The sequence below is a fragment of the Rattus norvegicus genome, chromosome 9, assembly GCF_021556685.1.
Source record: "Rattus norvegicus strain SHRSP/BbbUtx chromosome 9, alternate assembly SHRSP_T2T, whole genome shotgun sequence".
In the NCBI taxonomy this organism is placed as follows: Eukaryota; Metazoa; Chordata; class Mammalia; order Rodentia; family Muridae; genus Rattus; species Rattus norvegicus.
In genome coordinates this window covers 19,900,776-20,033,429 of record NC_141542.1, presented here as the reverse complement: position 1 = coordinate 20,033,429, position 132,654 = coordinate 19,900,776, and the positions used below count along the sequence as shown (strand labels likewise).

Here is a 132,654-nt window from a genome sequence, read left to right as displayed (position 1 = left end):
ATGCTGAGCTTCTGGGATGCTGCATTTTCTCCAGCTCACGGACCCAGCCTTCCCCATGTATGTGTGTCCAATGTCATTCTTCATTTCCTCCTCACTCCTGGTCAGGCCCAAGTCCCTGGAGCCACGCAAAGGACTTGGCAATCTCAGTCTGCTCCACTTTGAAGGAAGTGCTTTCTACACTGAAATCTAAAGCACACAGTGGGTTTAGCTCCCTCTCAAGTGTCTTTGGTGAGGGTTGGGGTAGGTGTGAGACCAGTTGCATTATGACTATTGCAGAAGAGTAAAGGATTCACAGTTTGCTTTTGGTGAATTTGAGCTCCCCAAGAGGCTATCATTGCCAACATTTTCCCAAGTCACTTCTAGGAGGTCAACTGACTCCTAGGTGAGTCTTTGGTTACACTGCTTCAGTTTTCTGTGGCTACACTGTCCAAATGGCACCCACTGGTCACACATGGCTATTTGAGATGAACTAAACTTAGAACTAAAATCTGCCTCTTTAGTCACAGCAGGCAAACCAGGAGGCAAACAGCCAGCCAGAATCCATAGCCAGAAACACCGCAGATATAGAATATTTCTATCATCTAGAAATTTCTCCTGGACAGCAGTGGTCTAGGTTCTTGGTGTCTGGTTTTTCCTTCAGGGAGAATTACTTACCGTACTAATATCCAACGGTTTATTTTTAAAGCAACTTTACCACAATATGACTTACTCACCCCCAAATTAATCCAGTTTAAGTCTACAATGCAATGCTTCCCCATAAATCTACCTGAGTTCGTCTCTAGACCACGGAACAAAAGAACGAGAGTGTATGCAGTTATGTAAAATGGTATGCAACAGTATTGACCACTGCATAATTATACTGTAGTACTTTTGAATTCTTCAAAATTCAGGCTTTTTATTGAAAGTTGTACAAAAATAAATTATCCTAGAGTTGAGAAAATATTATACAGTATTTCATCTTGGCTTTATACTTCATTGAGACTTTAATATTTTTGCATCTTTTGCTAGTATCGTTAGATTCTTTATAAGAGTTTTATTTTGTGGAGTTGTTGGTTTTTTTTTTTTTTTGCCGATCTGGTCACTATTTGATGCCATTTCAATGTTCTCAGGATTTTGATGAAAATAATACCAAATGATAAAGTGATATTCATATTCTTGAGCCATTTACATATGTATAAACAAACATATGGGAAGTTATGTATACATATTTCTATGCTATACTGTGTAGAATACAATTCTATTATATGTCAACATATACAGTTTGCTCAATATGATTTCTGTGAATGTTATCAGTCATAGGGAAATATTAAGAGCCTGAAGAAACATGCACAATATTTGCAGAATGCACATAAAATTGAAGATGGTATATAAGCAAAAATGTGAATTACAGCACTTACAGCTTTCATATCGAATGCAATTTAAAATGTTTAATAGATTAAAAATATTTAAATCATCTTTACCCACGTTCTTGTCTTTTTTCAACATGTGTCTCCTGGATAATTTTAATTATATATGCTGCTCAAGATCCTTTTGAAAACAGTAACCTAATGCCTTAAAAGTGTTTCTGATATTTCTGTTCACTTGATCACTGTTCAATAATTGTACCAAGTTGATAGCTGTAATTTTTTCTCACTTTAAGAATGTAACTTTCATGTGTGAGTATACACTTTTGATCCTAACTCTTTGGAGGCATAGGCAGGTAGATCTCTTTTTTGAAGTCAACATAGGAAAACCCTATCTTAAAAATCAATCAATAAATAAGCAAATAAATAGAAAGAATTTTAAATATTTGAAATTAATATGAACACAACCACATCTTTAATAACAATTGATTTTTATTGCTGATAATTCATATAATCAATTTACAAAATGTTACATAGTGTCATATGGGAACTCAATTTCATCGTAAAATAAACCTGCTTTTCTCTTTTAATTGGTTGCTCTTAGTTAACATTTTCATACACATATATAATTTATTCTGATTATTCTCTCCCCCACATTGTCCCATTCCCTCCCCTATGACTTAAACATATACAGTCTTCTAAATTTAGGTTTCGATGTCTGATTTCTCTTTTATTTATTAAACATTCCTTTACTTTTCCATCTACAGTTTATGATATCTTAATAAGAAACCCATTCTGTCATTAGCATTATCTCAGTGCTTGGTAGGAGACATTGACATTCTTCAGTAGCTTGTCATCAGTGCAAGAAATGACATCGAGGTCTCTCTCTGTTTCTGTCTCTCTCTGTCTCTGTCTCTGTCTCCCTCTCGGTCTCTTCTGTCTCTCTGTCTCTCTGTCTCTCTCTGTCTCTCTGTCTCTCTGTCTCTCTCTCCATCTCCTCCCCAATTGTTTTGTTTTCTAGTATAAGGTCTCACACTTTAGTCTAGCCTTGAAGTCAAGGCAATCCACCTACCTCAGCCTTGTGAGTGTTGGGATTCCAGGCATACACCATGTTGCCCAGTGAATTTTGTGACTCTCGTACATCCCTTTACTATTTCTGAGTTATTTTTAATATTGCTGTGACCCTTTTCTAGCTTCTAGATGTAGATACATTAACTGTATAGAAGGTTTTATTTTTAAAGATTTATTTATTTATGTACATGAGCACTCTGTTTGCGAGTGTGCCTGCCATGTCAGAAGAGAGCTTCAGACAGAAGAGGGCATTGGATCCCACTACAGATAGTTGTCGGTCACAATGTGGTTGCTGGGAATTGAACTTGGGAGCACTGGAAAAGAAGCACTCTTAACCACCAAGCCATCTCTCCAGCTGATAAAAAAGATTTTAAATTTCATTCTTTTTGTGTTTGTTTGCAATCTTTCTTCTTGAGAACACTGTGAAGGAATGTCCAAATGGTAATTAGTGGCGGTTGGTAGAAGGAGCCATATGTGTGATGCTGCCACATGTGTGAGGGTCTAGCAACAAGGTGCAGACCCAAGACCCCGGCCCGGTGCCCTGAGGCTCGCCTGCTGGACATGTGCTCTGAAGCACCATCAGGATGCCTTCAGGTGAGGAAAGGTGGTGGTGGCTTGCGCCCTGCTGTGCCGGCCTAGGATAGTGGCAACCACAATGACAATGTCCAAGCTGCAAGCCTGGGGCAGCTCGAAGCTCCAGAGGTGATGGCCTTGGGTAAGTCACCTTATGCCTGGGGGCCCGCAGAAGCCTCCCTGGGCCTTCGCAGAGCCCTGAGGGAGGACTGATGGGCCTGGGCGAAGCCCGGAGCTCAGCACCTTGCAACTCCCTGTTTAGCCCTCCCCGTGTTGTATGCACCACGTAGTGGGCACACGTGTCCTTCCCACCCCGCCCTTCCACCGCGCCCGAGCTGGGCCTCAGGGCACGCAGAGCTCGTGGGTGAGCGCGGGGCCTGAGGGGACCGGGCGCGCGTTATATTTGGCGCCAGCAGCAGCGCGTGTGCCTGGGCGAGTTTTCCTTCCGCGGGTGCCGGCAGCCGGGGCGCCGCCGCCCAAGCTGACTCCTCTCTCTCCCTCTCCAACCCCGGCAGGGCCCAGAGGTGATTCTGCCTGCACGATGTCCTCCATGCTGGAGGCGAGCTCTTCGCAGGCGCCACATCGCGAACAAAAAGAGAAAGAAAAAAAGAAAAGAAAAAGCAGAATAAGCGGCCAGGGAAGGGGGCGGTAACGGCGTTGGGGGTCACCTCGGCCGCGGGAGGGCGCGCTATGACAGTGGCGGGGTTTCCAAGGGAGACTACAGCCTCGCAGTGTCCAGGAAAGAAGCCCAGGCCAGTCCTGCCAGGGTACATCCAGGCTTGGGGCTCGCGCGCACCTGGCCACCGGTCTGGTCCTCAGGGATAGCAAGCACCAAGCAGGGCGGGCTGCACCTTAAGAGCACAAAATAAAGAAAGAATATTAAAAGCAGTAAGGGAAAAAGGTCAAGTAACATATAAAGGCAGACCTATCAGAATCACACCAGACTTTTCGCCAGAAAATATGAAAGCCAGAAGATCTTGGACAGATGTCATACAGACACTAAGAGAACACAAATGCCAGCCCAGGTTACTGTATCCTGCAAAACTCTCAATTAACATAGATGGAGAAAACAAGATATTCCATGACAAAACCAAATTAAAACAATATCTTTCTACAAATCCAGCACTACAAAGGATAATAAATGGTAAAGCCCAACATAAGGAGGCAAGCTATACCCTAGAAGAAGCAAGAAAATAATCGTCTTGGCAACAAAACAAAGAGAAGAAAAGCACAAATACATAACCTCACATCCAAATATGAATATAACAGGAAGCAATAATCACTATTCCTTAATATCTCTCAACATCAATGGCCTGAACTCCCCAATAAAAAGACATAGATTAACAAAGTGGATACACAACAAGGACCCTACATTCTGCTGCCTACAGGAAACACACCTCAGAGACAAAGACAGACACTACGTCAGAGTGAAAGGCTGGAAAACAACTTTCCAAGCAAATAGTCAGAAGAAGCAAGCTGGAGTAGTCATTCTAATATCAAATAAAATTAATTTTCAACTAAAATTCATCAAAAAAGATAAGGAAGGACACTTCATATTCATCAAAGGAAAAATCCACCGAGATGAACTTTCAATCCTATGCCCCAAATACAAAGGCGCCTACATACGTAAAAGAAACCTTACTAAAGCTCAAAACACACATTGCACCTCACACAATAATATTAGGAGACTTCAACACCCCACTCTCATCAATGAACAGATCATGGAAACAGAAATTAAACAGAGACGTAGACAGACTAAGAGAAGTCATGAGCCAAATGGACTTAACAGATATTTATAGAACATTCTATCCTAAAGCAAAAGGATATACCTTCTTCTCAGCTCCTCATGGTACTTTCTCTAAAATTGACCATATAATTGGTCAAAAAACGGGCCTCAAAAGGTACAGAAAGATAGAAACAATCCCATGCGTGCTATCGGACCACCACGGCCTAAAACTGCTCTTCAATAACAATAAGGGAAGAATGCCCATATATAGGTGGAAATTGAACAATGCTCTACTCAATGATAACCTGGTCAAGGAAGAAATAAAGAAAGGAATTAAAGACTTTTTAGAATTTAATGAAAATGAAGGTACAACATACCCAAACTTATGGGACACAATGAAAGCTGTGCTAAGAGGAAAACTCATAGCGCTGAGTGCCTGCAGAAAGAAACAGGAAAGAGCATATGTCAGCAGCTTGACAGCACACCTAAAAGCTCTAGAACAAAAAGAAGCAAATACACTCGGAGGAGTAGAAGGCAGGAAATAATCAATCTCAGAGCTGAAATCAACCAAGTAGAAACAAAAAGGACCATAGAAAGAATCAATACAACCAAAAGTTGATTCTTTGAGAAAATCAACAAGATAGATAAACCCTTAGCCAGACTAACGAGAGGACACAGAGAGTATATCCAAATTAACAAAGTCAGAAATGAAAAGGGAGACATAACTACAGAATCAGAGGAAATACAAAAAATCATCAGATCTTACTATAAAAACCTATATTCAACAAAACTTGAAAATCTGCAGGAAATGGACAATTTCCTAGGTACTGAAGTACCAGGTACTGAAGTTAAATCAGGAACAGATAAACCAGTTAAACAACCCCATAACTCCAAAGGAAATAGAAGCAGCCATTAAAGGTCTCCCAACCAAAAAGAGCCCAGGTCCAGACGGGTTTAGTGTAGAATTCTATCAGACCTTCATAGAAGACCTCATACCAATATTATTCAAACTATTCCACAAAATTGAAACAGATGGATCACTACCGAATACCTTCTACGAAGCCACAATTACTCTTATACCTAAACCACACAAGACCCAACAAAGAAAGAGAACATCAGACCAATTTCCCTTATGAATATCGACGCAAAAATACTCAATAAAATTCTGGCAAACCGAATCCAAGAGCACATCAAAACTATCATCCACCATGATCAAGTAGGCTTCATCCCAGGCATGCAGGGATTGTTTAATATACGGAAAACCATCAACGTGATCCATTATATAAACAAACTAAAAGAACAAAACCACATGATCATTTCATTAGATGCTGAGAAAGCATTTGACAAAATTCAACACCCCTTCATGATAAAAGCCCTGGAAAGAATAGGAATTCAAGGCCCATACCTAAGCATAGTAAAAGCCATATACAGCAAACCAGTTGCTAACATTAAACTAAATGGAGAGAAACTTGAAGCAATCCTACTAAAATCAGGGACTAGACAAGGTTGCCCACTCTCTCCCTACTTATTCAATATAGTTCTTGAAGTCCTAGCCAGAGCAATCAGACAACAAAAGGAGGTCAAGGGGTACAAATCAGAAAAGAAGAAGTCAAAATATCACTATTTGCAGATGATATGGTAGTATATTTAAGTGATCCCAAAAGTTCCACCAGAGAACTACTAAAGCTGATAAACAACTTCAGCAAAGTGGCTGGGTATACAATTAACTCAAATAAATCAGTAGCCTTCCTCTACACAAAAGAGAAACAAGCCGAGAAAGAAATTAGGGAAACGACACCCTTCATAATAGACCCAAATAATATAAAGTACCTCGGTGTGACTTTAACCAAGCAAGTAAAAGATTTGTACAATAAGAACTTCAAGACTCTGAAGAAAGAAATAGAAGAAGACCTCAGAAGATGGAAATATCTCCCATGCTCATGGATTGGCAGGATTAATATAGTAAAAATGGCCATTTTACCAAAAGCGATCTACAGATTCAATGCAATCCCCATCAAAATACCAATCCAATTCTTCAAAGAGTTAGACAGAACAATTTGCAAATTCATCTGGAATAACAAAAAACCCAGGATAGCTAAAACTATCCTCAACAATAAAAGGACTTCAGGGGGAATCACTATCCCTGAACTCAAGCAGTATTACAGAGCAATAGTGATAAAAACTGCACGGTATTGGTACAGAGACAGACAGATAGACCAATGGAACAGAATTGAAGACCCAGAAATGAACCCACACACCTATGGGCACTTGATTTTTGACAAAGGAGCCAAAACCATCCAATGGAAAAAAGATAGCATTTTCAGCAAATGGTGCTGGTTCAACTGGAGGTCAACATGCAGAAGAATGCAGATCGATCCATGCATATCACCCTGTACAAAGCTTAAGTCCAAGTGGATCAAGGACCTCCACATCAAACCAGATACACTCAAAATAATAGAAGAAAACCTAGGGAAGCATCTGGAACACATGGGCACTGGAAAAAATTACCTGAACAAAACACCAATGGCTTATGCGCTAAGATCAAGAATCGACAAATGGGATCTCATAAAACTGCAAAGCTTCTGTAAGGCAAAGGACACTGTGGTTAGGACAAAACGGCAACCAACAGATTGGGAAAAGATCTTTACCAATCCTACAACAGATAGAGGCCTTATATCCAAAATATACAAAGAACTCAAGAAGTTAGACCGCAGGGAGACAAATAACCCTATTAAAAATGGGGTTCAGAGCTAAACAAAGAATTCACAGCTGAGGAATGCTGAATGGCTGAGAAACACCTAAAGAAATGTTCAACATTTTTAGTCATAAGAGAAATGCAAATCAAAACAACCTTGAGATTTCACCTCACACCAGTGATAATGGCTCAGATCAAAAACTCAGGTGACAGCAGATGCTGGCGAGGATGCGGAGAAAGAGGAACACTCCTCCATTGTTGGTGGGATTGCAGACTGGTACAACCATTCTGGAAATCAGTCTGGAGGTTTCTCAGAAAATTGGACATTGAACTGCCTGAGGATCCAACTACACCTCTCTTGGGCATATACCCAAAAGATGCCCCAACATATAAAAAAGACACGTGCTCCACTATGTTCATCGCAGCCTTATGTATAATAGCCAGAAGCTGGAAAGAACCCAGATGCCCTTCAACAGAGGAATGGATACAGAAAATGTGGTACATCTACACAATGGAATATTACTCAGCTATCAAAAACAATGACTTTATGAAATTCGTAGGCAAATGTTCGGAACTGGAAAATATCATCCTGAGTGAGGTAACCCACTCACAGAAAAACACACATGGTATGCACTCATTGATAAGTGGCTATTAGCCCAAACGCTTGAATTACCCTAGATGCCTAGACCAAATGAAACTCAAGACGGATGATCAAAATGTGCATGCTTCACTCCTTCTCTAAAAGGGGAACAAGAATACCCTTGGCAGGGAATAGAGAGGCAAAGATTAAAACAGACACAGAAGGAACAGCCATTCAGAGCCTGCCCCACATGTGGCCCATACATATACAGCCATCCAATTAGACAAGATGGATGAAGCAAAGAAGTGCAGGCCGACAGGAGCTGGATGTAGATCGCTCCTGAGAGACACAGCCAGTATACAGCAAACACAGAAGCGAATGCCAGCCGCAAACCACGGAACTGAGAATAGGACCCCCATTGAAGGAATCAGAGAAAGAACTGGAAGAGCTTGAAGGGGCTCGAGACCCCATATGTACAACAATGCCAAGCAACCAGAGCTTCCAGGGACTAAGCCAATACCGAAAGTCTATACATGGACTGACCCTGGACTCTGACCTCATAGGTACCAATGAATATCCTAGTAAGAGCACCTAGTGGAAGGGAAAGCCCTGGGTCCTGCTAAGACTGAACCCCCAGTGAACTAGATTGTTGGGGGGAGGGCGGCAATGGGGGGAGGATGGGGAGGGGAACACCCATGAAGAAGGGGAGGGGGGAGGGGGATGTTTCCCCGGAAACCAGGAAAGGGAACAACACTCGAAATGTATATAAGAAATACTCAAGTTAATAAAAAAAAAGGAATAGTGGTATTGCCTATATTGAATTCTGAGTTTAAAAATTATGGTTCATTTTTCTTTATTCCATAATGAAGCTTTTTATTAAGCTTTTGATTCACCATTACACACTTAGATGCACAGTACTAGGATCGTAGTAGGTGCTCAATAAATCTCTGACCATCGGGGAGGAGGAATGATAAGAAAGTATGTATTTTCTGTAAGTTCTGTCAGTTTTGGGAACAGGTGGTTTGAGGCTTACCAGTCATAGCTTGGTATCTTGTCCCACACAAGACAACTTGACAGAATCCCCTTTCTGGCCATTATGTTCAACTTATTTTTCTCTTAATCATTCTTGAAAATCATGGAAGTAATGTGGGAAATTGATAGTACCTGCAGTATAGCAAAAAAGGCCAGTCTAGATAGGTAAGCAGTTATGTTTCTCCATGAGCTGATGTCTTAAAACATCTAGATTTTAGGAATTTGGTGTTGTGTTTTCCAAAGATACATCTTACAACATACAGATAACATCGTAATAGAATAAAGGAATCTTTTGATTTAGCACCAAATTCCATAAAGCAATGACTACTGCACAGCTCTCTTGGCCATATGAATTACAGAAATTATATTTCACTTTTTTTAAAGAAATAACGAAAGTACTTAAGGTTGAAAAAAGCCCATTGTAAAAGGTCCCTGTGGTGTTTCTCTTTGGTTTCTTGTGCTCTTTCTAGAGGACAACTTTAAGAAGTCAGTGAAGCCAGGTTGTCATTGTGGCCAGGCAGTCATGAGCAGATGGTTAAGTGATGTGCTAGGGCCCCATAGGCCAGTGAGCCCAGCTGAAGAGGAGAGGCTAGACAGTGAGCCTGACTGAAGAGCACAGGCTAGCCAGTGAGCCTGACTGAAGAGCAGAGGCTAGTCAGTGAGCCTGACTGAAAAGCAGAGGCTAGCCAGTGAGCCCAGCTGAAGAGGAGAGGCTAGCCAGTGAGCCTGACTGAAGAGCACAGGCTAGCCAGTGAACCTGACTGTAGAGCAGAGGCTAGACAGTGAGCCTGACTGTAGAGCAGAGCCTAGCCAGTGAGCCTGACTGAAGAGCAGAGACCAGCCAGTGAGCCTGACTGAAGAGCAAAGGCTAGCCAGTGAGCCTGACTGAAGAGCAAAGGGTAGCCAGTGAGCCTGACTGAAGAGCAGAGGCTAGCCAGTGAACCTGACTGTAGAGCAGAGGCTAGACAGTGAGCCTGACTGTAGAGCAGAGCCTAGCCAGTGAGCCTGACTGAAGAGCAGAGACCAGCCAGTGAGCCTGACTGAAGAGCAAAGGCTAGCCAGTGAGCCTGACTGAAGAGCAAAGGGTAGCCAGTGAGCCTGACTGAAGAGCAGAGGCTAGCCAGTGAGCCTAACTGAAGAGCAGAGGCTACACAGTGAGCCTGACTGAAGAGCAGAGGCTAGACAGTGAGCCTGAGTAAAGAGAAGAGGCTAATCAGTGAGCCTGACTGAAGAGCAGAGGCTAGCCAGTGAGCCTGACTGAAGAGCAGAGGCTAGCCAGTGAGCCAAGCTGAAGGCTGAAGAGCACAAGCTAGCCAGTGAGCGAGGCTGAAGGCTGAAGAGCAGTGATTTTAACCTTTATTTCTAAGTTCTTCAGTTTTCCTAAAAGACAAAAGTTTGCCTCCATAAAGTTTGACTTAGAAGGTTCTCCTTGCTCCCTTCTTCTTATCTTCTTTCCTCTTGGTCTTATGACACAATAATTTCCTTACTCTTAATGCCTTACTCTCAACGCTATGCCTTTACTTCTATGTTCTTCTTGAGTTCTGTTCTCTTCAGTTCAGTTCTGTCTAAAAATCTTCTCTCTCTTTGTCATCAGCATTTGTATATCTTTCTGAACACAGCATCACATAGTGAAAAGTTCACCACAAGTTTGCACAGGAATTCAAATCATAAGTTGGATAATCAGTTTACGACAGAGAATGTTTACATGCATATACATGAAGAGTAATCATCAGGATAAACCATCATCATCTGTCACTAGCTCTGCACGTTCATGGAGAGTTAAAAACTGTAATTTTTATGAGAAAAGAATAAGTGAAATTACCTATAGGCAAATTCAGTCAATTATTTATGTTCAGTCCTTGCACCTATAGTAAATCATTAGTTCTCTTTATGAACCTTGGTTAATTGGTTTATACCCTCTTAGGATGGGCTCTAATATGTAGATGCCTCCTTGGTATTGCAGAAGCAATTCACTCATGACACTTTAAGAATGGCAGGGTTCTCAATGCAATTTTGATTACCAGAAAGAACATAATAGCAGTCCTATTATAAAAGCTTAAAGTTACTAATCTAATTTTAGGAATTCTTATCGAACCATCATTAGGAATTAAGAAATCATCTATTTGTCTATACATCATCACTCCAAGACAATACATCTTCGTTGCTCTGTGGTGATCTGCTCAAAAGAGTGGGGTAAAGAGCATGACAAACACAGGGCAGATGCTTGCAGCCAACCATTCAGCTGAGAGCAGGGTCCCCATTGGAGGAGTAAGAGAAAGGATTGAGGGAGCTGAAAGGGTTTACAGCCCCATAAGAACAACACTAAAAAACACCCAGAGCTCCCAGGGCCGAAACCACCATCGAAAGAGTACACATGGACAGACCTATGGCTACAGCTGCATATGTAGAAGAGGATGGCCTTCTTGGGCACAAATGGGAGGAGAAGCCCTTGCTCTTGTCAAGGCTTGATGCCACAGTATAGGATAAACCAGAACAGGGAGGCAAGGAGAGCTGGATATTTGGGTGGGTGTGGTAAGACCCTCATAGTAGAAGGGGGAGGCGTGCTATAAGGGGTTTTTTGGATGGGAAACCAGGAAAAGGGATAACATTGGAAATGTAACAAAAGCCCTCTCTGGATGGACAGAGGCTAAGGTGCTCTGAGTCCCTACTTCCCTGCTGCCTCCCTTTGATCGCAACTGTGGTGCATGGTGTCAGTCTGGGAGTCCCCATGGGCTGCTGCTGGCACTGGTCCTGGTGTTCAGGGCCAAGAGCATGATGAGCAAGGAGCACATGGTTTGTCTCGATTCAGAGCAGGGCGAGTGGCAACCAGAGGACAAGGACAGCTTCCTGTACAATCATGAGGTCTTCCTGGGCAAGGAGGACTCCAGGACCTTTGATCAGCTAAGCCTGGATGAGAGCAGGAGAGGCTGGGGAAAATTGTTGATCCAATTGACAATGATGGAGGTGGCCTTGTTACTACTGAAGACCTGAAAGTTTAGGTCAAACAGGTACAGAAAAGGTACATCAACCATAATGTGGCTAAACTCTGGAAGGATTATGATAGGGACATAGAGGAAAAGATCTCCTGGGAAGAATACAAGCAGGCCACCTATGGCTACTACCTGGGACACCTTGCTGAATTCCAAGATAGCTCTGATCATCACAACTTTAAAACGTTGCCTCCACGAGATGAGAGGAGGTTTAAGGCCTTGACGGTGACCTGACAGCTACTCAGATCGGGTTCATTGCTTTTCTACACTAAGAGGATTTAGAACATATGAGGAGATTGTAGTTCTGGAAACCCTGGAGGATATCAACAAGAACGGGATGGTTTTGTGGACAAGGATGAGTACATTGTGGACATCTTTTTCCCATGAGAACAACTGCCCTAAGACAGACTGGGTTTTGTCTGGGGAGCAGTTCAATGATTTCCCAGATCTGAACAAGGATGGGAAGCTGGACTAGGATGAGATTCACCACTGGATCCTCCCTCAGAACTATGAGCATGCACAGGCTGAGGCCCATCATCTGGTGTATGAGTCAGACGAAAACAAGCATGAGATGCTGTCCAAGGAGGAGATTCTAGACAACTGGACCATGTTTGAGGGAAGCCAAGCCACCAATTATGTGGAAGATCTTATCAAAAATCATGATGAATTTTGAAAGACACTCATCCTCATGTGGCCAACGGTCACAGCTTCCTGCGGATGTTCTGGGTTATTGCTATATTTGTCAAGTATATAGCAGTTGTGTCCCTAAACAATGAGAAACCTTTCTAAAGCTCGAAAAAATCATACATTGTACCAAACAATAATAGTAGGAGATTTAAACACCCCACTTTCATCAATGGACAGATCAGGGAAACAGAAATTAAACAGAGACATAGAAAGACTAACAGAAGTTATGAAACAAATGGATTTAACATATATTTATAGAAAATTACACCCTAAAACCAAAGGATATACCTTCTTCTCAGCATCTCATGGTACCTTCTACAAAATTGACCATATAATCGGTCACAAAACAGGCCTCAACAGATACAGGAAGATAGAAATAATCCCATGCATCCTATCAAAAAACATGGACTAAGGCTGCTGATCAATAACAACAAATAGGACAGAAAGCCCACATACACATGGAAGTTGAAGTCAATGACAACTTGGTCATTGGAGACATAAGAAAGAAATTAAAGACTTCTTAGAATTTAATGAAAATGAAGATACAACATACCCAAATTTATAGGACACAATAAAAGCAATGCTAAGAGGAAAACTCACAGCTCTGAGTGCCTGCAAAAAGAAACAGGAGAGAGCATATGTCAGCAGCTTGACAGCACACCAAAAACCTCTAGAAAAAAAATTGAGTAGAAGGCAGGATATAATCAAACTCAGGGCTGAAATGAAACAAGAAGAAACAAAACCGAGTATTAAAAGAATCAGGAAACCCAGGAGCTGGTTCTTTGAGAAAATCAACAAGATAAATAAACACTTAGCCATACTAACCAGAGGTCACAGAGAGTGTATCCAAATTAATAAAATCAGAAATAAAAGGGAGACATCAAAATCTGAAGAAATTAAAAGGATCATCAGTTTCTACTACAAAAACATATATTCAACAAAACTGTAAAATGTGGAGGAAATGGACAATTTTCTATACAGATACCAGGTACAACAGTTAAATCAGGAACAAATAAACCATCCAAACAACCCCATAACTCATAAAGACATAAAAACTGTTATTAAACATCTCCCATCCAAAAACAGCACAGGACCAGATGGATTTAGTGCAGAATTCTATCAGATCTTCATAGAAGACTTCATACCAATACTGTCCAAACTATTCCGCAAAATAGAAACAGACAGAGCACTACCAAATGCCTTCTATGAATCCACAATTACTCTTATACCTAAACCACACAAAGATACAACAAAGATAGAGAAATTCAGACCTATTTGATTTGTGAATATTAATGCAAAAATGCTCAATAAAATTCCTGCAAACTGAATCCAAGAACACATCCAAACAATCATCCATCATGATCAAGTAGGCCTCATGGCAAGGATGCAGGGATGGTTTAATATACGGAAGTCCATCAACGAAATTCATCATATAAACAAAGTCAAAACCACATGATCATTTCATTAGATGCTGAGAAATCATTTGACAAAATTCAATACCCTTTCATTAATAAAGTCCTGGAAAGATCAGGAATTCAAGGCCCATATCTAAATATAGGAAAAGGCACAATACAACCAACCAGTAGGTAATATCAAACTAAACTGAGAAAATTGAAGGAATCCCACTAAAACCAGGGACTAGACAAGGCTACCCACTCTTTCCCTACTTTTTCCATATGGTACTTAAGGTCCTAGCCATAGCAATCAAACAGTGAAAGTAGGTCAAAGGGATAAAAATTAGAAGGGATGAAGTCAAAACACTAATATTTGAAGATGATATGATAGTATACATAAGCAACACCAAAATCCTACCAGAGAACTACTTAACCTGATCAAAAACTTCAGCAAACTGTCCGAGTATAAAATTAACCCAAACAATTCAGTAGTCTTCCTCTACTCAAAGGGTAAACAGGCTGAGAAAGAAATTAAGGAAATGACACCCTTCAGAATAGTCCCAAATAATATAAAATAACTTGCTGTTACTTGAACCAAGCAAGTAAAAATATCTGTATGACAAGAACTTCAAATCTCTGAAGAAAGAAATTGAAGATCTCAGAAGATGGAAAGATCTCCCATGCTCATAGATTGGCAGGATGAATATGGTAAAAAATGGCCATTTTGCCAAAATGAATCTACAGATACAATGCCATCACCAACAATATTCCTACTCAATTCTTTATAAAGGTAGAAAGTGCAATTTGCCGTCATTTGGTATAACATAAAACCCAGGACAGCAAAACTCTACTCAACAATAAAAGACCTTCTGGGGGAATCACCATCTCTGACCTCAAGCAGTATTACAGAGCAATAGTATGTATGGTATTGGCATACAGACAGGCAGCTCAGGGGAACATAATTGAAGACACAGAAAAGAACCCACACACCTATGCTCATTTGATCTTTGACAAAGGAGGTAAAACATCCAATGGAAGAAAGATAGTATTTTCAACAAATGGTGCTGGTTCAACTGGAGGTCAACATGTAGAAGAATGCAAGTTGACCCATTCTTATTACCCTGTACAAAGCTTAAATCCAATTGGATCAAGGGCCTCCACATCAAACCAGATACACTAAAATTAATAGAAAAAAAGTAGGGAAGAGTCTCGAAAACATGAGCCCTAAGGAAAATTTCCTGAACAAATACCAATGGCTTATGCTTTAAGATCAAGAATCGACAAATGGGACCTCATAAAACTGAAAAGCTTCTGTAAGGCAAAGGACAGTGTCATTAGGACAAAAAGGCAACCAACAGATTGGGAAAAAATCTTTACCAATCCTGCTTCTGATGGAGGGTAATATCCAAAGTATACAGAAAACACAAGAAGTTAGAGTACAGAGAGCCAAACACCCCTGTTAATAAATGGGGTTCAGAGCTAAAGAAAACATTCTCAGCTGAGGAATATCGAATACCTGAAAAGCGCCTAAAGAAATGCTCAACATCCTTAGTCATCAGGGAAATGCAAATCAAAACAACCCTAAGAATCCACCTCACACCAGTCAGGATGGCTAAGATCAAAAACTCAGGTGACAACAGAGGCTGGGGAGGACGTGGAGAAAGAGAAACACTCGTCCATTTTTGCTGGGACTGCAAACTGGTACAAGCACTCTGGAAATCAGTCTGAAGGTTCCTCAGAAAATTGGACATTGCACTACCTGAGCACACAGCTATACCTGTCCTGGGCATATACCCAAATGATTCTCCAACATACAACAACACACATGCTGCACTAAGTTCATCGCAGCCTTATTCATAATAGCCAGAAGCTGGAATGAACCCAGATGCCCTTCAACAGAGGAATGGATTCGAAAAATGTGGTACATCTACACAATGGAGTACCACTCAGCTATCAAAAACAATGCTATGTTCAATTCATAGGCAAATGGAAAGAACTAGAAAATATCATCCACAGTGAGGTAATCCAATCACAGAAAAACACACTTGGTATGCTGTTGGGAGCGATGGCCTTGAATCCCTCCATTATTGATGTTATTATTATGGTGAGCATTAAGTATGACTGGGTTCATGGAAAATCCCCAGCCAGCTGCAGAAGACTAATACAAATGTGGTGGTCAAGATGAATAATCATATGATAACGTGTGACGTTAAGATACCCAATGTGATGACCTGTAACCTTTCTGAAAAACCAACATCCTGCTGACTAATAGATATGACAAACCTGTGACCTTTCTGACATCCTGTCAACATCAGCCGATTCCCTGACCACACGAATATTGTGTCCTTGGCGTGGGTAAATGTTTCTTACTTCTCTCTTCTCTCTGTTACCCATTTTATGGTACAAATTCAGCCTTGGGGAAAAATAAAATTGTCACCTTGATCAGACTCTTCTCTTGGCGTCCTTCTTCACGTCTCTTGTCCCTCATTCTCTTCCAGATTCTCAGCACCCCTCATTGACAGTATGCACTCATTGATAAGTGGATATTGACCAAAACCTCAAATTACCCAAGATGCAATCTACAGATCTCAGGAAACTCCAGAAGAAGGATGACCAAAGTGCAGATGCTCCCACTCCTTCTTAAAATGGGGAACAAAAATATACATAGGAGGGGATATGGAGGCCAAATCTAAAGCAGAGACCGAAGGAACAGCCATTCAGAGCCTGCCCCACATGTGGCCCATATATATACATCCAGCAAAACTAGGTAAGATTGATGAAGCTAAAAAGTGCTTACTGAAAGGGACCGGATATACATCTCCCCTGAGAGACACATCCAGAGCATGTCAAATAAAGAGGTCAGTGCTGGCAGTAAACTGCTGAACTGAGAACAGGACGCCCTTTATGGGAATTAGAGGAAGGATTCAAAGAGCTGAAGGGCTTGCAACCCCATAAGAACAGTCATGCCAACCAAATAAACCACTAGCAAAAGACTATATATGGACTGACCCAGGGGTCCAACTGCATATGTAGGAGAGAATAGCCTTGTTGGGGCACCTGTGGAAGGGGAAGCTCTTGTTCTTAACAAGGTTGGACACTCAGTGCAGGGGAATGTCCGGGAAGGGGTTTCTAAGTGGCGTGGATTGGGGGACCATACATATGGGAGAGGGCACGTGAGGGGGGCTTATGGACCAAAAGCTGGGAAAGGGAATAAGGTTTGAAATGTAAATAAAAAGTATATATCTATTAAAAAATAAAATTTAAAAATATGATAATAATACTAAGAAATAATCAAAAAAAGAAAATGTGAATAAGAAAGAAATTTTAGGATTTGGAAAAAGATGAATGCCAGGTATTTGAAAACTGTATGACCATGGTAAACACTTTAATAACTTGAGTAATTTTTTTACATGTTAATGAACTGCATCTTTTTTTTCAATAGTGAATGGAAATCCAGTCCCTTCCTGGCTGTGAGTCTAGGTATCCAGATGTAGTGGAATTCATTATTTGTTGAGTCCTGAACCTTTAAGTCTGCTTCTAACACAGCTTATGCCAAGGAAACTAGGCCAAGGTGATATCTAAGCCATTGACCAAACTATCTGGACTAACAATCACAGGTGAAATTCCACCTTGTAAATGGGAGGAGAGGAATAAAAGATATCTTTAAGGATTTAAAAAAAAATGAAATGTACCCAAAAAATCCAATAAAAAAGTTTAAAATAGGGGTTGGGGATTTAGCTCAGCGGTAGAGTGCTTGCATAGCGAGCACACGGCCCTGGGTTCGATCCCCAGCTCCGGGAAAAAAAGAAAAAAAAAAAAAACAAAGAAAAAAAAAGAAAAAGAAAAAAAAGTTTATAATAAAAATAACTTAGGAAATACAAAATACTGGGGTGCCATTCCACAATCATGATGTGTTTATTCTGTGATAGCTTACAGGTTAATTTACTTCTCTATGACTGTTTTCTTATTTCAAAGTAAGAAATGGCATCATCTGTGGAGTGGATGGTGAGAACAAAAGCTTTGGCTAACTTGAATAATCGATCCCTCCAGAGCATATGCTTAACATTCTAAGCACAGGTAAATTTCCTGAGGGGATTAAAAAACAAAATCCAAACATAAAACAGGAACAACAACGATTTAAAACATTCTGCACGCTGGGTATGAAGGCATGTTACAACTTTAATCAGCTTTGTAGGTATTTCTAATAAACACACAAAGAAACAAAAATCCCATCACAGTCCTAGCAGTTGCATCCAACAAAGAGAGAGCTGTGAGGTAGTGCCTGCTGCTTCTTTCCCCAGATACCCCTGGGCCTCAGGCCTGCATCCAGTGAGCTGGACCAAGAGCAGCCAGGTTGAAATTCCTGCTGCCATGGCAGGATTCTGCAGGAGCATTTCCCTTTCACAACAAGGAACCTGTGTGGAGGAGACCTCTTGGTGAGTCCTCAAGGACTCTAAGTATCTTATTCTACAGGGAGACCCTGCCAGGTCTTTGGCAAGGCCAGCCAGTTGTTTGGGGAATCTCTGGTCCTGTGGCAGAGGACAAGGAATGGCAGAAAGAATGGCAGCTCCACTGAGAGCAAAGGATAACCCTTCTAGGCCTATGACCTCCTAATTAATTTATCTTTTCACCTGATGCCTATTCACATTTTCTTACTATCATACAACTGTGATCTTGATGAGCAGCTGGTCTCTTCTTTTCTTAATCAGTTCTTTGTTGTCACAGACGTTTTTAACTTACTCCAGCCCCTGAGAGTTACTCATACCTTCTGTATGCAGTAGGACCCTTGGTGGGACTGTCATCTCAAAATTAGAAGGTTCGGTAATCCAAAAGATTGGACTCCAGTTTACATCAGGCCAGGAAAGAAGTCAGCCATCATTAGTAAAAGAGCAAGGGAAAAATTACATAGGAAAAACAAGTGGCTTAATCAGTAGAAAAGATCCTCAACTTCTAAGGCCCGCACATCTACACCCCTCTCTTCTGAGCTTTGTATAGTGATGTTGTATAACTCCAGATGGTAGTAAAAGGCAGAGTTCTTCCCAGAAAGGTCAGACATGATTTTCACTCTTACATCTCTGAGGTTGGGTGGCATTATAGCATTCAGGTGGAATTATAACACCTAGGATAAGAAGACAGAATCCACATATCACAATGCCAAATGGACTCCCTCCAGAACTTATCGACCCATTGACAAAACCACTGCCTCTTGTGTACCATCTGGATGAAGTACCAAGTTCACAGACAGTTCTTCACAAACTTCTCAAAGCCAGCAAACTGGAGCATGAAGAAAGCCAAGTCCAAGGCATTCAAAACCAGCATCCTCACGAATGCACCCAGGAAAGGCTTTGTTAAAAGAAGGGAGGTACTGAGACAGTTGGCCCTCATACACTCAGAGAAGACTGTGCCAGGAGAATTGGGGAAGGATTGTGGGAGAGTAATCAGGTATCAGTAGTCAAGAAAAAGAAAAAAAATATAAATAGAAATAAAAAAAGGTCTTTAACAAAATGGGACATAATGTATTGCTGAACTAACTCTACTCTGTTTACACTTGCACATGCTTTAACATCTACAGTCATTTACATATACTATGTATACAGCAAAGATTAATGTAGCAGAGAACAGGCAGATCAAAGATCCATTGTTCCCTCACATCTATGTGGCTCTGCTTCCCTTTATCAGGACTGTGGAGGCCTCTGCTCATCCAGGTCTCAGGGCTCAACCAAGATGCAGTCCCCTATGATCTCTGGCCAAGTGCTCTTCTGTTCCCAGTAGAACTCTGCCTCAGGCTGCAGAGGCACTGAAGGGTTCACCTTCAAGGTACAACCACTCTTTCAGTCTTTCCAGGCTCTCTGTTACTCAACTGGAGGCTTCAGCAGAGGCCTTTCATCTCAATAACAGAAGCTTACCTGATCCAAAACATTGGGAAGCCATCCTACACTCCTGATTGGCTGGTTACCTGAGACCAAACAACATAGCTCTCTTCTGTATGCCTGTTTTCCTGATTTGAAAGTAAATATTGTGTTCATCTGTGGTGTTATGGTAAGAAAAAATCCTTAACATGAATAACAGGACCATGCAGAGCATGGCTTTACATTCTATGTACAAATTGAATAGCTAGATGGAATTACCAAAGAAAACAATAAGAATCCTAACAACAATTACAGAAATAATGAAATGAAATAAAACAAAAACAAAAGCAAAAACAACAATACTTTGTGGGTGCTGGAATTTAAGGCACGTATTAATTTTGACCAGCTTTGTAGGTATTTCCAATAAAAAGCAAACAAACAAACAAACAGCCTTATTAAAAGTGCTGCAGGTGCAGGAGAGAAAGCTGGGAGATGTCCCGTGCTGCTGCCCCCATGCTGTGATTCTGCAGCAACAACTTCCTTGGGAATAGGAACCTGTATGCAGTGGGATCCCTTGCTGGGCCTGTCATCTCAAAAATAGGGGCTTCCCTAATCCCAAACCTTGGAATCCAGTTGACTTCAGGCCAGGAATGAAGTCAACCATCATTAGGGAAAGAGCAAGGGAAAAATTACATAGGAAAAAATATGTGCCTTAATCAGAAATGATCCTCAACTTCTAAGGCCTCCACAATCTCCACCCCTCTCTTCTGAGCTGTGCATAGTGATGTTGTATAGCTCCAGATGGTAGTAAAAGGCAGAGTTCTTCCCAGAAAAGTCATACATGATTTTCACCCTGACATCTGTGAGGTGAGGTGGCATCGTATCACAGAGTCAGCACACCCGGGATAAGGACACAGAAGGCACAGATGACAATGCCAAATGGACTCCCTCCTGAACTTATGGACCCATTAAAATTGAGGTTTAGCCTAACCTTAGGCCATTCCACTCCCTGCCCATCCACCTGATTTTTATGTTTGCTCTGAGTAAAATATCAGCATGTAGCCCCAAATATCCTCAGGATTGGACTTGGAAATTCAGGAAGAACGATATTGGAGAAGGGATGGCTATGTGGTTACAATGTCGTAACACAAGGTCCAGGTTGACGTTTGCTCGCTGATGTCCGATTTCACTGTCTTGTTATATTTGAGAAAGGGAGGATGTCCAACTTAATATATAAAAGGTACAGAAATTTATTATTTTATATATGCCCTGTAGTTGATCCCTATGTTTCAAGAAAAAAGGAGTTTTTATTCTAAAAAAATAAGATAATAGACCATTGATTTTGTGAAATACATGGATATGTAAATAAAAACAATGTCAACTGTCAAGACTGCACAGTAAGCAAATATTTCCAGGTTTTATACACTCAGAGGTCTAGAAGAAACATATTGGCCTCCATAAAAAGGAAAACCTTAGGAATCGAAATGTGTGTCACATGCATTGTCTCGAGTAGTAGATTTACTTTTAAGAAAAAACTCCCTCTTCCTTGGTCCCTAGAGATTTGGGTGCTAAGAAAAATCTGTTCTCTCATTCAGGTTGTAAGCAACCCTCCCCAGCAAAAGCACTGTTGAGTTCTAATGATGCACAGAGAAACATCTAGCTTAGCAATAGAGGTTGCCAAATGGTATTCCCAGTGATGTATGAGAGACTGGAGGAAAGGGTCCGCACAGAAATTGATCAATTTTTGGAGAGCTAGTTAGCAGGTAGGTCATAGAACTTCCCAGTGGCATCATCAGTAAGCCCTTCACTGGACAATCTATTGTATCTAAGAGATCCCTAGAATCTTCTGTGATGTCACCAGTGTTGTGGTGACACCAACTGCCTTTGGGATATTCCTTCAGTTCCCTTTGGGTTCACAAACAGGCATGTTTCGCCAGCCGCTCAGGCTATTTCAGAAGGAAAGTGTTGATCAAGGAGAGACCACACCAAGGCTGAAGGAAGATGACCTCCTCTCATCTTCCTTGGAAGGAAGGAAATCATTCTGGGGAAGGCTTGGTGAGTCCTGGGCAGAGTTGGGGAACATCCTCAAGGAGGTATGTTTGAGATGTGCCTTCTAAGATTAGGCCTTACAAGCAGGAGCCTTGGGATTTCTCAAAGGCAAACCAAGAGTCAGGAGTTCCTGATCTTTAATCTGAGAGAAAGCCAGAAAGTGGTAAGCCTTCAGTTTCTTTTCTGGAAGCGTTTTAATTGTGAGTGTCAATGCATGGCAGGAGGAGGCACAGTGAGATTAAAAATGTGACCATCCATGGTTGGGAGTTGAAGCATTTCTTCCTCTAGATTACTGTAGGTTACATAAGTCTCTGATGGTGAGAACAAGGAAGGATGCACCCTGAGAAATGAATTGAGTTCTCAGACACTTTGGGTGGAACACACATGATTAGAGCCTGATGGTGCTAAGCAGTATGAACTCCAGGATTAACTGAAACACATCTGATATGAGATAACAACGTCCCAGATGTTTATGTATCAGTCAGGTTATACTATTCAGGGTGAGGGGTCCTGTAATAGTGAATGTGGCACGTGTATGCCATTAGAGGTTGGGAAGAGGGACATAGCTTAAGAATCCACCTATAAGGGGGTTGGGGATTTAGGTCAGTGGTAGAGTGCTTGCCTAGGAAGCGCAAGGCCCTGGGTTCGGTCCCCAGCTCCGAAAAAAAAAAAAAAAAAGAATCCACCTTTAAGAAAGCTTTTCTGTTCTTTAAGGGATTCACCCAGTCTCTACCATTTCCCCTTCCTCACCTCCTTTTCGGATTCAGAATGATCTTTTCTGCCCATGGGCCACCAAATATGCAAATTCACTTGGGTTTATCTATTTACAGGTTTTGGTAGGAAGGCATCATCCCAAAATGTCATCAGTAAGCAAGAGGAGTGTTTAAAGGAACTGGAGGAACTCAAATTTGAAATCCAGAAGTGTCAATTCGAGAGGGATGAATTTTATCAAATCCTGGACCTTTATATCTATGATGATTGGGACCACAGGTAGTCATTATGGCCAGTAACCTGTTCACTGTCTTGTGCTTTCTCTCTGCTAACCCAAGATTTCCTCTTAGCACAAGAGAGGTTTACCTCTCATCCTGGATTTTAAGGAGATTTGGAAGGCATTTGCTTGTGAGACAAGCTAGGTCCTGTGTGTTTAGGGTCAACCTCTTTTGTACTTGACCCTGAGCTCCTTGGATTAGCATTGGTTCTGTCAACAGCTAGAAGGACCTAGTCACACTTGCTGCCTCTAAGTGAGGGGATGAAATGCCTGCACGTCATCCCTCTTTTCCTCTAATTTTTTTTCATTATACACTGATTCTATGGCACCTCCATGCATGTAGTTGGGATTCTGCTTGTGTTTGTATATTGATTGGTATGTAAGTATGTGAAAGTGTTTGTGGGTATTAAGCTCTCGGTCAGGGAGTCTGGGGAGTTTCATGGGATCTTAGGATATGTCTGATGGACAGTTTGCAGGTCATGATAGTGGGGATGCCCACATTGATCAACTGAGCACTTTGCATCTTCTGTTTACTTAGGTGGTAGATAGGACCCTCCTGAGGGAAGGAGGGGTTACAAATCCTCTACCCTGTCAAAGTAGTTATTCCCTCTGGGAATTCATGGAACAATAGGAAACAAGGTTTGAGAATCCCTGTTTTCAAAACAAAAGAAATATCATCACAACTGTCTGTTAGACCCAAGCCACTGCAGTACAGTTGGTCTTGGGGGAACCATATCTCCACAGTCTTAGAAAATGTCCATATTTCAAAATAACTCTTTGCTGATTTGCGTAGAAATATTTCCTTGAAAGAATTGTTGTTGGAGTCTCACTGTTGTGTTTTTGCTCTGGTCTTTGTGTTTGCCACATTCTTCCCTCCCCCCACATTTCTTAAATTTCAATTTTTTATTGGGTTTTTTTAATTTACAATTCACTTAATTCTGAAATCCTGAGTTCAGATGGTTAATTTTTCTTGGGCCATGCCCCACAACAGGCTGGATGTCGAATTGCCAATACTTCAATCCGAACATGAGATGAGAATGATGGCTATGCAAATGATGACCAGTTCAATAAGTGAGGCCATGGAGAGGTACAAGGAGCTCATACAAGTGAACAGTTCCTACCGGTGAGTCGCTGACAGAGATGAGAACCCAGCACTAGGCAGGGAATGCTCCTGTCCTGTATGACATTGAACCAAAGTCAGGGCACTGGTTCTGTAGTGTCTGACTTTTAACAAGAAGCCTGCCTCCTGGCAAGGGTCTTATGTTTGTAGCTCTTGGACTCAGTTGTCCTACATGTGAAGGGTATAGAAGACCCTCCAATTGTTATTTTCCCCATTAAGGATCCTCTAGATAGAAAGTTTTGTACCGTGATGGGAATATCAATCAACTCTGAATCTCTAGGACTCTGACAGAAGATTTAAAGATCTGTGATCCATGAGAAACACATGGAAAGATTGTATAGCTATTGGGACTTCAATTACCCCTCAGAGGGGATTTACCCACTACGTGAAGATGGTTTTAGCATATCATGGACATATAAGCACCCATATGGACCATTTCTTCTTCCTGGATTTATATAAACCGTCTTAGTGTCAGGATTATCAGAAGTACTTTGATTCATGTTGAATGTGGGTTCTGGATTTGACCTCCTCTAATTGGTGCTAACTTGTATAGTGTGGCTCTGTTCTGGGGATGTCTGGGGATGAGGACCCTTGAAGGGATGATTTGACTTGCAAGAGTGACAGGCAAATAGAAGCTGGCTGGGTTTACCATTTTTTGTTTGTGGTTCAGCATCAGGAACTCCCAGCTTCTGCGTGAGCAAACTCAATTGAAGAACAATATACAGATTTTGCTGAATGAGAAGAGAGAACTGCTGGTGGAGCAGACTGAACAGCCAGCATCCTCTGTGGAGGCAAAGAGGCTCTGTGAAGAGGCCGGAATGAACATCTGTGTCCCCAGTGCAAAGGAACAGCAGGTAGGATTAGGCCTCCAGGTCAGGTTGTCCTCAGGTCTTTCCATAAACATAGACAAACCAATGTAACTGTCTATTGACTGATCCATGTCCTGACCTAGGTCTCATCCAAGTGTTCATTCATGTGATGGTTTACAAGGCTTTCTGTGGAGATAGCCCCTCTTCAGGAAACTGCATGTTTGGATAGCAAATGCTCTTGCTCTTCGAGAATCTGCAGTTTATTAAGGGAGATGGGTTGATCACATATCACAGCACTACATGCCATGTGTGTGGAGGGTGCTATGTGGGAGCCCCTCTTTAGACTAGAACAGGGCTTTGAGGGATGAAGCAAAAGCCTGGAGCTCATTTTCGTTACAGGGATCTTGTGAGACTCAGGAAGTAAGTAGTTTTCAAGGAGGAGAGGCTGGTGGAAATGGCAAAGAACCAGTTCTCATTGTCATTTGTGGTGGCTTTTGTTCTTCCTCCCCTCTTCTCCCTGTATATGAAGATGGTGTCTTCATGCTTCATAGATCTTGGGTAACTACAGAGCCTGAGGAGCAGCATGTCAGTTCTGTCTTATTTGAGTGCTCCTGGAGAGTTCATATGTGGGCCTTACAATCTGAAGCTGGATAGAAGACCAAGGATGTGGAAAAGGTTTCTCAAAGGCTGAGGGTTGGCATGAGAGATTTGAGACTTCAAGAACAAAGTTACCCATATATACCCCCAATTCTCACCAAGAAAGGTGCATTGCTGTGCTGATCTGCATCTTAGGAAGCATGTGGGGAGGCCAGTTAATGACAAGCAATTTTGTCCAGTCATTATCCAACTTCGTCCTTTAAGCCTAGGTCTCTCAACAAACATGAAGCTTCCTTTTTTTGTGCTGTCCAGCAGTCTTTGCATCACCGGTCCAGTTCCAGGTGGAGCCCTGTCTCTTATTTGTCTCAACACATTCTTAAACCATTCAACTATTTTCAAAATAAGGATTAGATTTCTTCACTTTACCTGAACAGAGGTATCCCCCGGGAAGATTCTTGATTGTCTTATTGGCTTCACCATGATCTTGCATGGAATCCTAGAGTGCATCCCTCTGCTGACATTGCTTTGCTGACTATATCATGGGCATGGCATTCTTTAAGGATAGATTCCCTCTCAATACTGTACACAGTGCTGCATTTCAGAAAAGTCAGGGTATGTTATTTCTTTAGCCTCCTTCTGACTGACATTGAGGTTGTTTTAACATCACATGAACTCTAATGTGATGAAAAGTTCCTGGTAAATGACCATGAGTCCCTGTCTTCTCTGATGGTTCCAAGGTCTTCTATGAAGGAAACAGGGTAGTTTTAGTGAGGGGCCTATGATGAGTCAACATAGAGCTTGATGGAGTCTTTTCCTAGAATCTCTCTCTTGGGAATTTGATGTTGTATTGTTTAGGCTATCTGTGCAGAACATGTAACTTACTAGTAAAACCAACAAGTATCTGCATAGAAAGGTTTCCTGAAGTGGAAATGAGTACAGGCCAGGGCAGCACAGCCTGCTTGAGTCTAAGAGACTTGTACACAGCATAGCTCCCACTAATTCCTCACTCAACAGGAAATGTGCTGCACAAGATCAAAGTTTTCATTTGTGCGTGCAAGTGAGTATCTGTGTATTTCTGTGTGTTTGTGTGTGTTTGTGTTTGCAGTAGTGAATGTGTTTCCCTCTATTTCCAAGTTTCATGAGAAAAGTACTCTAAGAGTTCACTTTACATCCATGAAACATGAAATACAGCTGCCCAGTCATTTGGCATCTCCATCCAGCTCTGTACAGCAAAAGGACACTTAAGGTATTAATTTATTCTGTTTTCAAAAATACCGTAACAGAATTATCTCGTGAAGTCTGGGGGAGGAGTGGGAAATATGTTCAAGTGAGTCGTGTTTCACAGTGGTAACAAATGGTACAGGCCTGGAGCTTTCAGGTCCCTTTTAGTTATGGTGTAAAAGAAGGACAATAAAGTCCTGTAGAAATGCAACCCCCCAAAAAGAGGACACAAAAACACCTGTAAAGTTAGATTTTCAAGTGATTAGGGGTAAAACTACTGGTCTGCATTGAAATCCTTTGGAGCACATCAAAGGAAAGGAGTACAGGGAGGTAAGGGGGGCTTCTCTCTAAAATCCATGAGTTTATGTGGCTTCTCTGTTCTTTGTGAATGGTGAAAGCCCACTGGAAGGGTGTGTCACTCACTGTGTCTTCTCCAAGGTTGCTTTCCACATGGCCTGCTACCATTTCTCTCCAGCTACCTTGGCACACTACAGCTTCCGCTGGGAGTTTGGCTTGGATTTTATTCATTGAGAATTTGAGTTGCTTGGAGTTGTATTGTCATCCAGCAAAAGCCCCATAGCTATGCTGTGGTGCAAGAACAGGGCAGTGTCAGGAGCCCCTTTAGGTGCACAGATAATCTAAAGCGCTCCCCTATGTTATCTGTGTAGCATTCTGCAAGTGCTGTCAATCAACATCATTTTCTCTCCCTTAATTTCAGCCTCAATGGAGTTAGGAGAAATGATGAATTTCAGATGGGTCTGGGAGTGTAAGAACAGGTAGCCCTATGAGAAGCCATGTTCAGAAAGTGGAACAGAAGGTTTAGTTAACCCAGTGATTCCACAACAAGGAGTAGGTGTTGCCATTGCAACTAGGGAGCATCAGTGTTGTTGTGGTCCCAGAGTAACCTTGAAGGAGAATCTATCCAGACGTCCATCAGGCAAGGAGTAAAAGTGTACCATAGGGTGGAGCCCTTGCATAGATTCTGATTCAGTCTTAGAAAATCCATGCAAGCTTTTACGTACTTACTCAAAATATCTGTGGCACAATCACATTACGGGGAGAAAAATTGTTGATTTGGATCCTGGTTATGGAGATTTCCTATGATTCAAGCTTTGGGCATGAAGTCACTCAGGCTATGGTAAAGACAGCTCAGATTAGAAGAAGCTGCACACTTTGGGGAAAGTCTGAAACAGTGAACAAGAACAAGAGTCTAGTACACCACCAACATATGATCCTTTGCTGGGGAACAAGACTGCTCTACACAGCCCTGGGAACTTGCAAAGCAAGATTGTTAATAGGGAAAGAACCCTGAGTCTATGTTGGTTAATGAGAGGACAGCACATCACTGACTGAGCTGTCTATAGGCTCTATTCACTATGTACATATCCCACTCAACATTTGTTTTTATGCCTCCAGCGTATACTGGGGAGTCTTTACATTAAGCATTAATGTTCAGGTAGGAACACAGGCTGGAAGAAGCCATTTGAATATCCTTCCCTATATAAATACCCGTTTTGGGTGAATGACCACCTACATGGATTTCAGCCTCAGGCAGCTAAAGAGCTACTCAGAGTATAGTTCTGGTACAGTTCATGTGAATTTTGCCCATGAAACAATATATATGATCCTCTGGATTTCTTGCTATGTTCTACTCCTTTCTTCCTGTGATCTCTCTGGAAAAATTGAGGACATTTTCTCTTCTGTCCTCTCACAAATTGCCTTACACTAGCCATAGACTTACAGGGGTGCTGGTGTGTTTCTACATCACAATCACCTTTAATGTCCGTGTATACGCTGGGAAGATTTGCATGGAGCACATTCTCAGTGATTACAGGATCCATGCAATTCCCATGGATTTGATGTGAGATGGCTTCTCTGTGCATTTGCAGGTACAGTGCTTAAAATGGAACCTAGGCAGGTTCCTTCACTGCAAACATAATCAGAACTTTCACCTCAATTCTAGGCATCTTCTCCAGAAGGCATCCACATGGTATTCTAGGTTGCTCATCCCTCTCTTGAACTCAGATTCAGACATAGGTACAATGTTATTATTCAACATAATATATCTGGACCAGTGGAAAAATACGCTCATTTTTCTCTAAATTCCAATACAGTGTATAGTCCACAGTTCAAATTCTAGCAGTTTTAAAAGCTGAGATACAAATCCAAGAGCAGGTACTCTATGACACTTGGGGATGCAGGGACTGACCTCAGCTGACAGGTCATGCTGGATTGTCCAACTGAATAGAGCTGATGTAAGAGGGAGAGTTGAAAGACTGAACCCCCAGTGAACTAGACTGTGGGGGGGAGGGCAGCAATGGGGGGAGGGTTGGGAGGGGAACACCCATAAGGAATGGGATGGGGGAGGGGGATGTTTGCCCGGAAACCGGGAAAGGGAATAACACTCGAAATGTATATAAGAAATACTCAAGTTAATAAAAAAAAAAGAAAAAAGAGGGAGAGCTGAATTGAAAACCACTCACTAAACCTTTATTCCCTTGCTCTGCTAGGTCTGAAATTCTCCAGGAGAAACTCGAACAAGACACAAACCAGGGCAAGATCTCCCTTGGAGAGAAGTGCTACAGGAGGAGAACTAAGTGTGCACAGCAAATACACCACTATTGCATCTCATCTGTAATGTCCATAGCAATTGTGGACTGCATTTTCCTCCTTTAGTTTTATTTCTTTGGATTGAATAGGCCGTACTTTCACCTCCCCACCCTCCAGCAAGTGTAAACTTTTGGAGGGACTCAGAGAAGTGCTGATGCACATCAATCAAGAGGTGCTGGTCATCCAGAAAGACTGTGCACGTGTAAATGTGTATTTGTCCTGGTGGGTCATCCAGAAGAGTTTCATGGAGATCAGTTCACAACATTGGAAAGACTTTGAGATAAAGTCTGTAATATCATTTCTACTCAGTATTGGATGGCTTTGTCCTTAATACCCCCACTCCAACAAAACAGACCTACTTCCACTACTCTTGGAAAGATTATTACCACCAGTAACTGCTTGTCTACTGTGTCTCCAAGGAGAGACACAGGCTATAAATCTATTCTGCAGAAGGAGCAGCAAACAATGCTTAGCGCAGCTCCTCTATTTAAGTGTGGCTGAGTTTTGATTATTTTGGTTATTTGGTTTTCCTCCTATTCATTTGAAGTTTTGTTATTTATGTGTTGTTGTTTTGTTCATTTGGTTTTCTATTTTGATAAGGATATAGACTGTATATATTGACTACCTGCATCTGGTTACTATCATGTAAATTGGATGTATCCTGGTGAAAAAAAAGAGTAATCTCAAACTCTTCACTCTTAAGAACCTTCTTTATTGATCATTAGTGTCAACATCTGAAGTCCCACAGCTATCAGGGAAGGATGGATCTCTGCATTCTCATGGGGACTGGGCATCAAAATCACTTCCCAGTCAGACTGAGATTCAAAGGCAATTATACAGTCACTGTTCACTGTGTTCCAAACTCTGTGAATTTCAACTTCATATTGCATATATTACCCACTGTGTATGCTTACTGTCAAATATATAGTTACCTCTAAATTATACTCTGTGGATGAGAGTGTTGAACAAATTAATGGGATAAACATTAATTTCTCTGTAATATCTCCCAGGACATATAAACGTGGCATAAGGGAGTTTAAAGCAATCAGGAAGCCTGCACCCAAATCCCGTGGTGGAGAGTGCTGAACACCCAGGAATGCAGGTACTCCTGATGCCACAGGACAGAAAGCCATTTCTGCCCAACTTTGCCCACATCTCTTGCCCAATATTAATCTGCATGATGCCTCTGGAAACAGGAATATAGGAGCAGTCAGTGGCAGGAACCTGCTTGGTTCAGCCTGGGCCCAGAACCAACCCAGGCCCTGAGCATATTTGAAGAAAACCAGAGGCATACAATTCTGTTTCCTGATTGTGGCTTTTTTTTATTTGAAGTTCTAAACACCATTTTGTTGTTTTTGAATTTTAATTGGATATTTTTCATTATGAATTCAAATGTTATTCCTTCCTTGTTTTCCAGAAATAAGTCTGAATACCATCGCCCTCCCCCTCTTCTATAAAGGTGTTCTGTTCACCATCCATCCACTTTCCCAGCCTAGGCAGGACCAAGGGCTGCTCATTCCATTTGTGCCCAAGAGGACCATCCTCTGATACACATGCAGATGGAGCCATGGCACAGTCCCTGTATAGTGATTGGGTAGTGGTTTAGTCTCTGGGAACTCTGCTTGGCAGGCATGGTTGTTCTTATGGGGTTGTTAGTCCCTTCAGCTCTTCCAATTATTCTGTAATTCCTCCAACTGAGGTCCAGTTCTCAGTTCAATGGTTTGCTGCTAGCATTCTCCACTGTATTTGACATGCTCTGGCTGTGCCTCTCAGGAGACATCTGTATCCAGTTCCTGTCAGCCTGCACCTCTTAGCTTCATCCACCTTATCTAGTTTGAAGGCTGTATGTGTATAGGTCACTCGTGGGGTAGACTCTGAATGGCCATTCCTCCAGGCTCTGTTTTAAACTTTGTCTCCCTAACCCTTCAATAGGGATTCTTCTTCTCTTTTAAAGGAAGAAGTGAAGCATCAGTATTTTGGTCATCCTTCCTGAATTTGATTTGGTCTGTGAATCTTGGGGAATTCCAGCATTTGGGCTAATATCCACTTATCAATGAGTGCATACCATGTGTGTGTTTCTGTGATTGGGTTAACTCACTCAGGATGATATGTTTTAGTTCATTCTATTTGCCTATGAAATTCATGAAGTCATTGTTTTTGATATCGCTGTAGTACTCCATTGTGTAGATGTACCACACTTTCTGTTTCCATTCCTCTGTTGAAGGGCATCTGGGATCTTTTCATTTTCTGACTATTATAAATATGGCCGCTATGAACATAGTGGAGCATGTGCCCTCTTGTATGTTGGAGTATCTTGTGGGAATATGTGCAAGAGAGGTATAACTGGGTCGTCAGCTAGTGCAATGTCTAATTTTCTGAGGAACCTCCAGACTGATATCCAGAATGGTTGTACCAGTCTGCAATCTCACCAACAATGGAGGAGTGTTCCTCTTTCTCATATCCATGCAAGCATCTTCTGTTGCCTGAGTATTTGATCTTAGGCATTCAGACAGTTGTGAGGTGGAATCTCAGGGTTGTTTTGATTTGCATTTGCCTTATAACTAAAGATGTTGAACATTTCTTTTGGTGCATCTCAGCCACTCCATATTCCTCAGCTCTGAATTCTTTGTTTAGCTCTGAACTGCAATTTTTATTAGGGTTATTAGTCTCCCTACAGTCCAACTTCATGAGTTCTTTGTATATTTTGGATATTAGCCCTCTATCAGTTGTAGGATTAGTAAAGGTCTTTTCCCAATCTGTTTGTTGCTGTTTAGTCTTAACCACAGTGTCCTTTGCCTTACAGAAACTTTGTACCTTTATGAGGTCCCATTTGTCTACTCTTGATCTTAGAGCATAAGCCATTCATGTTTTGTTCAGGAAATTTTTTCCAGTATCCTTGTGTTCAAGATTCTTCTCCACTTTTGCTTCTCTTCGTTTGAGTGTATCTGGTTTGATGTAGAGGTCCTTGATCCACCTGGACTTAAGCTTTGTCCAGGGCAATTAGCAGGGGATGATTTGTACTCCTCCATATGCTGACCTCCAGTGGAACCAGCACCATTTGCTGAAAAAGCTATCTTTTTTCTACTGGATGGTTTTGTCTCCTTTGTCGAAAATCAAGTGCCCATAGCTGTGTGGGTTCATTTCTGGGTCTGCAATTCTATTCCACTGGTCTATCTTCCTGTCTCTGTACCAACACCATACAGTTTTTATCACTAATGCTCTGTAAACTGCTTGAGTTCAGGGATGGTGATTCCCAGGGAAGTCCTTTATTGTTGGGGATGGTTTTAGTGATCCTGTGTTCTTTTGTTATTCCAAGTGAATTTGTAAATTGTTCTGTCTAACCCTATGAAGAATTGGATTGGAATTTTGATGGGGATTGCATTGAATCTGTAGGTCACTTTGGGTAAAATGGCCATTTTTACTATCTTCATCCTGCCAACCCAGCATGGGTTGATCTTTCCATTTTCATCCTGCCAATCCAGCATGGGAGATCTTTCTATTTTCTGAGATCTTCTTCAATTTCTTTCTTCAGATCATGAAGTTCTTGTCACACAGATCTTTCACTTGTTTGATAAAAGTCACACTGTGGTATTTTTATATTATTTGGGACTGTTATGAAAAGTGTCATTTCCCTAATTTCTTTCTCAGCTTCTTTATCTTTTGTGTAGAGGAAGGCTACTGATTTGTTTGAGTTAATTTTATACCCAGGCACTTGCTGAAGTTGTTTATCAGGCTTAGGATTTCTCTGGTGTAACTTTTGGGGTGAATCAATTGTACTCTTCTGTCGTCCGCAATAGTGATATTTTGACATCTTCCTTTCCAATCTGTATCCCTTTGACCTCCTCTTGTTGTCTGATTGCTCTAGCTAATGCTGGGGACAACATACAATGACAGGGACTGCAGGCAGTAGGCCGGGATGGAGACATCTCAGAAGCCTGCAGCAGCTCCTTGTAAAGTAGGGTGGCTTCTGGAACCCTGAGAAGCAGGAGACACATCTCTCCATGAACCCACCATCTGAAATAAGAGGCTGCCTGCAGCAGTCCGGGATGGAGACATCTCAGTAGCCCGCAGTAGCTCTTTTTAAAAACTGGTTGTTTCCATTTCTCCAAACCTTATCCCTGGACAAGGGCTGTATAGATTTCATTTGTGTGTGACTGCCTATCAGGTGGCCTTGGTGTGCACAATTATTCTATTATGTCTGACTTTCCTACGTCTTTCTACTTCTGCTCTGGTGAATTCTGTGAAACTAGATGTTTCTTGAGGTTATGATTCTTAGACAATTGGAAATTGATGCATAGGGGCACAGCACAGCATATCCCTAGCGGCCCAGGTGCATATTGTGTATTCTCATCTTGGAAAATATGTAATAACTGCACAATTGAAGTTCCAGATTAAGGTTTGACTTGCAAAGACAGCTTGAAGGAAATAAGAGAAAATGAATTAGAGTCAACAATCAGGCGCTAGGAAAGGAAAAGGTTATTGAAGTTAGGAAATAAGTCGTATATAATATTACAGACTAGTTAAGGAAATATAGAATATATAAAATTATATACTAGTAAACTAAGTCAAACTACTGGAACTCTTATGAGAGTCATTGTGTGCAAGGAACAGAAAGCTAGTGGAATTACTGTGCTAAGGGTTACCTTGATTCTTTCTGGCCACTGCCTGGCAGTTTTGCCCATGTCATTTATCATTAGAGAGTCTCAGGAAAATGCAATTAGCTGACCTCGGAGCTTTGGACTCTGAATTATAAAAGTAAAGAATTAAAGTTTAAATAATGATAAGTTTACAATTATTATTATATTGGCCACAGGCCTGGGTATAGGGGAAGCCTGAAACTTTGGGGAACAGTTGCAATTCTTAGATCTAGGTGGGATGTAGTCATTCTTTGCATCTGATTTGGCAATGATTAAAAAATGTCATTTTTCTACCCGCTTTTGCATCATGAATAAAGGACTGGGGCAAGAGAAAGGCTACAGAACATGTGAAGAGTAAATGAGAGAGAGCATGCGGGAGTGAATGAGAGAGTAAATGACAGAGCAAATGTAAGAACAAATGTGAGAGCGAATGAGAGAGCATGAGAAGAGCATGTGAAGAGTGAGTGGAGTGAGAATGTGAAGAGTGAATGAGGGAGCTAATGAGGGAGCTAATGAGGGAGCAAGTCTGAGAACAAATGTGAGAGCCAGGGAGAGAGCATGAGGAGAGCATGTGAGAATGAGTGAGGAGAGAATGTGAGGTGTGTATGAAGATTGTGTGTGTGCGTGACAGGAGAGTGCATGTGGTGTGTGTGAGATATGTGTGAGGTGTGTATGAAGATTGTGTGTGTGCGTGACAGGAGAGTGCATGTGCTGTGTGTGAGATATGTATGAGGTGTGTATGAAGATTGTGTGTGTGCGTGACAGGAGAGTGCATGTGGTGTGTGTGAGATATGTGTGAGGTGTGTATGAAGACTGTGTATGTGCGTGACAGGAGAGTGCATGTGGTATGTGTGAGATATGTATGAGGTGTGTGTGAAGATTGTGTGTGTGCGTGACAGGAGAGTGCATGTGGTGTGTGTGAGATATGTGTGAGGTGTGTATGAAGACTGTGTATGTGCGTGACAGGAGAGTGCATGTGGTATGTGTGAGATATGTATGAGGTGTGTGTGAAGATTGTGTGTGTGCGTGACAGGAGAGTGCATGTGGTGTGTGTGAGATATGTATGAGGTGTGTATGAAGATTCTGTGTGTGCGTGACAGGAGAGTGCATGTGGTGTGTGTGAGATATGTATGAGGTGTGCATGAAGAGTGTTTGTGTAAGTGACAGGAGAGTGCATGTGGTGTGTGTGAGATATGTATGAGGTGTGTATGAAGATTGTGTGTGTGCGTGACAGGAGAGTGCATGTGGTGTGTGTGAGATATGTGTGAGGTGTGTATGAAGACTGTGTGTGTGCGTGACAGGAGAGTGCATGTGGTGTGTGTGAGATATGTATGAGGTGTGTATGAAGATTCTGTGTGTGCGTGACAGGAGAGTGCATGTGGTGTGTGTGAGATATGTATGAGGTGTGCATGAAGAGTGTTTGTGTAAGTGACAGGAGAGTGCATGTGGTGTGTGTGAGATATGTATGAGGTGTGTATGAAGATTGTGTGTGTGCGTGACAGGAGAGTGCATGTGGTGTGTGTGCGATATGTGTGAGGTGTGTATGAAGACTGTGTGTGTGCGTGACAGGAGAGTGCATGTGGTGTGTGTGAGATATGTATGAGGTGTGTATGAAGATTGTGTGTGTGCGTGACAGGAGAGTGCATGTGGTATGTGTGAGATATGTATGAGGTGTGTATGAAGAGTGTGTGTGAGAATGAAAGGGTAATGAACAGACGTGTGCATGATCGTGGGAGTATGAGAAAAGAAAATTGCAATTAAAAAGGCAGAGTGCACAAAAGAATGTTAAGTGTGTGCAGCCACAAAATGTGTGTGTGTGTGTGTGTGTGTGAGAGAGAGAGAGAGAGAGACAGAGAGAAAGACAGAGAGACAGAGAGAGAGACAGAAACAGAGAGAGAGAGAGAGAATGACTTTAAGCCTTGAAGTTGCCTGTCATTTTGTACCCAAAGAGGAGTCTGTGGATATGTATTATGTGCCTTCCAGATATTCCTGCTTCCAGGTGAGAACTCTGATCCTGTGAGAGGCCAGGAAGGGCTGAAAGAATGGCTGCAACCCTGAGGCCAGAGGATAAAACTTTTTGGCCTAGAACTCCTAATTTATCTTTTCATCTGAAGCCTTAATATTAAAATTTTCTTACTGGGAAAAGACTATGATCCTGGTGAGCGTCTTGTCTCTTGGATGCTCAAGCAGTTATTTGTTGTCACAGACTGTTTGAGCTTACTCCAGTCACTGGGACTTATTCACACCTTCAAATTTGGTGAACTTTTCAGATATCTAACATTTGTGGCAAACTGAGTGACAAATGCAATGAATGTTGAGCACTTCGCTGGGGTCCAGTGCATATGGAGCTATGGGTGTATGGATATAGTAAGTCCCTATGAGTTACTCTAAGAAAGTAGGACTGTGCTATTAGGACCTGTCCTGCGTGCGACTTTTCGCCAGCAAGGAGCACGCGGACATTTAGAAATCCTTACTGTGACCACTTTATTAATCTTAGAAGAGGAAAAACCATGCCGCGCCAACATGGCGCGCTTATAAAACCCTAGTGCGGCGCACCCACACCTGGTTGGTTGTTACCCATGATCTCATAAGGCACGCCCCGAGTGGGCAAAGACCTGGCACAAAGGCACTCTTGCACATGCGCACAGTTAACTTCCTGAAAGGGGGCCGGCTGGTGCGGCGAAGGCTGGCGCCATCTTGCAATGGCAGAGTCTATCCTAGCCTACCACGTGGGGCGCAGTGGAAGCCAGCGCCATCTAGTGCTGGCGAATGTTATTGCAGCCCTCTACATCTCACCCTTATAATTTATATAATTTATAGCAGTCATGATCACCCTATCGCGTGCAATGAGGAAACCTCAGCGATGTGCAAGGGCTGATCAAAGGAACACTGAGTCTCTCTCAATCCCAGTGCAATGGATCCACAGATCCATGGGGTGCAGGAGCAGAGAACTCAGATACAGTGAGAGTCCCTCTTCTCCCAGTGCAATGGACCCACAGATCCATGGGGTGCAGGAGCAGGGAACTCAGATACAGAGTAAATCCTGAACAAGATAACCAAATTCCAGGTGAGGCCCTTTGTACAATGGCCACAAGTGCTTGAGTGATAACGGCCTTGTCACGTTACTGTTGAGATCTGAGTTTGCAAACCAACCATGGTATGAATACTGATCCACAGCATAGGGCTGCATCAAACAGAGCCACTCCCGATAAGTAGTGGGCACCTCATATGGTCCTCCTCAGCTGTTACCAACAAGGACCGTAGTCAAGCCACTCCTATAAAATTTAGAACTCCCAATTGTTAGTAACTACTCCAGAAAGTTCACCCACTGTACTTGTCTAACAATAGATTGGGGGAGGATAACTCCAGACACTGCAGACACAATGTCTGCAGCAGTAAAGGCTGCTACAATAGCAGCGAAAGTGTCAAGGTCTTTTCCAGGACAGAGTTCTCCAGTCACTGTAGCTTTACACAGGTGGCTTTCTGTGAAGCTACAATCTGTAAAATGACAACACCAGTTACCAGTTAAGGCAGCAAGAGTCACCAGAGAAATGAAGGGACAGGGGTAACAGTTGGAGTCAGCAAGCAGCAGTGTACAGAGTCTGAGCGTAGGCCACAGTGGGACGGGAACACACGCAGCGGTAACACTGACTGCAGCAACGGCAAAATCTCTGTGATGACAAAGGATGAAGGGGAATCTTCTATCTTCCTCTCAGGGCAGAGGAATGACTCCAGGGACCCGAACCAGGAGACCTGAATAACCAGGATCAGCAAGTCTCAGCAACCACTCAGGCAGCTGGCACACTCTTGTAGCATCCTGTAGAAAAAACACAAACATTCCCTCTTCCCCATATAAAATATCTGGACAGGAACATGTCAATAAGTGGATCTCTCTATTTCACCTAGGCAGAAGTATGCCTAGTTGTAGGGTGCCATAAACTTTGGCATCCAAAATTTTAAAATTGAAATAAAAGGAGCATTATTTAGCATACAGGGATAACTCCTTCTTTTATTTATTAAGATATAGTAAAGATATTATTTATTAAGGTAAGTTCTCGAGGATTAAATTGAGGACACTGAGCACTTGTATTTATAAATTGACCTGTATACCAAATTATTGTCTCCAGCATAATTGTATTGGATATATAAAGAATGAGATTTTTTTACTAATTGTTCTTATGTAAGGACTATAATCTGTCTGGTATCTGTCCTCCCTTGCTAAAGAGCCCAGGCAATCCAGTTTGAGTTCTTAAATGTCCTATAAAGGAACAGTATTTAGTGCTCTTAACCACTAAGCCATTTCTCTAGCACCTCACAAACTTTATTTACCTAAACATAAGCATTAATTAGAAATGTCAAATCTTGTAAATATTGTCCAGATTCAGTCTTACTAGAAATCCCTGAGCTGGCAGGGTGAAGCTGGGAGTTGAAAGTAAGCAAATGTAGTCTTCCTCTTTTCGTGAGAGTGTGTTAGCAATTCTATTACCATTTTTAAAGTGCTGGGTCTATGGTTTTGTTTAGTTGTCTGAGCCAGAGCACTGAAGGGACAGTGAGTTGTCAGACATTTATACTGAAATCACTCACTGATTTCATGTAGAAAACTTGTCTCTAATAAAGCATTAAGTAATTGAAATCAATTGTAAACCACAAACCACACATTGGCTATCAGTATATGAATTGAAAGCTTGATTTTTTAACATTTTAAAAACAGCGGCTAAAGCATGTAATTTAATAATCTGTGCTGAAGCAGCAGAAACTCAAGAGAATAAACAAGTGATCTAATCATATATGTAGCCTTTTCATTAGATGAACCACCTATAAATGCACTAAGCGCATTTCCTATGGGTTGTACGCACAAATATGCAGGAAGTACAAAAGCATGTAAAGAGTAAAATTATCAATTTTGCCTGAAAAAGTTGTATATGTAATAGGCCAAATATCAGTATTTAGTAGTAACCAATTAACTGTTGTTTGGAATAAGATATGTTTTACCAGGTTTCCATTCAAAATACTTCCATGACTCTAGTCCACAACTCTGTACTAACACAGCTGAAGCTTTATCTCCAATGTGCATAACAAAGACCGAAGTCCTCTGGTAAGGTGAGGTACTTAGCCAATTAACATATCTTTAGAAGCTTAAAATTAGCTTCAAATATTCTTATCTGGAGTAGTGTGACAGCTACTCCCCAAATATTAAAGCTCATTTTAAGAGCAAAGGTTTGTAGTAAAAATTTCTATATACATTGAAAGATTTAAGTTCTAACTTCTTACACTGAAGAAGCAACAAAATTATCTAACATGAGGCTGTTAGCAATCCTCTAAATCTATCCTGAAATGGCAGTTGGAGTAAGTAAACTGGCTGTAATGCTCTCACAAGTTCCAAAACCTCATCAGTCCTTCGTAAATCTTGTAACAATCTCTACCTGTTTGATTTTTCCTTAATTAAAAATATGTTTGAGTTAGTCAATGTAACACTGGCAATCCTAAATCACAATCTTTAAGTTCTCTTTGTAACACCAGAACACAGCCACAAGGTCACCTGAGTTCTGAGTACGTGACTAGGCAGCTGTTCTCTTGGCAGTGGAAATTAGCATTAGAATACGGATAACTTCAGGGCAAGCCACAACTTTGGAAAGCAAAACTCAACCTCCAACAAACAATCTAGTCTCCAAGGCACCCCAGGTCTATCTATTATGTTACAAAGTTTGACTGTCAATTCTTACATTTGGACGCACGATGGTGTAGTCTCCAATACCTCAAGGGACAATGTCCTAAATTCTTTTAGAAGCCTGGTTTCTAGGATAAGAGTTCCATAAAAATATTACCTCAATTTAGACCTGTTTCCCTAGGTTGGCTCATGTCACATGTTATCTAGAATGACTCCATCCAGATTACCAGCTTTATGTCAACTTTCTGTTACCAATATTATACCTTTTTAACCATATCCAATAACTTGAAAGCCAATAGTCCATAACCAAGGCAAGTAGAGCATATTTACACATTTAAAACCAATGAGAAACAAAATTGAAGTGGCTACACCTATCTTTAATATTTAGACCAAACACCATTTTTACCCTTTTAGCTATGATTTTACGAGAAGCACCTTGTCACCTGTTGAGTCAAGTAATAAGTCAGGGATTTTTCTAAGAGAAACAGCTATCAACTCTTGTATGAAGAAGCTGTTGGCGTTTTTAAGATCAGCTCGTGTAGACGCTTAGCTTCTGGGCAGCTTCTCCAGCTGACCTATGTTCCTAGCTACAGGTGCAGGGCCCTAAAGGCCTGATTGAAACTGTTTTTTATTCATTTGTTCCTTTTTGAAACGAGTTAAAACCAAGTCAAGGTGTGCACGACCAGCAGGTAAAGTTTTTACCATTTTTTCTTTTGAACATGAAACATAAAACATTTAGACAACGAGGAACAAAAACCACAGACATACACTGACAGACATGGGGACATCCTGGTGCACCAGAGACAAACAATAGACAAAGAGGGGAAAAAGCCAGATGGTGTTCACAGTGACTATCCACTCGAGTGGAGTTGATATGGGCGATGGATTGTCTCAATTCCTGGACTAGTCCACCAACGTGTTGAAACCCAATTCCTGTAAGATACTGAGATATATTATCTGAGCGGCACAACGAACATTCGCCAATGGTATGGAAGTGAAACACAGCCCTGAGTATTTTTACTCACAACCCAATTATATTAACTCTATCAGGCTGTGCACGGGCACTGAAATGTCCTTTTGCTTGATTCTCCTGAATAAATTTTCAGGCGGTCTGCCTCTATCAAATCTGATCAGTATGACTCTGTAAAGCTGTCGAGTCAGCGCCCGGATGCCTCGGCGTCCCCAGAGCCAGCGCGGGAGCTTAATAACACCTTTTATAAGCACCAAGACAAAGTTTTTCTCCCAAAATACTGTGTTCCTTTTACCTCCTCCCTTCTCACCCGGGACGTTCTTTCCCCAATCTTTCACCTCTGGCGGTGGTAAGACCGCAGGGGGGCCTGGTCCTTGAGATCGATCAGGATCCTTTCTCGTTGCAACTTTTCACTACCCTCTGTTTCTGACCCTTTGTCGCTTCGCCCTTCCCCCAACACTCTCCGCTTTGCTGTTATAGCTGGGCAGTTCCCACGCGACCTCTGATGCCCTTTGGCGATAGCTAGAAACTCAAAGGTCAATAGAAACAACTCGAGGGTTGCCAGAGCAACCATAGCCGCACCTGCCGCATCTGGCAGGGGACTGAGCTGGAGCAGATCAAGGCTAAACATAGTCTCTCAGAGTTTTTTACCTGCATTCCACAGTTTCTGGATTTCTTCCGTGAAACGGAGGCTTCCTCTTGGCACCGGCGATGATGTAGCTTTCTGGGTCCCGGGTTCTCGGCACCAAATGTCCCGCGCACGACTTTTCGCCGGCAAGGAGCACGCGGACATTTAGAAATCCTTACTGTGACCACTTTATTAATCTTAGAAGAGGAAAAACCATGCCGCGCCAACATGGCGCGCTTATAAAACCCTAGTGCGGCGCACCCACACCTGATTGGTTGTTACCCATGATCTCATAAGGCACGCCCTGGAGTGGGCAAAGACCTGGCACAAAGGCACTCTTGCACATGCGCACAGTTAACTTCCTGAAAGGTGGCCGGCTGATGCGGCGAAGGCTGGCGCCATCTTGCAATGGCAGAGTCTATCCTAGCCTACCACGTGGGGCGCAGTGGAAGCCAGCGCCATCTAGTGGTGGCGAATGTTATTGCGGCCCTCTACAAGGACCCCTGCCTGACCTCACTTAAATTTGCCAGCTTTGTGGGCTTCTACAGTGCTGCTCTGAGAAGAACTGAAAACTAATGGAATAAATGTGTAGCCCCCCATTACCTTTGTCATTGTTAGGATATTAGTAGGAAAGGTTTGATTCAAATATACTCTCAAGAATATTAACAAAACCATTGCCTCTTGTGTACCATCTGGATAAAGTACCAAGTTCCTAGACAGTTCTTCACCAACTTCCAAAAGCCAGCAAACTGGAGCATGAAGAAAGCCAAGTCCAAGGCATTCAAAACCAGTATCCTCACCAATGCTACCAGGAAAGGCTTTGGTAAAAGGAGGGAGGTACTGAGACAGTTGGCCCTCACACACTCAGAGAAGACTGTGCCAGGAGAATTGGGGAAGGATTGTGGGAGAGTAATTAGGTATCAGTAGTCAAGAAAAAGAAAAAAATATATAAATAGAAATAAAATAAAGGTCTTTAACAAAATGGGACACAATGTTTTGCTGAACTAACTCTACTCTGTTTACACTTGCACATGCTTTAACATCTAGAGAGACTAGATGTGATAAAGTAGGATGCCCTTGTCATTTACATATACTATGTATACAGCAAAGATTATGGTAGCAGAGAACAGGCAGATCAAAGATCCATTGTTCCCTCACATCTATGTGGCTCTGCTTCCCTTTATCAGGACTATGGAGGCCTCTGCTCATTAAGGTCTCACGGTTCAACCAAAATGCAGTCCCCTATGATCTCTGGCCAAGTGCTCTTCTGTTCCCAGTAGAACTCTGCCTCAGGCTGCAGAGGCACTGAAGGGCCAGCCTTCACCTTCAAGGTACAACCACTCTTTCAGCCTTTTCAGGCTCTCTGTTACTCAACTGGAGGCTTCAGCAGAGGCCTTTCATCTCAATAACAGAAGCTTACCTGATCCAAAACATTGGGAAGCCATCCTACACTCCTCATTGTTTGGTTACCTGAGACCAAACAACACAGCTCTCTTCTTTCTGCCTGTTTTCCTGATTTGAAAGTAAATATTGTGCTCATCTGTGCTGTTGGTGGTAAGAATAAAATCCTTAACATGAATAAGAGGACCATGCAGAGCATGGCTTTACATTCTACTTGCAAATTGAATAGCTAGAGGGAATTACCAAAGAAAACAATAAGAATCCTAACAACAATTACAGCAATAATGAAATGAAATAAAACAAAAACAAAAGCAAAAACAATATTTTGTGGGTGCTGGAATTTAAGGCATGTATTAATTCTGACCAGCTTTGTAGGTATTTCCAATAAAAAGCAAGCAAACAAACAAACAGCCTTATTAAAAGTGCAGCAGGTGCAGGAGAGAAAGCTGGGAGACATCCTGTGCTGCTGCACCCATGCTGTGATTCTGCAGCAACAACTTCCTTGGGAATAGGATTCATTATGCAGTGGGATCCCTTGCTGGGCCTGTCATCTCAAAAATAGGGGCTTCCCTAATCCAAAACCTTGGAATCCAGTTTACTTCAGGCCAGGAATGAAGTCAGCCATCATTTGTGAAAGAGCAAGGGAAAAATTACATAGGAAAAAATATGGGCCTCAATCAGAAAAGATCCTCAAATTGTAAGGCCTCCACAATCTCCACCCCTCTCTTCTGAGCTGTGCATAATGATGTTGTATAACTCCAGATGGTAGTAAAAGGCAGAGTTCTTCCCAGAAAAGTCATACATGATTTTCACCCTTACATCTGTGAGGTGAGGTGGCATCGTTTCTCAGAGTCAGCATACCCGGGATAAGGACACAGAAGCCACAGATGACAATGCCAAATGGACTCCCTCCCGAAATTATGGACCCATTAAAATTGAGGTTTAGCCTAACCTTAGGCCATTCCACTCCCTGCCCATCTGCCTGATTTTTATGTTTGCTCTGAGTAAAGGATCAGAGTGGAGCCCCAAATATCCTCATGATTGGACTTGGAAATTCAGGAAGAATGATATTGGAGAAAGGATGGCTATGTGGTTACAATGTAGTAACTAGGTTCTGACCAGGAACCTCGTCCTTAGCCAATGGGGACTTTAAGGCCGGGCCTCCTGCTTGTTCCAGTGCAGGCTAAGACTTCAGGGTCAGGCCACCTCCTGAGCCCCACACAGGGCTGCCTGCATACTCTTGTGACTGCATTAGAGCCAGAGTGCTCTCCACCCTATCCTCTTCTCTCCTCTTTGTCAAAGCCATGGTCCCCAAGAGCACTTGTCAAACACCTTTATACATGTATCTCTATCTTAAGGTCAGGTTCCCAGAGAACCAATCCACATAACTGAGTATAAATGAGTATTCAATGTGTGTGTATATATAATGTTTTAGAACACAGAATGGGGATTCTTGGTGACAGCTTCGTGGACATGTGTCTTTGCTAGATGTCTTTGCACTGGGATCTTTCCAGATGACTTAGATATCCTTGCCATGAGTTCATTACCCGTCCCCTTTCCATTTCAGTTTCTTTTTTCTTGTGGATGCTAATGCTCTTTGACATAAGATCCAAGGATGAACTTCCATACTGGGCTATAGTTTCAGACTTGATTTACAGCTATGTGGCCCTCAGGTTGCTGCCTTTTGATCCTAGAGGTTGATTAATCTTTCCAGCAAGGCTTCCAGTACTTGATAGGATTGTGCTACATGCTATCAGAGCAGAGTTATACATAATTCATATGCTGGCCTTCCTCTGACAGTGCTTACCTTTGCCAAGTCCTCAAACAGGGCAGCACTTGGAAAAAACACTGCAGGGAAAGAAATCATATATGTGGGTCTACCCCTGACTCCTTGAGAAATGAAAGAGGAATATGGTCTTGACTTACTGGAAGTCTTATCTCAAGACTAGGGAAGGGGACTCCAGAGAGCACTAAGCCTTCTCCTCATCCATCATAGTCTGTATAGCCTGTGGCTTTCATTTGGTCGGTGTGGTGACCTTGAAATGTTCTAGGTATTTCTGCCATGTTCTGTCTCTATACCTAGACATGACCTCAGGTGTACAGTCACATTGGAAACATAAAAAGCCTTGCACCTGAATTGTGAGATTCAATGTGTGTTATATTTAAAATACCACAATAATTGAGTGGCCATTGCTACAGTAAATATTATTAGGGGTTTTCTCCCCCACCATAGATCATTTAGTTCCCAAATAAAAGACACAAAACTTTTAGATTTAGAATAAGCCTTAAAGTACTAGAGCTGGGCAGACATCAACCCTCTGTGCTATTTTTTCTGCTTCCCTGTCCATAACCCGGAGGTATTGCTTGCCATGCTCTGCCTGGGCCACTCCTGTTCTGACAGGCTGCCCCTCATGGTAATACACTCATGATCCACCTACCCTATGGGGTGCTGTCTCCTTCCTTCTCCTCCATGTCCTTTCCTTCTCCTCATGGACCCTGCCTGAGCCCCCAGGCCCAGGGAAACTTTGTTCTGTCCCCTCTCTTCTGCCCAGCACATGTTGTAGGGATTTTATTAACCAATCAGGGATAACTTAGGAGGCAAAAAAAAAAAATCTGATATACATGAGGATCTCCTTGTTTGGAGCAACCAGGTGTTAGGGTACAGAATTTAGCATTTGAATATACAGCAGCAGCAGACACATTATAGGCCAATCTACTTTGTAGTTGGACTCAAAGCTTGGCTCTCACACCCATTGGATGTTCAACCGTGGAGAAGTTATTTTACCTTGTGTGACTCAATTCCCTTTTCTGCACAGTGAGGATGATAACGAGTGTTTAATTCACAGAGTTGTCTTGGGGACTGACGAGTCAATATATCTAGTAGTTAAACATTAAACACCATGTACTTTGCATAACTAATAAAAGTCTGTGGAAAGAGCAAAGTCATAAAGACAGAAGAACATTTGATTTGGAAATGGGGCCATACAACTACTTCTAATAACAAACTGAGAATCACGGAATGGTGGAAGACTAAGGCCAGAGATTTGGGAAATCAAGGCCACCCTGGGCTGCATAATAAGATCCTATCTCAAAATAGCAATAAAAGTCAGGTTCATAGTAATAATAAATCAAGAAATAGCCATTGTAAAGAATTTACAAAAAGCAAAGCAGTGGAGCAGAGTGGACGCTGTGTGTCAAGTCCCTCTGCTGTCCATCTCTGGGACCAAGTATGCATCAGATCAGTGACAGGAATGGGGTGCTGAGAGCCCGGAGCAAAGTGATGCTGACTGCATGGCCACATTTGAACAGCACTAAAGCAGGACTAAATGCTAAGAAAAAAAGCCATATGCAAAACTTGTAAATTTTAATGTCCTCCAGAAAGGCAAAACCACAATAATTTTACTGTTTGTCAAGCTGCTTGTGTCACCAAACTTCTAATATTGGTAAGGATGTGAAAAACTCTTCTGATGCAAACCAGCTGCCAATAAGAAGAGCAACCACTGTCCTGACCAAGGTGACCTGGATGCTGTCAAATAGGCCGAGGCAGCCTGGACAGCCATCAGAGTATGTTTAACACACAGATATCTGTCATTTCAAAGGGGGGGGGGAAATGAAGCCACACTTTTCCCCCCACTTTATGCAAAACCAAGAATACTACAGCATTGAGGCTTACAAATAAAAATATGCCAAGAAACTTCATAGAATATACATTTCTCTTGTGTGTGCTACTGAGTGTGTGTGTGTTTGGTATGTGTTTTGTGTGTGTTTTGTGTGTGTGTATGTGTGAGTGTGTGTGTATGTGTGTGTGCTTCTGTGTATGAGTGTGTTTGAATATGTGTGTGTGTGTGAATATGTGTGTGAGTGTGTGTGTTTTGTGTGTGTGTAAGTGTGTGTTTTGTGTGTGTGTGAGTGTGCGTGTTTTGTGTGTGTGTGTGTGTGTGTGTGTTTTGTGTGTTTCTGTGTCTGTGTGCACTAATGCTTCAATTATCTGCTATGGTGAATACTGTCCCCAACTCAATCGAGAAGGTTAATATTAAACTGTGAGTAGTATGTGGAGAGTGGTCACAAAGAATAATTAGGAGTCCTCTTCTGTTAAGTTGTCTGAGACTTCCAAATGCTGCATGCTGTGAGTGGGTCTCACATCTCAGCACACTAACTCTATTAAGTACAATTACCGTGTGTTTTTCTGAAACAATTTTCTATGAAAACCTTTAATAGTTTTTTCTCCCTTTCATTTTTTTGGGGGGGTAAGGGTCTTTTTTTTTTTGCTTATTTTCGGTCAACAGGATTTTCTGTGGCTTTGGAGGAAGTCCTAGACTTAGGACACTGGATCTGTATACTTTAGGGAATTAACCAGTTCACTGAGCACATTCCTTCTTTGTTTGGTTTCTGTTTTTCTTGTGAGATCTCACTGTGGGAGCAGAGGAAGCCCTGAGGGAGTGCAGCCCTAAATAGATGTGTGCTTTAAACATGATATGACCATGCCATGGACCCAAAGCCATCTATCCACAGGGAAAAGGCAAAGGCCCCCATGCCCTTGAGGCTCAGAGACATGACAACGCCTTCTCAGGATGGCATTGATAATGTGTGCAGAAAAAGTCTACTCCACCTTTCTCTGTGGCCCCATCTGGATATTTACAGCCTGAAGACTGCTCCCTGCAGAGACTGCTCCTACTGAGATTAGCTAAATCTGCCCCTTGTCAGTTACATATGCATAGTCCTCCCCTCCTTGTTTATCTGCATGTAATGCCCACCTCCTTGCTTCCCTGTGCAACAGCCCTGCTTCCTGGCCAGCTCTATATAATAAACATGCTGAACTTCTGGGATGCTGCATTTTCTCCAGCCCACGGACCCAGCCTTCCCCATGTATGTTTGTCCAATGTCATTCTTCATTTCCTCCTCACCCCTGGTCAGGCCCAAGTCCCTGGAGCCACACAAAGGACTTGGCAATCTAAGTCTGCTCCACTTTGAAGGAAGTGCTTTCTAAACTGAAATCTAAAGCACACAGTGGGTTCAGCTCCCTCTCAAGTGTCTTTGGTGAGGGTTGGGGTGGGTGTGAGACCAGTTGCATTCTGACTACTGCAGAAGAGTAAAGGATTCACAGTTTCCTTTTGGTGAAGGTGAGCTCCCCAAGAGGCTATCATTGCCAAAGTTTTCCCAAGTCACCTTCTAGGAGGTCAACTGACTCCTAGGTGAGTCTTTGGTTACACTGCTTCAGTTTTCTGTGGCTACACTGTTCAAATGGCACCCACTGGTCACACAGGGCTATTTGAGATGAACTGAACTTAGAACTAAAATCTGCCTCTTAAGTCACAGCAGGCAAACCAGGAGGCAAACAGCCAGCCAGAATCCATAGCCAGAAACACAGCAGATATAGAATATTTCTATCATCTAGAAATTTCTCCTGGACAGCAGTGGTCTAGGTTCTTGGTGTCCGGTTTTTCCTTCAGGGAGAATTACTTGCCGTACTAATATCCAACGGTTTATTTTTAAAGCAACTTTAACAAAATACGACTTACTCATCCCCAAATTAATCCAGTTTAAGTCTACAGTGCAATGGTTCCCCATAAATCTACCCGAGTTCCCCATAAATCTACCCGAGTTCGTTGCTAGACCACGGAACAAAAGAATGAGAGTATATGCAGTTATGTAAAATGGTATGCAACAGTATTGACCACTGCATAATTATACTGCACTACTTTTGAATTCTTCAAAATTCAGGCCTTTTATTGATAGTTGTACAAAAATACATTATCCTAGAGTTGAGAAAATATACAGTATTTCATCTGGGCTTTTTTTTCATTGAGATTTTAATATTTTTGCATCTTTTGCTAGTATCGTTAGATTCTTTATAAGAGTTTTATTTTTTGGAGTTTTTTTTCTTTTTTTTTTTTTTTTTTTTTTTTTACCAGTCTGGTCAGTATTTGATGCCCTCTTCTGGTGTGTCTGAAGACAGATGCATTGTCTGACATATAAATAAATAAATCTTACAAAAGATTGTCATCTACTGCAGTTTCTATGTGGACAGGGCACAGTTGAAGGGCTTAAAGATCAAGTACATTGTCTATCTTTAAAGATCAAGTGTATCACCTAATTTTTAAACCAAGAAATGTAGTGTCTTTTTTGCTGCTTCTGTACCATTTAATGATGTATCTTTTCTCCTAGTATTTTACGTCATTTGTTTCCATGATAGTTGTTTTCAAGTGTATATGATTATTGATCCTATTTGCAGAGCTATTCAATATTTCTGTTTTCATTGGTTAAATATTTGTGGTGATCAATCCCCAGCCCTGAAAAAAAAATATTTGTGGTGAATTTGCATTGTGATATCAGTGAAATGTCATGTGAAAATTTTAGAGAATATACCGGTTTGGGTAATTGTAATAACCTTTCCCCTCAAGTGGTGGCCTGTTTTCACATTGAAAAGACTGGAATGTATTACCATCCATAGCAGGATTGATAGGGAAACACAATGGACAGCGACAGTGTTGTTCCCTTTGACAGTTGTGGGAGCCAAGAAAGAAGTGTGACTTGCTTTTTGTGTCTTACAAAATCGAGACTGAGTATCATTACTGTGGAAGCCCATGGAAAAAATGATGAAGTTTTCAGAAATCACCAGTTAAAGAAATGGTGGTTTTGCTTATATTGAATTCTGAGTTTCAAAGTTACGTTTCATTTTTCTTTATTCCTTAATGAGGCTTTTTATTAAGTTTTTTATTCACCATTACACCCTGAGATGCACAGTGCTAGAATCGTAGTAGGTGCTCAATAAAGCTCTGACCATCGGGGAGGAGGAATGATAAGAAAGTATGTATTTTCTGTAAGTTCTGTTAGTTTTGGGAACAGGTGGTTTTAGGTTTACCATCATAGCTTGGTATCTTGTCCCACATAAGACAACTTGACAGAACCCCCTTTCTGGCCATTATGTTGAACTTATTTTTCTCTTAATCATTCTTGAAAATCATGGAAGTAGTGTGGAAAATTGATTGTACCTGCAGTATAGCAAAAGAGGCCAGTCTAGATAGGTAAGCAGTTATGTTTCTCCATGAGCTGATGTCTTAAAACATCTAGATTTAGGAATTTGGTGTTGTGTTTTCTAAACATACATTGTACAGCATACAGATAACACCATAATAGAATAAAGGAATCTTTTGATTTAGCACCAAATTCCATAAAGCAATGACTACTGCACAGCTCTCTTGGCCATATGAATAGCCGAAATTATATTTCACTCTTTTAAAGAAATAATGAAAGCACTTAAGGTTAAGCAAAGCCAATGGAAAAGGTCCCTATGGTGTTTCTCTTTGGTTCCTTGTGCTCTTTCTAGAGAATGACTTTAAGAAGTCAGGGCGACCGGTCAGGTGGTCAGTGTGGTCAGGCAGTCATGAGCAGATGGTTAAGCGATGTGCTGGGGCCCCATAGGCCAGTGAGCCCAGCTGAAGAGTGCAGGCTAGGCAGTGAGCCCAGCTGAAGAGGAGAGCCTAGGCAGTGAGCCTGAGTGAAGAGCAGAGGCTAGCCAGTGAGACAGGCTGAAGAGCAGAGGCTAGCCAGTGAGCCTGACTGAAGAGCAGAGGGTAGCCAGTTAGCCAGGCTGAAGAGCAGAGGCTAGCCAGTAAGCCTGACTGAAGAGCAGAGGCTAGCCAGTGAGCCAGGCTGAAGAGCAGAGGCTAGCCACTGAGCCTGACTGAAGAGTAGAGGCTAGCCTGTGAGCCTGACTGAAGAGCAGAGGCTAGCCAGTGAGCCAGGCTGAAGAGCAGAGGCTAGCCAGTGAGCCTGACTGAAGAGCAGAGGCTAGCCACTGAGCCTGACTGAAGAGCAGAGGCTAGCCACTGAGCCTGACTGAAGAGCAGAGGCTAGCCAGTGAGCCTGACTGAAGAGCAGAGGCTAGCCACTGAGCCTGACTGAAGAGCAGAGGCTAGCCAGTGAGCCTGACTGAAGAGCAGAGGCTAGCCACTGAGCCTGACTGAAGAGCAGAGGCTAGCCACTGAGCCATGCTGAAGACTGATGAGCAGTGATTTTTAACCTTCATTTCTAAGTTCTTCAGTTTTCCTAAAAGTTTCTACAAAAGTTTGCCTCCATACAGTTTGGTTTACAAGGTTCTCCGTGCTCCCTTCTTCTTATCTCCATTCCTCTTACTCTTATGACCCAATAATTTTCTTACTCTCAATGCCTTACTCTCAACGCTATGCCTTTACCTCTAAGTTCTTCTTGAGTTCTGTTCTCTTCTATTCTCTTCAGTTCTGTTCTGTCTGAAAAGCTTTCTCTCTCTTTGTCCTCAGCATTTGTATATCTTTCTGAACACAGCATCACATGGTGAAAAGTTCACCACAAGTTTGCACAGGAATTCAAATCATAAGTTGGATAATCAGTTTACGACAGAGAATGTTTACATGCACATCCATGAAGAGTAATCATCAGGATAAACCATCACCAGCTGTCACTAGCTCTGCACATTCATGGAGAGTTAAAAGCTGTAATTTTTATGAGAAAAGAATAAGTGAAATTACCTATAGGCAAATCCAGTCAATTATTTATGTTCAGTCCTTGTACCTATAGTAAATCATTAGTTCTCTTTATGAACTTTGGTTAATTGGTTTATACCCTCTTAGGATGGGCTCTAATTTGTAGATGCCTGCTTGGTTTGGCAGAAGCAATTCACTCGTGACACTTTAAGAATGGCAGAGTTCTCAATGCAATTTTGATTACCAGAGAAAACATAATAGCAGTCCCATTATAAAGGAGCTTAAAATTACTAATCTAATTTTAGGAATTCTTATAGAACCATCATTAGGAAATAAGAAATCATCTATTTGTCTGTACATCATCATGCCAAGACAATACATCTTCGTTGCTCTGTGGTGATGTGCTGAAAAGAGTGGGGTAAAGAGCATGATAAATAAGAGGCAGATGCTTGCAGCCAACCATTTAGCTGAGATCAGGGTCCCCAATGGAGAAGTACGAGAAAGGATTGAGGGAGCTGAAGGGGTTTACAGCCACATAAGAACAGCACTAAAAATACCCAGAGCTCGCAGGGCTGAAACCACCATCCAAAGAGTACACATGGACAGACCCATGGCTACAGCGGCATATGTAGAAGAGGATGACCTTCTTGGGCACAAATGGGAGGAGAAGCCCTTGGTCTTGTCAAGGCTTGATGCCCCACTGTAGGGGAAACCAGAACAGGGAGCCAGGTAGGCCTCGGTGTTTGGGTGGGTGTGGTAACACCCTCAGAGTAGAAGGGGGAGGGGGTTTTATAAGGGGTTTTGTGGATGGGAAACCAGGAAAAGGGATAACATTTGAAATGTAACAAAGGCCCTCTCTGGGGATGGACAGTGGCTAAGGTGCTCTGAGCCCACACCCCCTTTCATCTGAGCCTGCTGCCTCCCTTTGTACACAACTGTGATGCAAGGTGTCAGCCTGGGACTCCCCATGGGCTGCTGCTGGCACTGGTCTTGGCGTTCAGGGCCAAGAGCATGATGAGCAAGGAGCACATGGTTTGTCCTGATTCAGAGCAGGGCCAGTGGCCACCAGAGAACAAGCACAGCTTCCTGTACAATCATGAGGTCTTCCTGGGCAAGGAGGACTCCAAGACCTTTGATAGCTAAGCCTGGATGAGAGCAGGAGAGGCTGGGGAAAATTGTTGATCCAATTGACAGTGATGGAGGCAGCCTTGTTACTACTGAAGACCTGAAAGTATGGATCAAACAGGTACAGAAAAGATACATCAACCAAAATGTGGCTAAACTCTGGAAGGATTATGATAGGGACATAGAGGAAAAAATCTCCTGGGAAGAATACAAGCAGGCTACCTATGGCTACTACCTGGGAAAACTTGCTGAATTCCAAGATATCTGTGTTCATCACAACTTTAAAAAGATGCCTCCACGAGATGAGAGGAGGTTTAAGGCCTTGATGGTGACCTGACAGCTACTCAGGACGTGTTCATTGCTTTTCTGCACTAAGAGGATTTAGAACATATGAAGGAGATTGTAGTTCTGGAAATCCTGGAGGATATCGACAAGAACGGGGATTGTTTTGTGGACCAGGATGAGTACATTGTGGACATCTTTTTCCCATGAGGACAATTGCTCTAAGACATACTGGGTTTTGTCTAGGGAGCAGTTCAATGATTTCCCAGATCTGAACAAGGATGGGAAGCTGGATTAAGATGAGATTCACCACTGGACCCTCAGGACTATGTCCATGCACAGGCTGAGGACCGGCATCTGGTGTATGAGTCAGACAAATACAAGCATGAGATGCTGTCCAAGGATGAGATTCTAGACAACTGGACCATGTTTGTGGGAAGCCAAGCCACCAATGATGAGGAAGATCTTACCAAAAATCATGATGAACTTTGAAAGACACTCATCCTCATGTGGCCAACGGTCACAGGCTTCCTGCGGATGTTCTGGGTTATTGCTATATTTGTCAAGTATATAGCAGTTGTGTCCCCAATGAGAAACCTTTCTAAAAATCAAAAAATTGTACATTGCACCACAAACCATAATAGTAGGCGATTTAAACACCCCACTTTCATCAATGGACAGATCAGGGAAACAGAAATTAAACAGAGACATAGAAAGACTAACAGAAGTTATGAACCAAGTGGATTTAACATATATTTATAGAACACTCCACCCTAAAACCAAAGGATATACTTTCTTCTCAGCATCCCATGGTACCTTCTCCAAAATTGAGCATATAATCGGTCACAAAACAGGCCTCAACAGATACAGGAAGATAGAAATAATCCCATGCATCCTATCAAAAAACCACGGACTAAGGCTCCTGAGCAATAACAACAAATAGGACAGAAAGTCCACATATATATGGAAGTTGAAGGCAATGACAACTTGGTCATTGGAGACATAAGAAAGAAATTAAAGACTTCTTAGAATTTAACGAAAGTGAAGATACAACATACCCAAACTTATGGGACACAATAAAAGCAGCGCTAAGAGGAAAACTCACAGCTCTGAGTGCCTGCAAAAAGAAACAGGAGAGAGCATATGTCAGCAGCTTGACAGCACACCTAAAAGCTCTAGAAGAATATTAAATAAACCCTAGAGGAGTAGAAGGCAGGAAATAATCAAACTCAGGGCTGAAATCAAACAAGAAGAAACAAAACCGAGTATCAAAAGAATCAGCAAACCCAGGAGCTGATTCTTTGAGAAAATCAACAAGTTAAATAAACACATAGCCATACTAACCAGAGGTCACAGAGAGAGTATCCAAATTAATAAAATCAGAAATAAAAGGGAGACATAACTACAAAATCTGAAGAAATTAAAAAGATCATCAGATCCTACTACAAAAACTTATTCAACAAAACTAGAAAATGTGGAGGAAATGGACAATTTTCTATACAGATACCAGGTACCACAGTTAAATCAGGAACAAATAAACCATCTAAACAACCCCATACTCATAAAGACATAGAAACTGTTATTATACATCTCCAATCCAAAAAGAGCCCAGGACCAGATGGATTTAGTGCAGAATTCTATCAGACCTTCATAGAAGAATTCATACCAATACTGCCCAAACTATTCTGCAAAATAGAAACAGACAGAGCACTACCAAATTCCTTCTATGAAGCCACAATTACTCTTATACCTAAACCACACAAAGATACAACAAAGATAGGGAAATTCAGACCTATTTGATTTATGAATATTGATGCAAAAATGCTCAATAAAATTCTTGCAAACTGAGTCCAAGAACACATCCAAACAATCATCCATCATGATCAAGTAGGCCTCATGGCAAGGATGCAGGGATGGTTTAATATACAGAAATTCATCAACGAAATTCACCATATAAACAAACTCAAAGGAAAAAAACCCACATGACCATTTTATTAGATGCTGAGAAATCATTTGGTAAAATTCAATACCCTTTCATTAATAAAGTCCTGGAAAGATCAGGAATTCAAGGCCCATATCTAAATATAGGAAAATGCAGAATACATCAAACCAGTAGCTAACATCATACTAAACTGAGAAAATTGAAGGAATCCCACTAAAATCAGGGACTAGACAAGGCTGCCCACTCTCTCCCTACTTTTTCAATGTGGTACTTAAAGTCCTAGCCATAGCAATCAAACAATGAAAGTAGGTTAAAGGGATGAAAATTAGAAGGGATGAAGTCAAAACACTAATATTTGAAGATGATATTATAGTATATTTAAGCAACACCAAAATTCCATCAGAGAACTACTTAACCTGATCAACAATTTCAGCAAACTGTCCAAGTATAAAATTAACTCAAACAATTCAGTAGCCATTCTCTACTTAAAGGGTAAACAGGCTGAGAAAGAAATTAAGGAAATGACACCCTTCACAACAGTCCCAAATAATATAAAATAACTTGCTGTTACTTGAACCAAGCAAGTAAAAAATCTGTATGACAAGAACTTCAAATCTCTGAAGAAATTGAAGAAGGTCTCAGAAGATGGAAAGATCTCCCATGCTCATAGATTGGCAGGATGAATATGGTAAAAAATGGCCATTTTGCCAAACACAATCTACAGATTCAATGCCATCACCACCAATATTCCTACTCAATTCTTTATAAACGTAGAAAGTGTAATTTGCCGTCATTTGGTATAACATAAAACCCAGGATAGCAAAACTATACTCAACAATAAAAGAACTTCTGGGGGAATCACCATCTCTGACCTCAAGCAGTATTACAGAGCAATAGTTTGTATGGTATTGGCATACAGACAGGCAGTCAGTGGAACATAATTGAAGACACAGAAAAGAACCCACATACCTATGGTCATTTGATCTTTGACAAAGGAGTTAAAGCATCCAATGGAAGAAACATAGCATTTTTAACAAATGGTGCTGGTTCAACAGGAGGTCAGCATGTACAAGAATGCAAGTTGACCCATTCTTATTACCCTGTACAAAGCTTAAGTCCAAGTGGATCAAGGGCCTCCACATCAAACCAGATACACTAAAATTAATAGAAAAAAGTAGGGAAGAATCTGGAAGACAAGAGCACTAAGGAAAATTTCCTGAACAAAATACCAATGGCTTATGCTTTAAGATCAAGAATCGACAAATGGGACCTCATAAAACTGAAAAGCTTCTGTAAGGCAAAGGAGAGTGTCATTAGGACAAAAAGGCAACCAAGAGATTGGGAAAGAATCTTTACCAATCCTGCATCTGATGGAGGGCTAATATCCAAAGTATACACAAAACACAAGAAGTTAGATTACGGAGAGCCAAACACCCCAGTTAATAAATGGGGTTCGGAGCTAAAGGAAACATTCTCAGCTGAGGACGATCGAACAGCTGAAAAGGACCTAAAGAAATGCCCAACATCCTGAGTCATCAGGGAAATTCAAATCAAAACAACCCTAAGAATCCACCTCACACCAGTCAGGATGGCTAAGATCAAAAACTCAGGTGACAACAGATGCTGGCGAGGATGTGGAGAAAGAGGAACACTCCTCCATTGTTGCTGGGATTGCAAACTGGTACAAGCACTCTGGAAATCAGTCTGAAGGTTCCTCAGAAAATTGGATATTGCACTACCTGAGGTCACAGCTATACCTGTCCTGGGCATGTACCCAAAAGATGCTCCAACATATAACAGCATACACGCTGCACTAAGTTTATAACAGCCTTATTCATAATAGCCAGAAACTGGAATGAACCCAGATGCCCTTCAACAGAGGAATGGATTCGAAAAATGTGGTACATCTACACAATGGAGTACCACTCAGCTATCAAAAACAATGCTACGTTCAATTCATAGGCAAATGGAAAGAACTAGAAAATATCATCCACAGTAAGGTAATCCAATCACAGAAAAACACACTTGGTATGCTGTTGGGAGCGATGGCCTTGAAGCCCTCCATTATTGATGTTATTATTATGGTTAGCATTAAGTATGACTGGGTTCATGGAAAATCCCCAGCCAGCTGCAGAAGACTAATACAAATGTGGTGGTCAAGATGAATAATCATATGATAACGTGTGACATTAAGATACCTAATGTCATGACCTGTAACCTTTCTGAAAAACCAACATCCTGCTGACTAATAGATATGACAAACCTGTGACCTTTCTGACAACTTGTCAACATCAGCCGATTCCCTGACCACATGAATATTGTGTCCTTGGCGTGGGTAAATGTTTCTTACTTCTCTCCTCTCTCTTACCCTTTTTATGGTACAAATTCAGCCTTGGGGAAAAATAAAATTGTCACCTTGATCAGACTCTTGTCTTGGAGTCCTTCACATCTCTTGTCCCTCATTCTCTTCCAGGTACTCAGCACCCCTCATTGACAGTATGCACTCATTGATAAGTGGATATTGACCAAAACCTCGAATTACCCAAGATGCAATCTACAGATCTCAGGAAACTCAAGAAGAAGGATGACCAAAGTGCAGATGCTCCCACTCCTTCTTAAAATAGGGGAACAAAAATATCCATAGGAGGGGATATGGAGGCCAAATCTAAAGCAGAGACTGAAGGAACAGCCATTCAGAGTCTGCCCCACATGTGGCCCATATATATACAGTCACCAAAACTAGGCAAGATTGATGAAGCTAAAAAGTGCTTACTGAAAGGGACCGGATATACATCTCCCCTGAGAGACACATCCAGGGAATGTCAAATAAAGAGGTCAGTGCTGGCAGTAAACTACTGAACTGAGAACAGGACACCCTTTATGGGAATGAGAGGAAGGATTCAAAGAGTCGAAGGGCTTGCAACCTCATAAGAACAGCAATGCCAACCAAATAAAGCACTAGCAAAAGACTATACATGGACTGACCCAGGGGTCCAACTGCATATGTAGGAGAGAATAGCCTTGTTGGGGCACCTGTGGAAGGGGAAGCCCTTGTTCTTAACAAGCTGGGACCGTCAGTGCAGGGGAATGTCCAGGAAGTGGTTTCTAAGTGGCGTGGATTGGGGGACCATACATATGGGAGAGGGCACGGCAGGGCAGCTTATCGACCAAAAGCTGGGAAAGGGAATAATGTTTGAATGAAAAATATATATCTATTAAAAAACTAAAACTTTAAAAATGATAATAATACTAAGAAATAATCAAAAAAAGAAAATGTGAATAAGAAAAAAATTTTAGGATTTGGAAAAAGATGAATGCCAGGTATTTGAAAAACTGTATGACCATGTAAACACTTTAATATACTTGAGAAAATTTTTACACGTTAATGAACCGCATCTTTTTTTTTAAATAGTGAATGGAAATACAGCTAGGTATCCAGATGTAGTGGAATTCATTATTTGTTGAGTCCTGAACCTTTGAGTCTGCTTCTAACTCAGCTTATGCCAAGGAAACTAGGCCAGGGTGATATCTAAGCCATTGACCAAACTATCTGGACTAACAATCACAGGTGAAATTCCACCTTGTAAATGGCATGAGAGGAATAAAAGATACCTTTAAGGATTTAGAAAAAAATGAAATGTACCCAAAAAATCCAATAAAAAGGTTTAAAATAAAAATAACTTAGGAAATACAAAATACTGGGGTTCCACTCCACAATCATGATGTGTTTCTTCTGTGATAGCTTACAGGTTAATTTACTTCTCTATAACTGTTTTCTTATTTGAAAGTAAGTAATGGCAACATCTGTGGAGTGGATACTGAGAACAAAAGCCTTGCCAAACTTTAATAATCGATCCTTCCTGAGCACATGCTTAACATTCTAAGTACAGGGAAATTTCCTGAGGGGATGAAAAAACAAAATCCAAACATAAAACAGGAACAACAACGATGTAAAAACATTCTGCACGCTGGGTATGAAGGCATGTTACAACTTTAATCAGGTTTGTAGGTATTTCTAATAAACACACAAAGAAACAAAAATCCCATCTCAGTCCTAGCAGTTGCATCCAACAAAGAGAGAGCTGTGAGGTAGTGCCTGCTGCTTCTTTCCCCAGATACCCCTGGGCCTCAGGCCTGCATCCAGTGAGCTGGACCAAGAGCAGCCAGGTTGAAATTCCTGATGCAATGGCAGGATTCTGCAGGAACATTTCCCTTTGACAACAAGGAACCTGTGTGGAGGAGACCTCTTGGTGAGTCCTCAAGGACTCTGCATTTCCTATTCTATAGGGAGAAGCCCTGCCAGGTCTTTGGCAAAGACAGCCAGTTGTTTGGGGAAGTCTCTGGTCCTGTGGCAGAGGGCGAGGAATGGCAGAAAGAATGGCAGCTCCACTGAGAGCAAAGGCTACCCCTTCTAGGCCTATGACCTCCTAATTAATTTATCTTTTCACCTGATGCCTATTCACATTTTCTTACTATCATACAACTGTGATCTTGATGAGCAGCTGGGCTCTTGTTTTCTTAATCAGTTCTTTGTTGTCACAGACCTTTTTAACTTACTCCAGCCCATGAGACTATTCATACCTTCTGTATGCAGTAGGACCCTTGGTGGGCCTGTCATCTTAAAAATAGAAGCTTCGGTAATCCAAAAGATTGGACTCCAGTTTACCTCAGGCCAGGAAAGTAGTCAGCCATCATTAGTAAAAGAACAAGGGGAAAATTACATAGGACACATAAGTGCCCTAATCAGAAGAAAAGATCCTCAACTTCTAAGGCGCGCACATCTGCACCCCTCTCTTCTGAGCTTTGTATAGTGATGTTGTGTAACTCCAGATGGTAGTAAAAGACAGAGCACTTCCCAGAAAGGTCAAACATGATTTTCAATCTTACATCTGTGAGATGGGGTGGCAGTATAGCACACATTCAGGTGGAATTAAAACAACTAGGATAGGAAGACAGAATCCATATATAACAATGCCAAATGGACAACCTCCTGAACTTTTGGACCCATTAAAATTGAGGTTCAACCTGAACTCAGACCATTCCACTCCCTTCCCGTCCTCCTGATTCTTATGTTTGCTAGAAGGAAAAGATCATGGTGCAGCCCCCAATATTCTCATGCCTAGACTTGGCTATTCAGGAAGAATGATATTGGAGAAGTGATGGCTATGTAGTTACAATTTAGTAACACAAAGTCCAGGTTGACATTTGCTCACTGATGTCCAATTTAATTGTCTTGTTATATTTGAGAAAGGGAGGATGTCCTACATAATATATAAAAGAAAGAGAAATTTATTATTTTATATATGCCCTGTAGTTGATCCCTATGTTCCCAAGGAAAAGGAGTTTTTATTGCAAAAAAAATAGGATTATAGACCATTGATTTTGTGAAATACATGGATATGTAAATGGAAACAATGTTGGCTGTCAAGGACTGCACAGTAAGCAAATATTTTCAGGTTTTATACACTCAGAGGTATAGAAGAAATATATTGGCCTCCAGAAAAAGGGAAAAGCTTAGGAATGGAAATGTGTGTCACATGCATTGTCTCAAGTAGTTGATTTACTTTTAAGAAAAATCTCCCTCTTCCTTGGTCCCTAGAGATTTGGGTGCTAAGAAAACTCTGTTCTCCAATTCAGGGTTGTAAGCAACCCTCCCCATCAAAAGCATTGTTGACTTCTAATGAAGCAGAGAGACATATCTAGCTTTGAAATAGAGGTTGCCAAATGGTATTCCCAGTGACACATGGGAGACTGGAGGAAAGGGTGCCCACATAAATTCATCAGTGTGGGGAAAGCTGGTTAGTAGGTAGGCCATAGAACTTTCCAGTGACATCACCAGTAAGCCGTTCACTGGACACTCTATTGTATCTAAGAGATCCCTAGAATCTTCTGTGATGTCACCAGTGTTGTGGTGACACCAACTGCCTTTGGGATATTACTTCAGTTCCCTTGGGGTTCACAAGCAGGCATGTTTCGCCAGCTGCTCAGGCTATTTCGGAAGGAAAGTGTTGATCAAGGAGAGATCACACCAGGTCAGAGAGAAGCTGACCCCCTCTCTAGTGACACAGGAAGGAGGAAATCATTCTGGGGAAGGCTTGGTGAGTCCTGGGCAGAGTTGGGGAACATCCTCAAGGAGGTAGGTTTGAGATGTGCCTTCTAAGACTAGGCCTTAAAAGCAGGAGCCTTGGGATTTTTCAAAGGCAAACCAAGAGTCAGGAGTTCCTGATCTTTAATTTGAGAGAAAGCCATAAAGTTTTAAGACTTCAGTGTCTTTTCTTGAAACTTTTTAACTGTGAGTGTCAACGAATAGCAGGAGGCACTGTGAGATTAACAATGTGACCATGGTTGGGAGTTGAAGCACTTCATCCTCTAGATTACTGTAGGTTACATAAGTGTCTGATGGCGAGAACAAGGAAGGATGCACCCCTAGTCATGAATTGAGTTCTCAGACACTTTGGGCTGGACCACACTTGGTTAGAGCTTGATGGTGCTAAGCATTATGAAGTCATTATGAACTCCAGGATTATCTGCACCACATCTGATGTGAGATAACATTATCGCAGATGTTTATGTCTCAGTCATATTATAACTTTCAGTGCCGGGGGTTGTGTAATAGTGAGTGTGGCACGTGTATGGCATTAGAGGTTGGGAAGAGGGACATAGCTTAAGAATCAACCTTTAAGAAAGCTTTTCTGCTCTTCCAGGGATTCACCCAGTCTCTACCATTTCCCCTTCCTCAACCTCCTTTTCGGATTCAGAATGACCTTTTCTGCCCATGGGCCATCAAATATGCAAATTCACTTGGGTTTATCTGTCTACAGGTTTTGATAGGAAGGCATCATCCCAAAATGTCATCAGTAAGCAAGAGGAGTGTCTAAAGGAACTGGAGGAACTCAAATTTGAAATCCAGAAGTGTCAATTCGAGAGGGATGAACTTTATCAAATCCTGGATCTTTATATCTATGATGAGTGGGACCACAGGTAGTCATTATGCCCAGTAACCTGTTCACTGTCTTGCGCTTTCTCTCTGCTACCTCAAGATTTACTCATAGCACGAGAAAGTTTCACCTCTCATCCTGGATTTTAAGGAGCTTTGGCAGGCATTTGCTTGTGAGATAAGCTAGGTGCTGTGTGTTTAGGGTCAACCTCTTTTGTACTTGACCCTGAGCCTCTTGGATTAGCGTTGGTTCTGTCATCAGCTGGAAGGACCTTGTCACACTTGCTGCAACTGTGTGTGTGAATGAAATGCCTGCACGTCATCACTCTTTCCTCTGAATTTGTTCATTATACACTGATTCTATGGCACCTCCATGCATGTAGTTGACATTCTAAATGTGTTTGGATATGGGTTGGTATGTATGTATGTGGAAGTATATGTGGTGTTTTACTCAGGATCAGGACGTCTGGGACCTTTGATGGGGTCTGAGGATTTGGTTGATCAACAGTTTGCAGGTCATGATAGTGATGATTACGTGGAGGCCCACACTGATCAACAGAGCACTTTGCTCCTTCTGTATACCTTGGTGGCACCCAGGACTCTCCCGAGGGGAGGAGGTGCTATAAATCCTCTTCCTGGTCAAACTTAGTTATGCCCTCTGGGAATTCATGTAACGATAGAAACAAAGGATTGAGTATACCTGCTTTCAAAACAAGAGAAATGTCATCACAGCTTTCTCTTGGGCCCAAAGCTGTGGCACAGACTGGGGGAATCTTCTTCCTGAACTAGTCAATTCCATCATGCTCGCCTTGCCAGCTCTTGAAGGTCAGGTCCCTCCAACTGGTACCGTGGCTCTGTTGTCCTGTGCCCAGGATAATAAACTTAACCAGTACAAATACTTTGAAGGAGCAAGTATGTGGTACATACTGAGTTTAAGTAATAGAGAGAACAGTCTGATTTCACCTAATTTGTTTCACCTGCTTTGGTCTTTAGTTTTTTATTTTTTTAACTATCCAGGGATTGTTTATTGTGACCTAGAAATGGTCACTGTGGTCTTGACAGTTGTTATTACCAAACAGGCAGCTCTCAGGCTCTGCCCCCTCCTATATAGTGAGTCTTTGCAGAACCATATCTCTCAGGATTCCAAGGAGTCCTTATTTCAAAACAAATGTTTGCTTATTTACAGAGAAATATTTTCTGTGGATTGAGTCTCACTGTTGGGTTTTGGTCTGGTTTTTGACTTTGCCATTTTCTTCCCTTCCAACATTCCTTGAATTTGAAATTTTTTATTATACATTTTTATTTACATTTCACCTAATTCTGAAATCGTGAGTTCAAAACATTATTTGTTCCTTTGGCCATGACCTAACCCAGGCTGCACGTCGAATTGCCAGTCCTTCAATCCGAACATGAGATGAGAATGATGGCTATGCAAATGATGACCAACTCAATAAGTGATGCCATGGAGAGGTACAAGGAGCTCATACAAGTGAACAGTTCCTACCGGTGAGTCGCTGACAGAGATGAGAAACCAGCACTAGGCAGGGAATGCTTCTGTCCTGTATGACTTTAACAAAAGTCAGGGCTCTGGTTCTGTAGTGTCTGACTCTTAACAAGAAGCCTGCCTCCTGGCAAGAGTCTTGGATTTGTAGCTCTTGGACTCAGTTGTTGTACATGTGAAGGGTGCCGAAGACCCTCCAATTGTTATTTTCCCCGTTAAAGATCCTCTAGATAGAAAAGGTTTGCACCATGATGGGAATATCAATCAATTCTGAATCTCTAGGACTCTGACAGGAGATTTAAATATCTGTGATCCATGAGAAACACATGGAAAGATTGTACAGCTATTGGGTCATCAACTACCCCTCAGAGGAGCTTTCCCCACAACGTGAAGATGGTTTCACCATACCATGGACATACGAGCTCCCTTATGGACCATCTCTTCTTCCTTGATTTATATAAACCGTCTTAGTGTCAGGATTTTCAGAAGTACTTTGATTCATGTGGAATGTGGATTCTGGATTTGACCTCCTCTAATTGGTGCTAACCTGTATAGTGTGGCTCTATTCTGGGGATTTCTGAGGATGAGGACACTTGAAGGGATGACTAGACTTGCATGAGTGACAGGCAAATAGAAGCTGGCTGGGATTTACCATTTTTTGTTTGTGGTTCAGCGTGAGGCACTCCCAGCTCCTGCGTGAACAAGCTCAATTGAAGAACAATATACAGATTTTGCTGAATGAGAAGAGAGAACTGCTGGTGGAGCAGACTGAACTGCCAGCATCCTCTGTGGAGACAAAGAGGTTCTGTGAAGAGGCCGGAATGAACATCTGTGACCCCAGAGCCAAGCAACAGCAGGTAGGGTTAGGGCTCAGGGTCAGGTTGTCCTCAGGTCTTACCATAACCATAGACAAACCAATGTAACTGTCTATTGACTAATCCATGTCCTGTCCTAGGTCTCATCCAAGTGTTCATTCATGTGATGGTTTACAAGGCTTTCTGTGGAGATAGCCCCTTTTCAAGAAACTGCATGTTTGGAAAGCAAATGCTCCTGCTCTTCGAGAATCTGCAGTTTATTAAGGGAGATAGGTTGATCACACAGCACAGCACTACAAGCATTATGTATGGAGGGTGCTATGTGTGAGTCCCTTTTAGACTAGAACAGGGCTTTGAGGGATGAAGCAAAAGCCTGGAGCTCATTTTCTTTTCAGGGATGGTGTGAGACTCAGGAAGTAAGTAGTTTTCAAGGAGGAGAGCCTGGTGGAAATGCCAAAGAAATGGTTCTCATTGTCATTTGTGGTGGCTTTTGTTCTTCCTCCCCTCATGTCCCTGTATATGAAGATGGTGTCTTCATGCTTCATAGATCTTGGGTAACTACAAAGCCTATGTATCAGCATGTCAGTCCTGTCTTATTTGAGTGCTCCTGGAGAGTTCATAACTGGGCCTTACAACCTGAAGCTGGTTAGAAGAGCAAGGATGTGGAAAAGGTTTCTCAAAGGCTGAGGGTTGGCATGAGAGACTTGAGACTTCAAGAACAAAGTTATCTGTATGTACCCCCAATTCTCACCAAGAAAGTTGCATTGCTGTGCTGACCTGCATCTTAGGGAGCATGCGGGGAGGCCAGTTCATGACATGCAGTTTTGTCCAGTCATTATCTAACTTAGTCCTTTAAGCCTAGTTCTCTCAACAAACATGAAGCTTCCTGTTTTGTGCTGGCCAGCAGTCTTTGCATCATTCGTCCAGTGTCAAGTGGAGCCCCCTCTCTTATTTGTCTCAACACATTCTTAAACCATTCAGCTATTTTAAAAATAAGGATTAGATTTCTTCACTTTACCTGAACAGAGTTATCCCCCGGGAAGATTCTGGATTGTCTTATTGGCTTCACCATGATATTGCATGGAATCCTAGAGTGCAACCCTCTGCTGACATTGCTTTGCTGACTATATCATGGGCACTGCATTCTTTCAGGATAGATTCCCTCTCAATATTGTACACAGTGCTGCATTTCAGAAAATTCACTGTATGTTATTTATTTAGCCGTTTTCTGACTGACACTGAGGTTGTTTTAATAACATAGGAACTCTAATGTGATGAAATGTTCCTGGTAACTGACCATGAGTTACTGTCTTCTCTGATGCTTCCAAAGTCTTCTATGAAGGAAACAGGGTAGTTTTAGTGAGGGGCCTATGATGAGTCAGCATAGAGCTCGATGGAGTCTTTTCCTAGAAATCTCTCTCTTGGGGATTTGATGTTGTGTTGTTTAGGCTATCTGTGCAGAACATGTAACTTACTTGTCGGACCAGCAAGTATCTGCATAGAAAGGTTTCCTGAAGTGGAAATGAGTACAGGCCAGGGCAGCACATCTTGTTGAGTCTAAGAGACTTGTACACAGCATTGTTCCCACTAATTCCTCACTCAACAGGAAATGTGCTGCATAAGAGCAAAGTTTTCATTTGTGCATGCGAGAGTGTATCTGTGTGTCTGTGTTTGTGTGTGTGTGTGTGTGTGGTGTGTGTGTGGGTATATATATGTGTGTGTGTGTGTGTGTGTGTGTGTGTGTGTGTGTGTGTGTTTGCAGTAGTGAACGTGTGTTTCCCTCTATTTCCAAGTTTCATGAGAAAAGTACTCTAAGCGTTCACTTTACATCCATGAAACATGAAATAGAGCGGCCCAGTCATTTGGCATCTCCATCTAGCTCTGTACAGCAAAAGGACTCTTAAATTACTAATTTATTCTATTTCCAAAAATTTCAGAACAGAATTATCTTGTGAAGTCTGGGGGAGGAGTGGAAATATGTTCAAGTGAGTCCTGTTTCACAGGGGTAACAAATTGCAGGCCTAGAGCTTGCAGGTCCCTTTTTGTTATGGTGTAGAAACAGGACACTACAATCCTTTAGAAATGCAACCCCCAAAAAGAGGACACAAAAACACCTGTAAAGTTAGATTTTCAAGTGATTAGGGGCAAAACTACTGATCTGCATTGAAATCCTTTGGAGCACATCAAAGGAATGGAGTACTGGAAGGTAAGGGCAAGGCTTCTCTATAAAATCCATGAGTTTATTCTGCTTCTCTGTTCTTTGTGAATTGTGAAAGCCCACTGGAAGCTTATGTCACTCACTGTGTCTTCTCCAAGGTTGCTTTCCACATTGTCTGCTACCATTTCTTTCGAGCTACCTTGGCACACTACAACTTCCCCTAGGAGTTTGGCTTGGATTTTATTCATTGAGAATTTGAGTTGCTTGGAATTGTATCGTCATCCAGAAAAAGTCCCATAGCTATGCTGTGGTGCAAGAACAGGGCAGTTTCAGGAACCCCTTTAGGTGCACAGTTAATCCAAAGCGCTCCTCTATGTTATCTGTGTAGCATTCTGCAAGTGCTGTCGATCAACATCATTTTCTCTCAGTTAATTTCAGCCTCAATGGGTTAGGAGTAATGATGAGCTTCAAATGGGTCTGACAGTGTAAGAACAGGTAGCCCTATGAGAAGCCATGTTCAGAAAGTGGAACAGAAGTTTTAGTTAACCCAGTGATTCCACAACAAGGAGTAGGTATTGCCATTGCAACTAGGGAGCATCAATGTTGTAGTGGTCCCAGAGTAACCTTGAAGGAGAATCTATCCAGACGTCCATCAGCCAAGGAGTAAAAGTGTACCATACGATGGAGCCCTTCCATAGATTCTGATTCAGTGTTAGATAATCCATGCAAGCTTTTACTTACTTATTCAAATTATCTCTGGAACAATCACATTACGGGGAGAAAATTTGTTGATTTGGATCCTGGTTATGGAGATTTCCTATGATTCTAGCTTTGGGCATGAAGTCACTCAGGCTATGGTAAAGACAGCTCCGATTAGAAGAAGTTGCACACTTTGGGGAAAGTCTGAAAGAGTGAACAAGAACAAGAGTCTAGTCCACCACCAACATATGATCCTTTGCTCAGCAACAAGACAGCTCTACACAGCCTTTGGGACTTGCTAAGCCAGATTGTTAATGGGGAAAGAACCCTGAGTCTATGACAGTTTATGGGAGGACAGCACATCACTGACTGAGCTGTCTATAGGTCTGGCCACTATGTACATATCACACTCAACATTTGTTTTTATACCTCCAGCGAATCCTGGGGAATCTTTACATTAAGCATTAATGTTCAGGTAGGAACACAGGCTGGAAGAAGCCATTTGAATATCCTTCCCAAATAAATACCCTTTTTGGGTGGATGACCACCCCACCTGGATTTCAGCCTCAGGCAGCTAAGGAGCTACTCAGAGTATTGTTCTGGTACAGTTCATGTGAATTTTGCCCATGAAACAATATATATGATCCTCTGTATTTTTTGCTATGTTCTACTCCTTTCTTCCTATGATCTCTCAGGAAAGATCTGAGGACATTTTCTCTTCTGTCCTCTCACAAATTGCCTTACACTAGCCATAGACTTACAGGGGGGCTATTCTGTTTCTACATCACAAGCACCTTTAATGTCAATGTGTACGCTGGGAAGATTTGCATGGAGCACATTCTCAGTGATTACAGGATCTATGCAATTCCCATGGATTTGATGTGAGATGGCTTCTCTGTGTATTTGCAGATACAGTGGTTACAAATGGAAACTAGACAGGTTCCTTCAGTGCTAACATAATCAGAAATTTTACCTCAATTCTGGGCATGTTCTCCAGAAGGAATCCACATGGTATTCTAGGTTGCTCATACCTCTCTTGAACTCAGATTCCGACCCAGCTACAATGTTATTATTCAATGTCATATACCTGGACCAGTGGGGAAAAATGCTCATTTTTCTCTTAATCCCAGCACAGTGCATAGTCCACAGTTGAAATTCTAGCAGTGTTAAAAGCTGAGATATAAATCCAAGCGTAGGTACTCTATTTCACTTGGGGATGCAGGGACTGACCTCAGCTGACGGGTCATGCTGGATTGTCCAACTGAATAGAGCTGATGTAAGAGGGAGAGCTGAATTGACAACCACTCAATAAATCTTTATTCCATTGCTCTGCTAGGTCTGAAATTCTCCAGCAGAAACTCGAACATGACACGGACCAGGACAAGATCTCCCTTGGAGAGAAGAGCTACAGGAGGAGAACTAAGTGTGCACAGCAAATACACCACTATTGCGTCTCATCTGTAGTGTCCATAGCAATTGTGGACTGCATTTTCCTCCTTTAGTTTAACTTCTTTGGATTGAATAGGCCGTACTTTCACCTCAGCCTCTTCAACAAGTGTGCACTTTTTGAGGGACTCAGAGAAGTGCTGATGCACATCAATCAAGAGCTGCTGGTCATCCAGAAAGACTGTGCACGTGTAAATTTGTACTTGTCCTGATGGGTCATCCAGAAGAGTTTCGTGGAGATCAGTTCACAATATTGGAAAGACTTTGTGACAAAGTCTGTAATATCATTTATACTCAGTATTGGTAGGCTTTTTCCTTAATACCTCCACTCCAACAAAACAGACCTACTTCCACTCCTCTCGAAAAGATTGTTACCATCACTAACTGCTTGTATACTATGTCTCCAAGGCAAGCCACAGGCTATAAGTCTATTCTGCAAAAGGAGCAGCAAAAGAATGATTAGCGCAATTCTTCTATTTAAAGTTTGGTTAATTTTTAATTGTTTTGGTTATTTGGTTTTCCTTCTATTCATTTGAAGATTTGTTATTAATCTGTTGTTGTTGTTTTGTTCATTTGCTTTTCTATTTTGATAAGGATATAGACTGTATATATTGACTACCTGCATCTGGTTACTATCAAGTAAATTGGATGTATTCTGGTCAATAAAGGAGTAATCTCAAACTCTTCACTCTTAAGAACCTTCTTTATTGATCATTAGTGTCAACATCTGAAGTCCCACAGCTATCAGGGATGGATGGATCTCTGAATTCTCATGGGGACTGGGCATCAAATCACTTCCCAGTCAGACTGAGATTCACAGGCATTTATACAGTCACTGTGCACTGTGTTTCCAACTCTGAATTTCAACTTCATCATGCATACATTACCCACTGTGTATGCTTGCTGTCAAATATATAGTTACCTCTAAATTATACTCTGTCGATGAGAGTTTTGACCAAATTAATAGGATAAACATTAATTTTTCTGTAACACCTCCCAGGACATATAAACATGGTATAAGGGAGTTTAAAGCCATCGGGAATCCTGCACCCAAATCCCGGGGCAGAAAATGCTGAACACCCAGGAATGCAGATAATCCTGAGACCACAGGAAAGAAAGCCACTGCTGACCAGCTCTGCCCACATCTCTGGTCCAATATTAATCTGCATGGTGCCTCTGGAAACAGGAATAGAAGAGCAGTCAGTGGCAGGAACCTACTTGGTCCAGCCTGGACCCAGAACCTACCTGGGCCCTGAGCATATTTGAAGAAAACCATAGGCATACAATTCTCTGTTTCCTGACTGTGGCTTATTTTGATTCAAAGCTCAAAATACCATTTTGTTGTTGTTGATTTTTAGTTGGATATTTTTCATTTCGAATTCAAATGTTATTCCTTCCTTGTTTTCCAGAAATAAGTCTGAATACCATCGCCCTCCACCTCTGCTATAAAAGTATTCCCTTCACCAGCCATCCACTTTCCCAGCCTAGGCAGGACCAAGGGCTGCTCATTCCATTTGTGCCCAAGAAGACCATCCTCTGATACACATGCAGATGAGGCCATGGCACAGTCCCTGTATAGTGATTGGGTAGTGGTTTAGTCTCTGGGATCTCTGCTTGGCAGGCATGGTTGTCCTTATGGGGTTGCAAGTCCCTTCAGCTCTTTCAATCTTTCTGTAATTCCTCCAACTGAGGTCTAGTTCTCAGTTCAATGGTTTGTTGCTAACATTCGCCACTGTATTTGACATGCTCTGGCTGTGCCTCTCAGGAGACATCTATATCTAGTTCCTATCAGCCTACACCTCTTAGCTTCATCCACGTTATCTAGTTTGAAGGCTGTATATGTATAGGTCACATGTGGGGTAGACTCTGAATGGCCATTCCTCCAGGCGCTGTGGTAAACTTTGCCTCCCCATCCCTTCAATAGTGTTTCTTCTTCTCCTTTAAAGGCAGGAGTGAAGCATCAACACTTTGGTCATCCTTCCTGAATTTGATTTGGTCTGTGAATCTTGGGGAATTCGAGCATTTGGGGTAATATCCACTTGTCAATGAGTGCATACCATGTGTGTGTTTTATATTGTGTTAACTCACTCAGGATGATATTTTCTAGTTCATTCTATTTGCCTATGAATTTCATGAAGTCATTGTTTTTGATATCACTGTAGTACTCCATTGTGTAGATGTACCACACTTTCTGTTTCCATTCCTCTGTTGAAGGGCATCTGGGATCTTTTCATTTTCTGACTATTATAAGTAAGGCTGCTATGAACATACTGGAGCATGTGCCTTGTTGTATGTTGGAGCATCTTTTGGGTATATGTGCAAGAGAGGTACAGCTGGGTCCTCAGCTAGTGCAATGTCTAATTTTCTGAGGAACCTCCAGACTGATATCCAGAATGGTTGTACCAGTCTGTAATCTCACCAACAATGGAGGAGTGTTCCTCTTTCTCACATCCGTGCAAGCGTCTTCTGTCGCCTGAGTGTTTGATCTTAGGCCTTCAGACTGGTGTGAGGTGAAATCTCAGGGTTGTTTTGATTTGCATTTCCCTTATAACTAAAGATGTTGAACATTTCTTTTGGTGCTTCTCAGCCATTCCCTATTCCTCAGCTATGAATTCTTGTTCAGCTCTGAACCTCAATTTTTAATAGGTTTATTAGTCTCCCTGCAGTCCAACTTCATGAGTTCTTTGTATATTTTGGATATTAGCCCTTTATCAGTTGTAGGATTAGTAAAGGTCTGTTCCCAATCTGTTGATTGGTGTTTTGTCCTAACCACAGTGTCCTTTGCCTTACAGAAGCTTTGCAGTTTTATGAGATCCCATTTGTCTACTCTTGATCTTAGAGCATAAGCCATTCATATTTGTTAAGGAAATTTTTTCCAGTGTCCATGTGTTCAAGATTCTTCCCCACTTTTGCTTCTCTTCGTTTGAGTGTATCTGGTTTGATGTAGAGGTCCTTGATCCACTTGGACTTAAGCTTTGTCCAGGGCAATAAGAAGGGGATGATTTGTCCTCTTCCATATGCTGACCTCCAGTTGAACCAGCACCATTTGCTGAAAAAGTATATTTTTTCCACTGGATTGTTTTGTCTCCTTTGTCAAAAATCAAGTGCCCATAGATAGGTGTGTGGGTTCATTTCTGGGTCTGCAGTTCTATTCCACTGGTCTATCTGTCTGTCTCTGTACCAATACCATACAGTTTTTATCACTAATGCTCTGTAATACTGCTTGAGTTCAGGGATGGTGATTCCCAGGGAAGTCCTTTATTGTTGGGGATAGTTTTAGTGATCCTGGGTTCTTTTGTTATTCCAAGTGAATTTGCAAATTGTTCTGTCTAACCCTATGAAGAATTGGATTGGAATTTTGATGGGGATTGCATTGAATCTGTAGGTCACTTTGGGTAAAATGGCCATTTTTACTATCTTCATCCTGCCAAGCCATGAGCATAGAAGATCTTTCCATTTTCTGATATCTTCTTCAATTTCATTCTTCAGATCATGAAGTTCTTGTCACACAGATCTTTCACTTGTTCGATAAAAGTCACAATGAGGTATTTTTATATTATTTGGGACTGTTATGAAAGGTGTCATTTCCCTAATTTCTTTCGCAGCTTCTTTATCTTTTGTGTAGAGGAAGGCTACTTCTTTGTTTGAGTTAATTTTACACCCAGGCACTTGCTGAAGTTGTTTATCAGGCTTAGGAGTTCTCTGGTGTAACTTTTGGGGTGAATCAAGTGTACTCTTCTGTCGTCTGCAATAGTGATATTTTGACTTCCTCCTTTCCAATCTGTATCCCTTTGATCTCCTCTTTTTGTCTGATTGCTCTGGCTAATTCTGGGGACAACATACAATGACAGGGACTGCAGGCAGTAGGCCGGGATGGAAACATCTCAGAAGCCTGCAGCCGCTCCTTGTGAAGTAGGGTGGCTTCTGGAAACCTGAGAAGCAGGAGACACATCTCTCCATGAACCCACCATCTGAAATAAGAGGCTGCCTGCAGCAGTTCGGGATGGAGACATCTCAGTAGCCCGCAGTAGCTCTTCTTAAAAACTGGTTGTTTCCATTTCTCCAAACCTTAGCCCTGGACAACGGCTGTATAGATTTCATTTGTGTGTGACTGCCTATCAGGTGGCCTTGGTGTGTACAATTATTCTATTATGTCTGACTTTCCTACGTCTTTCTGGTGAATTCTGAGAAACTAGATGTTCCTTGAGGTTATGGTTCTTAGACAATTGGAAATTGATGAATAGGGGCACAGCACAGCATAGCCCTAACGGCCCAGGTGCATATTATGTATTCTTATCTTGGAAAAAAATGTAATAACTGCACAATTGAAGTTCCAGATTAAGGTTTGACTTGCAAAGACAGCTTGAAGAAAATAAGAGAAAATGCATTAGAGTCAACAATCGGGCACTAGGAAAGGAAGTTATTGAAGTTGGGAAATAAGTCTTATATAACATTACAGACTAGTTAAGGAAGTATAGAATATATAAAATTATATACTAGTAAACTAAGTCAAACTACTGGAACTCTTATGAGAGTCATTGTGTGCAAGGAACAGAACGCTAGTGGAATTAGTGTGCTAAGGGTTACCTTGATTCTTTCTGGCCACTGCCTGGCAGTTTTGCCTATGTCATTTATCATTAGAGAGTCTCAGGAAAATGCAATTAGCTGACCTCGTAGCTTTGGACTCTGAAGTATAAAAGTAAAGAATTAAAGTTTAAATAATGATAAGTTTACAATTATTATTATATTGGCCACAGGCCTGGGTATAGGGGAAGCCTGAAACTTTGGGGAACAGTTGTAGTTCTAAGTTCTTGGTGAGATGTAGTCATTCTTTGCATCTGATTTGGCAATGATTAAAAAATGTCATTTTTCTACCCACTTTTGCATCATGAATAAAGGACTGGGGCAAGAGAAAGGCTACAGAACATGTGAAGAGTAAATGAGAGAGAGCATGAGGGAGTGAATGAGAGAGTAAATGACAGAGCAAATGTAAGAACAAATGTGAGAGCAAATGAGAGAGCATGAGAAGAGCATGTGAAGAGTGAGTGGAGAGTGAGTGGAGAGAGAATGTGGAGAGTGAATGAGGGAGCTAATGAGAGAGCGAGTCTGAGAACAAATGTGAGAGCCAGGGAGAGAGCATGAGGAGAGCATGTGAGAATGAGTGAGGAGAGAATGTGAGGTGTGTGTGAAGATTGTGTGTGTGCGTGACAGGAGAGTGCATGTGGTGTGTGTGAGATATGTGTGAGGTGTGTATGAAGAGTGTGTGTGTGCGTGACAGGAGAGTGCATGTGGTGTGTGTGAGATATGTATGAGGTGTGTATGAAGACTGTGTGTGTGCGTGACAGGAGAGTGCATGTGGTGTGTGTGAGAGATATGTATGAGGTGTGTATGAAGATTGTGTGTGTGTATGACAGGAGAGTGCATGTGGTGTGTGTGAGATATGTATGAGCTGTGTATGAAGATTGTGTGTGTGAGTGAAAGGGTAATGAACAGACGTGTGCATGATTGTGGGAGTTTGAAAAGAGAAAACTGCAATAAAAAAGGCAGAGTGCACAAAAGAATGCAGTGTGTATGCAGCAGCAAACTGTGAGAGAGAGAGAAAGAAAGAGAGAGAGAGACAGACAGACAGAGAAAGAGACAGAGAGAATGACTTAAGCCTTGAAATTGCCTATCAGTTTGTACCCAAGAGGAGTCTGTGGATATGTATTGTGCACCTTCCAGATATTCCTGCTTCCAGGTGAGAACTCTGATCCTGTGAGAGGCCAGGAAAGTCTGAAAGAATGGCTGCAACCCTGAGGCCAGAGGATAAAAGTTTTCGGCCTAGAACTCCTAATTTATCTTTTCACCTGAAGCCTTAATGTTAAAATTTTCTTACTGGGATACAACTGTGGTCCTGGTGAGCGTCTTGTCTCTTGGATGCTCAATCTTTTCTTTGTTGTCACAGACTGTTTGAGCTTACTCCAGTCACTGGGACTTATTCACACCTTCAAGTTTCCTGAACTTTTCAGATTTCTAACATTTGTGGCAAACTGAGTGACAAAAGCAATGAATGTTGAGCACTTCCTTGGGGTCCAGTGCATATAGAGCTATGGGTGTATGGATATGGTAAGTCCGTAGGAGTTACTCTAAGAAAGTAGGACTGTGCTCTTAGGAACCCTGCGTGACCTCACTTCACTTTGCCAGCTTTGTGGGCTTCTACATTGCAGATCTGAGAAGAACTGAAAACTAATGGAATAGATGTATAGCCTCCTATTACCTTTATTATTGTTAGGATATTAGTAGGAAAGGTTTGATTTAATATACTCTCAAGAATATTAACAAACCATTGCCTCTTGTGTACCATCTGGATAAAGTACCAAGTTCACAGACAGTTATTCACCAACTTTCCAAAGCCAGCAAACTGGAGCACGAAGAAAGCCAAGTCCAAGGCATTCAAAACCAGCATCCTCACCAATGCCACCAGAAAAGGCTTTGGTAAAAGTAGGGAGATACTGAGAAAGTTGGCCCTCATACACTCAGAGAAGACTGTGCCAGGAGAATTGGGGAAGGATTGTGTGAGAGTAATTAGGTATCAGTAGTGAAGAAAAAGAAAAAAATATATAAATGGAAATAAAATAAATGTCTTTAACAAAATGGAACACAATGTATTGCTGAACTAACTCTACTCTGTTTACACTTGCACATGCTTTAACATCTAGAGAGACTAGATGTGATAAAGTAGAATGCCCTTGTCATTTACATATACTATGTATACAGCAAAGATTAATGTAGCAGAGAACAGGCAGATCAAAGATCCATTGTTCCCTCTCATCTATGTGACTCTGCTTCCCTTTGTCACAACTGTGGAGGCCTCTGCTCATCCAGGTCTCATGGTTCAACCAAAATGCTGTCCCCTATGATCTCTGGCCAAGTGCTCTTCTGTTCCCAGTAGAACTCTGCCTCAGGCTGCAGACGCACTGAAGGGCCAGCCTTCACCTTCAAGGTACAACCACTCTTTCAGCCTTTTCAGGCTCTCTGTTACTCAACCGAAGGTTTCAGCAGAGGCCTTTCATCTCAATAACAGAATCTTATCTAATCCAAAACATTGGGAAGCCATCCTACACTCCTCATTGTTTGGTTACCTGAGACCAAACAACACAGCTCTCTTCTTTCTGCCTGTTTTCCTGATTTGAAAGTAAATATTGTGCTCATCTATGGTCTTGGTGGTAAGAATAAAATCCTTAACATGAATAAGAGGACCATGCAGAGCATGGCTTTACATTCTACTTGCAAATTGAATAGGGAGAGGGAATTACCAAGGAAAACAATAAGAATCCTAACAACAATTACAGAAATAATGAAATGAAATAAAACATAAACAAAAGCAAAAACAACAATAGTTTGTGGGTGTTGGAATTTAAGGCTTGTATTAATTTTGACGAGCTTTGTAGGCATTTCCAATAAAAAGCAAGCAAACAAACAAACAGCCTTATTAAAAGTGCTGCAAGTGCAGGAGAGAAAGCTGGGAGATATTCTGTGCTGCTGGCCCCATGCTGTGATTCTGCAGCGACAACTTCCTTGGAAATAGGAACCTGTATGCTGTGGGATCCCTTGCTGGACCTGTCATCTCAAAAAGAGGGGATTCCCTAATCCAAAACCTTGGAATCCAGTTTACTTCAGGCCAGGAATGAAGTCAGCCATCATTAGGGAAAGAGCAAGGGGAAAATTACATAGGAAAAAATATGTGCCTTAATCAGAAAAGATCCTCAACTTCTAAGGCCTCCACAATCTCCACCCCTCTCTTCTGAGCTGTGCATAGTGATGTTGTATAACTCCAGATGGTAGTAAAAGGCAGAGTTCTTCCCAGAAAACTCATACATGATTTTCACCCTGACATCTGTGAGGTGAGGTGGCATCGTTTCACAGAGTCAGCACACCCGGGATAAGGACACAGAAGCCACAGATGACAATGCCAAATGGACTCCCTCCTGAACTTATGGACCCATTAAAATTGAGGTTTAGCCTAACCTTAGGCCATTCCACTCCCTGCCCATCCGCCTGATTTCTATGTTGGCTCTGAGTAAAAGATCAGAGTGTAGCCCCAAATATCCTCATGATTTGATGGAAATTCAGGAAGAACTGAAAGAGTGTACCCCAAAAATGGGGAGCCGTGTCTCTTGCTCCGATCGCGGGGTGGGGTGCCCCCAGGAATCACGAGTAGCCATTCCTGATGTAACAGCAAGAGGTAGCTTTATTAACGAGATCCCGTGTCTTAGCGAGATCCTAGGTCGACACGTATCTCACACAGGAGACAGAGGAATCGACCCCGAGCTTCCAAACTCGGTGGTTTATATAGGAGCATTCACGAGGTGACACATGATTGGTCAATTCAAATGGTGCACAGTTACTTTTGGGCGCAAAATTACATCAGCAAGGAGTACGTGCTCTCTAGCAGCTTGGCAGGCAGGTAGGGTGGCTCATCTCAGTCAGGGGCGTGAAGGAAGGGGAGGGGATGGCTACAGATGGTCAATGTCCTTGGGGCTGATAGCTGGTTTGGCAAGTCCTATCTCTGGCTCTCCCTCAGGCAAGTCCGGCCCTGCACATCCGGACTCTGACAATGAGTAACCTTTTTAAAAACTCTAGTTCTACAGAACGATATTGGAGAAGGGATGGCAATGTGGTTACAATGTGGTATCTAGGTTTGAAAGACCCCCAGAGCAGGGAGACCCTCACTCAAGTCTCGGGATGATGCGACCCCCCAAGAACTCACATGAAACCGTCCTTGCTGTAATAAACATGAGGTTTATTGATAGGAACCAGTGCACTGGGGTCGAGACTTGTATCCCACGCAGGGGCAGTGGAGTTCGACGCCCAGTAACTAACACAAGGGGAATTTAAAGGAAGAAACCTCAACCCCAGCGGGTAGGGAGGGCGTCATTGGAAAATGTCGAGAATACCAGTGAAAAATCACAAGGATAAGCTTCCTGCTTCTCAAAATTATTCTCTGAGATTTTAATCTAACTTTATGGTCACCTAGTACATGTAGAGGGCAGGGTTTGGAATTTGAGGTAATTAGGGCTTTTTTAAACTTCTGACTTCTTAGCTGCATTTTTTTATTCTTTCAGGTTCTGACCAGGAACCTTGTCCTTAGCCAATGGGGACTTTAAAGCCGGGCCTCCTGCTTGTTCCAGTGCAGGCTAAGACTTGAGGGTCAGGCCAGCTCCTGAGCCCCACACACGGCTGCCTGCATACCCTTGTGACTGCATTAGAGCCAGAGTGCTCTCCACCCTGTCCTCTTCTCTCCTCTTTGTCACAGCCATGGTCCCCAAGAGCACTTGTCAAACACCTTTATACATCTATGTCAATCTCAAAGTCAGATTCCCAGAGAATCAATCCCCATAGCTGAACATAAATGAGTATTCTTTGTGTGTGTGTATATATATATATATATAATGTTGTAGAACACAGAATAGGGATTCTTGGTGAAAGCTTCCTGGACATGTGTCTTTGCACTGGGATCTTTCCACATGACTTAGATATCCTTGCCATGAGGTCATTACCAGTCACCTTGCCATTTCATTTTCGTTTTTCTTTTGGATGCTAACGCTGTTTGATGTAAGATCCAAGGCTGAACTTCCATACTGGGCTATGGTTTCAGACTTGATTTACAGCCATATGGCCCTCGGGTTGTTTCCTTTTGATCCTAGAGGTTGATTAATCTTTCCAGCAAGGCTTCCAGTACTTGATAGGATTGTGCTATATGCTGTCAGAGCAGAGTTATACAGAATTCATATGCTGGCCTTCCTCTGATGGTGGTTACCTTTGCCAAGTCCTCAAACAGGGCAGTGCTTGGAAAAAAACCCTGCAGGCAAAGAAATCATATATGTGGGTCTACCCCTGGCTCCTTGAGAAATGAAAGAGGAATATGGTCTTCGCTTACTGGAAGTCTTATCCCAAGTCTAGGGAAGGGGACTCCCAGAGAGCACTAAGCCTTCTCCTCATCCATCATAGTCTGTATAGCCTGTGGCTTTCATTTGGTCGGTGTGATGACCTTATAATGAACTAGGTTTTTCTGCCATGTTATGTCTCTATACCTAGACATGACCTCAGGTGTACAGTCACATTGGAAATATAAAAAGCCTTGCATCTGAATTGTGAAATTCAATGTGTGTTATATTTAAAATACCACAATAATTGAGTGGCCATTGCTACAGTAAATATTATTAGGGGGTTTCTCCCCCACCGTAGATCATTTAGTTCCCAAATAAAAGACACAAAACTTTTAGATTTAGAATAAGCCTTAAAGTATTAGAGCTGGGCAGACATCAACCTTCTGTGCTATTTTTTCTGCTTCCCTGTCAATAACCCCGAGGTATTGCTTGCCATGCTCTGCCTGGGCCACTCCTGTTCTGACAGGTTGGCCCTCATGGTAATACACTCACGATCCACCTACCCTATGGGGTGCTGTCTCCTTCCTTCTCCTCCATGTCTTTTCCCTCTCCTTGTGGACCCTGCCTGAGTCCCCAGGCCCAGGGAAACTTTGCTCTGTCCCCTCTCTTCTGACCAGCCCTTGTTGTAAGGATTTTATTAACCAATCAGGGATAACTTAGGAGGCCAAAAAAAAAAAAGAAAAGAAAATCTGGTATACATGAGGATCTCCTTGTCTTGGAGCAACCAGACCTTAAGGTACAGAATTTAGCATTTGAATATACAGCAGCAGTAGACACATTATAGGCCAATCTACTTTGTAGTTGGACTCAAAGCTTGGCTCTCACACCCATTGGATGTTCAACTGTGGAGAAGTTATTTTACCTTTGTGTGACTCAATTCCCTTATCTGCACAGTGAGGATGATAAGGAGTGTTTAATTCACAGAGTTGTCTTTGGGACTGATGAGTCAATATATCTAGTATTTAAACATGAAACACCATCTACTTTGCATAATTAATAAAAGTCTGTGGAAAGGGCAAAATAATGAAGCCAGAAGAACATTTGATTTGGAAATGGGGCCATTCAACTACCTCTAAAAACAAACTGAGAATCAGGGAATGGTGGAAGACTAAGGCCAGAGAATTGGGAAATCAAGGCCACCCTGGGCTGCGTAATAAGATCCTATCTCAAAATATCAAGTCAAGTCAAGTTTGTAGTAATAATAAATCATGAAATAGCCATTGTAAAGAATTTACAAAAAGCAAAGCAGTGGAGCAGAGTGGACGCTGTGTGTCAAATACCTCTGCTGCCCATCTCTGGGACCAAGTATGTATCAGATCAGTGACAGGAATGGGGTGCTGAGAGCCTGGAGCAAAGGGATGCTGGCTGCATGGCCACATTTGAACAGCACTAAAGCAGGACTAAATGCTAAGAAAAAAAGCCATATGCAAAACTTGTAAATTTTAATGTCCTCCAGAAAGGCAAAACCACAATAATTTTACTGTTTGTCAAGCTGCTTGTGTCACCAAACTTCTAACATTGATAAGGATGTGAAAATCTCTTGTGATGCAAACCAGCTGCCAATAAGAAGAGCAAACACTGTCCTGACCAAGGTGACCTGGATGCTGTCAAACAGGCCGAGGCAGCCTGGACAGCCATCAGAGTATGTTTAACACACAGATATCTGTCATTTCAAAAGGGGGAAAATGAAGCCTGACTTTTCCCCCCACTTTTTGCAAAACCAAGAATACTCCAGCATTGAGTCTTACAAATAAAATATGCCAAGAAACTTCATAGAATATACATTTCTCTTTTGTGTGCTACTGAGTGTGTTTTGTATGTGTTTTGTATGTATGTGTGTGTGTATGTGTGTGTGCTTGTGTGTGTGTCTGTGTGTCTATGTGTGTATGTGTGTGAGTGTGTGCTTGTATGTGTGAGTGTGTGTGTATGCATGTGAGTGTGTGTGTTTTGTGTGTGTGTGTGACTGTGTGTATGAGTGTGTATGTGTCTGTGTCTGTGTCTGTGTGCACTAATGCTTCAATTATCTGCTATGGTGAATACTGTCCCCAACTCAATTATGAAGGTTAGTATTAAGCTGTGAGTAGTATGTGGAGAGTGGTCACAAAGAATAATTAGGTGTGCTCTTCTGTTAAGTTGTCTGAGACTTCCAAATGCTGCATGCTGTGAGTGGGCCTCACATCTCAGCACACTAACTCTATAAGTACAATTCCCATGTGGTTTTCTTAAACAATTTTCTATGAAAACCTTTAATAATTTTTTCTCCTATTCATTTTTTGTGGGGGGCAAGGGTCTTTGTTTGGTTTTTGTTTTTTTTGGGTTCTTTTGTTTGTTTGTTTTTTGCTTATTTTAGGTCCACAGGATTTTCTGTAGCCTTTGAGGAAGTCCTATACTTAGGACACTGGATCTGTACAGTTTAGGGAATTAACCAGTTTACTAAGCACATTTTTTGTTTGTTTGGTTTCTGTTTTTCTTTTGAGATCTCACTGTGGGAACAGAGGAAGCCCTGAGGAAGTGCAGCCCTGAGTGGATGTGTGCTGTAAACATGATATGACCATGCCAAGGACCCAAAGCCATTTATCCATGGGGAAAACGGAAAGGCCCCCATGCCCCTTGAGCCTCAGAGACATGACAAAGCCTTCTCAGGATGGTGTTGATAGTGTGTGCAGAAAAAGTATACTCTACCTTTCTCCCTGGCCCCATCTGGACATTTAAAGCCTGAAGACTGCTCCCTGCAGAGACTGCTCCTACTGAGATTAGCTAAATCTGCCCCTTGTCAGTTACATATGCATAGTCCTCCCCTCCTTGTTTATCTGCATGTAATGCCCACCTCCTTGCTGCCCTGTGCAACAGCCCTGCTTCCTGGCCAACTCTATATAATAAACATGCTGAGCTTCTGGGATGCTGCATTTTCTCCAGCCCATGGACCCAGCCTTCCCCATGTATGTGTGTTCAATGTCATTCTTCATTTCCTCCTCACCCATGTCAGGCCCAAGTCCCTGGAGCCACACAAAGGACTTGGCAATCTCAGTCTGCTCCACTTTGAAGGAAGTACTTTCTACACTGAAATCTAAAGCACACAGTGGGTTTAGCTCCCTCTCAAGTGTCTTTGGTGAGGGTTGGGGTGGGTGTGAGACCAGTTGCATTCTGACTATTGCAGAAGAGTAAGGATTCACAGTTTGTTTTTGGTGAAGGTGAGCTCCCCAAGAGGCTATCATTGCCAACATTTTCCCAAGTCACTTCTAGGAGGTCAACTGACTCCTAGGTGAGTCTTTGGTTACACTGCTTCAGTTTTCTGTGGCTACACTTTCCAAATGGCACCCACTGGTCACACATGGCTATTTGAGATGAACTAAACTTAGAACTAAAATCTGCCTCTTTAGTCACAGCAGGCAAACCAGGAGGCAAACAGCCAGCCAGAATCCATAGCCAGAAACACCGCAGATATAGAATATTTCTATCATTATATTCGGTGCCGGCAGCAGAGCTGTGCCTGGGCTAGTTTTCCTTCCGCAGGTGCCGGCAGCCAGGGCGCAGACGCCCAAGCTGACTCCTCTCTCTCCCTCTCCGACCCCGCAGGGCCCAGAGGTGATTCTGCCTGCACGATGTCCTCCTTGCTGGAGGCGAGCTCTTCACGCGCCACATCGCGAACAAAAAGAGAAAGAAGAAAAGAAAAGAAAAAGCAGAAGAAGCGGCCAGGGAAGGGGGCCTTAGCGGCGTTGGGGGTCACCTCCGCCACGGGAGGGCGCGCTATGATAGCGGCGGCGTTTCCAACGGAGACTGCAGCCTCCCAGTGTCCAAGGACAAAGCCCAGGCCAGCCCTGCCAGGGGACCTCGAGGCCTGCCGCTTGCGTGGACCCCTTGCCCGACCTCGGGTCTGGACCCCAGGGACAGCAAGCAGCAAGCAGGGCGGGCTGCACCGCCAGAGCAGCAGAATCAAGGTAGGTAGGAGACCCGCGTCCGTCCTTAGGCTCCTTCTGGTCCCTCTCCCCCGCCCTGGGAAAGCAGTGGCAGAAGGAGGCAATGCAAAATGGACAGTGACAGTTCTGTTCTAAATGATAGTTAAGGGAGCCAAGAAAGAAGTGTGACTTGCTTTTTGTGACTTACAAAATCAAGACTGAGTATCATTACTGTAGAAGCCCATGGAAAATATGATGAAGTTTTCAGAAATCACCAGTTAAAGAAATGGTGGTTTTGCTTATATTGAATTCTGAGTTTCAAAGTTATGTTTCCTTTTTCTTTATTCCTTAATGAGGCTTTTTATTAAGTTTTTATTCACCATTACACCCTTAGATGCACAGTGCTAGGATTGTAGTAGGTGCTCAATAAATCACTGACCATTGGGGAGGAGGAATGATAAGAAAGTATGTATTTTCTGTAAGTTCTGTTAGTTTTGGGAACAGGTGGTTTTAGGCTTACCAGTCAAAGTTTGGTATCTTGTCCAATATAAGACAACTTGACAGAACCCCCTTTCTGGCCATTATGTTCAACTTATTTTACTCTTAATCATTCTTGAAAATCATGGAAGTAGTGTGGAAAATTGATTGTACCTGCAGTATAGCAAAAAAGGCCAGTCTAGATAGGTAAGCAGTTATGTTTGTCCATGAGCCGATGTGTTAAAACATCTAGATTTTAGGATTTTAGTGTTGTGTTTTCTAAACATACATCGTACAGCAAACAGATAACATCGTAATAGAATAAAGGAATCTTTTGATTTAGCACCAAATTCCATAAAGCAATGACTACTGCACAGCTCTCTTGGCCATATGAATAGCAGAAATTATATTTCACTTTTTTAAAGAAATAACGAAAGTACTAAAGGTTGAAAAAAGCCCATTGGAAAAGGTCCCTGTGGTGTTTCTCTTTGGTTTCTTCTCCTCTTTCTAGAGGACAACTTTAAGAAGTCAGGGCGGTCAGGTGGTCAGTGTGGTCAGGCAGTCATGAGCAGATGGTTAAGCGATGTGCTAGGGCCCCATAGGCCAGTGAGCCTCACTGAAGAGCAGAGGCTAGCCAGTGAGCCAGTCTGAAGAACAGAGGCTAGCCAGTGAGCCTGACTGAAGAGCAGAGGCTAGCCAGTGAGCCTGACTGAAGAGCAGAGGCTAGCCAGTGAGCCTGACTGAAGAGCAGAGGCTAGCCAGTGAGCCTGACTGAAGAGCAGAGGCTAGCCAGTGAGCCCAGCTGAAGAGCAGAGGCTAGACAGTGAGCCTGACTGAAGAGCAGAGGCTAGCCAGTGAGCTGGACTGAAGAGCAGAGGTTAGCCAGTGATCCTGACTGAAGAGCAGAGGCTAGACAGTGAACCTGACTGAAGAGCAGAGGCTAGCCAGTGAGCCTGACTGAAGAGCAGAGGCTAGCCAGTGAGCCTGACTGAAGAGCAGAGGCTAGCCAGTGAGCCTGAATGAAGAGCAGAGGCTAGCCAGTGAGCCTGACTGAAGAGCAGAGGCTAGCCCCTGAGCCTGACTGAAGAGCAGAGGCTAGCCAGTGAGCCAGGCTGAAGGCTGAAGAGCAGTGATTTTAACCTTTATTTCTAAGTTCTTCAGTTTTCCTAAAAGACAAAAGTTTGCCTCCATAAAGTATGGCTTAAAAAGTTCTCCTTGCTCTCTTCTTCTTATCTCCTTTCCTCTTGCTCTTATGACACAATAATTTCCTTACTCTCAATGCCTTACTCTCAACGCTATGCCTTTACTTCTAAGTTCTTCTTGAGTTCTGTTCTCTTCAGTTCAGTTCTGTCTAAAAAGCTTCTCTCTCTTTGTCCTCAGCATTTGTATATCTTTCTGAACACAGCATCACATGGTGAAAAGTTCACCACAAGTTTGCACAGGAATTCAAATCATAAGTTGGATAATCAGTTTATGACAGGGAATGTTTACATGCATATCCATGAAGAGTAATCATCAGGATAAATCATCACCATCTGTCACTAGTTCTGCACGTTCATGGAGAGTTAAAAGCTGTAATTTTTATGAGAAAAGAATAAGGAACATTACCTATAGGCAAATCCAGTCAATTATGTTAAGTCCTTGTACCTATAGTAAATCATTAGTTCTCTTTTTATGAACTTTGGTTAATTGGTTTATACCCTCTTAGGATGGGCTATAATTTGTAGATGCCTGCTTGGTATTGCAGAAGCGATTCACTCATGACACTTTAAGAATGGCAGGGTTCTCAATGCAATTTTGATTACCAGAGAAACATAATAGCAGTCCTATTTTAAAAACTTAAAATACTAATCTAATCTTAGGAATTCTTATAGAACCATCATTAAGAATTAAGAAATCATCTATTTGTCTGTACATCATCACGCCAAGACAATACATCTTCATTGCTCTGTGGTGATCTGCTCAAAAGAGTGGGGTAAAGAGCTTGACAAATACAGAGGCAGATGCTTGCAGCCAACCATTTTTTTGGCTGAGAGCAGGGTCCCCAATGGAGGAGTAAGAGAAAGGATTGAGGGAGCTGAAGGGGTGTACAGCCCCATAAGAACAACAATAAGAAACACCCAGAGCTCCCAGGACTGAAACCACCATCCAATGTGTACACATGGACAGACAGACCCATGGCTACAGCTGCATATGAAGAAGAGGATGGCCTTCTTGGGCACAAATGGGAGGAGAAGCCCTTGGTCTTGTCAAGGCTTGATGCCCCAGTGTAGGGGAAATCAGAACAGGGAGGCAGGTAGGCCTGGGTGGTTGGGTGGGTGGTAACACCCTCATAGTAGAAGGGGGAGGAGGTATTAATAAGGGGTTTTGTGGATGGGAAACCAGGAAAAGGGATAACATTTGAAATGTAACAAAAGCCCTCTCTGGGGAAGGGACAGCGGATAAGCTGCTCTGAGCCCCTACTTCCCTGCTGCCTCCCTTTGATCCAGACAGTGGTGCATGGTGTCAGCCTGGGACTCTCCATGGGCTGCTCCTGGCACTGGACTTGGCGTTCAGGGCCAAGAGCATGATGAGCAAGGAGCACATGGTTTGTCCGGATTCAGAGCTGGGCCAGTGGCCACCAGATGACAAGCACAGCATCATGTACGATCATGAGGTCTTCCTGGGCAAGGAGGACTCCAAGACCTTTGATAGCTAAGCCTGGATGAGAGCAGGAGAGGCTGGGGAAAATTGTTGACCCAATTGACAGTGATGGACGTGGCATTGTTACTACTGAAGACCTGAAAGTTTGGATCAAACAGGTACAAAAAAGATACATCTACCATAATGTGGCTAAACCCTGTAAGGATTATGATAGGGACATAGTTGTAAAATCTCCTGGGAAAAATACAAGCAGGCCACCTATGGCTACTCCCTGGGACACCTTGCTGATTTCCAAGACGGCTGTGATGATCACAACTTTAAAAAGATGCCTCCACGAGTCGAGAGGAGGTTTAAGGCCTTGAAGGTGACCTGACAGCTACTCAGGACTGGTTCATTGCTTTTCTGCACTAAGAGGATTTAGAACATATGAAGGAGATTGTAGTTCTGGAAACCCTGGTGGATATCGACAAGAACGGGGATGGTTTTGTGGACCAGGATGAGTACATTGTGGACATCTTTTTCTCACGAGGACAATTGCCCTGAGACAGACTGGGTTTTGTCTGGGGAGCAGTTCAATGATTTCCCAGATCTGAACAAGGATGGGAAGCTGGACTAGGATGAGATTCACCATTGGATCCTTCCTCAGGACTATGACCAGGCAAAGGCTGAAGCCCGGCATCTGGTGTATGAGTCAGACAAAAACAAGCATGAGATGCTGTCCATGGAGTAGATTCTAGACAACTGGACCATGTTTGTGGGAAGCCAAGCCACTGACATGGAAGATCTTACCAAAAATCATGATGAATTTTGAAAGACAGTCATCCTCATGTGGCCAACGGTCACAGGCTTCCTGCGGATGTTCTGGGTTATTGCTGTATTTGTCAAGTATATAGCAGTTGTGTCCCTAAACAATGAGAAACCTTTCTAAAAAAATCATAAATTGCACCAAACAATAATAGTAGGAGATTTAAACACCCTACTTTCATCAATGGACAGATCAGGGAAACAGAAATTAAACAGAGACATAGAAAGACTAACAGAAGTTATGAAACAAATGAATTTAACATATATTTATAGAACATTCCACCCTAAAACCAAAGGATATACCTTCTTCTCTGCATCTCATGGTACCTTCTCCAAAATTGACCATATTATCGGTCACAAAAGAAGCCTCAACATGTACAGGAAGATAGAAATAATCCCATGCATCCTTTCAAAAAACCACGCAGTAAGGCTGCTGATCAATAACAACAAATAGGACAGAAAGCCCACATATACGTGGAAGTTGAAGTCAATGACAACTTGGTCATTGGAGACATCAGAAAGAAATTAAAGATTTCTTAGAATTTAATGAAAATGAAGATACAACATACCCAAACTTATGGGACACAATAAAAGCAGCGCTAAGAGGAAAACTCATAGCTCTGCGTGCCTGCAAAAAGAAACAAGAGAGAGCATATCTCAGCAGCTTGACAGCACACCTCAAAGCTCTAGAAAACAATTAAATAAACCCTAGAGGAGTAGAAGGCAGGAAATAATCAAACTCAGGGCTGAAATCAAACAAGAAGAAACAAAACCGAGGATCAAAAGAATCAGCAAACCCAGGAACTGGTTCTTTGAGAAAATCAACAAGATAAATAAACACTTAGCCATACTAACCAGAGGTCACAGAGAATATATCCAAATTAATAAAATCAGAAATAAAAGGGAGACATAACAACAAATTCTGAAGAAATTAAAAAGATCATCAGATCCTACTACAAAAACATATATTCAACAAAACTGGAAAATGTGGAGGAAATGGACAATTTTCTATACAGATACCAGGTACCACAGTGAAATCAGGAACAAATAAACCATCTAAACAACCCCATAACTCATAAAGAAATAGAAACTGTTATTAAACATCTCCCATCCAAAAGGAGCCCAGAACCAGATGGATTTAGTGCAGAATTCTATCAGAACTTCATAGAAGACTTCATACCAATACTGCCCAAATTATTCCGCAAAATAGAAACAGACAGAGCACTACCAAATTCCTTCTATAAAGCCACAATTACTCTTATACCTAAACAACACAAAGATACAACAAAGATAGAGTAATTCAGACCATTTGATTTATGAATATTGATGAAAAAAATGCTCAATAAAATTCTTGCAAACTGAGTCCAAGAACACATCCAAACAATCATCCATCATGATCAAGTAGGCCTCATGGCAAGGATGCAGGGATGGTTTAATATACAGAAATCCATCAACAAAATTCACCATATAAACAAACTCAAAGGAAAAAAACCCACATGATCATTTCATTAGATGCTGAGAAATCATTTGACAAAATTCAGTAACCTTTCATTAATAAAGTCCTGGAAAGATCAGGAATTCAAGGCCCATATCTAAATATAGGAAAAGGCAAAATACATCCAACCAGTAGCTAATATCAAACTAAACTGAGAAAATTGAAGGAATCCCACTAAAATCAGGGACTAGACAAGGCTGCCCACTCTTTCCTTACTTTTTCAATATGGTACTTAAAGTCCTAGCCATAGCAATCAAACAATGAAAGTAGGTCAAAGGGATAAAAAATAGAAGGGATGATGTCAAAACACTAATATTTGAAGATGATATGATAGTCTACTTAAGCAACACCAAAATCCTACCAGAGAACTACTTAACCTGATCAACAACTTCAGCAAACTGGCGGAGTATAAAATTAACTCAAACAATTCAGTAGCCTTCCTCTACTCAAAGGGTAAACAGGCTGAGAAAGAAATTAAGGAAATGACACCCTTCACAATAGTCCCAAATAATATAAAATAACTTGCTGTTACTTGAACCAAGCAAGTAAAAAATCTGTGTGACAAGAACTTCAAATCTCTGAAAAAATTGAATATCTCAGAAGATGGAAAGATCTCCCATGCTCATAGATTGGCAGGATGAATATGGTAATTTGCCGTCATTTGGTATAACATAAAACTCAGGATAGCAAAAACTATACTCAACAATAAAAGAACTTCTGGGGGAATCACCATCTCTGACCTCAAGCAGTATTACAGAGCAATAGTTTGTATGGTATTGGCATACACACAGGCAGATCAGGGGAACATAATTGAAGACACAGAAATCAACCCACACACCTATGGTCATTTGATCTTTGACAAAGGAGTTAAAACATCCAATGGAAGAAAGATAGGAATTTTAACACATGTTGCTGGTTCAACTGGAGGTCAGCATGTAGAAGAATGCAAGTTGACCCATGCTTATTACCCTGTACAAAGCTTAAATCCAAGTGGATCAAGGGCCTCCACATCAAACCAGATACACTAAAATTAATAGAAAAAAAGTAGGGAAGAGTCTCGAAAACATGAGCACTAAGGAAAATTTCCTGAACAAATACCAATGGCTTATGCTTTAAGATCAAGAATCGACAAATGGGACCTCCTAAAACTGAAAAGCTTCTGTAAGGCAAAGGACAGTGTCATTAGGACAAAAAGGCAACCAACAGATTGGGAAAAAAATCTTTACCAATCCTGCTTCTGATGGACGGTAATATCCAAAGTATACACAAAACACAAGAAGTTAGAGAACAGAGAGCCAAACACCCCTGTTAATAAATGGGGTTCAGAGCTAAAGAAAACATTCTCAGCTGAGGAATATCTGACAGCTGGAAAGCACCTAAAGAAATCCTTAACATACTTAGTCGTCACGGAAATGCAAATCAAAACAACCCTAAGAATCCACCTCACACCAGTCAGGATGGCTAAGATCAAAAACTCAGGCAACAACAGATGCTGGCAAGGATGTGGAGAAAGAGGAACACTCCTCCATTGTTGCTGTGATTGCAAGCTGGTACAAGCACTCTGGAAATCAGTCTGAAGGTTCCTCAGAAAATTGAATATTCCACTACCTGAGCACAGAGCTATACCTGTCCTGGGCATATATCCAAAAGATGCTCCAACATACAACAACACACATGCTGCACTAAGTTCATAGCAGCCTTATTCATAATAGCCAGAAGCTGGAATGAACCCCGATGTCCTTCAACAGAGGAATGGATTTGAAAAATGTGGTACATCTAAACAATGGAGTACCACTCAGCTATCAAAAATAATGACTACGTTCAATAAATAGGCAAATGGAAAGAACTAGAAAATATCATCCACAGTGCAGTAATCCAATCACAGAAAAACACACTTGGTATGCTGTTGGGAGCGATGGCCTTGAAGCCCTCCATTATTGATGTTATTATTATGGTTAGCATTAAGTTTGTCTGGGTTCATGGAAAATCCCCAGCCAGGTGGAGAAGACTAATACAAATGTGGTGGTCAAGATGAATAATCATATGATAACGTGTGACGTTAAGATACCAAATGTCATGACCTGTAACCTCTCTGAAAAACCAACAGCCTGCTGACTAATAGATATGACAAACCTGTGACCTTTCTGACAACCTGTCAACATCAGCGGATTCCCTGACCACATGAATATTGTGTCCTTGGCGTGCGTAAATGTTTCTTACTTCTCTCCTCTCTCTGTTACCCATTTTATGGTACAAATTCAGCCTTGGGGAAAAATAAAATTGTCGCCTTGATCAGAATCTTGTCTTGGAGTCCTTCTTCGCATCTCTTGTCCCTCATTCTCTTCCAGGTACTCAGCACCCCTCGTTGACAGTATGCACTCATTGATAAGTGGATATTGACCAAAACCTCGAATTACCCAAGATACAATCTGCAGATCTCAGGAAACTCAAGAAGAAGGATGACCAAAGTGCAGATGCTCCCACTCCTTCTTAAAATGGGGAACAAAAATATCCATAGGGGGGGATATGGAGGCCAAATCTAAAGCAGAAACTGAAGGAACAGCCATTCAGAGCCTGCCCCACATGTGGCCCATATATATACAGCCACCAAAACTAGGTAAGATTGATGAAGCTAAAAAGTGATTACTGAAAGGGACCGGATATATATCTCCAGACACATCCAGAGCATATCAATTAAAGAGGTCAGTGCTAGCAGTAAACTACTGAACTGAGAACAGGACGCCCTTTATGGGAATTAGAAGAAGGATTCAAATAGCTGAAGGGCTTGAACTCCATAAGAACTCTATGCCAACCAAATAAACCACTAGCAAAAGACTATACATGGACTGACCCAGGGGTCCAACTGCATATATAGGAGAGAATAGCCTTGTTGGGGCACCTGTGGAAGGGGAAGCCCTTGTTCTTAACAAGGTGGGACCCTGACTGCAGGGAAATGTCTAGGAAGGGGTTTCTAAGTGGCATGGATTGGGGGACCATACATATGGGAGAGGGCACGGCAGGGTGGCTTATGGACCAAAAGCTGGGAAAGGGAATAGGTTTGAAATGTAAATAAAAAGTATATATCTATTAAAAAAATAAAATTTAAAAATATGATAATAATACTAAGAAATAATCAAAAAAAGAAAATGTGAATAAGAAAGAAATTTTAGGATTTGGAAAAAGATGAATGCCAGGTATTTGAAAAACTGTATGATCATGGTAAACACATTAATATACGTGAGAAATATTTTTACATGTTAATGAACTGCATCTTTTTTTTAAATACTGAATGGAAATCCAGTCCCTTCCTGGCTGTGAGGCTAGGGATCCAGATGTAGTGGAATTCATTATTTGTTGGTCCTGAACCTTTGAGTCTGCTTCTAACACAGCTTATGCCAAGGAAACTAGGCCAAGGTGATATCTAAGCCATTGACCAAACTATCTGGACTAACAATTACATGTGAAATTCCACCTTGTAAATGGGAGGAGAGGAATAAAAGATACCTTTAAGGATTTAAAAAAAATGAAATGTACCCAAAAAATCCAATAAAAAAGTTTAAAATAGGGGTTGGGGATTTAGCTCAGCGGTAGAGTGCTTTCCTAGCGAGCGAAATGCCCTGGGTTCGGTCCCCAGCTCGGAAAAAAAAAGAAAAAAAAAAAACAAAGAAAAAAAAAAGAAAAAGAAAAAAAGTTTAAAATAAAAATAACTTAGGAAATACAAAATACTCGGGTGCCACGCCACAATCACGATGTGTTTCTTCTGTGATAGCTTACAGGTTAATTTACTTCTCTATGACTGTTTTCTTATTTGAAAGTAAGAAATGGCATCATCTGTGGAGTGGATGGTGAGAACAAAAGCTTTGCCTAACTTAAATAATCGATCCCTCCCAAGCACATGCTTAACATTCTAAGCACAGGGAAATTTCCTGAGGGGATTAAAAAACAAAATCCAAACATAAAACAGGAACAACAATGATTTAAAAACATTCTGCACGCTGGGTATGAAAGCATGTTACAACTTTAATCAGCTTTGTAGGTATTTCTAATAAACACACAAAGAAACAAAAATCCCATCACAGTCCTAGCAGTTGCATCCAACAAAGAGAGAGCTGTGAGGTAGTGCCTGCTGCTTCTTTCCCCAGATACCCCTGGGCCTCAGGCCTGCATCCAGTGAGCTGGACCAAGAGCAGCCAGGTTGAAATTCCTGCTGCCATGGCAGGATTCTGCAGGAACATTTCCCTTTGACAACAAGGAACCTGTGTGGAGGAGACCTCTTGGTGAGTCCACAAGGACTCTAAGTGTCCTATTCTACAGGGAGAAGCCCTGCCAGGTCTTTGACAAGGCCAGCCAGTTGTTTGGGGAAGTCTCTGGTCCTGTGGCAGAGGGCGAGGAATGGCAGAGAGAATGGCACCTCCACTGAGAGCAAAGGATAACCCTTCTAGGTCTATGACCTCCTAATTAATTTACCTTTTCACCTGATGCCTATTCACATTTTCTTACTATCATACAACTGTGATCTTGATGAGCAGCTGGTCTCTTGTTTTCTTAATCAGTTCTTTGTTGTCACAGACGTTTTTAACTTACTCCAGCCCATGAGACTTATTCATACCTTCTGTATGCATTAGGACCCTTGGTGGGCCTGTCATCTCAAAAATAGAAGGTTCAGTAATCCAAAAGATTGGACTCTAGTTTACCTCAGGCCAGGAAAGAAGTCAGCCACCATTACTAAAAGAGCAAGGGAAAAATTACATAGGAAAAACAAGTGCCTTAATTAGAAGAAAAGATCCTCAACTTCTAAGGGGTGCACATCTGCACCCCTCTCTTCTGAGCTTTGTAAAGTGATGTTGTATAACTGTAGATGGTAGTAAAAGGCAGAGCTCTTCCCAGAAAGGTCAAACATGATTTTCACTCTTATATCTGTGAGGTGGGGTGGCATTATAGCACACATTCAGGTGGAATTATAACACCAAGGATAAGAAGACAGAATCCATATATCACAATGCCAAATGGACTCCCTCCTCAACTTATGGACCCATTAAAATTGAGGTTCAACCTGAACTCAGGCCATTCCACTCCCTTCCCATCCTCCTGATTCTTATGTTTGGTAGGAGTAAAGGAATATGTTGCAGCCCCCAATATTCTCATGCCTAGACTTGCCTATTCAGGAAGAATGATATTGGAGAAGTGATGGCTATGTGGTTACAATGTAGTAACACAAGCTCCAAGTTGACATTTGCTCACTGATGTCCAATTTAATTTTCTTGTTATATTTGAGAAAGGGAGGATGCCCTACTTTATATATAAAAGGGAAAGAAATTTATTATTTTATATATGCCCTGTAGTTGGTCCCTATGTTCCCAAGAAAAAGGAGTTTTTATTGCAAAAAAATAGGATTATATACCATTGATTTTGTGAAATACATGGCTATGTAATTGGAAACAATGTCAGCTGTCAAGGACTGCACACTAATCAACTATTTCTTGGTTTTATATATTCAGAGGTATAGAAGAAACATATTGGCCTCCAGAAAAAGGGAAAAGCTTAGGAATCGAAATGTGTGTCACATGCATTGTCTCAGGTAGTAGATTTACTTTTAAGAAAAAACTGCCTCCCCCTTGGCCCCTAGAGATTTGGTTGCTAAGAAGAATCTGTTCTCCAATTGAGGGTTGTAAGCAACTCTCCCCAGCAAAAGCATTGTTGACTTTTAATGAAGCAGAGAGAAACATCTAGCTTTGAAATAGAGGTTGCCAAATGGTATTCAAGTGACACATGAGAGACTGGAGGAATGGGTCTCCACAGAAATTCATCACTTTGGAGAGAGTTGGTTAGTAGGTAGGCCATAGAACTTTCCATTGACATCATCAGTAAGCCCCTCACTGGACAATCTTTTGTATCTAAGAGATCCCTAGAATGTTCTGTGATGTCACCAGTGTTGTGGTGACACCAACTGCCTTTGAGATATTAGTTCAGTTCCCTTTGGGTTCACAAGCAGGCATGTTTCGCCAGCTGCTCAGGCTATTTCGGAAGGAAAGGGGAGATCAAGGAGAGACCACACCAGGTCAGAGGGAAGCTGACCCCCTCTCTAGTGAAACAAGAAGGAGGAAATCATGCTGGGGAAGGCTTGGTGAGTCCTAGGCAGAGTTGGGGAATATCCTCAAGGAGGTAGGTTTGAGATGTGCCTTCTAAGACTAGGCCTTACAAGCAGGAGCCTTGGGATTTCTCAAAGGCAAACCAAGAGTCAGGAGTTCCTAATCTTTAATTTGAGAGAAAGCCAGAAAGTGGTGCCTTCAGTGTCTTTTCTTGAAGCTTTTTAACTGTGAGTGTCAATGAATGGCAGGAGGAGGCACTGTGAGATTAACAATGTGACCATCCATGGTTGGGAGTTGAAGCACTTCATCCTCTAGATTACTGTAGGTTACATAAGTCTCTGATGGCGAGAGCAAGGAAGGATGCACCCCTAGTCTTGAATTGAGTTCTTAGACACTTTGGGCTGCAACACAGATGATTAGAGCTTGATGGTGCTAAGCATTATGAACTCCAGGATTGACTGCACCACATCTGATATGAGATAACATTGTCCCAGATGTTTATGTATCAGTCAGGTTATACTTTTCAGGGTGAGGGGTCCTGTAATAGTGAGTGTGGCACGAGTATGGCGTTAGAGGTTGGGAAGAGGGACATAGCTTAAGAATCCACCTTTAAGAAAGCTTTTCTGCTCTTTTAGGGATTCACCCAGTCTCTGCCATTTTCCCTTCCTCAACCTCCTCTTGGGATTCAGAAGGATCTTTTCTGCCCGTGGTCCATCAAATATACAAATTCACTTGGGTTTATCTATCTACAGGTTTTGGTAGGAAGGCATCATCCCAAAGTGTCATCAGTAAGCAAGAGGAGCTTCTAATGGAACTGGAGGAGCTCAAATTTGAAATCAAGAAGTGTCAATTTGAGAGGGATGAACTTTATCAAATCCTGGACCTTTATATCTATGATGAGTGGGACCACAGGTAGTCATTATACCCAGTAACCTGTTCACATTCTTGTGCTCTCTTTCTGCTAACCCGATATTTCCTCATAGCACGAGAGAGTTTCACCTCTCATGCTGGATTTTAAGGAGCCTTGGCAGGCATTACCTTGTGAGATAAGCTAGGTGCTGTGTGTGTTTCGGGTTAACCTTTTTTGTAGTTTAGCCTGAGGTGGTTGGAGAGGCATTGGTTCTGTCAGCAGCTAGAAGGACCTGGTCACACTTGCTGCAACTGTGGGAGTGAAAGAAATGCCTGCACGGCATCACTCTTTTACTCTGATTTTGTTTATTATACACTGATTCTATGGCACCTCCATGGATGTAGTTGGCATTCTAAATGTGTTTGGATATGGGTTGCTATGTATGTATGTGGAAGTACATGTGGTGTTTTACTCAGGATCAGGACGTCTGGGACCTTTGATGGGGTCTGAGGATTTGTTTGATCAACAGTTTGCAGGTCATGATAGTGATGAGTACGTGGAGGCCCACACTGATCAAAAGAGCACTTTGCTCCTTCTGTATACCTTGGTGGCACCCAGGACTCTCCTGAGGGTAGGAGGTGCTATAAATCCTCTTCCCTGTCAAACTTAGTTATGCCCTCTGGGAATTCATGTAACAATAGAAACCAAGGATTGAGTATACCTGCTTTCAAAACAAGAGAAATGTCATTACAGCTTTCGCTGGGCCCAAAGCTGTGGCACAGACTGGAGGAATCTTCTTCCTGAACTAGTCAATTCCATCATGCTCACCTGGCCAGCTCTTGAAGGTCAGGTCCCTCCAATTGGTACCATGGCTCAGTTCTCCTGTGTCCAGGATAATAAGTTTAATCAGTACAACTACTTCAAAGGAGCAAGAATGTGCTATATACTGGGTTTAAGTAATTGAGAGAACAGTCTGATTTCACCTAATTTTTCTTACCTGCTTTGATCGTTAGTTTTTTATTTTTTTAACTATCCAGTGATGGTTTATTGTGACCTAGAAAGGGTCACTGTGGGAATAAATTCTTGACAGTTGTTATTCCAAACAGGCAGGTCTCAGGCTCTGCCCACTCCTATATAGTAAGTCTTTGCAGAACCATATCTCCGCAAGCTTTTAAGGAGTCCTTATTTCAAAACAAAATTTGCTTATTTACATGGAAATATTTTCTGTAGATTGAGTCTCACTGTTGGGTTTTGGTCTGGTTTTTGAGTTTGCCACTTTCTTCCCTTCTACCATTCCTTGAATTTGAACTTTTTATTATATATTTTTTATTTACACTTCACCTAATTCTGAAATCATGAGTTCAAAACATTATTTGTTCCTTTGGCCATGACCTAACCCAGGCTGGATGTCGAATTGCCAGTACTTCAATCCGAACATGAGATGAGAATGATGGCTATGCAAATGATGACCAACTCAATAAGTGATGCCATGGAGAGGTACAAGGAGCTCATACAAGTGAACAGTTCCTAACGGTGAGTCGCTGACAGAGATGAGAACCCAGCACTTGGCAGGGAATGCTTCTGTCATGTATGACTTTGAACAAAAGTCAGGGCTCTGGTTCCATGGTGTCTGACTCTTAACAAGAAGCCTGCCTCCTGGCAAGAGTCTTAGATTTGTAGCTCTTGGACTCAGTTGTCCTACATGTGAAGGGTGTAGAAGACCCTCCAATTGTTATTTTCCCCAATAAGGATCCTCTAGATAGAAAAGGTTTGCACCATGATGGGAATATCAATCAACTCTGAATCTCTAGGACTCTAACAGGAGATTTAAAGACCTGTGATCCATGAGAAACACATGGAAAGACTATATAGCTATTGGGTCATCTATCCTCCCTCAGAGGGGATTTGACCTCTACTTGCAGATGATTTCAGCATACTATGGACATATGAGCCTCCCTTATGGACCATTTCTTCTACCTTGATTTATATAAACCGTCTTAGTGTCAGCATTTTCAGAAGTACTTTCATTCACAGGGAATGTGTCCTCTGGATTTGACCTCCTCTAATTGGTGCTAACTTGTATAGTGTCGCTCTCGTCTGGGGATTTCTGGGGATGAGGACCCTTGAAGGTATGATTGTACTTGCAAGAGTGACAGGCAAATAGAAGCAGGCTGGGATTTACCATTTTTTGTTTGTGTTTCAGCATCAGGTACTCCCAGCTCCTGCGTGAACAAACTCAATTGAAGAACAATATACAGATTTTGCTGAATGAGAAGAGAAAACTGCTGGTGGAGCAGACTGAACTGCCAGCATCCTCTGTGGAGGCAAAGAGGCTCTGTGAAGAGGCCAGAATGAACATCTGTGTCCCCAGTGCCAAGCAACAGCAGGTAGGGTTAGGACTCAGGGTCAGGCTGTCCTCATGTCTTACCATAAACATAGTCAACCAATGTAACTGTTTATTGACAGATCTATGTCCTGACCTAGGTCTCATCCAAGTGTTCATTTATGTGATGGTTTACAAGGCTTTCTGTGGAGAGAGCCCATCTTCAAGAAACTGCATGTTTGGAAGCAAATGCTCCTGCTCTTCGAGAATCTGCAGTTTATTAAGGGAGATGGGTTGATCACACATCACAGCACTACATGCCATATGTGTGGAGGGTGCTTTGTGGGTGCCCCTCTTTAGACTAGAGCAGGGCTTTGAGGGATGAAGCAAAAGCCCAGAGCCCATTTTCTTTGCAGGGGTCCTGTGAGATTCCAGGAACTAAATAGTTTAGAAGGAGGAGAGCCTGGTGGAAATGCCAAAGAAATGGTTGTCATTGTCATCTTTTGGTGGATATGTTCTTTCTCCACCATTTTCCCTGTATATCAAGACCATCTCTTCATGCTTCCTAAATCATGGGTACGTGACAGAGAATGAGTAGCAGCATGTCAGTCCTGTTTTGTTCAAGTGTTGCTGGAGAGTTCATATCTTGACCTTATACTCTGTAGATGCTTGGAAAAGCAGGGATGTGGAAAGGTGTTCTCAAAACCTGACAATTGGCATGAGAGATTTGAGACTTCAAGAACAGAGTTATCTACCCCCATTCTCATCAAGAAGAGTGCTATCTAGGCCTTTTTGTTCCTTTCGGGAAAAATGGCTGAGTAGTGATTCTCTCTTAAAATACTTGCTTTGAATAGTCTATATTATGTTGTCCTCCAGTATGATGGGATTTTCATTGTTTTCTGCCGACTTGCGATTTTTGGGGTGTGTGTGTGTGTGTGTGTCAGTGTGTGTGTGTGTCTGTTTGTGCTTGTTTGTGTGTGTGTCTGTATGTGTGTGTGATAGAGTATGTGTGTATTTGTGTGTGTGTGTGAGTGTGTGTGTGAGTGTGTTAGTGAGTGTGTGTATATGTGACTCTGTGTGTGTGTGTTCCTGTGTGTGTGTACCAGCTGTAGCTCAGCATGTTTATGCTCATGTTGTGGATTTAATTCTGTATGATTTTTGAAGTGTTTCTAGTATGGGTTCTTTTGTGTGTGTGTGTGTGTGTGTGTGTGTGTGTGTGTGTGTGTGTGTACCAGCTGTGGCTCAGCATCTTTATGCTCATGTTGTGGGTTTAATTCTGGATGATTTTTCAAGTTCTTCTTGTATGGGTTCTTTTGTGTGTGTGTGTGTGTGTGTGTGTGTGTGTGTGTGTGTGTGTGCGTGTGCGTGTGTGTGTGTGTTTCCCTGTGCATAATTGCACAGGTGAGTTTCTATTGCCATGTTTCATGAGAAAAAGAATCTAAGTGTTCACTTTGCCTCCATGAATATCAAATATAGAACCCCAATCACTTGTAATCTCCACCTAGCTCTGTACAGCAAAAGAACCCAAAACACTTGTAAAGTTAGATTTTCAAGTGATTAGGGAAAAATGACTGATCTGCATTGAAATCCTTTGGATCACATCAAAGGAATGGAGTACATGGAGGTAAGGGGGCTTCTTTATAAAATCCATTGATTTATGATCCTTTTCTGTTCTTTGTGAATGGTGAAAGCCCACTGGAATGTTGTGTCACTCACTGTGTCTTCTCCAAGGTTGCTTTCCACATTGCCTGCTACCACTTCTTTCCAGCTATCTTGGCACACTACAGCTTCCCCTGGGAATTTGGCTTGGATTTTATTCATTGAGAATTTGAATTGCTTGGAGTTGTATCGTCATCCAGCAAAAGTCCCATAGCTATGCTGTGGTGCAAGAACAGGGCAGTTTCAGGAGCCCCTTTAGGTGCACAGATAATCTAAATCACTCCCCTATGTTATCTGTGTAGCATTCTGCAAGTGTTGTCAATCAACATCATTTTCTCTCAGTTAATTTCAGCCTCAATGGAGTCAGGAGAAATGATGAAATTCAGATGGGTCTGTTAGTGGACGATCAGAAAGGCCTGTGAGAAGCCATGTTCTTTAAGTGGAACAGAAGTGTTAGTTGACCCAGAGATCCCAGAGAAAAGAATAGGTGTCTAACTAGAGCAACTAGAGCACATCTGGGTTGTAGTGGTCCAAGGAGGGAAACTGTATGAGAGGTTGGAGCCCTTCAATGGGTTATGACTCAGTGTGAGATAATCCATGTAAGCATTTATTTATTTACTCCAAATATCTGTGACACAATCACATTATAGGTAGAAAAATTGTTCATATGGATCCTGGTTATGGAGATTTCCTAAGATTCTGGGGTCATAGCTTTGGGCATGAAGTCACACAGGGTATGGTAAAGACAGCTCCTATTAGAAGAAGCTGCACACTATGGGGACAGTCTGAAATAGTGAACAAGAACAGGAGTCTAGTCCACCACCAACATATGATCATTTGCTGGGAAACAATACTGCTCTACTCAGGCTTGGGAACTTGCTAAGCCAGACTGGTAATAGGGAAAGAACACTGATTCTATGTCGGCTTATTGGAGGACACCACATCACTGACTGAGCTTTCTGCAGGCTATGACCACTATGTACATATCCCACTCAACATTTGTTTTTATGCCTCCAGAGTATCCTGGGGAATCATTGTATTAAGCATTAAAAGGGAAAGTAAACACTGCAATGTACTATGTTTATATTGTGTAAGCACAAATTGCTTGTGTGTTTACGAGTTTGTATTAGTGTGTCTGTGTGTCTGTGTGTCTGTTTGTGTGTGCACACATCCATGCATGCTTCCATTGACAGTACACTCATCTGATGACCAGGATAAGGAAGGATTACAGGAAAGAATGCAGGACATTCTGAAGCAGAAAGAACTGATCACCCAGGAAAGTGGCTTGGGAGGAACATTGTAGAAGCATTCTGATATTTTTGAGATCAGGCAGGAACACAGACTGGAAGAAGCCAATTGGATTTCCTGTCTCTATATAACCATCCTTTTTGGATGGCTGACCACTGACAAGGTTTTCCCCATCAGTCACCTAAAGAACTACCCAGAGTATTGTTCTGGTACAGTTTATGTGAATTTTGTCCATGACACAATATGTATAATCCTCAGGATTTCTTTGTATTTTGTACTTCTTTCTTCCTGTTAACTCTCTGATAATATCTGAGGTCATTTTCTCTTCTGTTGTCTCACAAATTGCATTACAATAACCATAGTCTTACAGGGGTGCTGTTATGTATTTCCATCACCATAAACTTTACTGTTCCTTGTGTATGCTGTGAGGATTTGCATGGAGCACATTCTCAGTGATTACACGATCTGTGCGGTGAGCATGAATTTGAAGTGTGATGGCTTCTCTGTGTATTTGCAGATTCAGTGGTTACAAATTGAACCTAGGCAGGTTCCTTCAGTGCTAACATAATCAGAACTTTCACCACAATTCTGTGCATGTTCTCCAGAAGGAATCCACATGGTATTCTAGGTTGCTCATGCCATTCTTGAACTCAGATTCAGACCCAGCTACAATGTTATTATTCAATATAATAAACCTGGACCAGTGACAAAATATGCTCATTTTTCTCTTAATTCCAGTACAGTGCATATTCCACAGTTCAAATTCTAGCAGTTTGAAAAGCTGAGATAATTATCCAAGCACAGGTACTCTATGACACTTGGGGATGCAGGGACTGACCTCAGCTGATTGTCCAACTGAATAGAGCTGATGTAAGAGGGAGAGCTGAATTGACAACCACTCACTAAACCTTTATTCCCTTGCTCTGCTAGGTCTGAAATTCTCCAGCAGAAACTCGAACATGACACAGACCAGGACAAGATCTCCCTTGGAGAGAAGAGCTACAGGAGGAGAACTAAGTATGCACAGCAAATACACCACTATTGCATCTCACCTGTAATGTCCATAGCAATTGTGGACTGCATTTTCCTCCTTTAGTTTAACTTCTTTGGATTGAATAGGCCGTACTTTCACCCCAGCTCTCTCCAGCAAGTGTGCACTTTTAGAGGGACCCAGAGAAGTGTTGATGCACATCAATCAAGAGCTGCTTGTCATCCAGAAAGACTGTGCACGTGTAAATTTGTACTTGTCCTGATGGGTCATCCAGAAGAGTTTCATGGAGATCAGTTCAAATATTGGAAAGTCTTTGAGACAAAGTCTGTACTATCATTTATATTCAGTATTGGTAGGCTTTTACCTTAATACCCCTACTCCAACAAAACAGACCTACTTCCACTTCTCTTGAAAATATTATTACCATCAGTAACTGCTTGTCTACTATGTCTCCAATGCAAGCCACAGGCTGTAAGTCTATTCTGCAAAAGGAGCAGCAAACGAATGCTTAGCGCAATTCCTCTATTTAAAGTTTGCTTCGGAATTGGTTAATTTGGTTATTTGGTTTTCCTTCTATTCATTTGAAGATTTGTTATTAATCTGTTGTTGTTGTTTTGTTCATTTGCTTTTCTATTTTGATAAGGATATAGACTGTATATTTTGACTACCTGCATCTGGTTACTATCAAGTAAATTGGATGTATTCTGGTGAATAAAGGAGTAATCTCAAACTCTTCACTCTTAAGAACCTTCTTTATTGATCACTATTGTCAACATCTGAAGTCCCACAGTGATCAGGGAGGGATGGATCTGTGCATTCGCATGGGGACTGGGCATCAGTCTTACTTCCCAGTGAGACTGAGATTCAAAGGCATTTATACAGTCACTGTTCACTGCGTTTCCAACTCTGTGAATTTCAAGTTCATCATGCATACATTACCCACTGTTCAGGGTGAGGGGTCCTGTGATAGTGAGTGTGGCACGTGTACGGCATTAGAGGTTGGGAAGAGGGACATAGCTTAAGAATCTCCCGTTTAGAAAGCTTTTCTGCTCTTTCAGGGATTCACCCAGTCTCTGCCATTTCCCCTTCCTCAACCTCCTTATGGGATTCAGAATGAACCTTTCCTCCCATGGTCCATCAAATATGCGAATTCACTTGGGTTTATCTATCTACAGGTTTTGGTAGGAAGGCATCATCACAAACTGTCATCAGTAAGGAAAAGGAGCATCTAAAGGAACTGGAGGAAGTCAAATTTGAATCCAGAAGTGTCAATTCGAGAGGGATGAACTTAATGGGTTGGGGATTTAGCTCAGCAGTAGAGCGCTTGCCTAGCAAGTGCAAGGCCCTGGGTTCGGTCCCCAGCTCCGGGAAAAAAAAAAAAAGGAGAGGGATGAACTTTATCAAATCCTGGACCTTTCTATCTATGATGATTGGGACCACAGGTAGTCATTATGCCCAGTAACCTGTTCACTGTCTTGTGCTCTCTCTCTGCTAACCCAGGATTTCCTCATAGCACGAGAGAGTTTCACCTCTCATCCTGGATTTTAAGGAGATTTGGCAAGCATTTGCTTGTGAGATAAGCTAGGTGCTGTGTGTTTAGGGTCAACCTCTTTTGTACTTGACCCTGAGCTCCTTGGATTAGCGTTGGTTCTGTCAACAGCTAGAAGGACCTGGTCACACTTGCTGCCTGTAAGTGAGGGAATGAAATGCCTGCACGTCATCATTCTTTTCCTCTGATTTTGTTCATTATACACTGATTCTATGGCACCTCCATACATGTAGTTGGGATTCTGCTTGTGCTTGTATATGGGTTGGTTTGTATGTTTGTGAAAGTGTTTGTGGGTTTTAAGCTCTCGGTCAGGGAGTCTGGGGAGTTTGATGGGATCTGAGGATTTGTGTGGTGGATAGTTTGCAGGTCATGATGGTGGGGATGCCCACATGGATCAACTGAGCACTTTGCATCTTCTATTTACTTAGGTGGTAGATAGGACTCTCCTGAGGGAAGGAGGGGTTACAAATCCTCTTCCCTGTCAAAGTAGTTATGCCCTCTGGGAATTCATGGAACAGTAGGAAACAAGGTTTGAGAATCCCTGTTTTCATAACAAAAGAAATGTCATCACAACTATCTGTTGGACCCAAGCCACTGCAGTACAGAGGGTCTTTGGAGAACCATATTGCCACAGCTTTTTAAAGAGTCCATATTTCAAAATAATTCTTTGCTGATTTGTGTAGAAATATTTCCTTGAAAGAATTGTTTTTGGAGTCTCACTGTTGTGTTTTTGCTTTGGTCTTTGTATTTGCCACATTCTTCCCTCCCCCTCATTTCTTAAATTTGAATTTTTTATTGGGTTTTTTTATTTACAATTCACCTAATTCTGAAATCATGAGTTCAGGTGGTTATTTATTCCTTGGGCCATGTCCCAACACAGGCTGGATGTCGAATTGCCAATACTTCAATCCGAACATGAGAATGAGAATGATGGCTATGCAAATGATGACCAACTCAATAAGTGATGCCATGGAGAGGTACAAGGAGCTCATACAAGTGAACAGTTCCTACCAGTGAGTCGCTGACAGAGATGAGAACCCAGCACTAGGCAGGGATGCTTCTGTCCTGTATGACTTTGAACCAAAGTCAGGGCTCTGGTTCTGTAGTGTCTGACTCTTAACAAGAAGCCAGCCTTATGGCAAAGGTCTTAGATTTGTAGCTCTTGGACTCAGTTGTCGTACATGTGAAGGGTGTAGAAGACCCTCTAATTGTTATTTTCCCCATTAAGGATCCTCTAGATAGAAAGTTTTGTGCCATAATGGGAATATCAATCAACTGTGAATCTCTAGGACTCTGACAGGAGATTTAAAGATCTATGATCCATGAGAAACACATGGAAAGATTGTACAGTTATTGGGTCTTCTATCCTCCCTCAGAGGGGCTTTCCCCACCACGTGAAGATCGTTTCACCATACCATGGACATACGAGCTCCCTTATGGACCATTTCTTCTTCCTTTATTTATATAAACCGTCTTAGTGTCAGGATTATGAGAAGTATTTGATTCATGTGGAATGTGGATTCTGGATTTGACCTCCTCTAATTGGTGCTAACCTGTATAGTGTGGCTCTATTCTGGGGATTTCTGGGGATGAGGACCCTTGAAGGGATGATTGTACTTGCAAGAGTGACAGGCAAATAGAAGCTGGCTGGGATTTACCATTTTTTGTTTGTGGTTCAGCATCAGGCACTCCCAGCTCCTGCGTGAACAAACTCAATTGAAGAATATACAGATTTTGCTGAATGAGAAGAGAGAACAGCTGGTGGAGCAGACTGAACTGCCAGCATCCTCTGTGGAGACAAAGAGGTTCTGTGAAGAGGCCGGAATGAACATCTGTGTCCCCAGAGCCAAGCAACAGCAGGTAGGGTTAGTCCTCAGGGTCAGGCTGTCCTCATGTCTTACCGTAAACATAGACAAACCAATGTAACTGTCTATTGATGGATCCATGTCCTGACCTAGGTCTCATCCAAGTGTTCATTTATGTGATGGTTTACAAGGCTTTCTGTGGAGATAACCCCTCTTCAAGAAACTGCATGTTTGGAAAGCAAATGCTCCTGCTCTTCGAGAATCTGCACTTCATTAAGGGAGATAGGTTGATCACACATCACAGCACTACATGCCATTATGTGTGGAGGGTGCTATGTGGGAGCCCCTCTTTAGACTAGAGCAGGGCTTTGAGGGATGAAGCAAAACCCTGAAGCTCATTTTCTTTTCAGGGATCTTGTGAGACTCCAGGAAGTAAATAGTTTTCAGGGAGGAGACCCTCATGGAAATGCCAAAGAAATGGTTCTCATTGTCATTTGTGGTGGCTTTTGTTCTTCCTCCCCCCTTCCCCTCTATATGAAGATGGTGCCTTCATGCTTCATAGATCTTGGGTAACTACAGAGCCTGAGGAGCAGCATGTCAGTCCTGTCTTATTTGAGTGCTCCTGGAGAGTTCATAACTGGGCCTTACAATCTGAAGCTGGTTAGAAGAGCAAGGATGTGGAAATGTTTCTCAAAGGCTGACGGTTGCCATGAGAGATTTGAGACTTCAAGAACAAAGTTATCCGTATGTACCCCCAATTCTCACCAAGGAAGGTGCATTGCTGTGCTGACCTGCATCTTAGGGAGCATGTGGAGAGGCCAGTTCATGACATGGAATTTTGTCCAGTCATTATCCAACTTAGTCCTTTAAGCCCAGGTCTCTCAACAAACATGAAGCTTCCTGTTTTGTTCTGGCCAGCAGTGTTTGCATCACCAGTCCAGTTCCAGGTGGAGCCCCCTCTCTTATTTGTCTCAACACATTCTTAAACCATTCAGCTATTTTAAAAATAATGATTAGATTTCTTTACTTTACCTGAACAGAGGAATCCCCCAGGAAGATTCTGGTTTGTCTTATTGGCTTCACCATGATATTGCATGGAATCCTAGAGTGCAACCCTCTGCTGACATGCTTTGCTGACTATATCATGGCCACGGCATTCTTTCAGGATAGATTCCCTCTCAATATTGTACACAGTGCTGCATTTCAGAAAAGTCACTGTATGTTATTTATTTAGCCTCCTTCTGACTGACATTGAGGTTGTTTTAACATCACATGAACACTAATGTGATGAAAAGTTCCTGGTAAATGACCATGAATCGCTGTCTTCTCTGATGCTTCCAAGGTCTTCTAAGAAGGAAACAGGGTAGTTTTAGTGAGGGGCCTATGATGAGTCAACATAGAGCTTGATGGAGTCTTTTCCCTCTCTCTTGGGAATTTGATGTTGTGTTGTTTAGGCTATCTGTGCAGAACATGTAACTTACTCGTAGGACCAGAAAGTATCTGCATAGAAAGGTTTCCTGAAGTGGAAATGAGTACAGACCAGGGCAGCACAGCCTGCTTGAGTCTAAGAGACTCGTACACAGCATTGTTCCCACTAATTTCTCACTCAACAGGAAATGTGCTGCGTAAGAGCAAAGTTTTCATTTGTGCATGCGAGTGTGTATTTGTGTGTGTGTGTGTGTGTGTGTGTGTGTGTGTTTGCAGTAGTGAATGTGTTTCCCTCTATTTCCAAGTATCATAAGAAAAGAATTCTAAGAGTTCACTTTACATCCATGAAACATGAAATACAGCTGCCCAGTCATTTGGCATCTCCATGTAGCTCTGTACAGCAAAAGGACACCTAAGTTATAAATTTATTCTGTTTACAAAAAAATCGCAACAGAATTATCTTGTGAAGTGTGGGGGAGGAGTGGGAAATATGTTCAAGTGAGCCGTGTTTCACAGTGGTAACAAATGGTACAGGCCTGGAGCTTGCAGGTCCCTTTTTGTTATGGTGTAGAAGCAAGACAATAAAGTCCTGTAGAAATGCAACCCCCAAAAAGAGGACACAAAAACACCTGTAAAGTTAGATTTTCAAGTGATTGTGGGCAAAACTACTGATCTGCATTGAAATCCTTTGGAGCACATCATAGGAGTGGAGTTAAGGGAGGTAAGGGCTAGGCTTCTCTATAAAATCCATGAGTTTATGCGGCTTCTCTGTTCTTTGTGAATGGTGAAAGCCCACTGGAAGGTTGTGTCACTCACTGTGTCTTCTCCAAGGTTGCTTTCCACATTGCCTGCTACCATTTCTTCCCAGCTACCTTGGCACACTACAGCTTCCCCTGGGAGTTTGGCTTGGATTATATTCACTGAGATTTTGAGTTGCTTGGAGTTGTATTGTCATCCAGCAAAAGTCCCATAGCTATGCTGTGGTGCAAGAAAAGGGCAGTGTCAGGAGCCCCTTTAGGTGCACAGATAATCTAAAGCTCTCCCCTATGTTATCTGTGTAGCATTCTGCAAGTGCTGTCAATCAACATCATTTTCTCTCAGTTAATTTCAGCCTAAATGGAGTTAGGAGAAATGATGAAATTCAGATGGGTCTGGGAGTGTAAGAACAGGTAGCCCTATGAAAAGCCATGTTCAGAAAGTGGAACAGAAGTTTTAGTGAACCCAGTGATTCCACAACAAGGAGTAGGTATTGCCATTGCAACTAGGGCACATCAGTGTTGTAGTGGTCCCAGAGTAACCCTGAAGGAGAATCTATCCAGACGTCCATCAGGCAAGGAGTAAAAGTGTACCATAGGGTGGAGCCCTTCCATAGATTCTGATTCAGTCTGAGAAAATCCATGCAAGCTTTTACGTACTTACTCAAAATATCTGTGGCACAATCACATTACAGGGAGAAAAATTGTTGATTTGGATCCTGGTTATGGAAATTTCCTATGATTCTAGCTTTGGGCATGAAGTCACTCAGTCTATGGTAAAGACAGCTCAGATTAGAAGAAGCTGCACACTTTGGGGAAAGTCTGAAACAGTGAACAAGAACAAGAGTCTAGTCTACCACCAACATATGATCCTTTGCTGGGGAACAAGACTGCTCTACACAGCCCTGGGAACTTGCAAAGCAAGATTGGTAATAGGGAAAGAACCCTGAGTCTATGTCGGTTTATGAGAGGACAGCACATCACTGACTGAGCTATCTATAGGCTCTATTCACTATGTACATATCCCACTCAACATTTGTTTTTATGCCTCCAGCGAATCCTGGGGAATCTTTACATTAAGCATTAATGTTCAGGTAGGAACACAGGCTGGAATCCATTTGAATATCCTTTCCCTATATAAGTACCCGTTTTGGGTGAATGACCACCTACATGGATTTCAGCCTCAGGCAGCTAAAGAGCTACTCAGAGTATAGTTCTGGTACAGTTCATGTGAATTTTGCCCATGAAACAATATATATGATCCTCTGGATTTCTTGCTATGTTCTACTCCTTTCTTCCTGTGATCTCTCTGGAAAGATCTGAGGACATTTTCTCTTCTGTCCTCTCACAAATTGCCTTACACTAGCCATAGACTTACAGGGTGCTGTTCTGTTTCTACATCACAATCACCTTTAATGTCCATGTGTACGCTGGGAAGATTTGCATGGAGCACATTCTCAGTGATTACAGGATCTATGCACTTCCCATGGATTTGAAGTGAGATGGCTTCTCTGTGTATTTGCAGATTCAGTGGTTACAAATGGAAACTAGACGGGTTCCTTCAGTGCTAACATAATCAGAACTTTCACCTCAATTCTGGGCATGTTTTCCAGAAGGAATCCACATGGTATTCTAGGTTTCTCATACGTCTCTTGAACTCAGATTCAGACCCAGCTACAATGTTATTATTCAATATAATATACCTGGACCAGTGACAAAATATGCTCATTTTTCTCTTAATCCCAGTACAGTCCATAGTCCACAGTTCAAATTCTAGCAGTTTGAAAACCTGAGATATAAATCCAAGCCCAGGTACTCTATGACACTTGGGGATGCAGGGACTGACCTCAGCTGACAGGTCATGCTGGATTGTCCAACTGAATAGAGCTGATGTAAGAGGGAGAGCTGAATTGGAAACCACTCACCAAACCTTTATTCCCTTGCTCTGCTAGGTCTGAAATTATCCAGCAGAAACTTGAACATGACACAGACCACGACAAGATCTCCCTTGGAGAGAAGAGCTACAGGAGGAGAACTAAGTATGCACAGCAAATACACCACTATTGCGTCTCATCTGTAATGTCCATAGCAATTGTGGACTGCATTTTCCTCCTTTACTTTGATTTCTTTGGATTGAATAGGCCGTACTATCACCTCAGCTCTCTCCAGCAAGTGTACTCTTTTGGAGGGACCCAGAGAAGTGTTGATGCACATCAAACAAGAGCTGCTGGTCATCCAGAAAGACTGTGCACGTGTAAATTCGTACTTGTCCTGATGGGTCATGCAGAAGAGTTTCATGGAAATCAGTTCAAATATTGGAAAGTCTTTGAGACAAAGTCTGTAATATCATTTCTACTCAGTATTGGATGGCTTTGTCCTTAATACCCCCACTCCAACAAAACAGACCTACTTCCACTCCTCTTGAAAAGATTATTACCACCAGTAACTGCTTGTCTACTATGTCTCCAAGGAGAGACACAGGCTATAAATCTATTCTGCAGAAGGAGCAGCAAAAAATGCTTAGCGCAGCTCCTCTATTTAAGTGTGGCTGAGTTTTGATTATTTTGGTTATTTGGTTTTCCTCCTATTCATTTGAAGTTTTGTTATTTATGTGTTGTTGTTTTGTTCATTTTGTTTTCTATTTTGATAAGGATATAGACTGTATATATTGACTACCTGCATCTGATTACTATCAAGTAAATTGGATATATCCTGGTGAAAAAAAGAGTAATCTCAAACTCTTCACTCTTAAGAACCTTCTTTATTGATCACTAGTGTCAACATCTGAAGTCGCACAGCTATCAGGGAGGGATGGATCTCTGCATTCTCATGGGGACTGGGCATCAAAATCACTTCCCAGTCAGACTGAGATTCAAAGGCAATTATGCAGTCACTGTTCACTGTGTTCCAAACTCTATGAATTTCAACTTCATATTGCATATATTACCCACTGTGTATGCTTGCTGTCAAATATATAGTTACCTCTTAATTATACTCTGTGGATGAGAGTGTTGAACAAATTAATGGGATAAAAATTAATTTCTCTGTAATATCTCCCAGGACATATAAACGTGGCATAAGGGAGTTTAAAGCAATCGGGAAGCCTGCACCCAAATCCCATGGTGGGGAGTGCTGAACACCCAGGAATGCAGATAATCCTGAAACCACAGGACAGAAAGCCACTTCTGCCCAGCTCTGCCCACATCTCTGGCCCAATATTAATCTGCATGATGCCTCTGGAAACAGGAATAGAGGAATAGTCAGTGGCAGGAACCTGCTTGGTTCAGCCTGGGCCCAGAACCTACCTGGGCCCTGAGCATATTTGAAGAAAACCAGAGGCATACAATTCTCTGTTTCCTGACTGTGGCTTTTTTTGATTCGAAGCTCTAAACACCATTTTGTTGTTGAATTTTAATTGGATATCTTTCTTTTTGAATTCAAATATTATTCTTTCCTTTTTCCCAGAAATAAGTCCTAATACCATCGCCCTCCCCCTCTGCTATAAAAGTATTCCCTTCACCAGCCATCCACTTTCCCAGCCTAGGCAGGACCAAGGGCTGCTCATTCCATTTGTGCCGAAGAAGACCATACTCTGATACACATGCAGATGAGGCCATGGCACAGTCCCTGTATAGTGGTTGGGTAGTGGTTTAGTCTCTGGGAACTCTGCTTGGCAGGCATGGTTGTTCTTATGGGGTTGCAAGTCCCTTCAACTCTTTCAATCTTTCTGTAATTCCTCCAACTGAGGTCCTGTTCTCAGTTCAATGGTTTGCTGCTAGCATTCACCGCTGTATTTGACATGCTCTGGCTGTGCCTCTCAGGAGACATCTCTATCCAGTTCCTGTCAGCCTGCACCTCTTAGCTTCATCCACCTTATCTAGTTTGAAGGCTGTATGTGTATAGGTCACATATGGGGTAGACTCTGAATGGCCATTTCTCTAGGCTCTGTTTTAAACTTTGCATCCCTATCCCTTCAATAGGGATTCTTCTTCTCTTTTAAAGGAAGGAGTGAAGAACCAGCATTTTGGTCATCCTTCCTGAATTTCATTTGGTCTGTGAATCTTGGAGAATTTGAGCATTTGGGCTAATATCCACTTATCAATGAGTGCATACCATGTGTGTATTTCTGTCATTGGGTTAACTCACTCAGGATGATATTTTCTGGTTCATTCTCTTTGCCTATGAATTTCATGAAGTCATTGTTTTTGATATCTCTGTAGTATTATATTGTGTAGATGTACCACACTTTCTGTTTCCATTCCTCTGTTGATGGGCATCTGGGATCTTTTCATTTTCTGACTATTATAAATAAGGCTGCTATGAACATGGTGGAGCATGTGCCCTGTTGTATGTTGGAGCATCTTTTGGGTATATGTGCAAGAGAGGTATAGCTGGGTCCTCAGCTAGTGCAATGTCTAATTTTCTGAGGAACCTCCAGACTGATATCCAGAATGGTTGTACCAGTCTGCAATCTCACCAACAATGGAGGAATGTTCCTCTTTCTGACATCCGTGCAAGCATCTTCTGTCGCCTGAGTATTTTATCTTAGCCATTCAGACTGGTGTGAGGTGGAATCTCAGGGTTGTTTTGATTTGCATTTCCCTTATAACTAAAGATGTTGAACATTTCTTTTGGTGCTTCTCAGCCACTCCATATTCCTCAGCTATCAATTCTTTGTTTAGCTCTGAACTGCAATTTTTAATAGGGTTATTAGTCTCCCTGCAGTCCAACTTCATGAGTTCTTTATATATTTTGGTATTAGCCCTCTATCAGTTGTAGGATTAGTAAAGGTCTTTTCCCAATCTGTTGGTTGCTGTTTTGTCCTAACCACAGTGTCCTTTGTCTTACAGAAGCTTTGTAGCTTTATGAGGTCCCATTTGTCTATTCTTGATCTTAGAGCATAAGCCATTCGTGTTTTGTTCAGGAAATTTTTTCCAGTGTCCATGTGTTCAAGATTCTTTCCTGCTTTTGCTTCTATTAGTTTGAGTGATCTGGTTTGATGTAGAGGTCCTTGATCCACCTGGACTTAAGCTTTACACAGGGCAATAAGAAGGGGATGATTTGTACTCCTCCATATGCTGACCTCCATTTGAACCAGCACACTTTGCTAAAAATGCTATCCTTTTTCCACTGGATGCTTTTGTCTCCTTTGTCAAAAATCAAGTGCCCATAGGTGTGCCGGCTCATTTCTGTGTCTGCAATTCTATTCCACTGGTCTATCTTCCTGTCTCTGTACCAATACCATACAGTTTTATCACTAATGCTCTGTAAACTGCTTGAGTTCGGGGATGGTGATTCCCAGGGAAGTCCTTTTATTGAGGATAGATTTAGCTATCCTGCGTTACTTGTTATTCCAAATGATTTGCAAATTGTTCTGTCTAACCCTATGAAGAATTGGAATCTAATTTTGATGGAAATTGCATTGCAACTGTAGGTCACTTTGGGAAAATGGCCATTTTTACTATCTTCATACTGCCAAGCCGTGAACATGGGAGATCTTTCCATTTTCTGAGATCTTCTTCAATTTCTTTCTTCATATCATGAAGTTCTTGTCACACAGATCTTTCACTTGTTTGATAAAAGTCACACTGAGGTATTTTTATATGATTTGGGACTACTATGAAAGGTGTCATTTCCCTAATTTCTTTCTCAGCTTGTTTATCTTTTGTGTAGAGGAAGGCTACTGATTTGTTTGAGTTAATTTTATACCCAACCACTTTGCTGAAGTTGTTTATCAGGCTTAGGAGTTCTCTGTTGTAACTTTTGGGGTATACCATGTATACTACCCTATCCTCTGCAACAGTGATATTTTGACTTCTTCCTTTCCAATCTGTATCCTTTTGACCTCCCTTTGTTGTCTGAGTTTTGGCGAATGCTGGGGACAACATACTATGGAGACTTCTCAGTAGCCCGCAGTAGCTTTTTGTAAAAACTGGTTGTTTCCATTTCTCCAATCCTTAGCCCTGGACAACGGCTGTATAGATTTCATTTGTGTGTGACTGCCTATCAGTTGGCCTTGGTGTGCACAATTATTGTATTGTATCTGACTTTCCTACTTCTTTCTCCTTCTGCTCTGGTGAATTCTGTGAAACTAGATGTTCCTTGATGTTATGATTCTTAGACAAATGGAAATTGATGCATAGGGGCACAGCACAGCACAGCCCTAGTGGCCCAGGTAGATACTGTGTATTCTCATCTTGGAAAAAATGTAATAACTGCAGAATTGTAGTTCTAGATTAGGGTTTTACTTGCAAAGACACCTTGAAGAAAATAAGAGAAAATGAATTTGAGCCAACATTGGGACCCTAAGAAAGGAAAAAGTTATTGAAGTTAGGAAGTAAGTTTTACATAATATTATACACTGGTTAAGGAAGTATAGAATATATAAAATAATATACTAGTAAACTAAGTCTAACTACTGGAACCCTTATGAGAGTCATTGTGTGCAAGGAACAGAACGCTAGTGGAATTAGTGTGCTAAGGGTTACCTTGATTCTTTCTGGTCACTGCCTGGCAGTTTTGCCTATGTCATTTATCATTAGAGTGTCGCAGGAAAATGCAATTAGCTGATCTCGGAGCTCTGGACTCTGAAGTATAAAAGTAAATGGTTAAAGTGTAAATAATGATAAGTTTACAATTATTATTATTATATTGGCCACAGGCCTGGGTATAGGGCAAGCCTGAAACTTTGGGGAACAGTTGTAATTCTTAGTTCTTGGTGGGATGTAGTCATTCTTTGCATTTGATTTGGCAATGATTATAAAAGCTCTTTTTTCTACCCGCTTTTGGATTATTAATAACTACAGAACATGTGAAGAGTAAATGAGAGAGTGCATGAGGGAGTGAATGAGAGAGTAAATCACAGAGCAAATGTAAGAACAAATATGAGAGCCAGGGAGAGAGCATAAGAGGAGAATTTGAAAATGAGTGAGGAGAGAATGTGAGGTGTGTATGAAGATTGTGTGTGTGCGTGAAAGGAGAGTGCATGTGGTGTGTGTGAGATATGTATGAGGTGTGTATGAAGAGTGTGTGTGAGAAGGAAAGGGTAATGAACAGACGTGTGCATGATTGTGGGAGTTTGAGAAAAGAAAACTGCAATAAAAAAGGCAGAGTGCACAAAAGAATGCAGAGTGTGTGCAGCCTCAAGCTGAGAGAGAGAGAGAGAGAGAGAGAGAGAGAGAGAGAGAGAGAGAGAGAGAATAACTTTAAGCCTTGAAGTTGCCTGTCAGTTTGTACCCAAAGAGTCGTCTGTGGATATGTATTATGTGCCGTCCAGATATTCCTGTTTCCAGGTGAGAACTCTGATCCTGTGACAGAGGCCAGGAAAGTCTGACAGAATGGCTGCAACCCTGAGGGCAGAGGATAAAATATTTGGCCTAGACCTCCTAATTTATCTTTTCACCTGAAGCCTTATTATTAAATTTTCTTACTGGAATAGGACTACGATCCTGGTGAGGGTCTTCTCTCTTGGATACTTAATCATTTCTTCGTTGTCACAGACTGTTTGAGCTTACTCCAGTCACTGGGAGTTATTCACACCTTCAAATTTGCTGAACTTTTCAGATTTCTACCATTTGTGGCAAACTGAGCGACAAAAGCAATGAATGTTGAGCACTTCACTGGGGTCCAGTGCATATGGAGCTATGGGTGTATGGATATGGTAAGTCCCTAGGAGTTACTCTAAGAAAGTAGGACTGTGCTCTTAGGACCCCTGCGTGACCTCACTTCACTTTGCCAGCTTTGTGGGCTTCTACACTGCTGCTCTGAGAAGAACTGAAAACTAATGAAATAGATATGTAGCCTCCCATTACCTTTGTCATTGTTAGGATATTAGTAGGAGAGGTTTGATTGAAATATACTCTCAAAAATACTAACAAAACCACTGCCTCTTGTGTACCATCTGGATGAAGTACCAAGTTCACAGACAGTTCTTCACAAACTTCTCAAAGCCAGCAAACTGGAGCATGAAGAAAGCCAAGTCCAAGGCATTCAAAACCAGCATCCTCACCAATGCCCCCAGGAAAGGCTTTGGTAAAAGAAGGGAGGTACTGAGACAGTTGGCCCTCATACACTCAGAGAAGACTGTGCCAGGAGAATTGGGGAAGGATTGTGGGAGAGAGTAATTAAGTATCAGTAGTCAGTGAGCAGAACGTAAAGTGAAAAAGAAAAAATATATAAATAGAAATAAAATAAAGGTCTTTAACAAAATGGGACACAATGTGTTGCTGAACTAACTCTACTGTGTTTACACTTGCACTTGCTTTAACATCTAGAGAGACTAGATGTGATAAAGTAGGATGCCCCTGTCGTTTACATATACTATGTACACAGCAAAGATAAATGAAGTGGATAACATGCAGATCACAGATCCATTGTTCCCTCGCATCTATGTGACTCTGCTTCCCTTTATCAGGACTGTGGAGGCCTCCTCTCATCCAGGTCTCAGGGCTCAAGCAAAATGCAGTCCCCTATGATCTCTGGCCAAGTGCTCTTGTGTTCCTAAAATTACTCTGCCTCAGGCTGCAGAGGCACTGAAGGGCCAGCCTTCACCTTCAAGGTGCAACCACTCTTTCAGTCTTTACAGGCTCTCTGTTACTCAACTGAAGGTTTCAGCAGAGGCCTTTCATCTCAATAACAGAAGCTTACCTAATCCAAAACATTGGGAAGCCATCCTACACTCCTGATTGCCTGCTTACCTGAGACCAAACTACATAGCTCTCCTCTTTATGCCTGTTTCCCTGATTTGAAAGTAAATATTGTGTTCATCTGTGGCATCGGTGGTAAGAATAAAATCCTTAACATGAATAACAGGACCATGCAGAGCATGGGCTTCACATTCTAGGTACAGAGTGAATAGCTAGACGGAATTACCAAAGAAAACAATAAGAATCCTAACAACAATTACAGAAATTATGAAATGAAATAAAACAAAAACAAAAGCAAAAACAAAAATACCTTGTGGGTGCTGGTATTAAAGGCATGTATTAACTCTGACCAGCTTTTAGGTATTTCCAATAAAAAGCAAACAAACAAACAAACAAACAAACAAACAAACAAACAGCCTTATTACAGTTGCAGCAGGTGCAGGAGAGAAAGCTGGGAGATATCCTGTGCTGCTGCCCCCAGGCTGTGATTCTGCAGCAACAACTTCCTTGGGAATAGGAACCTGTATGCAGTGGGATCCCTTGCTGGGCCTGTCATCTCAAAAATAGGGACTTCCCTAGTCCAAAACCTTGGAATCCAGTTTACTTCAGGCCAGGAATGAAGTCAACCATCATTAGGGAAAGAGCAAGGGGAAAATTACATAGGAAAAAATATGTGCCTTAATCAGAAAAGATCCTCAACTTCTAAGGCCTCCACAATCTCCACCCCTCTCTTCTGAGCTGTGCATAGAGATGTTGTATAACTCCAGATGGTAGGAAAAGGCAGAGTATTTCCCAGAAAAGTCATACATGATTTTCACCCTGACATCTGTGAGGTGAGGTGGCATCGTATCACAGAGTCAGCTCACCCGGGATAAGGACACAGAAGCCACAGATGACAATACTAATGGACTCCCTCCTGAACTTATGGACACATTAAAATTGAGGTTTAGCCTAACCTTAGGCCATTCCATTCCCTGCCCATCCACCTGATTTTTATGTTTGCTCTGAGTAAAAGATCAGAGTGGAGCCCCAAATATCCTCATGATAGGACTTGGAAATTCAGGAAGAATGATATTGGAGAAGGGATGGCTATGTGGTTACAATGTGGTAACTGGGTTCTGACCAGGAACCTCGTCCTTAGCCAATGGAGACTTTAAGGCCGGGCCTCCTGCTTGTTCCAGTGCAGGCTAAGACTTCAGGGTCAGGCCAGCTCCTGAGCCCCACACAGGGCTGCCTGCATACCCTTGTGACTGCATTAGAGCCAGAGTGCTCTCCGCCCCATCCTCTTCTCTCCTCTTTGTCACAGCCATGGTCCCCAAGAGCACTTGTCAAACACCTTTATACATCTATGTCAATCTCAAAGTCAGATTCCCAGAGAATCAATCCCCATAGCTGACCATAAATGAGTATTCTTTGTGTGTGTGTGTATATATACTGTTGTAGAACACAGAATAGGGATTCTTGGTGAAAGCTTCGTGGACATGTGTCTTTGCACTGGGATCTTTCCACATGACTTAGATATCCTTGCCATGAGGTCATTACCAGTCACCTTGCCATTTCAGTTTCGTTTTTCTTTTGGATGCTATCGCTGTTTGATGTAAGATCCAAGGCTGAACTTCCATACTGGGCTATGGTTTCAGACTTGCTTTACAGCCATATGGCCCTCGGGTTGTTTCCTTTTGATCCTAGAGGTTGATTAATATTTCCAGCAAGGCTTCCAGTACTTGATAGGTACATGCTGTCACAGCAGAGTTATACAGAATTCATATGCTGGCCTTCCTCTGACGGTGCTTACCTTTGCCAAGTCCTCAAACAGGGCAGCACTTGGAAAAAAAAAACACTGCAGGGAAAGAAATCATACATGTGGGTCTACCCCTGGCTCCTTGAGAAATGGAAGAGGAATATGGTCTTGGCTTACTGGAAGTCTTATCCCAAGACTAGGGAAGGGGACTCCAGAGAGCACTAAGCCTTCTCCTCATCCATCATAGTCTGTATAGCCTGTGGCTTTCATGTGGTCAGTGTGATGACCTTAAAATGTTCTAGGTATTTCTGCCATGTTATGTCTCTATACCTACACATGACCTCAGGTGTACAGTCACATTGGAAATATAAAAAGCCTTGCATATGAATTGTAAAATTCAATGTGTGTTATATTTAAAATACCACAATAATTGAGTGGCCATTGCTACAGTAAATATTATTAGGGGGTTTCTCCCCCACCATAGATCATTTAGTTCCCAAATAAAAGACACAAAGCTTTTAGATTTAGAGTAAGCCTTAAAGTACTAGAGCTGGGCAGACATCAACCCTCTGTGCTATTTTTTCTGCTTCCCTGTCCATAACCCCGAGGTATTGCTTGCCATGGTCTGCCTGGGCCACTCCTGTTCTGACAGGCTGGCCCTCATGGTAATACACTCACGATCCACCTACCCTATGGGGTGCTGTCTCCTTCCTTCTCCTCCATGTCTTTTCCCTCTTCTTGTGGACCCTTCCTGAGCCCCCAGGCCCAGGGAAACTTTGCTCTGTCCCCTCTCTTCTGCCCAGCCCATGTTGTACGGATTTTATTAACCAATCAGGGATAACTTAGTAGGCAGAAAGAAAGAAAGAAAGAAAGAAAGAAAGAAAGAAAGAAAGAAAGAAAGAAAATCTGGAATACATGAGGATCTCCTTGTCTTGGAGCAACCAGACCTTAGGGTACAGAATTTACCATTTGAATATACAGCAGCAGCAGACACATTATAGGCCAATCTACTTTGTAGTTGGACTCAAAGCTTGGCTCTCACATCCATTGGATGTTCAACCTGGAGAAGTTATTTTACCTTTGTGTGACTCAATTCCCTTATCTGCACAGTGAGGATGACAATGAGTGTTAATTCACAGAGTTGTCTTGGGGACTGACATGTTCATATATCTAGTATTTAAACATTAAACACCATCTACTTTGCATAATTAATAAAAGTCTGTGGAAAGGGCAAAGTCATAAAGCCAGAAGAACATTTGATTTGGAAATGGGGCCATACAACTACCTCTAATAACAAATTGAGAATCAGGGAATGGTGGAAGACTAAGGCCAGAGAATTGGGAAATCAAGGCCAGCCTGGGCTGCGTAATAAGATCCTATCTCAAAATATCAAGTCAAGTCAAGTTTGTAGTAATAATAAATCATGAAATAGCCATTGTAAAGAATTTACAAAAAGCAAAGCAGTGGAGCAGAGTGGATGCTGTGTGTCAAGTCCCTCTGCTGTCCATCTCTGGGACCAAGTATGCATCAGATCAGTGACGGGAATGGGGTGCTGAGAGCCTGGAGCAAAGGGATGCTGGCTGCATGGCCACATTTGAACAGCGCTAAAGCAGGACTAAATGCTAAGAAAAAAAGCCATATGCAAAACATGTAAATTTTAATGTCCTCCAGAAAGGCAAAACCACAATAATTTTACTGTTTGTCAAGCTGCTTGTGTCACCAAACTTCTAATATTGCTAAGGACGTGAAAAACTCTTCTGATGCAAACCAGTTGCCAATAAGAACAACCACTGTCCTGACCAAGGTGACCTGGATGCTGTCAAATAGGCCGAGGCAGCCTGGACAGCCGTCAGAGTATGTTTAACACACAGATATCTGTCATTTCAAAAGGGGGAAAATGAAGCCACACTTTTCCCCCCACTTTTTGCAAAACCAAGAATACTCCAGCATTGAGGCTTACAAATAAAAATATGCCAAGAAACTTCATAGAATATGCATTTCTCTTGTGTGTGCTCCTGAGTGTGTGTGTTTTGTTTGTGTTTTGTATGTGTTTTGTGTGTGTGTATGTGTGAGTGTGTGTGTATGTGTGAGTGTGTGTGTGAGTGTGTGTTTTGTGTGCATGTGTGTATGTCTGTGTGTATGTTTGTGAATGTGTGTGTGTGTTTTGTGTGCAGGTGTGTGTGTCTGTGTGTATGTGTGTGAGTGTGTGTGTGAGTGTGTGTGTTTTGTGTGCATTGTTGTGTTTGTGTGTGTGTGTGTGTGTGTGTGTGTGCACAAATGCTTCAATTATCTGCTATGGTGAATACTATCCCCAACTCAATTATGAAGGTTAGTATTAAGCTGTGAGTAGTATGTGGAGAGTGGTCACAAAGACTAATTAGGAGTCCTCTTCTGTTAAGTTGTCTGAGACTTCCAAATGCTGCATGCTGTGAGTGGGCCTCACATCTCAGCACACTAATTCTATTAAGTACAATTCCCGTGTGTTTTTCTTAAACAATTTTCTATGAAAAGCTTTAATAATTTTTTTCTCCCATTCATTTTTTGTGGAGGGGACAAGGGTCTTTGTTTTGTTTTTTTTTCCTTTTTTCTTTTTTTTTCTTGCTTATTTTAGGTCCACAGGATTTTCTGTAGCTTTTGAGGAAGTCCTAGACTTAGGACACTGGATCTGTATAGTTTAGGGAATTAACCAGTTCACTGAGCACATTTTTTCTTTGTTTGGTTTCTGTTTTTCTTTTGAGATCTCACTGTGGGAGCAGAGGAAGTCCTGAGGAACTGCAGCCCTAAGAGGATGTGTGTTGTAAAAATGATATGACCATGCCATGGACCCAAAGCCATTTATCCATGGGGAAAAGGGAAAGGCCCCCATACCCCTTGAGGCTCAGAGACATGACAAAGCCTTCTCGGGATGGTGTTGATAGTCTGTGCAGATAAAGTCTACTCTACCTTTCCCCCTGGCCCCATCTGGATATTTACAGCCTGAAGACTGCCAGCTGCAGAGACTGCTCCTACTGAGATTAGCTAAATCTGCCCCTTGTCAGTTACATATGCATAGTCCTCCCCTCCTTGTTTATCTGCATGCAATGCCCACCTCCTTGCTGCCCTGAGCAACAGCCCTACTTCCTGGCCAACTCTATATAATAAACATGCTGAGCTTCTGGGATGCTGCATTTTCTCCAGCTCATGGACCCAGCCTTCCCCATGTAAGTGTGTCCAATGCCATTCTTCATTTCCTCCTCATCCGTGGTCAGGCCCAAGTCCCTGGAGCCAGGCAAAGGACTTGGCAATCTCAGTCTGCTCCACTTCGAAGGAAGTGCTTTCTACACTGAAATCTAAAGCACACAGTGGGTTCAGCTCCCTCTCAAGTGTCTTTGGTGAGGGTTGGGGTGGGTGTGAGACCAGTTGCATTCTGACTATTGCAGAAGAGTAAGGATTCACAGTTTGTTTTTGGTGAAGGTGAGCTCCCCAAGAGGCTATCATTGCCAACGTTTTCCCAAGTCACCTTCTAGGAGGTCAACTGACTCCTAGGTGAGTCTTTGGTTACACTGCTTCAGTTTTCTGTGGCTACACTGTCCAAATGGCACCCACTGGTCACACATGGCTATTTGAGATGAACTAAACTTAGAACTAAAATCTGCCTCTTTAGTCACAGCAGGCAAACCAGGAGGCAAACAGCCAGCCAGAAATCCATAGCCAGAAACACAGCAGATATAGAATATTTCTATCATCTAGAAATTTCTCCTGGACAGAAGTGGTCTAGGTTCTTGGTGTCTGGTTTTTCCTTCAGGGAGAATTACTTGCCATACTAATATCCAACAGTTTATTTTTAAAGCAACTTTAACAAAATACGACTTACTCATCACCAAATTAATCCAGTTTAAGTCTACAGTGCAATGGTTCCCCATAAATCTACCCGAGTTCCCCATAAATCTACCGGAGTTCGTTGCTAGACCACGAAACAAAAGAACGAGAGTGTATGCAGTTATGTAAAATGGTATGCAACAGTATTGACCACTGCATAATTATACTGCACTACTTTTGAATTCTTCAAAATTCAGGCCTTTTATTGATAGTTGTACAAAAATACATTATCCTAGAGTTGAGAAAATATACAGTATTTCATCTGGGCTTTTTTTTCATTGAGACTTTAATATTTTTGCATCTTTTGCTAGTATCGTTAGATTCTTTATAAGAGTTTTATTTTTTGGAGTTTTTTTTTCTTTTTGTTTTTTGTTTTTTTTTTTTTTTTGTTTTTTGCCAATCTGGTCAGTATTTGATGCCATTTAAATGTTCTCAGGATTTTGATGAAAATAATACTACAATGATAAAGTGATACTCATTTTCTTGAGCCATTTACATATGTATATACACACATATATGGGAAGTTATATATACATATTTCTATGCTATACTGTGTAGAATACAATTCTATTATACGTCAACATATACATTTTGCTCAATATGATTTCTGTGAATGTTATCAGTCATGGGGAAATATTAAGAGCCTGAATAAACATGGACAATATTTGCAGAATGCACATAAAATTGAAGATGGTATATAAGCAAAAATGTGAAGTATATCACTTACACTTTCATATCGAATGCACTTTAAAATTTTTAATAGATTAAAAAATTTAAATCATCTTTACCCAGTTTCTTTTTTTTTTTCTTAATGTGTCTCCTGGATGATTTGAATGATATATGCTGCTTAAGATCCTTTTCACAACAGTGACCTAATGCCTTAAATGTGTTTCTGATATTTCCATTCACTTGATCACTGTTCAATAATTTTACCATGTTGATAACTATACTTTCTTTTTTATCACTTTAAGAATGTAACTTTCATGTGTGAGTATACACTTTTGATCCTAACACTTTGAAGGCATAAGCAGGTGGATCTGTTTTTTGAGGTTGACCTGGTCTATATAGGAAAACCCTATCTTAAAAGAATCAATCAATAAATAAGCAAATAAATAAAAAGAATTTAAAACATTTCTAATTAATATGAACACAACCACATCTTTAATAACAATTGATTTTTATTGCTGATAATTCATATAATCAATTTACAAAATGTTACATAGTGTCATGGGAACTCAATTTCATCGTAAAATAAACCTGCTTTTCTCTTTTCATTGATTGCTCTTAGTTTCCATATTCATACACATATATAATTTATTCTGATTATTCTCTCTCCCACATCTTCCCATTCCCTCCCCTGTGACTTAAACATATACAGTCTTCTAAATTTAGGTTTCCGATGTCTGATTTCTCTTTTATTTATTATACATTTCTTTACTTTTCCATCTATAGTTTATGATATCTTAATAAGAAACCCATTCTGTCATTAGCACTCTCTGTGCTTGATAGGAGACATTCACATTCTTCAGTAGCTTGTCCTCAGTGCAGGAAATGACATCAAGCTCTCTCTCTCTCTCTCTCTCTCTCTCTCTCTCTCTCTCTATCTCTATCTCTCTATCTCTCTATCTCTATCTCTATCTCTATCTCTCTATCTCTGTCTCTGTCTCCCTCTCTGTCTCTCTGTCTCTCTGTCTCTTCTGTCTCTCTGTCTCTCTGTCTCTCTCTCCATCCCCTCCCCAATTGTTCTGTTTTCTAGTACAAGGACTCACACTTTAGTCTAGCCTTGAAATCAAGGCAATCCACCTACCTCAGCCTTGTGAGTGTTGGGATTGCAGGTATACACCATCTTGCCCAGTGAATTTTGTGACGCTCGTACATCCCTTTACTATTTCTGAGTTATTTTTAATATTGCTGTGACCCTTTTCTAGCTTCTAGATGTAGATACATTAACTGATTAGAAGGTTTTATTTTTAAAGATTTATTTATTTATGTACATGAGCACTCTGTTTGCGAGTGTGCCTGAATGTCAGAAGAGAGCTTCAGACAGAAGAGGGCATTGGATCCCACTACAGATAGTTGTAGGTCACAATGTGGTTGGTGGGAATTGAACTTGGGAGCAATGGAGAAGCAGCGCTCTTAACCACCAAGCCATCTCTCCAACCTGATAAAAAAGATTTTAAATTTCATTCTTTTCGTGTTTGTTTGCAATCTTTCTTCTTGAGAACACTGTGATGGAATGTCCAAATGGTGATTAGTGGCGGTTGGTAGAAGGAGCCATATGTGTGATGCTGCCATATGTGTGAGGGGCTGGCAACAAGGTGCAGAGCCAAGACCATGGCCCCCTGCCCTGAGGCTCGCCTGCTGGATGTGGGCTCTCAGCCCCATCAGGATGCCTTCAGGTGAGGACAGCAGGTGGTGGCTTTCGCCCTGCTGAGCTGGCCTAGGAGAGTGGCAACCACAATCGCCATGCCCAAGCCTCCAGCCTGGGGCACCGGCTGTGATGGCCTCAGGTTGGTCACAGTGGGCCTGGAGGCACGAAGAAGCCGCCCCGGCCTCCGCGGGCCCTGCGAGGGGACTGACGGGCCTGAGAGGAGCCCGTAGCTCCACACCACGCGCCTCCCCGTGTCCTGCCTCCCCGTGTTGTCTGCGCCACCGAGTGGGCACACGTGTCCTTCCCACCCCGCCGTTCGACCGCGCCCGAGCCCGGCCTCAGGGCACGCGGAGCTCGTGGGTGAGCGCGGGGTCTGAGGGGACAGGGAGGGCGCGTTATATTTGGCGCCTGCAGCAGCACGTGTGCCTGGGCGAGTTTTCCTTCCGCAGGTGCCGGCAGCCGGGGCGCCGCCGCCCAAGCTGACTCCTCTCTCTCCCTCTCCGACCCCGGCAGGGCCCAGAGGTGATTCTGCCTGCACGATGTCCTCCTTCCTGGAGGCGAGCTCTTCGCAGGCGGCACATCGCGAACAAAAAGAGAAAGAAGAAAAGAAAAGAAAAAGCAGAAGAAGCGGCCAGGGAAGGGGGCCTTAGCGGCGTTTGGCGTCACCTCGGCCACCGGAGGGCGCGCTATGATAGCGGCGGGGTTTCCAACCGAGACTACAGCCTCACAGTGTCCAAGGAAGAAGCCCAGGCCAGTCCTGCCAGGGGACCTCGAGGCTGACATGTAAATAAATAAATAAATCTTACAAAAGATTGTCATCTACTGCAGTTTCTATGTGGACAGGGCACAGTTAAAGGGCTTAAAGATCAAGTACATTGCCTGTCTTTAAAGATCAAGTGTATCACCTAACTTTTAAACCAAGAAATGTAGTGTCTTTTTTGCTGCTTGTGTAGCTTTTAGTGATGTATCTTTTCTCCTAGTACGTCCTTTGTTTCCATAATAGTTGTTTTTAAGTATATATGATTATCGCTCCCATTTGCAGAGCTATTCAATATTTCTGTTTTCATTGGTTAAATATTTGTGGTGAATTTGCTTTGTGATATCAGTAAAATGTACCTTCTTCTCAGCATCCCATTGTACCTTCTACAAAATTGACCATATAATTGGTCACAAAACAGGCCTCAACAGATACAGGAAGATAGAAACAATCCCATGCATCCTATCAAAAAACCACGGACTAAGGCTGCTGATCAATAACGACAAGTAGGACAGAAAGCCCACATATACATGGAAGTTGAAGTCATTGACAACTTGGTCATTGGAGACATAACAAAGAAATTAAAGACTTCTTAGAATTTAATGAAAATGAAGATACAACATACCCAAACTTATGGGACACAATAAAAGCAGCGCTAAGAGGAAAACTCATAGCTCTGTATGCCTGCAAAAAGAAACAAGAGAGAGCATATGTCAGCAGCTTGACAGCACACCTAAAAGCTCTAGAAAAAATTAAATAAACCCTAGAGGAGTAGAGGGAGGAAATAATCAAACTCAGGGCTGAAATCAAACAAGAAGAAACAAAACCGAGTATCAAAGGAATCAGCAAACCCAGGAGCTCGTTCTTTGAGAAAATCAACAAGTTACATAAACGCTTAGCCATATTAACCAGAAGTCACAGAGAGTTTATCCAAATTAATAAAATCAGAAATAAAAGGGAGACATAACAACAAAATCTGAAGAAATTAAGAAGATCATCAGATCCTACTACAAAAACATATATTCAACAAAACTGGAAAATGTGGAGGAAATGGACAATTTTCTATACAGATACCAGGTACCACAGTTAAATCAGGAACAAATAAACCATCAAAACAACCCCATAACTCATAAAGACATAGAAACTGCTAATAAACATCTCCCATCCAAAAAAAACCCAGGACCAGATGGATTTAGTGCAGAATTCTATCAGACCTTCATAGAAGACTTCATACCAATACTGTCCAAACTATTCCGCAAAATAGAAACAGACAGAGCACTACCAAACTCCTTCTATGAAGCCACAATTACTCTTATACCTAAACCACACAAAGATACAACAAAGATAGGAAATTCAGACCTCTTTTATTTATGAATATTGATCAAAATGCTCAATAAAATTCTTGCAAACTGAATCCAAGAACACATCCAAACAATCATCCATCATGGTCAAGTAGGCCTCATGGCAAGGATGCAGGGATGGTTTAATATACGGAAGTCCATCAACGAAATTCATCATATAAACAAAGTCAAAACCACATGATCATTTCATTAGATGCTGAGAAATCATTTGACAAAATTCATTACCCTTTCATTAATAAAGTCCTGGAAAGATCAGGAATTGAAGGCCTGAATCTAAATATAGGAAAATGCAAAATACATCAAACCTGTACCTAACATCAAACTAAACTTAGAATATTGAAGGAATCCCACTAAAATCAGGGACTAGAGAAGGCTGCCCACTCTTTCCCTACTTAAGTACAATATGGTACTTAACGTCCTAGCCATAACAATCAAACAATGAAAGTAGGTCAAAGGGAAAAAATTAGAAGGGATGAAGTAAAAACACTGATATTTGAAGATGATATGATAGTCTACTTAAGCAACACCAAAATTCCACCAGAGATCTACTGAACCTGATCAACAACTTCAGCAAACTGTCCGAGTATAAAATTAACCCAAACAATTCAGTAGTCTTCCTCTACTCAAAGGGTAAACAGGGTGAGAAAGAAATTAGGGAAATGGCACCCTTCACAATAGTCCCAAATAATATAATATAACTTGCTGTTACTTGAACTAAGCAAGTAAAAAATCTGTATGACAAGAACTTCAAATCTCTGAAGAAATTGAAGAAGGTCTCAGAAGATGGAAAGATCTCCCATGCTCATAGATTGGCAGGATGAATATGGTAAAAAAATGGCCTTTTTGCCAAAAGGAATCTACAGATTCAATGCCATCAGCATCAATATTCCTAATCTATTCTTTATAAAGGTAGAAAGGGCAATTTGCCTTCATTTGGTATAACATAAAACTCAGGATAGCAAAAACTATACTCAACAATAAAAGAACTTCTGGGGGAATCACCATCTCTGACCTCAAGCAGTATTACAGAGCAATAGTTTGTATGGTATTGGCATACAGACAGGCAGATCAGGGGAACATAATTGAAGACACAGAATTGAACACACACCCCTATGGTCATTTGATCTTTGACAAAGGAGGTAAAACATCCAATGGAAGAAAGATAGTATTTTTAACAAATGGTGCTGCTTCAACTGGAGGTCAGCATGTAGAAGAATGCAAGTTGACCCATTCTTATTACCCTGTACAAAGCTTAAGTCCAAGTGGATCAAGGGCCTCCACATCAAACCAGATACACTAAAAGTAATGGATAAAAAGTAGGGAAGAGTCTCGAAGACATGAGCACTAAGGAAAATTTCCTGAACAAAATACCAATGGCTTATGCTTTAAGGTCGAGAATCGACAAATGGGACCTCATAAAACTGAAAAACTTCTGTAAGGCAAAGGACAGTGTCATTAGGACAAAAAGGCAACCCACAGATTGGGAAAAAATCTTTACCAATCCTGCATCTGATGGAGGATCCAAAGTATACACAAAACAGAAGAAGTTAGAGTACAGAGAGCCAAACACCCCTGTTAATAAATGGGGTTCAGAGCTAAAGAAAACATTCTCAGCTGAGGAATATAGAATAGCTGAAAAGCACCTAAAGAAATGCTCAATATCCTTAGTCATCAGGGAAATGCAAATCAAAACAACCCTAAGAATCCACCTCACACCAGTCAGGATGGCTAAGATCAAAAAATCAGGTGACAACAGATGCTGGCGAGGATGTGGAGAAAGAGGAACACTCGTCCATTGTTGCTGGGATTGCAAACTGGTACAAGAACTCTGGAAATCAGTCTGAACGTTCCTTGAAAATTGGACATTGCACTACCTGAGCACACAGCTCTACCAGTCCTGGGCATATACTCAAAAGATGCTCCAACATACAATAACACATATGATCCACTATGTTCATAGCAGCCTTATTCATAATAGCCAGAAGCTGGAATGAACCCAGATGCCCTTCAACAGAGGAATTTATTCGAAAAATGTGGTACATCTACACAATGGAGTACCACTCACCTATCAAAAACAATGACTACGTTCAATTCATAGGCAAATGGAAAGAACTAGAAAATATCATCCACAGTGAGGTAATCCAATCACAGAAAAACACACTTGGTATGCTCTTGGGAGCGATGGCCTTGAAGCCCTCCATTATTGATGTTATTATTATGGTTAACATTAAGTATGACTGGGTTCATGGAAAATTGCCAGCCAGGTGCAGAAGACTAATACAAATGTGGTGGTCAAGATGAATAATCATATGATAACGTGTGATGATAAGATACCCAATGTCATGACCTGTAACCTTTCTGAAAAACCAATATCCTGCTGACTAATAGATATTACAAACCTGTGACCTTTCTGACAACCTGTCAACATCAGCCGATTCCCTGACCACATGAATATTGTGTCCTTGGCGTGGGTAAATGTTTCTTACTTCTCTCCTCTCTCTGTTACCCATTTTATGGTACAAATTCAGCCTTGGGGAAAAATAAAATTGTCGCCTTGATCAGACTCTTGTCTTGGAGTCCTTCTTCACATCTCTTGTCCCTCATTCTCTTCCAGGTACTCAGCACCCCTCGTTGACAGTATGCACTCATTGATAAGTGGACATTGACCAAAACCTCAAGTTACCCAAGATGCAATCTACAGATCTCAGGAAACTCAAGAAGAAGGATGACCAAAGTGCAGATGCTCCCACTCCTTCTTAAAATGGGGAACAAAAATATCCATAGGGGGGGATATGGAGGCCAAATCTAAAGCAGAGACTGAAGGAACAGCCATTCAGAGTCTGCCCCACATGTGGCCCATATATATACAGCCACCAAAACTAGGTAAGATTGATGAAGCTAAAAAGTGCTTACTGAAAGGGACAGAATATGCATCTCCCCTGAGAGACACATCCAGGGCATGTCAAATAAAGAGGTCAGTGCTGGCAGTAAACTACTGAACTGAGAACAGGATGCCCTTTATGGGAATTAGAAGAAGGATTCAAAGAGCTGAAGGGCTTGCAACCCCATAAGAACAGCAATGCCAACCAAATAAACCACTAGCAAAAGACTATACGTGGACTGACCCAGGGGTCCAACTGCATATGTAGGAGAGAATATCCTTGTTGGGGCACCTGTGGAAGGGGAAGCCCTTGTTCTAAACAAGGTTGGACCCTGAGTGCAGTGAAATGTCCAGGAAGGGGTTTCTAAGTGGCATGGATTGGGGGACCATACATATGGGAGAGGGCACGGCAGGGGGGCTTATGGACCAAAAGCGGGGAAAGGGAATAACGTTTGAATAAAACATATATATGTATTAAAAAAACCTGAAATTTAAAAAAATGATACTAATACCAAAAAATAATCAAAAAAATGTGAATAAGAAAGAAATTTTAGGTTTTGGAAAAAGATGAATTCCAGGTATTTGAAAAACTGTATGACCATGGTAAACACTTTAATATACATGAGAAATTTTTTACATGTTAATGAACTGCATCTTTTTTTTAAATAGTGAATGGAAATCCAGTCCCTTCCTGGCTGTGAGGCTAGGTATCCAGATGTAGTGGAATTCATTATTTGTTGGTCCTGAACCTTTGAGCCTGCTTCTAACACAGCTTATGCCAAGGAAACTAGGCCAGGGTGATATCTAAGCCATTGACCAAACTATCTGGACTAACAATTACATGTGAAATTCCACCTTGTAAATGGGAGGAGAGGAATAAAAGATACCTTTAAGGATTTAAAAAAGATGAAATGTACCCAAAAAAATCCAATAAAAAAGTTTAAAATAAAAATAACTTAGGAAATACAAAATACTGGGGTGCCATTCTACAATCATGATGTGTTTCTTCTGTGATAGCTTACAGGTTAATTTACTTCTCTATAACTGTTTTCTTATTTCAAAGTACGTAATGGCATCATCTGTGGAGTCATGGTGAGAACAAAAGCTTTGCCGAACTTGAATAATCGATCCCTTCGGAGCATGTGCTTAACATTGAAAAAACAGGGAAATTTCCTGAGGGGATTAAAAAACAAAATCCAAACATAAAACAGGAACAACAACGATGTAAAAACATTCTGCATGCTGGGTATGAAGGCATGTTGCATCTTTAATCAGCTTTGTAGGTATTTCTAATAAACACACAAAGAAACAAAAATCCTATCACAGTCCTAGCAGTTGCATCCAACAAAGAGAGAGCTGTGAGGTAGTGCATGCTGCTTCTTTCCCCAGATACCCGTGGGCCTCAGGCCTGCACCCAGTGAGCTGGACCAAGAGCAGCCAGGTTGAAATTCCTGCTGCCATGGCAGGATTCTGCAGGAACATTTCCCTGTGACAACAAGGAACCTGTGTGGAGGAGACCTCTTGGTGAGTCCTCAAGGACTCTATGTGTCCTATTCTACAGGGAGAAGCCCTGCCAGGTCTTTGGCAAGGCCAGCCAGTTGTATGGGGAAGTCTCTGGTCCTGTGGCAGAGGGCGAGGAATGGCAGAAAGAATGGCAGCTCCACTGAGAGCAAAGGCTACCCCTTCTAGGCCTGTGACCTCCTAATTAATTTATCTTTTCACCTGATGCCCTATTCACATTTCCTTACTATCATACAACTGTGATCTTGATGAGCAGCTGGGCTCTTGTTTTCTTAATCAGTTCTTTGTTGTCAGGGACCTTTTTAACTTATTCCAGCCCCTGACACTTATTCATACCTTCTGTATGCAGTAGGACCCTTGGTGGGCCTGTCATCTCAAAAATAGAAGGTTCGGTAATCCAAAAGATTGGACTCCAGTTTACCTCAGGCCAGGAAAGAAGTCAGCCACCATTAGTAAAAGAGCAAGGGAAAAATTACATAGGAAAAACAAGTGCCCTAATCAGAAGAGATCCTCAACTTCTACGGGGTGCACATCTGCACCCCTTTCTTCTGAGCTTGCATAGTGATGTTGTATAACTCCAGATGATAGTAAAAAGCAGAGCTCTTCCCAGAAAGGTCAAACATGATTTTCACTCTTACATCTGTGAGGTTGGGTGGCAGTATAGCACACATTCAGGTGGAATTATAACACCAAGGATAAGAAGACAGAATCCATATATCACACTGCCAAATGGACTCCCTCCTGAACTTATGGACCCATTAAAATTGAGGTTCAACCTGAACTCAGGCCATTCCACTCCCTTCCCATCCTCCTGATTCTTATGTTTGGTAGGAGTAAAGGATCATGGTGCAGCCCCCAATATTCTCATGCCTAGACCTGACTATTCAGGAAGAATGATAATGGAGAAGGGATGGCTATGTGGTTACAATGTAGTAACACAAGGTCCAGGTTGACATTTGCTCACTGATGTCCAATTTAATTGTCTTGTTACATTTGAGAAAGGGAAGATGTCTGAATAATATAAAAAAGGAACAGAAATTTATTATTTTATATATGCCCTGTAGTTGATCCCTATGCTCCCAAGGAAAAGCAGTTTTTATTGCAAAAAATAGGATTATAGACCATTGATTTTGTGAAATACATGGATATGTAAATGGAAACAATGTCAGCTGTCAAGGACTGCACAGTAAGCAAATATTTCCAGGTTTTATACACTCAGAGGTATAGAAGAAATATATTGCCCTCCAGAAAAAGGGAAAACCTTAGGAATCGAAATGTGTGTCACATGCATTGTCTCGAGTAGTAGATTTACTTTTAAGAAAAATCTCCCTCCTCCTTGGTCCCTAGAGATTTCGGTGCTAAGAAAAATCTGTTCTCCAATTCAGGGTTAAAAGCAACTATCCCCAGCAAAAGCATCGTTGACTTCTAATGAAACAGAGAGAAATATCTAGCTTTGAAATAGAGGTTGCCAAATGGTATTCCCAGTGACACATGAGAGACTGGAGGAAAGGGTCCCCACAGAAATTCATCAGTGTGGGGAAAGCTGGTTAGTAGGTAGGCCATAGAATTTTCCAGTGACATCACCAGTAAGCCGTTCACTGGACAATCTTTTGTATCTAAGAGATCCCTAGAATCTTCTGTGATGTCACCAGTGTTGTGGTGACACCAACTGCCTTTGGGATATTCCTTCAGTTCCCTTTGGGTTCACAAGCAGGCATGTTTCGCCAGATGCTCAGGCTATTTCGGAAGGAAAGTGGAGATCAAGGAGAGACCACACCAAGGCAGAAGGAAGCTGACCCCCTCTCTAGTGACACAGGAAGGAGGAAATCATTCTGGGGAAGGCTTGGTGAGTCCTGGGCAGAGTTGGGGAACATCCTCAAGGAGGTAGGTTTGAGATGTGCCTTCTAAGACTAGGCCTTACAAGCAGGAGCCTTGGGATTTCTCAAAGGCAAACCAAGACTCAGGAGTTCCTAATCCTTAATTTGAGAGAAAGCCAGAAAGTGGTAAGCCTTCAGTGTCTTTTCTTGAAGCTTTTAAATGTGAGTGTCAATGAATGGCAGGAGGAGGCACTGTGAGATTAACAATGTGACCATCCATGGTTGGGAGTTGAAGCACTTCATCCTCTAGATTACTGTAGATTACATAAAGTCTCCGATGGCGAGAACAAGGAAGGATGCACCCCTAGTCATGAATTGAGTTCTCAGACACTTTGGGCTGCAACACACATGATTAGAGCTTGATGGTGCTAATCATTATGAACTGCAGGATTGACTGCTCCACATCTGATATAAGATGACAATGTCCCAGATGTTTATGTATCAGTCAGGTTATACTGTTCAGTGTGAAGGGTCCTGTAATAGTGAGTGTGGTACGAGTATGGCATTAGAGGTTGGGAAAAGGGACATAGCTTAAGAATCCACCTTTAAGAAAGCTTTTCTGCTCTTTCAGGGATTCACCCAGACTCTACCATTTCCCCTTCCTCAACCTCCTTTTGGGATTCAGAATGATCTTTTCTGCCCATGGGCCATCAAATATGCAAATTCACTTGGGTTTATCTATCTACAGGTTTTGGTAGGAAGGCATCATCCCAAAATGTCATCAGTAAGCAAGAGGAGTGTGTAAAGGAACTGGAGGAACTCAAATTTGAAATCCAGAAGTGTCAATTCGAGAGGGATGAACTTTACCAAATCCTGGATATTTATATCTATGATGAGTGGGACCACAGGTAGTCATTATGTCCAGTAACCTGTTCACTGTCTTGTGCTCTCTTTCTGCTAACCTGAGATTTCCTCATAGCACGAGAGAGTTTCACCTCTCATCCTGGATTTTAAGGAGCCTTGGCATGCATTAGCTTGTGAGATAAGCTAGGTGCTGTGTGTTTAGGGTCAACCTTTTTGTACTTGACCCTGAGCCTCTTGGATTAGCGTTGGTTCTGTCAGCAGCTGAAAGGACCTGGTCACACTTGCTGCAACTGTGTGTGTGAATGAAATGCCTGCACGTCATCACTCTTTCCTCTGAATTTGTTCATTATACTCTGATTCTATGGCACCTCCATGCATGTAGTTGGCATTCTAAATGTGTTTGGATATGGGTTGCTATGTATGTATGTGGACGTATATGTGGTGTTTTACTCAGGGTCAGGACGTCTGGGACCTTTGATGGAGTCTGAGGATTTGTTTGATCAACAGTTTGCAGGTCATGATAGTGATGAGTACGTGGAGGCCCACATTGATCAACAGAGCACTTTGCTCCTTCTGTATACGTTGGTGGCACCCAGGACTCTCCCGAGGGGAGGAGGTGCTATAAATCCTCTTCCCTGTCAAACTTAGTTATGCCCTTTGAGAATTCATGTAACTATAGAAACCAAGGATTGAGTATACCTGCTTTCAAAACAAGAGAAATGTCATCACAGCTTTCTCTTGGGCCCAAAGCTGTGGCACAGACTGGAGGAATCTTCTTCCTGAACTAGTAAATTCCATCATGCTCACCTGGCCAGCTCTTGAAGGTCAGGTCCCTCCAATTGGTACCGTGAATCTGTTGTCCTGTGCCCAGGATAATAAACTTAACCAGTAC

General features: G+C 41.9%; 5 protein-coding genes and 3 pseudogenes across 6 annotated transcripts in view; all 8 read left to right on the top strand.

Moving 5' to 3' along the window:
• Positions 1-11,792: 11,792 nt before the first annotated feature.
• On the top strand, positions 11,793-12,683 carry LOC148003425 (reticulocalbin-1 pseudogene; annotated as a pseudogene).
• Positions 12,684-21,796: 9,113 nt separating this feature from the next.
• LOC134480332 (uncharacterized) lies at positions 21,797-30,022 on the top strand. The gene is made up of 5 exons (XM_087568650.1): positions 21,797-21,995; positions 22,820-22,979; positions 23,969-24,100; positions 24,768-24,951; positions 29,235-30,022. Exons 1-5 carry the CDS (start codon positions 21,866-21,868, stop codon positions 29,238-29,240), a joined length of 612 nt encoding a protein of 203 aa, XP_087424776.1. The 5' UTR covers positions 21,797-21,865; the 3' UTR covers positions 29,241-30,022.
• An 11,971-nt stretch (positions 30,023-41,993) lies between these two features.
• On the top strand, positions 41,994-52,999 carry LOC148003424 (reticulocalbin-1 pseudogene; annotated as a pseudogene).
• Positions 53,000-60,397: 7,398 nt separating this feature from the next.
• Positions 60,398-68,693, top strand: LOC148003423 (disks large homolog 5-like). The gene is made up of 5 exons (XM_087568649.1): positions 60,398-60,547; positions 61,271-61,430; positions 62,761-62,892; positions 63,561-63,744; positions 67,896-68,693. Exons 1-5 carry the CDS (start codon positions 60,418-60,420, stop codon positions 67,899-67,901), a joined length of 612 nt encoding a protein of 203 aa, XP_087424775.1. The 5' UTR covers positions 60,398-60,417; the 3' UTR covers positions 67,902-68,693.
• A 12,843-nt stretch (positions 68,694-81,536) lies between these two features.
• On the top strand, positions 81,537-85,005 carry LOC148003422 (uncharacterized). Its single transcript, XM_087567911.1, has 3 exons — positions 81,537-81,876; positions 82,819-82,944; positions 84,797-85,005. Exons 1-3 carry the CDS (start codon positions 81,537-81,539, stop codon positions 85,003-85,005), a joined length of 675 nt encoding a protein of 224 aa, XP_087424037.1.
• An 8,238-nt stretch (positions 85,006-93,243) lies between these two features.
• On the top strand, positions 93,244-108,940 carry LOC148003421 (uncharacterized; annotated as a pseudogene). The gene is made up of 7 exons (XR_015629348.1): positions 93,244-93,373; positions 94,091-94,250; positions 95,590-95,721; positions 96,392-96,575; positions 100,349-100,435; positions 103,638-103,818; positions 107,899-108,940. The product of XR_015629348.1 is annotated as an uncharacterized LOC148003421 (transcript).
• Positions 103,757-132,654, top strand: part of LOC148003419 (disks large homolog 5-like) — a 169,718-nt gene continuing 140,820 nt past the window's right edge. The window contains exon 1 of the mRNA XM_087568610.1: positions 103,757-103,818. The gene's annotated coding sequence lies outside the window, so the exon portion shown is untranslated. The remainder of the gene's footprint in view (positions 103,819-132,654) is intronic.
• LOC134480531 (uncharacterized) overlaps positions 130,732-132,654 on the top strand; it is an 8,469-nt gene continuing 6,546 nt past the window's right edge. Inside the window, exons 1-2 of the mRNA XM_087568635.1 lie at positions 130,732-130,927; positions 131,647-131,806. Coding sequence (XP_087424761.1) covers positions 130,798-130,927; positions 131,647-131,806 — 290 coding nt within the window. The 5' untranslated portion in view covers positions 130,732-130,797. The remainder of the gene's footprint in view (positions 130,928-131,646; positions 131,807-132,654) is intronic.

Coding starts and splice junctions, on each gene's coding strand:
- LOC134480332 (XM_087568650.1), top strand. CDS start 21,866: ATGTTTCGCCAGCCGCTCAGGCTATTTCAGAAGGAAAGTGTTGATCAA. Junction 21,996..22,819: donor ATCATTCTGGGGAAGGCTTG/GTGAGTCCTGGG, acceptor ATCTATTTACAG/GTTTTGGTAGGAAGGCATCA. Junction 22,980..23,968: donor TATGATGATTGGGACCACAG/GTAGTCATTATG, acceptor GCCCCACAACAG/GCTGGATGTCGAATTGCCAA.
- LOC148003423 (XM_087568649.1), top strand. CDS start 60,418: ATGTTTCGCCAGCTGCTCAGGCTATTTCGGAAGGAAAGTGTTGATCAA. Junction 60,548..61,270: donor ATCATTCTGGGGAAGGCTTG/GTGAGTCCTGGG, acceptor ATCTGTCTACAG/GTTTTGATAGGAAGGCATCA. Junction 62,893..63,560: donor CAAGTGAACAGTTCCTACCG/GTGAGTCGCTGA, acceptor TTTGTGGTTCAG/CGTGAGGCACTCCCAGCTCC.
- LOC148003422 (XM_087567911.1), top strand. CDS start 81,537: ATGTCCTCCTTGCTGGAGGCGAGCTCTTCACGCGCCACATCGCGAACA. Junction 81,877..82,818: donor GAGCAGCAGAATCAAGGTAG/GTAGGAGACCCG, acceptor TCCTCTTTCTAG/AGGACAACTTTAAGAAGTCA. Junction 82,945..84,796: donor TGAAGAGCAGAGGCTAGCCA/GTGAGCCAGTCT, acceptor CCTTTGATCCAG/ACAGTGGTGCATGGTGTCAG.